This window comes from Sciurus carolinensis, chromosome 5, assembly GCF_902686445.1.
Source record: "Sciurus carolinensis chromosome 5, mSciCar1.2, whole genome shotgun sequence".
In the NCBI taxonomy this organism is placed as follows: domain Eukaryota; kingdom Metazoa; phylum Chordata; class Mammalia; order Rodentia; family Sciuridae; genus Sciurus; species Sciurus carolinensis.
Genome location: NC_062217.1, coordinates 116,119,506 through 116,263,684, shown reverse-complemented (window position 1 = coordinate 116,263,684; position 144,179 = coordinate 116,119,506). Strand labels below are relative to the sequence as shown.

Sequence of the window (144,179 nt, the reverse complement as noted above, 5' to 3'; positions counted from 1 at the left end):
TTTTTAAAAGGGCAACTTCAAAAAAGTTCAAGAATCTTCAAGGTGCAGGTAATTCTTTGATATTTAGGAAGATTGCAATTAAAAGTCATTAGATTTAATTATGTGGAAATAAGGATTCATCCTTTAAAAATATGAAACTAAGTAAAATCACTCATTCTGTGTGCTTTGTGAATGGATTTAGTAATATACATAAAAGAGCATGGCAATACCAAGAATTTTTTTTTTTCTAAAGATTCTAAGAGGGACTTGGAGGCCGCTTCCACTAAAAGCATTGACTCTTCACTTGGGCTGCACGTGCCCAAAGGGTAACTAAAAGCAGGATAAAATTTGACCCCTCTGCCTCCATTTTGTGTCTGTCTCCTTTATTACCTTGACTCTGGGTCAGATTCTGCACCTAAATTTATATAAGAGAAGATAGTTGATCTTTTCACAGAGGATTTAAAAGTTCTATGTGTGTCCCCTGGTTGTATTGCATGATAGCAATGTGAAAAGAAAAATACAGTTTTGGCAAAAAATTAAGTCTCTAAAGAATTTCTAGGATATAGCCAATCTGGAAGAAGTTGAGGTTGTTTGTTTGTTTGTTCTCCTGTTATTAATTTCTACTAAAATACAAGAGCATTTGTTAGAGAACTTACTCTTTCTTCATCTGAAACCACCTGTTACCTCATCTTTTAACATGCCCACGCCAACTTGGTCCATCATAATGCAGAAGAACACATTTCTGACCCTAGAAAGACTACATGAAAAAATTCTTCTAACGATTTTCTTTCATATAATTGTACCTAAGTTATTGAAATAATGATTTTAATTTTAATTTTAATTTAATTTTAATTTTAAGTTCACCTGTACCAAAAGGCAACATACAGCCATCATTCTAGAAAACATTAGAACAAACAGAAATGAGTAAATATCCCTTTGCATCCAGACTGCAGAGCAGGTTGGTAAAGTTTTCTCCCAAAACTTGTTACAAGGTTAAACCTCTCTGCTAAAACTGGTATAGGTTTGAAAAGATTCTATAAAATACTTAAATAATGTTGCTAAGCATTAAAATGCTGATATGATTAAGTTGTTGGCATTTTAACTTTGTTTGACCTTTCAGCTCCAGTAACCAAGAAATATATAATAATTACGAGAGGAAAAGTGATGAGGCAAAAGAGATACTGTTCTTGTTCTCAAGGAGTTTGGAGTCTTCTGAATGCCACTTATAAACACACAGTTTTGGAGGCATGAAAATGACCAAGAAACAGGTAATACTTTCTAGGAATAGATGTTCAAGCATTGCAAAAGTTGTTCTATAATGGGAAATGCTTTTTAAATATTTTATTTGCAGTCTTTCTGCTTTAACCATAGAATAAAATTAGGAGATCTACTCCATTTTAGTTCTCCAAATATTTTCAGCAAGGCAGAAATTCAAAACTATTTCATTGATGGTTTAAGTTTCTTATACTCATATCCAGTAGTTGAAATATTTTTTCTTTATTCATAGTCTATGTTAATAATTTGACAAAAATAAATGGAAAGACATCGTATGTTCATGGATTGGAAAACTTAATACATTTAAGATGTCGATACTACTCAAAATGATCTACAAATTTAATGTATTCCTTGTCAATATCCCAATAGCATCTTGGGCAGAAATGGAAAAATCTATCCTAAAATTCATATAGAATCTCAAGAAATCTTGAATCACCAAAAGAATCTTGAAAAAGAAAAACATTTGATGTCTTATATTTCTGATTTTTCAAAACTTATTACAAAGATACAGTAATCAAAATGGTATAGTCCTAGCTTAATTACAGACATACAGATCAATGAAAACATAATAGCCCAGAAATAAATCTTCACAGATATTGTAAATGATTTTCAACAAGAGTGTTAAGACCATTTAATAAGCAAAGGACAGTGAATATCCACATGCAAAAGACTAAAGTTGAATCCTAACCTTACATTAAACCTAAAAAATTGTTTCAAATGATTCATGATCTATATAAAGCTCTTAGAAGCAAACATAAGGGTAAAACTTTTGGGCATTGAATTAGGTGACGATTTCTTGGATCTGACACCAAAACACAGGAAACAAGTAAAAATGGATAAAGAGGACTCTACCAAAACTTAAAACTTCTATCAAGAGGATAGAAATTAAAATAAAAGGAAAACTACAGAATAAAAGGAAAACTACAGAATGGAAGAAAAACATTTGCAAATTTTATATACCTGATAAGAGATTAATATCCAGAACATGTAAAGAATTTCTACAATTCATCAACAAAAAAGGCAAACAATTCAATTAAAGAATGGGCAAAGAACTTGAATAGACATTTCTCCAAAGAAGATACACAAATGGCAGACAAGCACATGAAAAGATGTTCAACATCACTAATCATTTAGAGAAACACAAATAAAAGTCACAATGAGATATCACCTCAAATCTACCACAGTGGTCAATATAAAAAACAGAAAAGTATAGATTTTGGCATGAATGTGAAGCAACTAGGAATGCTTGTGAACTGTTGGTAGGCATGTAATTTGTAAAATGTTCCATCTACTATGTAAAACAAGTATAATGATTACTCAAAAATGAACAAAAGAATTACTATATGACCCAGAAATTCTACTTTTGGGTATATATCCCAAAGAATTAATTAAAGACAAGATCTCAAAGAGATATTCATCCACCTATTATTCACAATAGCCAAAAGGTGAAAACAAACCAAATGTTCATCAGCAGATGAATGGATACATCAAATATTGTATATACAGAGAACAAAGTATTTTTCAACCTTAAAAGGTACGTACATTCTGACATATGCTTGTTTAAAGGCTCCTTAAGAATACTGTAGTAAGTGAAGTAAACCAGCCACAAAAACACAAATAGTATATGATCCCACTTACATGAGGTATACATAGAATATTCAAATTCATAGAGACAGAAAGTAAAATGCTCGTTGTTAGAGTGTCGGGGGGAGGTGTTGGGAGTTGTTTAATGGGTACAGAGTATCAGTTTTGCAGAATGAAAAGAGCTTTAGAGATTGTACAACCATGTGAATGCACTTAACACTACTGAAAAGTATACGTTAAAATGCTTAAGATGGTGAGTTTCTTGTTAAGTGTTTTTTACCAGTTTCTTTAAACATTCAAGAATTTTCTTCATAGCTAGGAATTTGTTCTTGAGGTTACAGGTTAAGGTTTCCCTTCCTATCTCTTAAAGACTATGGTTTCTAAGGCGATTGATGTATGCAGGATATTCATCCTGTATCCTAGTCTCTGTTATAGTCAGGATGTATCCCATAAAGTAAACCAAAAGTAAATCACCTGTAGAAAACAAACAGAAAAGGGCAGCCAAACTATGGCAATAAATCAGCAGAACACAAAAACTGGATGTGAGGTCGTAGGCAAATACCTTGGGAATCAGACCTGAGTTCAAGCCCATGTCATTTTTTCCTGTTTGTTCAATAAGTCTCTTAAGTTTTATCACCCAATTCCTTCATCAGCAAAGTTGGTAATTAGGACTAAATTATCTGTAGTGTCATTTCAAAATATGATTTCATTAAGCAAAGAGGAAGAAAAATCATGATGCAGCCATCTTATATGACTCCCAACCTACCCATCATATTCCTAAATGTTTTGAGGACACAGCATGGGTTTTGTTATTAATGGATGATATGACAGACAAAGCTGGACTGCACTCTCACGCTACTCCATGAAAGGTGGAGTTTATGTCCCCTCCACCTGAATTAAATCAGGGATAATCCATGATAGGTTTAGCCAATATGATATGGCAGAAATGATACCATGTCAGATTCCAAACTAGGCCGAAAAATTGAGTGCTTCTCCCTTAGTCTTTTGAGCCCTGAACTGCCATATAAATCCAACTACCTACACATTACACCACATGGGAGACCCTGAGGCCGCATGAAGAGGAGGGAATCCCAGCTGAAACATCTCACAAGGTGTCTGACTTATGAGTGAGGCCACCTGGATCCTCTACATCAAGCCAGTCACTCCAGTTGATATCACATTGAGCAAAAAAGTTCATCCAGCTGAGTTCTGCTCAAATTATTGACTCCAAAACCATGAGATACAATAAATCAAAAGGGTCTGGTTTGTTATGAGTCAACAGATAACCAGACAAATGATTTAGGTCTTTAGGTTATGAACCTTCCAAATTTCCATCTTTCTTCCAGCAGAATCGGTAATAGAAGGAGCAAAAACAAATATAGTTATGGACTGATGTCAAAATGAAAATGAATTTAGAAAAGTTAAGTTCCTCTCATTTCAGCATAAAATTAGACACACATTCTAGGAAACGATGGTCACATGTAAAAGTACCAGCCAAGCACTGATTGTGTGCAATAATTCACTTTATACAGGAGAGAAATAATATTAGTCAGGATTTGGGAACCTAGTTCTGTTGAAAGCTTTTTCTTATAATTGCATATCTCATGCTGATATTTTGCCTGTAATACCTGACAGTGTCTTACGTACTTCAGATACCTGCCCACCATTTCCTGGATCATCCTGTCAAGTTGACTAAGAAATGGAAGGTAGATGTTGGGATAGGACACAGAGAGGAGGATGGTATATTAGAGCTGCTGACACAAAACAGGGGAGATATTGCTCTCTGCTCAGACAGCCAATCCAATCCCACAGTTAGCTATGCTTTATTCTGTCACCCAAAGAGTTGCTTCTGGTGTAGTTCATGAAGGTGATGGAAAAGTAGCCAATTTCTAACACTAGGCCGAGAAATAGAAAAGAAAGTCAAAAAAGGAAAACCAAAAAGTCCAATCCTTTCTCTGAGTTTGACAAATAGCAAAAGAAAATGGCCCGTCCAAGTCAAAGAAAACCTCTCATTTCATATGCAAACCCAGGGAGTTGTATATCATTTACCTCTAACCATGACTTACAAGTATTTGCTTTTGGCATTTTCAGAGATCTGTCCCCAACAGACCTATTACACAACAAGCAATTTCATTCAGCTTGGAAATTGTACTTTGTAATTACACTATCCTTCAATAGTCACTCTGTCTAGAATGTAAATAATCCAGGGAATTATATGGCTTAACATACTTATACATTTAAAATAAAGCTGGATATAAAATTTAAAGCAGGGGATATGAGCTGATACCCACACTAGTCTTCTCCATAATCCCCAAGCCCATTTCCAGGCATTTCGATTACTTTGGTATATATAATCTTTTAAACTTATAATGTTTACTAGTTTGTTTTGTTTTGTTTCAGTACAATATTGGTTTAGGAAGAGTTCTATTTGAATGTGCTTCTTCAAACCTTCGCAAGAGATAGAAAAAGATACTCTTATATGCATGGTGAATGAATCTTTTTTTGGTGCGACTTTAGATTACTTTCCAGCATTCAGTATTATTATTTACAGCCTAAGTTTTTTTCATTTGTGAAGTTAAGGTGTATATTGAATGCCTGCCTTGTGAGATTGCTATAAATATTAGAGATGAAGTATATAAAGCTATGGAACCAGAACTCTACACTTAATATCTGTGGAGCCTTGGGTTAGTAGCCTTGACCTTTCTATGGCTCAGTTTTCTCATCTGTAAAAGCAGGGATTATATATTTACAACATAGAATTTTGTGAGAACTAGATAAAATTATATATGTAAACATCTTAGCAAGTGCTTAGTAAACATGGGCATCAATGATGATGATAGTAATGATACCTACATAGAGCCACTTCTTAATAGATCATACCTATCATTTTTAATATGATTGAATTTAAAGAAGATTCTACCCCATATGTAGTTAGAATGGGAAAACTAGATCATGTAGTTTAGCATGTTAAATCTGACTTAGGATCTGTCTGAAAATAATCCATGTTTAGAATTTATTGATCTAAGTATATGGTGGTACATACCTGTAATCCCAGTTACTCAGGAGGCTGGAGCAGGAGGATCACAAGTTCTAGGCCAAACTGGACAACTTAGCAAGACCCTGTCTCTAAAAAAATTAATGATAATAAGAGCTGGGGGTGTAGCTTAGTGATAGAGCACCCTGAGTTCAATCCCTAGTACTGCAAAAAAAAAAAAAAAGAAAGAAAGAAAAGAAAAAGAATTTGTTGAATACCTTAATTCATTACAAAATTACCAGAATAAAATGACCAATTTTTAATAGCTTTGTTCAATAATTCAGAGTCCTGACCATGCATCATAAGCAACTCGATCTTTCTCAGATAGCCATGCAGACCACACCCCTTCTTCCTCCATAAGTCTGCACTGTGGTAGCTCTGCAGGTGATGGTGATGTACAGTCTTGAGAGCCACATAGTCATTTGACATATGTCTCCTGGATTGTCTAATGCCTCAGCTAGAGGTTTTGTACTGAACAGAGACCTCAGCAAGAAGAACAAGCAAATTCAAAACTCATATATCTTTCTACGCTTCCCTTCTAAAATCTCTATTAACTCAAGACCCAAAAACTTGATAGAATTGGCATAATCTCAGATCCTGAATAAAATACTCGTGAAGGAAATTCAAATATTCAGGGAAATTTAAGCACTTTTTTTAGTTACCCATGAATACTAATTATTCTTTCAATGGTCAGAGATTTCAGTTAAAATAATTAGTCTTGGGGTAAAAATATACATGGAGCTAGTAGTGATCAATCAAAATTCTGAGAGATTTTTAGGAAACTCTGGTGAATATGCTTTCTAGAGGTATAAATAATTGGGATTCCAAATTTCCACCCCTTAGTCAACCAAATTATCCATAATCTTGTTGATTTTACTTTGGGCTCACCAGTAAGGAAAAGTTACACAGTTAAATAGAAGAAGGAGAAGGAGGGGGAGGAGAAGGAGAAGAATTTGAAAGTTCCACATAACTAATTTTTTCATTTTGTATTACAGGCTACCAGATTTTTACAAGTTTTAATCACAAGGTAAAATGATGATTTGGCAACTATCCAGTTATTGTGAATCATGATAACAATGTCCTCGTAAGGAGGGCCAAACAAAAATAATATTCTCTTAAAGTGCTAAATTAATTGGGTACTGCTTGTGTAGGTCATAGAACTAGATAATTGCCAAAACCCCACTTAGTTTTATTGTGCAAACAGCTCGAGGTTCATTATATTTAATTTCGTCTTCACTAAAGAAAACCAAATCCTACAGTAAGACTTCCAATAGGAAAGTCATGACAATGGAGAATTGAAGGTCCCAACCTCTCCTTTGGGTGAGAGCAAGTGGGCCCAGACAGGACTGAATACCAAACAATTTACAAGCTTTTAAAAAAGGGCTGATTGGAAATTGCTCCTGAGAGAAGATCAAAGGTTGGGGTTTTGTGGACAGAGAAGCAGATGGTTTTTAAATCAGTTTTTAAATCATCAGACTTTGTCAGTCAGCTCAGCACAAAGCATCAAGGCCTTTGCTGGGTAGAGAACAATTTTGACATACAGAATAAAATGGGAAAACAGGATATAAGAAAGAAGTTTAATGAACAATTTTGTGTAGATTTTTTAAAAATTGGATTTGATTCCTTTTTTTAATACAAAAAAAAAAATACTTAAAAATAGCCAATAATGTCAAAAGAAAAAGCAGTAGCAAACAGAAAAGCTGTCCAGATGAGAATGGCACATGGTGACATGGTGCTTAGGGAAAAACATGGCCTGTCAAGTCAGACCAGTGACAAGTTGCATTTTCTGAGGTTTTGCTTCCTCGTCTGTAAAAGGTGACTTTTGTGTTTGCTTCACATAGCATCATTACAACAATGCAGTGAGACATTTCATGTCAAGTTCCAGAAATATTTCCTCCAGATGAACAGAGACACCAATATCCTTACCCTCCCTCATACCTAGACATCTACATTGAATGGTGTCTGGTTAACTTAAAAGCCATCCCTAACCATTGGCTTCCAAGATATAAGTGGCTATAAGTGTCTAACAGTGATAAATAATCAGGTACTCTGATTACTGGGTGATACTTGGCTTCTCAGCTAAAACAGCTACTGAAATTGGTAGTTGGCCCTTGCTACCAAAAGCATGCTCCATGGACAAGTGTATGAGCACTACCTGGGAATTGTCAAGAATATGAAATCTCAAATCTGACACTAAAACTACTAAATTGGAACTTACATTTTAGAAAAATGCATAGGTGATTTGTACAGATGTTAAAGTTGAAGATGCATAGGTCTAACTACAACAAAATCACTTAGTCCTCTGTTCCAACTGGATGCAGAAACCTCTACAATAAAAGGTGTAGGACTCAAATTGCCTTGGGAAAATGGGCTTGCTTTCTACTTTCGACATTGCTCAGATGCACTTAGCTCCTAGATGATTCTGTTCCTATGTGATGGGTCAGAATTTGATTTTTAGTCTCCATTGTTCTATAATGGATACTAGGAAGTGGTCAACCTACAAAACATTCAGAAATTTTTAAGCAATATTTTAAAAAGAACAAATTTCTTTTCAAAATATAAATTACTTCCCATGGCACCTAAATTATTTCAAGTAGTTTAAAATAATTTAATTCAATTTACATGAAAGAAATCTTTTGCTAATCTTGAGCAGCTCTAATTATGTGACAGCAGCTTTTTTTTAATTCTATCTTTTTTTCTTTTCTACACCAACAAATGAACCCAAGAAACTCAAGAAACTTGCATTAATCTGTTTTCTTGTTTTTTTCTTTTATAAAAAGGAAGCTGAGGCAGAGCTTCCTTAATTAATTAATTAATTAATTAATTAAAAGGGACACAGATCTTCTCACAGGGGCTTAGCATCCTGAACCTGATGTTTCGGGAGGACCTGCAGATTCTCATTTTCCAGACCAGTGAAGCTGAGGTGACCCTCGCAGTGCTGCAGCAGGAAAAGAAACTGAGCAGCTGGCCTCTGAGTGGACCCTCCGTCTGGCCTAAAGTGTAGACAGCACAGAGGAGAGATCAGGATTTTAAACCAGAAAGAGCTGAATTCTTACGCACACTCTGCCATGAGTCAGGTGTGTAATTCCAGGCATGATACAAGCTTTTCTTGGTCTCAACATCCTCTTGTAGGTATAACATGAGACATCACAAGCCTCTCTGGATAATAGTCTGAATCAAATTATAATGAGTGAACATATGTAAAGCACCCAACATGGTACCTGGAAGGTAGTCAGAGCTGATCAATGACAGCTGTCATTGCCATTGCTGGTGAATGCAAACTGAAGCCTTCCATTAGAGATGCAGACCGCACCTCATCCCACTGGAGCCAGGTACTTCATCCTCACATCACACACCTTAGGAATGACCTCTGACCCTTTCCATTTAGTTCTGAGTAGTAGTGTTGCACTCTATAGATACATTGCAGCTGGTTTATATTTTCCATAATTAAGGGGTTTTGTTTCTTAGGAGATTAAGAATAAAGTTACTAAAACCATCACATACACATTTCAGAATCAGTTGTCAGTTTTAATTTCACTTGGATGAATACCTAGGCATGGGTTCTCTCGGGCAAAGAGACAGTGTATATTTAACTTTATAGGAAACTTCCCAACTATTTTCAAAATTGTCTATACCATGTTTTATTCCTACCTGCAAAATTTCAGTTGGGCAGGATGAATAAATTCAGGAGGTCTAATGTATGTCAGGATGACTACAGTTAATAATACTGTGTTAAATACTTGGAATTGGCTGTGAGTACATCTCAAGTATTATCACCTCAATAAAAGGTAACTATATGAGGTAATAAATGTGTTATTTACTTACCGTATTCCATGCACTTTTCCAAGAACTTTACATATTTTTCTTTTATCTTTAAAGCTACATAACAACTAGATATATATAGCCGTGACACAGTTATTCCCATTTTACAGAACTGGAATCTGAAGCACAGAGTGCCTTGCCTGAGGCGACACAGTTAACTGGCTATAATGAACAGCGGTAACTTTTTTCCTTCCTATCCAGCATCTTCAACTTAGGAAAGGTTTGAAGAAGAACCCCATTAGGAACCTTGAATGATGTGTTGATATATGTCCACTCCTTTTTGGGTGTTAACCTCATTAGTTAGAAGCTGTTAACAGCAAATATCAAAATTTGCCAAGGAAGGAATTTGGCCTTGTGACTTCAATGTAGAACCTCTGACATGGTTTCCAACCTGCCTACTCTGTGTGGAATTCAGACACAAAACTCCAACACCAGCTCTAACCTGAATTACCATCCTGTTGGCCTGCCCTATACCAATGTCAGATTTACTAGCCCCCACAATAACAAGAGCCAGCTTCATAAAAAATAAATGAAATAAGTAAAAAATAAGTAAAAATGTGTTCTGTTGGTTCTGTTCCTCTGGAGACCACTGACTAAACAAATGAGTACATAAAGTTCCTCTCCTCGTCCCCTGAGACTTAAGAGCACAAACATAACTCAGCATGAAGATGTAGGATTAAGATAATATTCAGAATGGTAATGGTAGCAACATCCAGAATATACTGGTGCAAGTGTCCAGTGGCACCTTCCTCATCAGGTTGTTCTTGGGTTTGTGACATTCACTGACGTCCCCACTGTCCAACCTCTCTTGGTTTCCGGCACATTTCCTGAAACTAGTTTTCCAGTTTTAACATAGATTTTGTTATTCATGTTCCTTCCCGTAGTTCACTTTTTTGCTTAGGGAAGTCCAGCTGCTTGCAGAGAACCCTGACTGTACAATGGTGGAGCAGTGATAGAAACTTGGGAATTTAACTCCAGTCCCTGTCCTTTTAATCGACTTCAATAAACTAAGAATGAATAAAAAGAGAAATAACTTCTTTGTGTTTCAGGAAAAGGAACACTTAGATACTCCACATACTCCAACAGCAGATGGAAAGGGGAATTTTGAATCAGAGGCTCTAGGGCTCTAAACTAAGGGACACTAGCCACAGATAAAGATGGTACTGAAGAACGACAGTAGTCCTCCCTTATCTGTGGAGGTAGTTTCCCCAAGGATGCCTGAAACTAAAGATGGTACCAAACCCTATATATACTACATTTTTCCCTTCTTAAGTCAAAAACTTCCAACTTTTCATTTAAAGGAAGCACTTTTCAGCTCCTTCTTCACATACTAAATTGTCAGTATCTCTACTCTTGTTTTGGGGGACTATTATTTAGTAAAATAATACTTGAACACAAGCACTGTGATGCAGGGAGAGTCAATCTGATAACCCTGACAGATACTGACTAATGGACTGCTAGCTTATACAGTATGCACACACTGAACAGAGGCATGATTCACATTCTGAGAGGACCAGAGCTGGATGGTGTGAGATTTCATCATGTTGCTCAGATGATGCACAACTGAAAACATAAGTAGCTTATTTCTGGAATTTTCCATTTAATATATTTAGACCTCAGATAACTGAAACCATGGAAAGCAAAACTTTGGATAAAAGAGAATGATCCTTAACTGAAAATAAAAAGAATTACCTAACTATCTATACACCAAGTGAGGGTAGCTGAGTCTACCCCCACTCAGCTCCAGCTCCTTCTCCTAGATCAGGTGCTACAACTCCAGAAGCCAAATTCAGACTGAAGTCAAGAATTTGAAAGAGAGATTCAACATGGACTATAGGAAGTTTGCATCCCTGGTTGTTCCATGGCTTGGGATTCAAGCAACAGAAGTACTGCTTTTCAGTGAGGTGGGCAAAAGAGGGATTTCACTAAAATTCAATATTGGACAGTCAGAGCATCTCAGAGTCTCAGAAATTCGAGTACTTGGAGCAGAGAAGAAAGAGTACATTGGGCCGTGTGCAGTGGTGAATGCCTGTAATCCCAGTGGCTTGGGAGTCTGAGGCAAGAAGGTCATAAGTTCAAAGCCAGCCTCCGCAAAAGTGAGGCACTAAGCAACTTAGGTGAGACCTTCTCTCTAAATAAAATACAAAATAGGGTTAGGGAATGTGATCCAATGGTCAACGGCCCCTGAGTTCAATCCCCAGTACTCCCCCCCAAAAAAGAGTACATTGGAGCCAAGTCGGCTGTGGCAGCAGGAGCATAATGCACCTATAAAAGAAAATGTGGAAAGAGAAAAAAAAAGTCAAAAGATACCTCTCCTGGGATGCCTCTGGTCCAAGCAAAAACACTACAGATAATGGCGTCTGGGGTTACCCACCAAAAAACAAAGAGAACCCTGCATAATTCTGATAACATTATTATCCATTGACAAGCTACTGCCATGCTACAGCATTTCCAATCAGCATCTCAACGCCTCACTCTAAATATCAATGGAAAGCAGTGGATTTCCAGAGAGTTAAGAAAACTCTCCATAATGAAAGTGGGTGTTTAAATCTCAATAATTCAAAATGGAAGTTCCATATAAAGTATATCCAGTACTTTAATGGCTTCTGATGGAAAAGTCCAGGAAATATTGAAATAAGGTGTATCACCAAGACGATGGTACCAATTTTTGGATTTCAGTGATAGGATTTTGTAAAGGTGGTTTTATTTATGTGCATCATTTAGCCTAAAAGTGGCCATTTAGTAACGTAACCTGGGTGAGTTTCTGCCATAGCTTCCCTTGAAAGAATGAAGAACAACAATTTTAAAAAATTGAATACTTGCCCAGAGATTGGCATTCAAATGAATGGCCTTTGGAATTGGAATTTATTTCTGAAGCCTAACAATCTAACAGAAAAATGGAACTGGCATCTTACTCAAAAAACACTTGGAAACTAAAGATTGAAGGAAACACTCAGAAAACAGTGATACATCCAGTATTTCTATGTCAAAAGAGTGCCTGTGAGTTAATTCCTGAAGGTTTAGCCCTGGTCAAGAATTGGGATATGAATTCCCCAAATTGAAAAATAATATCTATATAATATTACCAGAAAAGCAATTTTATGGAACACCTATGTATCCAGGAAATCCTGACTGGGGAAATTGTTTCTAATTTGATCTGAAGAAAAAAGGGTCAAATATCTGTTAAATTCCCATGGAATTTAGCCCACTGGTGCAATTTTAATACAGTGTTCATAGAGAACGGATTAAAAAAATGCATTATAATAACCTCCCTGATGAAGCATTTGGATGAAATCAAACTGAAAACTTCTTCACAGCAAAGGAAACAATCGAGAACATGAAAAGAAGGCCTACGAAATAGGAGAAAATCTTTGTCACCTTCACCTCAAATAGAGTATTAATCTCCAAGATATATAAAGAACTCAAAACACCTTACACCAAAAAAAACAAATAACCCAATTAATAAATGGGCAAAGGAACTGAACAGGCACTTTACAGAAGAAATACGATCAGTCAACAAATATATGAAAAATGTTCAACATCTCCAGCATTTAGAAAAATGCAAATTAAAACTACACTGAGATTTTATCTCACTCCAGTCAGAATGGCAATTATTAAGAATACAAGTAACAATAAATGTTGGTGAAGATGTGGGGGGAAAGGTACCCTTATACATTGTGGTGGGACTGCAAATTTGTGCAACCACTCTGAAAGCAGTATGGCAATCCCTCAGAAAACTTGGAATGGAGCCAGCATTTAACCCAGTTATTCCACTCCTCAATATATACCCAAAGGACTTAAAATCAGTATATTACAGTGATGCAGCCACATCAATGTTTATAGCAGCTCAATTCATAGTAGCTAAACTATGGGACCCTTCAACAGATGCATGGATAAAGAAAATGTGGAATATATACACAATGGAATACTATTCAGCCATGAAGAGAAATGAAAATATGGCATTTGCTGGTAAATAGATGGAACTGGAGACTGTCATACTAAGGGAAATTAAGCCAATCACAAAAAACCAAAGACTGAATGTTCTTTCTGATATGCAGATGTTTACTCACAATGGAGGTGGAGTAGGGAAGAAAAGAAGTTCATTGTATTAGACAAAGAAAATGTAGGGAAGGGAGGGGGAATGGGAATAGGAAAGATAGTAGAATAATTTGGATATTACTTTCCTTTGTGCAGATATGAATACATGACCAATGTAATTCCACATCATGTACAACCAGAAAAAATTGGAAGTTATATTCCATATATGTACAGTATGTCAAAATACATTCTACTGTCATGTATAACAAATAAGAACCAAAAAAAAAAGAAAATGTACAATATGGACCAATCAATGCATGTAAAACGTGTACATGTATAGAAAAATATATGTTCTATCAAAATGTATATAGTTTGTATTCAAAACAGAGATTATAAACAATTTATTTATCAGCCTTCCACATGTTTCACAATAAAAGTTTATTATTTGTTAAAAAAAAATAATTCTTTCTTCATTTGACTCATTGCTAACTAGAAAAAGAAGTCTAAAAAAGTCTAAAATCTCTCTCTTGCCTTCCTTTCATTAGCTTTCCCAATGTTTTCATTGTTGAGGAGACATGATATTATTTCTGATAGTGAGTTTATATAGCACCAAAGAGCAGATCTATTTCATTAGTACATTAAAAGCAACTTTGAGATGATTTCCCCTAAAAAATTATGTTTTTTATTCTTAAGGAAAGCAATAAATACTTGTAGTAAGCATTAATTTAGATTAGAAAATAATAGAGAATGGGCCAGTTTTCCCACTTTTCATCTCATTCCACCTCTCAACCCCCCCACTCAATAAACTTGACTTTTTCTAAGAACCCAATGTGTCTTTGTTATCAAAGAAATGAAAAAATGGAGAAGGTCACTGACTGCATTTCCTCAATTCTATAGAAATGAGAGGATCCCAATTTCTTTTTCCCTGCTTTGCAAACTATGGGAGCAAGGAATGGATTTCCCATCGCTATTGGATAGTTCAGCCTGACCTGAAACATGGCAAACTAAAAGAAATGTAGTGAGTGAAGAAGTTTCACATTTGCATTTACAACTACTCCCACTTTCTCAATTGGGAGGCTTTGGGTTGAGTTTAGGTGAAACTGCTCAGGGAACAAAGGTCAGGAATGGAAGTAGATGTGTCTCTCTCCACCTGAATGGAAGAAAAGGACATGCAGAGTTTACATGCGGAGCTTCTGGGAGCTCCTGGGGGAAAGATGGGAAGAAAGTGGTCAAGTAGTTCCCCTCAACTAAGTGGAATGAGGACTCCTGGGAAATCTTTGCTGGGGATGGTCAAAAGCATTGCATATCCTGAGTACATAGATTATACTTTCAAATTACTCTTTTCTTTCACACAAACACCATCTTCATGAGCATTTTTAGCTCAAGTATGTCACATCCAGGAGTGGGGTGTGTGTGTGTGTGTGTGTGTGTGTGTGTGTAAGACAGAAGGGACTACGTTTCATATCTGGGACTATACAAGCAGATGGGGAAGACAATGAGGAAGGAAAAGCTCTGTGGCGGAAGAAACCCCAGGAATAATAAGCAGGTGGGCAGTTCACAAAATCTTGGAAGTATTTTTAAGGGAAACAAGGATCAGTGAGATTCTTGGACAACTCTTACAAAAAACAAATTGTTTTTAGTGAAATAGATTAAATGCAATTTCTACTTTGACATTTTAGCATTTATCATCCCAAATTACCAGATTCCATCTTTAGCTTTGCAGGAAATTAGATGGAGCAGGATATGGCTATAGAAGTAGCTGGTTTTTATTTTTCTATGGCCCACCTGATGCACAATTACTTTGTTTTCTTAAAAACTTGGCACCTTTAAGAAAATTATTCTTGTTGCAGCTGGATACTTTAGAGAAGGTACTTAATATAACTTAAGAAAATTTCAGTGAAACCTGTCTTACATAGTCTTTGGTTTGCATCATTGTTCATGCCTTCAATATATGTAAAAATAAATGATGCAAATATTTACTTCTGTTTAGTTATGTTCATACAGAGAATTCTTTCTCCTTGGAAATACCTTACTCAATTCCTTTTTCTCAATGGACATGAAGTTCCATCTTACTTCCCTTTTGACTTTTGAAAGTTTGTCTTTAAAAACTAGATTATTTCCCCTGAAGGAAGAAAAAAAAATAGTTCTTTTCACTCTTCATGTTTTCCTTTTCTTCTCTCCTGTCAGTACATTCTATTAAAAAAAAAAAATCTTGTTCAATAACTAGCTGGCTGAGTTCATTTTCACATAAATTTATTCATATCACAGCAGCTACTTGGCAAAGAATTCTACAAATTCACTGACCTTGAAAGCCAGATAGATTGGAAGAATGCTCCAACTTTTCAGACCAAACAGAGAAATATTTACAACATGATTTTTTTTTAGGTATTGGAGGTTGCAGTGTGCAAGACAGTACCATTACTGTTTATTATGAGCACCAACTTTATTCTCTTTGGACCAAGGGCCTATTATTTTGATGTCAAACTGCCAGTAGTCATTTACTGCAAGACCAGTGTCTGTTTGCCCAGTAACATGGGCAGAGTTCCTGAACAGACTGCCTCAGTCATTATGATCCATATGGCCAAGTGCAAATCAGTGTGTTGGGGGAAGAGGGTTTTTGATGTCATAGAGTCACTCAGCCTGTCCAAATCAGAAGAGCAGGAGAGAGCCTAACCGTGTGACTTTTTAACAGTGTTTTTGTTTTCTTCTGCTACTGAACCATTTAATGTCCCTTCTTCAAGTCTCTTCTAAGCATTTATCCAATGTGTCATGTTTCAAATCTTCAAGATGTTCCTAAAGAAAAAAAGAAACATCATATTGTATACAAAGAAAGTGGAAGAGATTCAGTAATCTTGCGGTCAGTTCAATTTATGAAACCAATATAAAGAAAGCAACACTCTCTTTATCATTCCTGTTTTCTCTACGGGAGCCATCAATTTATAATGAGATAAACAATAACATCTCCCAAAAAGGCAGAAGGAAGAAATTCACATGATGTTCTAAGATCCCACAATAATCACCAGGAGCATTTTAGTGACTATATTTTCATATATCTCTGTAAGTACACACTCTTGAATTTTAATAAATGGGCTATAATCCCAACAAAATGTCTTTACTATAGATAACTCACTCTTCCTCTCCTCTCTCTCTCTCTCTCTCTCTCTCTCTCTTCACTCATACAACAAACATCTTCCCATGTCCTTCTCCACATACACATGTGTGGCGTGTGTGACATACACACCCATGATCCACTTATAGTTTGGGACCAACAGGATGAGTAGTAATGAAGTGCTTCTTATCAGCCAGTATTCATATGTGTACATCTTTGGCACCTTCTCCATTCTGATTCATGTCCAGATACTTGGGAGTAACAACTGTAACTAAAATCCAAAAGGGACACTTTCCTAAAAGCTCTGCCAATCCTGGGGCTGATGTAACTCCACTCTTGGAAGTCTGCGGAGAAGGATACAGCACAGGCCAGAGCACTGCTCTGGACAAGCGGAGGACTGGGTGTTCAGTGGGAGACAACAGAGCAAGCAACATGTGGGGGGTCCCCACAAAGTAGTGAAAGGACTGAGAGGTCTAAGAAATGAATGGTCCTTAACTAGAAAACATAAAAGATAATTTAGTAAAATGAATAAGAGCACAGATGCTAGAGCTGGAGTCCCTGGATTTGAATACCTTATCAACTAAGTAATTCCCTTAATTCCTCTGTGCCTCAGTTTTCTTATCTGCAAATGGAAACCACAATAGTAACTCCCTCAGAGAGCAGATTAACTTTCTACGGATGTCATAACAAGGTACCAAAAAATGGATGAACAAACAAAATGTATTGGCTCACAATTGGGGCGGCTCAGAGTCCAAGATCAAGGTGTTGGCAGTTTGGGTTCCTTTAGGAAGCTCTAAGGAAGAATCTGCTCCATGTTTCTCTCCCAGCTTTTGGTGTTTTTCTGGCAGTCTTTGGCTTGTAAATGTGTCACTCCTCTACCTGAGCTTCCCACAGTGTTCTCCCTGTGTTTGTCTCTTCACTTAGTATTCTTTCTGTCCCCGTGTCCAAATTGCCATCTTTAATAACGACGCCAGTTATACTGGATTAGTACCATACTAATGATCTTGTTTTAACTTGATTACCTCTGTAAGAACCCTATTTCCAAATGGAGTCACAATCTGAGGCACTGGGGATTAGGATTTCAACTTATCTTTTTGGTGAGACACAATTCAGCCCGTAACGTAAGGTTTTATGTGAGAAGTAAACTAGTCAGTGTGCATTAACTGCTTAACACACTGCCTGACATATAATAAGCACTACAGAACCATCCACTACCTTTAAAAATAGTGGTCTGTTTTATTTAAATTAAAGAGTCAAAGAATGTATTTAATGAGTGTACCTGGCAAGAGAAGCAACTTGTTTTTACACATATTGTAACTGACTGGATGGCTTACAGATTCATTAGAGACAGCTGGAAATTTCCAGAAGATATGGGGGAGAGTGTGCAGGAGGATGAAAGCCCTGCGTGAGCAGTTAAGAGCTAAAGTCAGTGAAGATTCTTCTAAAGAAATTCAGGCGACATACACATTGACTTAAAAAAAAAAAAAATCCATGAGCTGACCTTTACTTGCACAATCAATTCAGTAGCCAACTGGTGTTTTTACCAGCTGGTACTCCACAGGAACACAAGTATAGGCTCCTGGATTTCTCCAGAATCACTTTTTAGTCCAGAGGGTTAAGGAGTGACAGAAGCAATCAAGAACATCAATCACATCCTCATGAGTGCTGAGGAAATGTTATGGTTTAGATATTAGGTGTCCCCCCAAAAGCTCTTGTGTGAAACAATGGAAGAGGGTTTAAAGGTGAAGTGATTGGGTTATAAGACCCTTAACCCAATCAGTGAATTAGTCCACTGACAAGGATGAACTGGGTGGCAACCGCAGGCAGGTAGAGTGTGGCTGGATGAAGGGAGTCATTGCGGGAGTGGGACTCTGGGACGTGTATTTGGTACCTGGTGAGTGGACTCTCTCTGCTTCCTGGTGACCATGTTCTGAGCTGCTCTCCACCACACTCTTCTGGGTCGAAAACAATGGAGCAGACTGTATATGGACTGAGACCCCTGAAATCCTAAGTGCTAAATAAACATTTCCTCCTCTAAAATTGTTCTTGTCAGATCTTTTAGTCACAGTGGCGAAAAAGCTGACTAAAATATCAAATATGTGAGTGTTGATACATACAAAGTAGAAACTGAAGTATTCGTTTTAAATAAGAACCATATCCATAATTCTGACCAGCATGCTCTCTCCCAGAAGGTGAGGCATAGAAAGTGAAGCTGTCTTTAGGTTGCTTGTGATGGCGAAAACAGAACATGGGGAGTTAACCCTGTGGTTCAGTAGTTAATAGCAGCAGTTTCAGGTAAGACGTCGCCTCTATCACTAGAATAAAGATGTACCTACTCAGGCACCCGGGGATTGTTCCCGTGGGGATTGCTTGTCCAATTCAGTCTGCATACAGCAGACCCAGACCTCTGACCTCCTGTCCCACCATCTCCATGCCACCACCATTCCAATCCATTAACAGTCTCCACACAAATGGAAAGGTGATATTCTGAAATGTCAACAAGTGAATTTTTTTCCAACATTTCCTGGTATCTTTTAAGCAGCACCCCCTTTCCAAATCAGGAACATAGGTATTTTGCAGTCACTGCCTCTGGGAACAGAATGACAGAGCAGAAGACCTGAGAAAAGGAGACTTCTCAGCTTTGGAAGTTGAATAGTTTCTGCTTTGTGGAGACCAGGGAGAATCCTGCCAAGACAAAAAATTGAGGAGAATAGAATGCTATAAGAGCAAGTCTTACTATTTCAGACACTGGACGTGTTTTTTGATCAAGAGGAAAAAAAGGAAGAGTATTAATCCATAAAGTATTAAATGTTATTCTGTCCTCAAACAAAAGAACCCTGGACCCCATTCTTTCTCCCTGGGGAAAGAGAGAGGTAGATACCTGAACTGATCAAAACTAAATCTCTACCATTTGGGAAAATGGCAGCTCAGAAATAAGAAGGCAAATATACTCCCAGGAAAACAGTGTCTTGCATTAATTGCAAATGTGAGTTTAGACGCAGTTTTTCTCTCTAAATTAATTGTCGATGAAATCATAATTTTGTGCTCCTCTGGCCAGAAGACACTGCATCTCTGTAAGGTGAATGCATCTCTCTGCTCTCATCCATAAGATTTTCATTTACAACTAGAAGTTCAGAAAGCAAATTCATTGCCCCTATTTTTATTTTTTCCTGACTTTCAAGTGACCATAATATACTGCCTATGTCATAATTCAATACATACTAGTTTACCTATTGGTGCAACTAAACAGAACAGTAGAAATTGGAAGAATGTCAGAAAATACGTAATATGTGGTCTGTACAGTTACAATAACACATTATTTTTTATATTCCATTTGAAGTATCAAATATAAAACAACTGCTACTTAAATGTACACATTTTTAAATTCATGAATTCACTCAGGATAGTTTGTATATTGATTTTCATACATGCACCTGTAAAGCATCTTTATAACTTTAGTTTGTAATTCTAAATTAACAACCAAAATGTTGAATTCCCAGAAGTTTTACATTTTGATATTTCTAACTAGGCTTCAATTAGGCATTTTATTTCAGAAACGGTAGACTCCTTTGCAATACATTAGTCTGACAAAAGGCTCTCAGAATGTAGGAGAATATTTAGCATGGATGCTCGGTACCAAATTTTGAAATTTTAATCATTTGGTTTAAGCACAAGGTTACTTATTTTTAATAGACTTCCCTCTTGAAATTTTTAAATGGTTCATTCAATCACCTTTAATATCCTGAAAATAATTGGGAGAGAAAAGCATCTATCTTTGCAGCTGCCCCACCCTTAACTCCACACCCACCTACCTGAACCCAACCCAATTAAGTATGCTTAATGCAGGAAATAGTCCAGACTAAAAGGTTAAGAAATACACTATTGATCTAAGAATTTTTTAGCTGAAAAGAGATTTTCAGAATGTGATAAGAGGACTCTAAAAATAGTTCCTGGAATACGGTAGTCTAATTAACTGAAAACTTTTGAATTGCCACCCAAGAGATGGGACCAATGGGCCTCCAGGGTGAGCAGTGGGATCCAACCATTTGAAATCATGGTGAAAATTCTCATGGTATGCACAGTTCATTTCCTTTAAGCATTTTGGAAAAGACTAAGATCCTGGCACTCCTGATGCTTCAATATGTGAAATAGATTTCTTTGAACAGAGAAGCTGAAGTCTGGCTGGTGGATACAAAAGTGTTTGTTGTTTAAGGAAAAAGCCCTGTTGAGTTCAAAGAGAAGCGGAGGCAAAAATAAATAAATAAATAAAAGCAAGAGGGGGTCATAAAAGGAGAGGGAAAATAACATCTTTCTATTCTTTCTAATGCATTATTCTCCCTCCAGGGAGGTAGACATGGATTTTTTTCCCCTCTAAAAATCAGATTTTTCTTCACTTTGGCAGGAGTTAGAATTGGTTTGTGAACACTTTGTGCTGTAAAACTTTGCCTGGAGCTGAGTTTCTGTAGTACAGAAGGGTCATGACAAATCTAGATACAAAGAGAATAAAAAAGAGGAAACCATGTGTTCAGTTCTGACGGTATAACAAAAAAGTTCCCCGTTTGAATGGGGTCTCAGTTAAATGGCTGAAATCTAAAACTAGTATATTCCTTCCAAATTTGAGGTCTTAGAGGATTTTGATAAAGATTCAGGCTGCTTATATCAGAATAATACATTGGTCTCTGTCGACTGTGCTGACAAGTACTCTATCCTTTGGGTAGGCTGTTCTGAAGGGCTTCTCAAATTCACCTTAAAGAACATTAACAATTTTAACTATCTAGTGCTTTGTTACATTGACTATTTCTCCACTTAAAATAACTAAGATGATTCCCAGATCAAAATCAAGAAGTGATAATGTATGTTTGAGGTATTTTACAAAAGAAATTTAAAAAAACTTAGTTCTTATTTCATTAAAATTGAAATAATAACAACTCACATTTCAATCACGATCTCATTTGCTCCTCAAAATGAGCCTGTGAGTTCAAAGAAATAGATATTTGCAATAGGGGAGAACTCAGAGCTATTAACAGAGGACTGATTCCCGCTGGACCTCATTCTCATCATTACTTTGTATTGTGCCAGGTAACTCTTTGCCTGTAAAAAGATAAAAAGGCCACTTGAGTTACCAAATAGACAGGGAGTTTTGATTTACAAGAAGCCAGGCTTTATAATAGCCAAAGTCTGGCAAACATCATTAGTCATCAAGGGAATGCAAATTAAAGTCACTATGAGATACCACCATGTACCCTACACAAGAGCTAAAATTAAAAGGACTGCTAATATTGAATGTTGAAGAAGATATAAAGCATCTAACTGAGCATAAAATTGTACAAGCACATTAGAAAAAGTCCTAGAAGTTTCTTATAAAGTTAAACAATTGCCTGGAAATTTCCCTCTTAGGAATTTACCTAAAAAAATGAGAATATATGTCCACTAAAAGACCTATACCAGAATATTCGGATCATTTATATTCATAGTAATAGAAACTTGGAAACAGGTCAAGTGTCTATCAACTAAAAATGGATAAAAAATGTAGTCCTACTTGTATAATAGAATACAACTCAGCAATAAAAAGGAACAAACTACTGATATGTATAAGAACATTGATGGATCTCAAAACCATTCTGCTGAGACAAAGAAGCCTGAAACAAAGGCATACATACTACACATTTCCATGTAAATAAAGTTATAGAAGAGGCAAAAAGGAAGAACAAGAGTTACCTGGATGTTGCGTTCCTTCTGCCCGCAGAGAGAGACACGACACATCAGTTGTTCATCAGAGCTCTTTATTCTTCTCTCTTCCTCCTCTGATCATCCTCTGATGATCCTCTGATGATTTTACAAGGCAGTTACAGTTATATTTATATGAATCATGAGTCAATCAGGTTACAGAGGATGTGGGGAGAGCAAGATTACAATGTAGTATAAAGCGGGGTAAAAAGAGGGTACACGGAAGAGCAAGATTTCAATTTAATGTATCAAGAGAGTTCATGATGGGCATGGGTCACTTCGTCCAATCAGAGCAATTCTTTTTGGTATTGGCTTAGTGCTGGGGCAACTTCCTTAAGCAGTGTTAGCAGTTTGTTGCAAACCAGGCCGCCCCGGCTCAGCGCCAGGTTGCCCCGGCTTAGTGCCAGACTGGAAGTCCTTGATGTTGCAAACCAGACCGCCCCGGCTCAGCGCCAGTGTGGAAGTCCTTGTCAGCTGTTTGTTGCAAACCAGGTTGCCCCGGCTTAGTGCCAGGTTCCGCACTGAAGTCCTTGATGTTGCAAACCACTGTCTCGGCATTTGGGCCACACTGAAATCCTGAAAGCCAGGCTAGGATGGGGTCTGCAGCCCCCAACACCTGGAGAGGGAAGAAAAAGAAGCAACTTCCTGAGGTGAAGAAGATTGTATTCCTTCTTTCAGTGAGTATAGTTTCAGAAGTTTAGCTATTTTTATGGAATAAATGAAAAAATACACTAAATGTTAGATCATTAAATTATATGTTAATTTCACCTCAAAAGAAAAAAGAACCATCAACAAATACTGAACTCACTGTGATAGGCATGCTTATATCTTAGAGGAGGAAGAATACGGTGTCTGCAACTTATTTTCAAGTGTACAGAACATTTTTAAGGAGATGAATTGACAGATGGATAGAAGGTGCCCTGGCTTCCTAGTGCTGCTGTAAGAAATTATCACATATTTAGTGGTTTAAAAGAGCACCAGCCACATTAATGTTTATAGCACTACAAATCACAATAGCTAAGATATGGAACCAACCTAGATGCCCATCAGCAGATGAATGGATAAAGAAATTGTGGTATATACACAATGGAATATTAGTTACCCATAGAGACGACTTGATGACATTTGCCAGTAAATGGATGGATCTGAAGACTACTATGCTAAATAAAATAAGCCAATCCCCCAAAAATCAAAGGTTGAATGTTTTTGATGATATGTGGAAGCTAAACCACAATAAAGGAGAGGAGGGGAAGAAGAGAAGTTCAATAGATTAGATAAAGAGGAACGAAAGGAAAGGAGGTGGGTGGGAATAGGGAAGACAGAAAAAAATCTAATAATATTTTCCCATGTACCCATACAAGAATACCTAAGTGAATCCCACTATCATGTCCACCCACAGGAATGGGTCCTAATTGGAACAAGATATATTCCATGCCTGTATAATTTTATCAAAATTGATTCTACTGTCATGTATAACTAAGAACTGATTTAAAAAAAGAATAAACAGATTTTTCAGATAAAAAAATTAAATTCCTCTCTTGAGAAACTGAATCCTTTGAACTCTGACAGCTGCTGCCACTGCTGTGTGTGTGTGTGTGTGTGTGTGTAACTTGATTATGTTAATTGATAGTTTCCACTGTTTGTCAAATACTAGGTGAGCCATGTTCTATGTAACTAAATAGGATAATTGACATTATGCAGCTGAATTTGTATTTACAACTTCTATATTATGTACAAAATAAATCTGAGAATTGAAATAAAATTTTCTATCCCCCCACAAATAAAATCCACATTGATATTAGTTAACTGTTGTGGACATCAGAAGTCTGAAATGAATTTTATTGGGGTATAATCAAGGGATGGACAGAGCCATACTCCTCTGAAAGACCTGGGGGAGAATTTTGTGTCGTTTCCAGCTTTGAGAGGCTTAGCCCACACTTGGGTTCATGAATTCTTCCTCTCCCTTCAAAGTCAGTAGTAGTGTTCTCAAAATATCTCACCCTGTATCCACTGTTGGCAAACTTCCTTGTTTTAAGAATCCTGGGATTACAACAAATGCAACTGATAATACAAGATAATCTTCCCATCTCAATTTTTCCATCTCATCTTCACATAATCACACCTGAAAAGTCCCTTTTGCCATGTAAGGTAACAAACATAGCTACCAAGGACTTGTACATGGACATCTTCGGTGGGCCCATATTCTACCTGTGGGAAAATGAATAGACATTTGATAAAACAAGTTTAGTAAAACATTAATTATAGAATCTAAGTGCCAAGAGCATGGGTATTCAACATCAAATCCTTTTAACATTTTGGTATATTAGAAATTTTTTATAGTAAAATAGTGGAGGAAAAATTACCATGAACAAGAGCTTAGCAAAACCCTTCAGTGTTCCCAGGGTCAAGAGCATGCATGGAACTCGAGACCAAGGCCAAGATGAAAGCAAATGAGCACAAATACCAGGGTGAACTGAGAATTAGAGTGTAGCCAGACCCAAGGCATGGAAATCTGATTGAGAGCTGTCCGGATGCCAGGGACCAGTGACAGACAGGATAAGCTAACACAAAAAGCCAGCCACGGCTACATCCTCCTGGAATGATAACCTAAATGCACTTAAAGCATACATTTCCCACCACTGAATCTGGGGAGAAGAGGAAAGCTAAAACCCTATGCTCATTATTCATAAACATAAAGTGGCAGTAAAAGAACTAAAGTACTCAAGTGTCAGGATTAAATCTTTTCACCAAGTGGTACTGAGATTGAGATGAAAACTGATCTCTTTTTAAAAGGAAAGTGAAATTATAGCATTTGCAACCTGTAAAATTCATATCTATAACATTCACACCCATTCTATAGATGAAGCAACTGAGGCCCAGAGAGGCAAATTTTCAGTTTTCAAGTTCAAGTTCCCCCTAGAAAGAAGTGAGGAAAGCAAGTGAAAGGGGAGCAGAAGAAAGATGGAGAGAGTAGAGAGTGGTTTTACCAACAACAGAGAATAAGTCAATCTGATCTAACAAAACAGTACAGGGGTAAATTTCTCAATGTATTTTTCTTCAGTGTGAGATTTTATATTTCTTTTAGAAATTCAAAAATTATGGCTGCCCTAAATTCTTCTAAAAAGAAATTTCCTGAAATAAAACATATTGCCGTACATAACAGCAGTTCAACAGCCTTTCAAATAAATCCTGCACCTCTCCTGACCCAAGAAAAATGATACACAGTCAGAGGTGATGTTCAAAATATATCACATCTGATATGACAGAGGTATTCACCCACCAACACAAACAACTGTGGCTACTGGCGTGGCTATCAATTGCAAACCAGTTGAATGCTAGCCCAAAGCCAGCTTATTTCATCCTCTGCCATTAAGAGTCAGACACAAAAACTGATTCTTAAACAGTAGGAAATCATTCAAAAGAGTAAGGTTTAGCTTATAATTACTTGAGATTGATCATATAGTCAATAATCCATTTAATCTAGTGTTACATTTAAACACTCTCCTGTGCCAACCCAAACACAAATGCACACTGTTGGTGCTGTGGTCTGAATGTCCCCCAAAATTCATGTGTTGACATTTAGTCTCCATTATGCTCATATTAAGATGTGAGATCTTCTGGGAAATAATTAACAGAGCCTTCATGAGTGGATTAGTGTCTGATAAAGGGACTGAGGGAAATTGCTTAGGTCCCTTTAGTTCTTCTTCCCATTTGCCCTCTAAGAGAACAACGTTTGTCTCCTTTTGACCTTCTGTCATTTCTGTCATGTAAGGATACTTTGAAGGCACCATCTGTGAGGAGCAGGCTTCACCTAACCCAGTGGTACCCTAAACTTCCCAGCCTCCAGAGTCATGAGGAAATAATTTATGTTTTTTACAAATTACCCAGTTCCAGTTATTTTGTTATAGCATACAAACAGACTAAGATGGTCAAAAAGATGGTAAATTATTTGTTGGCATAAATTGTCCTTGTTTAATGCTGTTCTTAGCACAGGTTCATGTAGATAATAGGCATATGATAAATACTTTTGAATTAATTTCATAAAATGAATGAGCCCAAATACAAATTTGCTTTTATTTTCTCATGAATTTGTTCAATTCACTAACTATGCTCACCTTGAGAAAAGCATTTTATGTTGTAACAAGGTTGTAGCTTTCATACAGGTCCAAATATAGTAGATTGAAAATAGATTTTTCTAGATTGGAATAAGCTTTAAAATGTAAGAAGATTATATTCATTCATGCAGAGAAAGTTGATTAGCCTTCTGAGACTGCTGAAAATCTCTCCAATACTAGCAAACGGGGGAAAAAAAGGAAGAGAAAGTTACCACACTGGAATATTTTCTGAGATGGAATGTTTAGGAGATAATCACAGGTTTGTAGCCTGGGAAAAAGAAAAGCTATGTTTTACAAAGCTAAATAGGATTTTGATGCTTCTATGTTGAGTGCTTAACAAAACACAAGAGTTGCCAAACATATTAGTCCACTTCATTAGGCATTAAATTAATTAACTTATAAAATCAAGAGACCTTTTTTTTATCATGATGTCAAGGTCCCGAGAGAGTAGAAAAATAAATACCCAGGGGTATTTTAGTTTTAAAAGAAAACCTCCACTCATCTAATATCATATTCCAAACAGTTTTTCTTCTGTTTTGAGAGGAGAGGAAAGGCAAGAAAGAAACAAAACTCTAAGGTTATGCATTATTTTCCACTCTTTTAATACAACCCCTCCTATCCTCCCACCAAAAATGGGATAGGGTCTATACCAGTGACATAGTATTGTACATTTGAACTTAATGATATCTCATTACTGTACAAAATGAGAGTCCATTACATATCATGGACACTTGGAAATTATTTAGTATTTTGAATTCTTTAATACTTGGGTGAAAACAACCCTGAATGATATCCAGGAGGAGGTGAGTTTTTTGGAGATTTTTGTCTTCTTTCCCTTCACTTTATTTTCAAATTTTAGACTTAAGACATACACATGCATTTCAAGACTCAATCAATACCTTGACATTTGCTGCCTTCGGTTTCCTTTGGTTTTCAATATGTCAGGTTTTAACTGCTACTCAGCCTTTGGCTCTTTCTGGTAAACATTGTCTCGGGAGAACTCAACCAGAACTTGAAAAGCAAGGTATAAAACTGAGATCCAGCTAATGTTCCAACATCACTAAAACATGTTGTCTGGGGGACCTTGACACATTTTTAGCATTGCAGCCAGAGGTGGGGAATCAAAACCCAAGAAATCTAGCCCAACTATAGGGAAGGGAACTCCCGTTAGCCAACAGATTGTTGAATTGCTTTTGTTATTCTTTTGGAACGATGTGGATTTTAAATGATGCTTTCAGTGTGTTAGAGGTACAATGGGGCCCTTCAGGAGCCACTGCAGGAATAGAAGGACAAGTGGGACTGCACATGTGGGGTTTGGGGATCTTCAACTCCACTCGAGCCAGGGAGCCTTCGATGGTTTAACATATCAGGTTTGATGAAAAAATGTTTTAAACAGTTTTGTGGGAGAGTTGGGTCAAGAGAAAAGAAAGGCAGTGAAAGTTCAATAAAAATTAGTTTGAAAAAAGTTTCCAGTTTCAGAATAAGAAGAAAATACCAATACTACTACTACTACTACTAATAATAATAATAATATTAATAATCTTTTTAATTAGAGTGAAGGCTTTCTTAGGTAGTCAGATCAAGAAAGACTTCAGAATGTCCTCCTCAGATAATATTGTTATCAAATAGCTGAAGCACTGTCCTGGTAAAAACAGGTCTTACATCTTAAGATCTCTTATAATTAGACATGGATAGGATGACAAAAGTTACTTGAGGCTTCTTGGTATGGTATTTTACCAAAGGACACTCTTATTCTGAGAGTACACATTTGGGCTCTGGTTCTTTTTCTTTCTGAACTGGTATCCAGTTCTCTCCATCCCCAGGTGGAACAGGGGCTATGATCTGATTGGGTACCACAGTTCTCTCCAAGCAAACCCATTATGTGTCAATCAACTGGCCAAGTCATTTCATGAAATGTTATGTAGAAGATACTAGTAATATATTATTGCTCATTTTCTTACTTAGATCTGTAAGGTGAAATGGATGAAGTTTAAAAAGTGGTTTATTAAAGTTTGTCTCATCCACCTCACAGTTAGTGTTTTCATTTTAAGTTTCTTAGTTTATGCATTAGATAAGAGTCCTAAAATTATTGCACTCAGCCTAACCAAAGGTATCTGAGTTTATATTTATTGATATAAATAGCAATTTAGCAGGGTGATGGTATTTGTTATACACAAGTAATTTGAATTCAGTTTTCCTTACAAAATTCAGATTACAGCTGTTATTAAATTCTCCACAAGAAATCAAACAAACCGAAACTATATGTGCTATGAAATCAGAGAAACCCAAACAAGTTCAGAGGTGGTTTAGCTCTGCCAGGTGATATTATTGAATTTGGCATTGTGAGAAAAGGGTTCAAAGAATACAGCCACCTAGTTCTATTGGATTTCAAGAGAGTGAAATTAGAAGGATTGAAGGAATCTGGTCAACCAGACTTGCAGGGAGAGCCCACATTCTCCAGCAAAAGGAGTGAATGCTCTTCTCCAGAAAGCATCAGAAACCCTGAGTAAGACCTTCGAGGACTGAAAATTCCCTGAAAGGAGAATGGATTTTTAGATGATGTGTTCACCAGAAAGGGTGACATTCAAAGACCTAGGCTGAATATTGTACTGATTAAAGAGGGAAATGAAGAGGGGTAATGAGAAGGAAATAAAGAGGGAGAGATAAAAGGAAATCAAAGAATTACAGGAAGGAAGAAATCAAGCAGCCTAGGGCTGAATGCATTCTGAGAAGCAGAACTAGGAAAAGTGTGTGTGCATATGTTCTTGTGGATTTACCAGAAAAAGGGAGACTGATCATAGGGTACAAGAGTAGGAAGCTCAATAATTGATCAAGAGATTGGAGGAAATATCCAACCGAATCAAGAACTGTAACTGGTCTACAGGTTACTTTCGATTCCCTGCATCTTCTGTCCCTATAAGCCTTCCCTTGGTTCCTAAATGTGCCATGAAGTTTGTCAGCTTGTACTTGAGCCCTTATTGTTCTCTCTTATCTACAGAATTCCTCCATTCCCTTCTAGAAGGCTAGATAATACATTCTCATTCAATGGATTCCAGTTCAAATATCATTTTCTCTAGGGAGCATTCCCTGATCCCATGGCCTACATGACTCCATATGTTACAGATTTCAACACACTGTCCTTTGGAGACTTAACACGCTTGTAATTAATTAATCAGCAGCTTGGTTCCCTGAAATTTTATGAGAGCAGAGATCATGTCTATCTTCCTGGCCATGATGTTCCAAGAATCTAGAAAGTGCACAGAAAAGGTGCTTAGTATTTTCTGCAATAATGTAATATAAAGGAGAATTGGACAACTATAGTAGATTCAAGTATTCAGTGGAGTTAGTGAGGCTCACAGCAATGCCTATGTAGTCCTGTCTCTATTAGCCATTCTACCACTTCCACTTCATTCTATCACATAGTTTAATTAAGAACTTCATTACCCAACTTTGGCAGACACTGAAAATCTACTCACGCAATAATTGCTTCCAACCCACCTTACTTTTATCTTGCTTTCTATATTAATGAGGATAGGCTAAGTTATGCTGTGATAACAACCCCACATTCCAGTGATTTAAGGAAAAGACTTTATTTCCCACTTATGCTAGTCCATTGCAATTCTAGGCAACTCTTCTCCCAACAGTCCTTTATACCAGAGCTCAGTGACACAGGCCAATTCAGTCTTATGGCATCCTCACAGTAATGTGTTTTTGTGTTTGCTTTGATATAGATTGGAAGAATAGAGACACACAATGGCTCCTGAAAGCTTTGACCTAAAAATGACATGTGTTGTGTACACCATGTTGAAAACTACACACTTGACCACATTTACCTTCATAGGGCAAGGATGTACCTGGGATGTAGAGAATGGGATAATTAGTAATGTCTATAACATCATTTTCTACTCAGAGACTGGAAACCTACTGAGTACTCATTTCTCAAACTCCCTTGCTGTAGGTGTACCCATATGATATGGAGGAAAATATTTCTTTACCAGCTCACTTTCGAATTATCCTAAGGAAGGGCTCTCTCTAACCTGACTTGGGTGAATTGCCCACCCCTCAAACAATTACTGTGGTTCATCAGTTGTTCAACTTGAGTCAGCTGCAATATCACTGAACCCTCAAGCAACAGAAGACTTGTCATCAGTTTAAACAAAATTTTTAAAGATTCATTAAAATTATTTTCTTAGCATCCCAAAGCCACCAATTCAACTCACAGTTGCCTATGTCCATAGTTTTTGTTCTGTGAGAAAAAATAAGCCACCAAACTCATTTAAGCCAATTTCTATGGGAAAAGTTGAGAAGTTAGGAGTTCAGAATTTACTGCTACAGTGTCAGTCTTATTGAGATAACCACTCTGAAATAAAGAAAAAAACCCCACTGAAGCAAAGACTAATGATGGAAAGGGAAATAAAAGAAAAACAGATCTGAGAGCTTTCAAGCTCAGGTTTCCAAATGATGTTGTACAGCACATTACACCCTTCAAATCACTTCCCTAGCCATTGTCTGATTTCAAACAATAATTCTAATAAGACAGGCAGTGCAGAAGTCATTAGCAGAGTCTATGAATGCCTGGAAACATGAGGGCTACTGCCAGATTTGTCACCCACTCTTTGTTCAACCTTAAGCAAGTCTGTAAAATAAGGGGTTTAAACTAGCAAGGCATGGCAAACAGAAACTCAGTCATGATCTCAAGAGGTATAGCATTTAAAGCCTCGCACATCCATTCATTTGCTATATAACTTCTGGTAAATTTAGTTAGCCTGCATATGCTTCCATTGATTCATCTAAAAAAAATCAGATCACCACATGTTCTTCATTTCATTGTTGTTAACAATAAAAATAATGAAAAGCAAAATATCTAGCACAATGCTTGGCTCACAGTAGATTCTCAATAAACATTGTTTTCCCCTGCCATTCCATTTTTCTTCACCCAAGATTTCCTTTACCAAGAAATTCTACTCCCATTTAACTAATGAGTTTACTGAGTCAACAATGACTTGGTGGGGTCAATCTATCTAGCCAGGGTCTAATGTAGGATTCAGTTCTGAAATAGGATCAGAGTCTGTGTCTACCGCCTAATAGTCTGCTGTTATTTCCATGAAGCCAAAATTCCCACACTTCCTTTGATTCATTGGGCATTTAACAAGCTCTTACTATGCAACAGCAGATCTTCTGCTGCCATCCCTCAGGGCACCATGCTCCTCCCATTACCATATCCCTACAGGCCTGGGATGTTTATGGAATCATTTAACTTAAGAATTGAAAGAGAACTTAGTGGTCATTTACTTTAACTTCCTACTCAGAATTGGAATTCCCTTTACAATATCCCTGATTTGTGGCCATCTGGCTTCTGTAAGAATATTCCAATAAAGATGACATTGATCATGAAAATGTTGTGGCTCCAGGGACTATCTCTCTTTTGGTTGCTAATATCAGAAATTTAACTCAAACTACCCTTGCTAAAAACAATCTATTTGTTTATACAGTCATTTCTGAATTTAGACCAAGCTTTAGGCCTTGCCCAGTCAAGGGGTTTGACCATTGCCAACAGGATCTATCTCACTCTGTTTCTTGGTTCCATCCTTAAAGCAAAACAATACCACATGGTGCAATGTCCTGATTTGTGAAGCCCAAAATTCATATCCCGTCCATATGTCTAGAGTAGGGTCATCACCACCAAAACCTAAGGATCTGGGGTAGAAAAGGGGTAGCTCACAAGGAGAAATCAGGTTAATAATACCAAAAAAATGAGAAATGGAAATTGAACAGACAAAAAACAAATTTAACCATGATGCCATCTTATTCCATATCCTGAGTCAGAAAAGAGAGTTAAGAACTTTTTCAAAATCTTGAAGGTTAAAATAAAGCCAACAGTTAATATTGCCCTGCATTGTATTGTATCTGTTAAGAATTCTTTTAACAGCAAATAGACATAACCAACAAATACTAGCTTAAACAATATAAGATGCACTTTTCTTACAGAGAAGGAGGAAATTTGGGGCCCTAGTACAACCCTAGTACAAGTGTCTTAATAGTGTCAGGTCTCCAAATTGGTAACTGGAGTTCTCTAGGTATTTTCCCATGGAAACAAGTGGTCACACTGACTCTAAGTAACATATTATCAAAGGAAGGAAGCAGGAAGCAGTGTGGGGGCAACTCATGTCCTTTTTCTGATCTAGAAATCTCTTTTCCAGAACACTTCATAACACTTCTCTTTACTTCTCATCAGCCAGACCTGGGTCACATGGGCCCATCCAGAAACAAAGAATATTCAGATCTGTTTGTCCAGCCTCCTCAATCAGAGTCAGACAAAGGGAAAAGGAGAAGAGGTCAGGCTTTGAGCATCACCATTGCCTACCGTAAGTATGTTCACAAATGTGTTTTTGATTTCCATCAATTCAATTAAATAAGGCAACCTGCACTTTTTGATAAAGAGAATAGGTGATCTCATAATCTCAGGACTTCCACAATATTCCAAAAGTATAATTATATCTTTTCATAAGAGTGATTGAATCATAAATTCAACAAAATAATTAAAAGTTATATTTATATTTCATAGATACTAGCACAGTAACTGATGGATTGTAGGCAATAATATTTTGAATTAAACCAAAATCTCCCATTCTGAGATAGTAATTTGTCTTCAATATTAATCGATTTTTTTTTAATCTGTTCTTTTAATGTTGATACCGCCGTTTACCGGTGACAAGTTCTGCTCCTTCTAATGTTGAAGATTGAACACTAGAGAAGTATGCCAAGGCAAACATATTAAGCAGGTTTTATTTAAAGGTAATAATACAGACTTCTCCCGGCAGGAAGAAGGGGGCCATGGCTGATGTTCTAAAAGTCCCATGAAGTGTGCTCACCCTACATCTTTCATAGGTTAAAGTCTCTTTTATTCTACAGTTCTCTCCCCCTCCTTCCTGCCTATGTGACTAGGCCTGGTTTTTCATTAAGTGAGAAACCATGGGCATGGGGAGGACCAGGGTGATTCAGGCAGATAAGGGCCCAGGGGGCACCAATTAGCAGCTCCTTGCTTGCAGTCCTTGATAAAGGCAGGTAAATTTGGTAATCAATGGCATCCGGAGATCCTTGACATTCCATTCTTCCAGGGGCAGTCTCCAACTTCCAGAGGCAGATGGCTTTATGGCCTCCATTTCCTCAATTTGACCCGATCCCCTATTTCTACACTAACTACCTGTTCTTAATTCTGGCTTCAATGCCTTTAAATAGTCATTGGTGTTCATTCACTCACAAGGAACCATTACTGTTATTTTGTACATTGGTTTTCTTTCTGTTTCTCTATTCATCGATAAAGTAGTCTGTAACTAGAGCAAACGTCCTTAACCACATGCTCTAACCAAATGTTTCTCAAACTTTCTTCAGAAAGACTATGTGAAAATCACCCAAGGAAGCTTTAACTGCAGACTCAAATTCATCAGCCCCAGAATTCCTGATTTCACATGTCCCACATGGGGCCTTGGTAACTGAACTTTTAAAAAGCTTCTCATTTCATCTGAACTTGGAATTACTAATCAAGTTAACCAAACTAATCAGCTCAAATAGACTCAAAAATATCTATTTGATTCCCATTTGGCAATCTAGTAGAAAACTTGTCAAAGTTTTCCCCTTTGTTTAACTGATAAAAGACCTTCTAAAAATTTAAGAAATATCTTACTAATGGGGCTTTCTTCAGAAGACAATTTTAGTGCCTGCCATATAAACAATAAAAATTCTCAATTCTATGGTTTCTAAGAAACAAGACTAAAGATAATTCACGAGCCAAAGTCATAATGTGCTTCTGCCTCCCCTGCAGGAATCCCTTGCTCCCACTCTCCCTAGACACGTGATCCTTATCCATGATGGGCAATAAAACACTATGTCACCTACATTTATGCTCAGACACATGAAATTTCTTCCTTGTTCTTGCCCACTTAGGCTTACTGCTTTGCCCAATTTCCCTACTTCAGTGATCTAAAAAAAAAAAAAAAAACAGATTATTTATCCCTGCCAACCCTCTACCTCCACCTAAATTGGAGACCCATTGACTCAGGACATGAAAGTGAGCCCAGAATCACAATCTTATTCATTTATTTAGCCAAAGAAAAAATTATCTCCCTTCAGTTACATTTTTTTCATTTCATACAGGAGTGTACATTAGGAAAAACAAATGCTCTTTATTGCAATATATTAAGATGTAATATTTCTTGTCTTACCAATAGGAAATGGATGTTTTAATCAAAGCAGAATTGTCAGTATGTAACATCAATCTCACTGGAAAGTCAGTGTGTGACTCTTCCTATGAAACACACAAGTGATCTACAAAGAAGAACCTTCACCCAAGCAAAACAGGCAAATCCAAAGGTCATCACCAGAGACAGTATTTTAGGCTTCTAATGCTCTCTCTTGAAGTGAGACCAAGAAGCAAATTGATTTTCCCACTGAATAAATGGCAGACCAAACTCTACCCCAAGGACTGCTGCCCTGGAGAGGAGATTGCCAACAGCAGAGATAATTTCTGGCTCTTGACTACCCGGTTTGTTTTTCCTACCTTCTGCTTTGAGTTAACTGGCACATCAAAAGAATAATAACTCAGCAACACAATATGATTAATGAAATCTGATATAAACATGTATCAGTAGCAGAGCGAAACAATCTCACTACCACATTTAATATTCCTCATATTCTCCTGGATATGTTAGGCTTGCCTCTGGGCTACTTTTTGAAAGAGCAAAGAACCTAAAGATGAGTATAATTATTAGAGTTCATTATCTATGACTGATGTCCCATGGTTTGAAACCTGACAAGTTGAGGGTGGAATGTGGGGACTACTTCCTGAAAATATAAAAAATTACCAGGGTGATATCTACTGAGTACTGAGCACTGGGAAATAAGCTTCATTTTAACAAGAGATGTGATAATTAGACATTGGTAAAAAATTATAATATTAATTGTTGCTACTAATTAAGCACAGTTATGATTATCTGAGAGGACAGAATAAGAGATTTACCAAGATCTCACAAGTAAATATATAGTAAAGTCAGGATTTAAACCCGCTACTGGCAGACTCCAACATATAGTACAGTGTTAGAGGAGAAAAGAGAAAAGGAAGACAGAGAAACAAGAGAAGACATTATGAAAGAGGTGGCATTTGAATCAGGCCACTTTATTCAAAATCATTCAAATATGAACACACCCTCTAAATTTTTCCTAGATTAAGCCTCAAGAAAATTCTCTCTCCTGCAATCCTTCTCTGTAAAAGACAGTGAACCTTGCTGGGTGTGGTGGCACACACCTATAATCCCAGCATTTGGGGAGGCTGAGGTCAGAGGATTGTAAGTTCAAATTCAACCTCAGCAAGTTAGTGAGATCCTAGCAAGACCCTGTCTCAACATGAAATATAAAAGGTCTGGGGATGTGGCTCAGTGGGTTCAATCCCTGGTACAAAAGAAAAAGAAAAAAGAAAAAGATAGTGAACCTGTCATGTTTCCATTTTTTGCTACCACATTAGAAAAATCCAGGGAAATTTAATATTTGATTTGGGGAATTCTCTCAAACTTTGTTTTCCTCTTCTTTCTGATGACTGCTGATTTTGCTTTTAATCATTTTATATTGCCCTGTGTGAAACTTACATCTGTAATTTTTTATCAACTGTCTCAGGTCCGTTCTTGTACATCAATAGAGTATATGCTGTAAACAAAATTTATTTCTTATCTTCCCTCTGATTTTTCTTTAGTCTTTTATTTTGGTACCTTGTTCAAAGATATAGAAATACTTTGCTCATTCTTTTGCAGCTCCTACAGAGCTTCTAGAAAAGGCAGTAAGAATGGCCAAGCCAGGTTGACCCTGTACTGTGATGTCAATAAAAACACTAAGTGTTGATTTTCAGTTTAGATTCAATTAGCAGCATTTCTCACTTGAGCAAAAAAGAAAACATCCTAAAGGCAGGTCACCCTTATTCAAATGAACAGCAAACTTAAGTTGAATAAGGTATTTTTAGGTTGGGGGAGATACCAGTAAGACCACCTTAGTTCTCTAGCAGAAGAGCAAAAAAAGTTTAAGTGAAATGATCTCACATATTCCCACTACAAAACAACTCAATACCTTTAAATAAGAAAACTCCAGTTCTTAATTCAATAGAAAAGAAGAAAATCAAGCACTTCTAGAAGACTGTATGTAAGATCAAATTAAAATTCAAGTGTTTTGCATTAACATGTCCAGAACAAATACCAATTTCAGAATTGTTCTAAGGGGCATAATTCAATTGATTTTATATCATCTCAGTAAAATAAGTAAGGCTATACCATATAGATACCAAAGCCATTAGCATCTTTGTCAGCTGATAGAAAAACAATTCATATAAAAATTGATATTATCAGCAGAGCAAGAATCCAATGGGCTTATTTGTATGAATTGGCCATTTGAAGCTCTAAATTATTAATTTCATTGTAGTCATTGATGTAAGGCCCTTTTATAAAACCAAAAGGAAATGTCTGAGAGCCTTTGAAAAACTAAAACAGCCAACCTATTAATAATATCCATCAATAATTGTTACCAGAGTGGCAAAATAATACATCCTTGTTAAAATCAAACTGTCATTCAGAACAAGTCATATAGAGTTGCAGAGAAAGGACTCTATTTGGTATGTCCGCTTTCTCCACTTCTATTCAACATTGTCCTCGAAACACTAGCCAGAGCAATTAGGCAGACTAAAGAAATTAAAGGGATACAAATAGGAAAAGAGGAACTTAAGCTGTCACTGTTTGCTGATGACATGATTCTGTATTTAGAGGATCCAAAAAACTCCTCCAGAAAACTTCTAGACCTCATCAATGAATTCAGCAAAATAGCAGGCTATAAAATCAACACACATAAATCTAAAGCATTTTTATACGCAAGCAACGAAACAGCTGAAAGGGAAATGAGGAAAACAACTCCATTTTCAATAGCCTCAAAAAAATAAAATACTTGGGAATCAATCTAACCAAAGAGGTAAAAGATCTCTACAATGAAAACTACAAAACGTTGAAGAAAGAAATTGAGGAAGACCTTAGAAGATGGCAAGATCTCCCATGTTCTTGGATAGGCAGAATTAATATTATCAAAATGGCCATACTACCAAAAGTGCAATACAGATTCAATGCAATTCCAATTAAAATCCCAATGATGTACTTTACAGAAATAGAGCAAGCAATCATGAAATTCATCTGAAAGAATAAGAAACCCAGAATAGCTAAAACAATACTTAGCAGGAAGAATGAAGCAGGGGGTATTGCAATACCAAAACTTCAACTATACTACAAAGCAAGAGTAACAAAAACGGCATGGTATTGGCACCAAAATAGACAGGTAGATCAATGGTACTGAATAGAGGACACAGACACAAACCCAAATAAATACAATTTTCTCATACTAGACAAAGGGGCCAAAAACATGCAATGGAGAAAAGATAGCCTCTTCAACAAATGGTGCTGGGAAAACTGGAAATCCATATGCAACAGAATGAAACTAAACCCCTATCTCTCACCCTGCACAAAAATCAACTCACATTGGATCAAGGACCTCGAAATCAGACCAGAGACCTTGCATCTTATAGAAGAAAAAGCAGGTCCAAATCTTCACCTTGTTGGCTTAGGATCAGACTTCCTTAACAGGACTCCCATAGCATAAGAAATAAAAGCAAGAATCAACAACTGGGATAGATTCAAACTAAATAGCTTTCTCTCAGCAAAGGAAACTATCAGCAATGCGAAGAGAGAGCCTACAGAGTGGGAGAATATCTTTGCCACTCATACTTCAGATAGAGCGCTAATTTCCAGAATATATAAAGAACTCAAAAAACTCTACACGAAGAATACAAATAACCCAATCTACAAATGGGCTAAGGATATGAACAGACGCTTCACAGAAGAAGATCTACAAACAATCAACAAACATATGAAAAAATGTTCACCATATTTAGTAATAAGAGAAATGCAAATCAAAACTACACTAAGATTCCATCTCACCCCAATTAGAATGGCAATTATCAAGAATACAAGCAACAATAGGTGTTGGAGAGGATGTAAGGAAAAAGGTACACTCATACATTGCTGGTGGGGCTGCGAATTAGTGCAGCCACTCTGGAAAGCAGTGTGGAGATTCCTCAGAAAGCTTGGAATGTAACTACCATTTGACCCAGCTATCCCACTCCTTGGCCTATACCCAAAGGACTTAAAATCAGCATATTACAGAGATACAGCCACATCAGTGTTCATAGCTGCTCAATTCACAATAGCCAGACTGTGGAACCAACCTAGATGTCCTTCAATTGATGAATGGATAAAGAAACTGTGGTATATATATACAATGGAATATTACTCAGCTATAAAGAATAATAAAATTATGGCATTTTCAGGCAAATGGATGAATTTGGAGAACATCATGCTAAATGAGATAAGCCAATCTCAAAAATCCAAACGGCGAATGATCTCACTGATAAGCGGATGATGACACATAATGAGGGGTGGGAGCGGGGCAAGAATGGAGGAAGGAGGGACTGTATAGAGGGAAAAGAGGGGTTGGAGGGGTGGGGGGAAGGAAAAGATAACAGAATGAATCAAACATCATTACCCTATGTAAATGTATGATTATGCAAATGGTATGCTGTTACTCCATGTACAAACAGAAACATGTATCCCATTTGTTCACAATAAAAAAAAAAGAAAGGACTCTGTTCATTAAAGCACATCATGTTTACAGCATAACCAGGACTTGTTATCTGGTGAGAAGAAAAAAGAGATTGGAAAATAGTTCACACACAACTTGTATCTCAGTTTCTCAGAAATTTTTGTAGAAAATGATACATTGTTCTCACATAACTTGATATTTGCTATAATATAATTCCATGCCCATTTCATAATGTACCTTTTTAAGACTTATATAGACAAATTAGAAAATAAAAGTGGAAAACCACAAATATGCTCATTTCCAAAGATATTAACTCCTGTTAATCTTTGGGTTATCATTGTAGACTATCTATCTATCTATCTATCTATATATATATATATATATGCATAAAATACTTAAACAATCTTTACTTCATGTATTTTATGAATCTCTTTCCATGTCAATACATTATCATCTTCCATTATCACATCAAATTTCATCGCTTAAATTTAACATAATGTGTGTTTTCAATTGACACACCAAAAATTGTACATATTTATATGAGGTACCATGTCATGTTTGAATACACATGAGGTAATATTCAAATCTGGGTAAACATATCTCCTCAAATATCTCAAATGTCCACAAAATATTTGTGGTGAAAACATTAAAAAAAAAACCCTTTCTTCCAGCTTAACTTGAAATATAAAGTACACTACTAGTTATAGTCACCCTACTGTGCAATAGATCACCAGAACCTATTTATCCTATACAGAACCTTTGGTTTAGTACCCACGTACTGGCCTTTGCCCATCCCTCCTTCCCCTCTACTCTCTCAGCATCTGGTAACCATAATTCTACTAAATTTCTGCACAATCAACTTTTTAAAATTTTACCTATGAAAGAGATCATGCAGCATTTGTCTTTCTGTGCCTGCCTTATTTAATTTAATATACTGTCTTCCAGTTCCATCCAAACCATACTATATGTAATAAACCCCTCATTATTGGGGATTTGGGGCAGTTCACTGGCTGCTATAAATAATATAGTAAAATAGTCTTTACATATATAATTGCTACTTTTTGGTAATTTTCTCTAAGTAGTATTTTTTTTTGTCAAAAAGAAAGTACATTTTTAAGGGTTTTGGTACCTATTTCCCAATTGCTCTAAAAAGGTTACAGTCATTTATACCTTTACAAGTACTGTCAGAGATTATTGGCATTCCTTCAGCTCTCTAGCACTGGCTATTATTACCTCCTTTTAAATCATGACTTTTGTAATATTTATGATTTAATTTCTGAGTAAGTCTTCCTCACATAAGGATTAAGGTGGATCCACAGAGGATTCTCTCAGACATAGTAATTTGCAGCGCAATCCGAACCATACATGTTTTTCAAGGGTGAGAGCATACAAAACCAGTTTAAATCCTTCATCATAGGTTTATTAACCTCCCAGGCCCCTAGAGTAAATTGCTGCTCCACTGAACCAAAAGATACCCAGGTATCTATAATTTACTTAGTGGTATCTTGGTGTGTCAGAGAGCTGAAGCACTCTCCAGCACAAAGTGCTATGAAGGAAGAATCTTACTGGTTCCTGAGATTTTGAAAAGAAGAACTTAACCTTTTTGCCTAAGTAGTCCTGCTGCATAAATTAAAAGGAAACCGGTTGCAATTATAAATGAGCATTGTGAGACAAATTGTGAATGTCAGGACTGAATACTATTTAAATCAGCTGTGAATATTTCTACATCTCTAAAGAGTCTGCATTTACTAAAACCTTTCTTTTCACAGGATTAGAGGTTATCAGGCAAAAGGTATTTACCTTGATTCTGTAATTCTACAACAAAAATCCCCTCTAGGGTTTTGTGATAAAGAAAATGGGAAATGGGAGGCATGCCCTTTAAATACCAACTCCTAATTGCAAGAATGTGAATATGCAAATCCAATTACATACATTTAAGGATTAGATATTAATTGGATCTGCCTTGATATAAATTGCACAGTCAATTCTTTTATTAGAAGTGATCATCACTTTCCTTTTTGGCATTTGGTAATAACTGACAAAATACCACAGGTTTTCCCTTGCTCTGTGATTTGATTTGCCAAGACAATGTTACAGCTCACACAGATTAAATATCTTTGTCCTACAGCCATCAGGATATGTGCTAAGACTTCACTGGAAAGGATTTTTTTAAAAAGCGATTCTATTAATATGACCTTTTAATCACAGGGCATTTGGATAGACCAGAATGACACATCCCAACTGGCTGACAGGTGGTGAGAAATGGTAAGATGCAAAGACAGAGAGATTCTTTCATAGACCATTTAGAGACTATGATTTGGGATGTGCACATCCTCGCTTCTGCATTACAAGAATCTGAGACACCTTGGAATCCTTCCACAATTTGTTGATACCAGTGTACTCCCAGGTGAACATAATTTACTCCACCTATAGGCATGGTGGAAGACACAAAATGATCCAGGCACAGAAAGATGGAAAAATGAGCAAGAGCATTTGGACTTTGACAAATCTAGATTTCAGTTCTGACTCTGAACACTATTAACCTGTGTGAATCAGAAAGCTCTTTGACCCCTCTAGCCTCATGTCCTGGTCTGTGAAGCCAGGGGAAAAAAGCTACCCTCCCATAATGGGATGATGAAATGAGATTGCTTATGTAAAATGTATCAGGCATAGAAGGAAGCATGCACACTGGGGTATCACTAGCACATACCTCAGAAGCTTCTGATCTGAGGAAGGTGAGGTGCCAAAGGAAGGAGCTAGGAGGCAAGGCACATTCTTCAGTTGAGTATGATTGCAAACTTCATTCAAATTACATTCAGATGTGTAGAGAAAATAGATTCTTCCTTTTCTCTAACTGAATTGAAGATACAAAATCTCTCACCCATCTGGATAGTATGGGGAAGAAAAAACATTACACTTGATAAGTTAGACTGGACTCTCTTCAGGTTTAATTTGGGTGACTTGCTCTCTTTCCAGCAAATGCATGCCCTTCTCCTCCTCACCATAGTGCAGTAGGTGAGGCCCACATGACTTCATGACAGTGAACAGGAGGTGAACTGCCCCAGTCCTTCCCATGTCCTGAAAATCATTGCCAGCCTCCACTTCGGAGTTCAGCTCTACCCTGCCTCCTGGATCACTGACACATGATTAGACCCTTTCCATCACTGGGCATCGCAGTGGCACTTACTCACTTTTACAGTCCTTGTCCCTCCAACCATGAAATGTCTCCACCTGCAGACTCTGTTCCAACTCTAGTCCTCTGCTGATTCAGTCAGCATTTCTTGGTGCACCAGCTCTCTCAGTGGGTATGTGGACTTATTGTTCCCTCATCCCCTCTTCACATGCTGCAGGGATCCAGAAGCTTCAGCTTAGGCTCAGTTATAGAATCCATTCCCTCCTGCCTCCCCTGAGGCAGGCTGTACATGGTCAACGTTGGGCTTCCCCTTGAAGGTGGGAGTGTGTCCACAGCCATTCCCACTGCATAAATCCCTTTCCAAGTTCCTATTCCCTTCTCCCTGCAGAAACTTTATCCCTCAGGGTTCCAGTCTGAGAAAGAAAAATCAAAGAGACCTATCTCTGACATTACTACCCCACTTTTACTATGTGTTTTTTTCTCTTCTCCCAAAAACAGAATGGAAGAATCTTGCTTTCCTTGCATCATCCTGTCTGGTAGGATGTCTTTTTACAGCCTATTCTCCTTCCCAAGATGTCGTTTTTCTCCCCTTTCCTTGGGAACTCAATGAGGAATGGAGTAAAGAAAGAAACTGTTTTGCCAATAAGGAGATTTACATCAGAATTATTTAGAAAATAGTTGGACTGTTACATCAGTAATAATACTATAATAAATACAACGATCAGTACTGTATGACAACTAGAGATTTAGGATTCATAAACCAGTGGTAATTGTATACATTTTGCAAACCCTGCAAATACAGTATTACAGATAACCAGACACGTAGAGATGATCTCTGTTCAGTTTTAAAGATAATATATTTTATTTAGAAACTACTGAGCTCTGGTCATTCATTTCCTACTTTTTTTCTCTTTTTGGTACTGGGGATTGAACTCAGAGGTGCTTAACCACCAAGTCACATTTCCAGTCCTTTCTAATTGTATTTTGAGACAAGGTCTTGCTGAGTTGCTCAGGGCTTCACTAAGTTGCTGAGGCTGTCTTTAAACTTGCTATTCTCCTACCTCAGTCTCCTGAGTCACTGGAATTACAGGCATGCACCACTGCACCTGGCTAGTCCTACTCTTTCAAACCTAATGATGTCCTGGCTCAAATTTACTTCTTCTAAATGTGTGGTTGTGAACAATGTTGTTAATTCTCTAGCCTACCTCCACCTCTGGTCAGGGTCCCCAGTCCCTAGATTTGCCCTGCAATTTAATCTCAGTAAAGAGGCTTTTGTCTACAATTCAGTGCCTACAGATTAAAAACGAATAATCCTGCTGATAGAAGCTAACAGCTTTTCCTTCTGTTCACAAATTCTTGACTGTGTCCTGCTCTCTTTTTGTGGAGCTATCCTTTACCTCCAATAGATACATGTGTTCCTCTACATCTATTTAACCTGGATTTGTAGTCACTCTTTCTACAATTGGATAAGAAATTGATATTATGACCTTAAAAAACAAAGTCAATAGTAACTACAATAACTTACTATTCATTCAACAAATGTTTATTGAGATCCAGCACTATATCACATAATATGTCAAACAGTGAGGATACAGCAGTGAATGATACCCTTAGTCTCATGGAACTTCCTAATGAAGAAAACAGACAACAAACAAGTAGATATGTACATATATACATATGATAGATAACAAACATGAGTGGTACAAACATGAGTGGTACAAACAAGAGGCAAAGGAGTTAATTCTATTAACTGGTCCCACTGTGCTGACCCCACATGCTTTCTTTTAAAAAGCAATTTACCTGCAGCAGCCTTGCCTCACTTAAGTCCAAAGGATGCACTACACTCCTCAGCAAACAACCTGGTATCTGCAGGATAAATGCAGACCCAAAAGGCTCCACCCTGCCAAGTTGCCCTGAAGTGGGGGACTTTTGTGACCCTCATATAGACCAGGTTCCAGAACTCAAGAAGATAATGATAATTTCTCCCTAAACATAGAATCCATAAGAACAAGTTCCAATAGAACCAGATAGCATGGACCAAAGTGACCCAGACTTTTACCATGCTCAGGAAGGACTTGGAAGTCTGATGTGATCCTGCTGTCAGTCAAAAGTCAAGAGATGGACCTGGGCTGGACTCTCTGGAAACTTCCCTGGGGTCCCCAATAAAATTGAAGGCAGGAGGGGCACACCATCCCTCTCCTCTCTGAGAAGATTCTCTCTCCTTTGAAAGTATCCCTTTTTTCCCTTTTCCTACCCCTTCTAATAAACTCATGCCTGCTACTCTGAGCAACATGTCTGAAATCTTTCAGACTTGATGACAAGAACCTGTGAGAGAGGACTGCCATAGCTGTCTTGGCTCTGCACAGGCTCTTGCTCTGTAACACATACGACAGTGAAAAGTGCCATGAAGAGGAATAAACAATAAGGAGATGAAGAGGGATGGGATCAGGGTGGCCGTGCTGTTTTCTTTTGGGTAGAATGGTCATGGAAGACCTTTCTGATAGGAAATATTGAACAAAGACATGAAAGCTATATATCAGGGAGGGAGGAACAGGAACCAAAGGCCCAGAGAAGGAGCAGTTTTGATATGTTCTAGGAATGGAATGGAGATGGATGTGTGGAGAATGGAAGGAAATATGATTAGACAGGTAACAGGGAAACTACATAAGTTATTACAGACCATGGTAAGGATTTTTTTTCTTTATTTTTTTAATGTGTTCTAATTTGTTATACATGACAGTAGAATGCATTTATACATTTTTATAGATCATACATAAATCGAGTGTAATCTCTCATTTTTCTGATTATACATGTTGTAGGATCATATCGGTCATGCAGTCATACATGTACATGAGGTAATAATGTCTATTTCACATGGTAAGGATTTTATTCCAAGTGCTATGTCCATTTGGAAGGTTTTGAGCAGCTTTGGCATGTACTTTCTTAAAAATTACTCTAGCTTCTGGGTTGAAAATAGACAACCAAGAAGCTAACGCTGTAAAAATGACAGTTAAATAATAGCTGAATTGTCCAGGCAAGAAATGTTGGCTTTAGAGGAAGCAGTGTTTGTTGATCTGGAATGTGAAAGAGAGAGACAAGTCAAGATAACTTTTAGGTTTGAAGGTTGAACAACTAGAAAAATTAGTTATCATTTACTGAGGAGGTGAAGACTAAAATAGAAGCAGGTTGAACTTTGGTTTTGTTTTTTTGTTTTGTTTTTTGTTTGTTAGTTTGTTTTGACAGGGGGACATGTTAGTTTGAGATAACTATCAAATATCAAATACAAACATTAAGTGGGTAGGAGGCTATTTGGGTAAAGTTCAGAGGAAAAATCAGGGCAGAAATATCTGAAATTTATGAATGGTATTTAAAGCACAGGAGTAAATCAGATCATCAAAAGAATGACTTAGATATAGAGAAGTGGAAAACAAAACTATAATCTAGAAGCATCCAATTTATAGAGATCCAAATGATGAGGAGAAATTAGAAGACAGTGAAAAATAGGGTCCAGTATGGTATGATTAAGTGGGTCTCATAATAAAAACAGAAGACAGTATTATGCCAATAATTACTCATTTTCTCTGCTGTGAGCAATATACTCTGCCTGGGCTCTGTGACAACATGAAGATGAATTAGAAAATGTTACTGCTAAGGGAGTACCACTGAATAAATGTAAAATAGTCCACCAGTGATTTTTACCACTCAGTATTCATAAGGTATATAATTCCCTCTCCTTAAGTAGGGCCTGGACTTAGTGACTTGCTTCTAATGAACAGAAAATGACAGAAGTGATATCACTTATGAGATTCGTACAAGACTGAGACTCATCTTACTGACATTCTCTGTTTTGCTCTTCCTAAGTGCCTACCCCAGACAAAGAGGACCACTTATCAAGGGGATGAAGGTAACTTCTAGTCAACCAGCCAGTGAGGAGGTGAGGCCCTCAGTTTAACAGTCCTCAAGTAAACTGAGTTCTGCTAACAAATGTGTAAGTACATTTGAAATTATGTCTTTTCCCAGTCAAGCCTTCAAATTATACAGCAATCCTGAGTCAACACTTTAACTACAGTCTCATAACAATGAAGCAGAGGAGCCAATTAAGCCATGATCAGATGATTTCTGATCCTCAGTAAGATAATAAGTATTTTAAGAAACTAAACTTGGGATCATTTGTTACTCAGCAATAGATAATGAATACAATAAGGAAAATAAGAGTGTAGAAATCACAACTGCACAAAGCAGCATTTGTTGGGTTTCCCTTCCCACCTCTATTTGAGGTATCTGATGCTCTCTGATAAGTTATAATCACTTAGTATGAATAATGTTATTCTAGAGTCAACTTTTCCCTGGTATTATTGCATTTTGTGCCTTAAATTCAAGAATAAAAACAATCAGTGAATAAGTAAAAAAAAAAAAAAAAAAAAAATTTTTTTTTTTTAGAAAAAGAACCTTTCCTGGAACATCTGAATTAACACTGCAGAAAATAGCCAAAGTCTTTGACCCTGGTTTAAACATTTTAAATCATCTCATTTGTTTTGAAACTCCTCTCTTCTCTCCTGCTAACTTTTCAGCTAGTCCATTCCCACCTTGTGACATAACTCTAATTTAAGCTTCTATCAAAACCCATTATGATTTCCACTCCATTGCCCTTGAATGCTCTTGAATTAAGATACCAGCATAATTAATAGACCACCTTGCTAACACTATTTCTTCTTCACATCACAGAGAGAATGTCAAGTTACATTTCCTTTGGAAATCAAGACCACTAATGGATTTCACTGTCACTTATAAATTAGTTAAGAAATAGCAAATAGAAAAAGACATTCAAGAATAGTTAACAAAAGTATTTGTTCACGTAATAATCATATGAGTTTCCTAAATAGTTACCTTTTAAAGATATTCAAAAGGACTTCTTGCTCAAAAAAAAAAAAAAAAAAACCAACTTAATTAATGCAAATCAATTTGTCATTCCTAGGTATATCCAGGGGATTTGTTCCAGAACACACAGACCCCTGCTCCCATGTATACCCAAACCTGCAGGTGCTCAAATCCAACATGTAAAATTATGTATTTGCATGCAACCTACTGTATCCTCCTTTATACTTTAAATCATTTTTGAACTACTTACAGAAACTAATACAATGTAAATGCTATGTAAATAGTTGTTATACTCTATTGTTTAGGGAATAATCACAAGGAAAAAGTCTGTATAGGTTCAGTACAGATGCAGGGTTTTGTTTTGTTTTGTTTTTTCCCCCTAAATATTTTCAATTCAAGGTTGATTGTATCTGTGGAAACAGATCCCACAAATACAGACAGCCAACTGTACTCCCTACAAATGACCATGGAAATTCTCAATAAAGTGTAGCAAAATGTTATCTAAAGCATTAGCTGAATGCAAAACAAAACAAACATTTTGTTGCTGTTAAAATAAAAGGGAACATAAATCAAGGTGTAAGGGCAGCAGGTTCCTCAATTCCAGGGATATTTTATACCAGTTAAATGGAACTCCTAGAATTAAAATGAGACGGGAACAGAAGTGAACTGAAGTTCTAAGGGCTGGGACTGTCATTTTGAAGATCTGGAGAGAGAGGAAACCACATGTATTTGTTTCCTGTGACTCTTGTGACAAGTTGCTAAAAACTCAGGGGCTTAAAATAACAGAAATTTATTCTCCCACATTTATGGAGGCTGGAAGTCCAAAATCAAGGTGTGAGCAGAATCTCACTCCCTCTGGAGGTTCTAGAGGAAAATCTTTCCTAGCCTCTTCCAATTACTGATACCTGAACATGTTCCTTGACTCTTAGACACATCACTCCAATCTTTGCCTCTGTCTTCACATTACATTCTCTGCAGTTGAGCCTTCTGTTTTTCTATTTGTCTCAAATCTTCCTCTGCTTCTATCCTACAAGGATTTTGTTAATTGATTGAGACCATCACTTATAATAATCCAAGACCATCACTTCATGTTAAGACCCTTAACCTAATTACCTGTCACACTTTTTCCAAATAGGGTAACATTTACAAGTTTAGAGATTAGTATGTAAATATATCTTTGGAATTGTAATTCAGTTCTCTACACTGTGGTCTTAACCTGCTTAAGACAGAGAACAGTAAAGACACCTCTGTACAAAGTGAGGACCCTCTGAATAAAGCCCAAATGTAAACAAAGAAAAAGGGCCTAGAGAAATTTCTTCCAATAGGCAAAAAAATTAAATAAATAAAGTAGCTAGAAAGTTGACCGTCTGCTCCAGGTCTGGGTAGGGAAGAAGTCATCGAAGAGAAATATGAAACATAAAAATACCAAAGCCATACCACATGAGTGTAGTATCCAAATGGATACTTAGGAAAGTGATATGCATTGCAAGCATGGAAGTTGGCATAATTTTTCTAGAACCCATGAAAACAATGGCATCACATAGAAGGAAGTGTAAAATCACCATCTATAGACACATCCACAATCCTTAGAGTTCAGGGACACAAGATACCCACAAAAATTGTTTTGCTTCAAGAACACCGAAAGACCTAAGTTCTAGTTTCAAATGTATGGCTGATCTATGGCATTACTAAATAGTGCAGGTTCTGGTTTCCCAGAACATCACATCACAAGGAGGGTATGTGTAGAAAGATACCATTTGTAGATATGCTTACAAAAATAGATTGTGCATGTAATGAACAATTATACATGCACATGTTTCCTTTAGTCCAACTATTGTAGGACTATAAAAGTTGAGAAATTCTTCTGAATACCTGGTCTAGTTTGGATACATTCAGGAGAGATTGTTCCATGCCATAGAAAGCAAGAGCAGCAGTATAAATGCAAGCATTTGTCACCTTTACACATCAAATGAAAAGATTTTTAATATTTAGAAACTCACTGACATTCCCTCTAGAAAGTCATTTCCAAGTACCCTTTAAAAAGTGAATGTGTAATGGAAATTTTAAGTTTCCTATTCACAGCTTCATGCCACCGTGTTTCCTTACTTTTGAAAATCAATAGAGGCTATTAATCATTTCTCCCAATACGCAGGGACTTGAGATGTTTTAAAGGTGAACTACAAAAGTTTGAGAAGAATGTTCAAAAACAGAATATGCCCACCATTGTAGAAAAACTGCCCTATGAGTTACATAAAATTATAGGCATTTTCAGTTTTAAATTATTATGGTCATGTCTCTGGGGACTCCAGGTAGAGACCTCAGACTTCAGAGGTGTCACAATAAACCAATATAATCCTCAAATCATGGGTAATGAAATAATTGTAAGCTGGGCTCTTATGCAAGGACTTTGTACTCTGGAGTGTATCCAGGACAAGAATGTCTTGGGGTATATTGCTGTGATTGTTAATGTCTCCCTCCTCTTTGTTTTGCTGAAATCCTTAGAGTTAATGTAAAAATGTGACAGAGAGGTCACATGGAAAGCACCACCAACAAAAGGGTACTTGAGTCATGAGAGGTATTCTCACGGAGAGGTCTTCGTTTCCAGAGTGAGAGGATCAGGGAAAGGACCGTGAGAGGATTTCTGCAAGATGGTACCCACTTTATTTTAGAGAGGTCCTTGTCTTGCCCTTATTTATGCAATGTATTTAGAATCATTCAAAGAAAGATCAACTGTAGCTGATAAATTTAATTTAGCACTCTCAAGTTTAGCTTGAGAAAATCACTGCAGGGCTTATTAAAACCTATCCCAGGGCTGGGATTGTGGATCAGTGGTAGGGTGCTTGTCTAGCATGAGTGAAGCACTGAATTTGAGCTTTAGCACCACATAAAAATAAATAAAATAAAGGTATTGTATCTATCCAACTAAAAATATATTTTTTAAAAATTCTACTGCAGAGTTTCCAGTTCAGTCTGCCTAGGGAAGGGCCTAGTAATTGGCATTTCTAACAAGTCCCTGGACTGTGATTCTATAGGTGTGGGGTGGGGTGATAATTTTCATTTTGAAGCTCCAGGAAATGCTGCTGCTGGTGATCTGAGGACCACACTCTGAGAATCTTCAGTTTAAGTCAGAAGACTTTGAACTAGTTATCAACAGTTCTATAAAACAAACATTTTTTTTGTCTTAAGTAGAAACTACCATTGGGGAGAAGACTTCATGGGACTCAAGAACCAGGATATTGAATAATAAATATAAACAAGGACATTAAGACATTTATAATGGCAATGGTGACAACCAAAATGGTATCCTAAGCTGGACATCCTTCTCTAATCCTCACAGCAACTTCTCAAGGTGTATGTTACTTACCCCATTTTTCAAATAAAGAAACTAAATCTCTGATCTTTCTGAGCACTATGGTAACTATTCACCTGAAATAAGATTAAAATCAACTCCCTAACAGCTTCCAACTAAACACTTCACAAGTTAGTTTCCTACTGACAAGATATTATTGGTTTACCCTGGTTTAGCACAAAAAGATACCAGTTTATCTCTTAATATTGACTGTTAATAGGCAAAAAAACAAACAGTTCACTGCATCTATATAAAGTTACCACCATTTTTTTAAAAACTTTTTTAAATTTTTTTCATTATTATACTTCTAAAACCACAAGTCAAAAATGTGTCGAGGTAATATAAATACTCAAACAATATCATGGACTCACTCCTGAGGTCCTCTGAAGGATTAACCTTATTGGAATAGACCATGTAATTAAGTCTTGATAGCATCTGTGCCAAGCAGTGCTTCATCCTATCCCAGTCTGTTACAAAAGCCATGCTTGTCTCTATTGGAAGCAGCATCTATAGGATTGGAAAAGGGAAGGCACAGGCTCTTACCAGGGCTGAACGCTTTTTTCTTTCCCCTCATTATGCTCACAGGCAAGAGCAATCAGAGTTACTGAAATCAAGTTACATAATCAAGATTATGGTTGACTAAGGACAGCTGTCTTTCCACTGTACTAATCAGTAGAGATAGACATGGTGTCAGCAAAGGACTGGATGGGGAAGCTGGACAGATTTTGAAGAAAATGCCTTGACACAAATCACTCATGACATGAGCATGGGAAAGGCAGAAAAGAACACCAAGGCAGTGCAAAAGGCATGTGCAACAGAGTTCCTGTTTGGTTGAAATTCTCCTTTTAGCCTGGGTTAACTTTCTTGGATATCCTTTAATAAGCAACCAGAACTGTGATGAAACAGTTTTGGTAGATGAAGGAAAACGGCAAGATTAAAATTTAAAAAAAAAGACTCTTCGCTGTAAATTAACTTATACAACTGAAGGGGGAAAAGAATCACTGCCAAATAGGGCAACTTCAAGTTGTAATTAAGGGTAACTCTCCATGCTGTGGGCTGAGTGACATCTGGTGCCTGTCCTAGAATCCAAACAAGTCATCAGTAAGACACTTTAATTAGTGCACTAACTCCACACTCCATGATAGTGTTGTTGGATCCCCAGAATAGGGCAAGAGGCCAGATTTTGATGTGTGCCTTTTTTCAAATTTAAAAAGCATTCCACAATGCCTCCAAAAAAAGTTATAATATTCCTTTTCTTTTTGGGTATCATGCCAATAAAGGCTTTCGCATTTCAAATTGTTATTGAGCCAACTGATTAATAAATAAAAGGAGATAGAGGCAAATGATTAGATGGGCTTTTCTCCTGCTGCTTATGATTATATTTGTAAATTCTTTCATCTATAAGCCAAAATGTTGCAAGTCTGTTCTTTAGAGCACATCTCTCGTCCCATGGAAAAATCCAGCAGTTCCCTGAGTCACTGTCACACCAGATCTCCAGTCAAAAAATGGAAAACTGATCCCTTTTCCATCCATAGGTCAACAAACCAATAGTGAAGTGATGCCTTTGGGTGGAACTGAATCCCCTTGCATAGGAAAATTTGCAGACCCAATATTGAAAGAACATTTAACCCGTTGAGAAAAATATTGCACAGTATTGGAAGTCAGATTTCCCAAATTCTGGGAGTACCTCCTCCACTATTCACAGTAAGCTAATTTGAAAAGGAATTTAAGGCAATCACAAATGATTTACCAAAGCTGTGTCTTTGATGACACTTTCAATTCTCTTGGTCTCAAGTTCCTTTTTAGACTATAGGGCCAAATGGGACATGCTCTAAGGGCACTTCCAATATTAAATCTCTATGATCTGTCATCAACATCACCAATAGTGATTTGTATTTGCTCAGCAGTTCAGAATTTAATTTAACACACATCACCCCTCTCATTTGACCTTTATAATTATCCTAGGAAACAGACAGGACAGGTGAGAAAAGAGATAATCAAAAAGGTCAATAATGAATTGTTATGATTTGTCATTTATAATCCAGGTTTTCTTGTGTTCCCACTATGACCCTGAAAATGTGTAAAATAGAACAGGCTCCAGATGATTCAGGAATAAGACAAAAGTAGTAGCAATCCTTACCTCACCACTTACTGACTGAACTTCAGAGTCCTCAACTGCTTAAAAAGGATTCTGGACTAGAAGATGTTAGTGTCCCCTCTGGCATTACCAATGAATGAATCCATGAAATACAGAACAAGTTATTCAATGTCAAGCCAACCTCTGATCTGGTACTTGCCTGGAATAACCTACTTAGTACATAACCCCTTAATTTCTACAAACCTGGGATCCATTCTTTGCTTTTGCCAGACTTATTTATCACCCAAGGACCTGCCTTTTATTGTGTCTGTGATTTAGCCCCCATTCCTGTAATCTTCTCCACTAATATATATCTTCTAGGAAAGGCTTCATCCAGTTATCTACTTCTCAGCCCTCTATAAGTGTCTGTGCTACAAACTTTACATGCTTAAAGTACACATATGAGCTAGGCTACCATTCAAAACCAGTTTTTCCTCTTCTCTACTCCTTCACCATCATCCAGGTTTCAGCTTTTCTTTCCCAGTCTGACAGCTTGGCAGCATTGGTTAAAGACAATTTCCCTATGATTTTGGCAAATCTGAAACTATCCAGCAAGTCCAGATGTGAGCTGGCTGGTGGAACCAGGCAACAAACAGTGGAGCTGACATTAACAAATGCTTCTATCTAATGATGAGAATGTCAAAGACTGCAAGCTGCTCCAAAGAGATCTGGGTGCCCTCCTACAACTTCTTTTTTCCAACCAAATAGTTTTATGAGTTACCTGGAGACAAGAAAGATTACACTAAGCCAAAACAGAGGGAAAGGAAATGTAGAATAACCAAGCATTATTTCTGTCTTCTGCTGCAGTGATACCCCAGCTGCCTGGAACTTTGGTCCCATGAACTCCTACCCCAGGATCTTTTTGATGTTTACAGAAATGAGGCAAATACTGGGATCCAGATTATTGAAATATTATTTGATGGCATTTTAATCCTTAGAGAAGGTCCATATTTACCAACAATAGGCATATTCTTGGATTCCCACCACTTACCTACATCCACACACAAAATCACACCTCACAATGACAGTTTTGAATCAACCCCATAACACGAATCACTATCATATGCCTTGAATAGACAAAACCATCTCTCTCTTAGGGCCAATCAAGAAAACTGGAAATTACAGGGATATTGGGGTCTAACTTGCTGTGGCCAAAAACACCGATCTTACCTCCAGAATCTCAGGAGTTCTTTGAACATCTTCCAGCCTAAGACTAAAGTTAATGCCAAGGTCTCAGGGTTTATTAACAGTCTGAAAATAAAACCTAGCCCTATCATTTTTCTTAGTTCAACTCTGCTTATGCTCTTAGTGCCCAGTCACAGAGCTACAGCTGCCCTCTCTAGTCCTATCTCCATGGCAAGTTCTTCTCAGCAAACCTACTCTAGACAAAATCACAATTTTTGTGTGCTACTAGAGTAGATTAGGACCCAATACTAATCCCCAGTGTTTCTCCAACTCACTACTGCATAAGTTTCCTACATCATTGCCATATTTCTAAAATCCTATACCAATTTACTACTTCCTGTCTCAAAATTTTTCAGAATCCTGTGAAATAAGCCCAGCTACCTCAACCTGGCCTTCAAACCTCTCTGCAATCCTCCCAGACCAATCCCCTATCCCATTCTGTGCTCTGCTGCTTCTCAAACTGAGTAATTGTCATCCCAGAATAAGCTGTCCTTTCCCTGGTTCTAATCATGAAAACCTCCTTATTTGCGATGTCTCAGTTCAAATGCCTTCTCCTCTAGGCAATCTTCTATAGATGACCTCCTTGTCATTTACCACTGAATTTATGCAGAATAAATACCTCCCGTTTTTGTCCACACAAAGTACCCTATTGATATCATTTCTAAATCTCTTAACACCTACTGCATTATAATTATTTGCAAATCTGCCATGTAATTTTCAATAGGTTTGATGATTTAAGTGTTAATGTTCCTATTTTCCATTGGGACCTTGCCTTTCACATAGTCCATGCTAATGAACATTTACTGAGTTAGATCATTTTCTCCAGGGTGCCCAGGATGTTTATATGATGAGCCTTATTTGGCCTCACAATTACATTGAGTTCTTGCAGAAATGCACAATATTTTTCAAAAACAAAGAGGAATTGGGTGTTCTGTTCATTATACAAGGTCTTGCCAAGAACACATTGTCATAAATGGTTTAAAGGAAAACATGAATGGAGAGAGATTAACACTCAAATCCTGCTAGTGTTCTAGTCTAATTCTTGACATAATATAGAAATTTTATCTTGTCATCCCTTAACATTCTCAGTGATGGGAAACTTACAACTTCAGACTTCTACTTTAGAAACTAAAACTGTAAGTGTCCTAAACAATTTTCTTTCATTGGAGGCAAAGGGTAAAAGTGTCTCTATCTGAACAGTTAGCTTGAGAATAATTTATGGCAGTTAATTAAACCCTAGCCTGATATTTTCTATTTTTAAAGGGGCAACCAATTATTTACTCATTCATTTCCCTTGATGTGCTTAGGAGCACTTTTAAGTACACTGTCAAATGTCAAGCAGAGGTGAGTGGCAGCCTGGAATTAAAGCAGTCACTCTATGCCTAGGGCTCAGCTTCTCTTGGTCTGTTGGGCACTATGACTTAGAAATGAAACAGTGTTATGCTCTAATGCTCTATACTTTTTTCAGATTTCATTTTAATAACTTTATTGACATGTCAAGGTAGACAAAGTTGTCAAAGGTGGTATCAAATGGCCAAATAAATCAAAGCTTGATCTATCTTCATTTCCCATTACTTTACTGTCTATTCCTAACATAACCAGGGTCCATTCACAAATCTCTGATGCTTTTCAAATGTCAGACAGACTTTCAATTCTCCTTGAAGAGACTTCCTATCAAGTTATCAAATTCAAGCCTCTGTTATTTCATTACTAGGAGAGTTTGGTCTTTAAACACTAGCCTATAACAAAGACTTGGTGTCTTATGCTTTGACTTAGTTTCCCATGCAGTTTTATACATGCCGATGTACAGGATTTGAAAATATGAGCAATAGCTTTCCATTCCAATCACCATGGAAGATATTGCTAACTAATCATAACTCCCTGTGTTAATCAACTTTTTGTTGCTGTGGCCAAATCCTGACAAGAAAAACTTAGAGAAGGAAAAGTTTATTTTGGTTCATAGTTTCAGAGGTATCATTCAGGTGGGCCAAGTCCATTGCTCTGGGCCCAAGCTGAGGCAGAACATCATGGAGGAAGGCTACGATAGAAGGAAACTTCTCACAACATATTCACCAAGAAGTACAGAAAGAGGGGAAAGGACTGCAGAGAAGATGAACCCTTATAAGAGTACATCCCACATCCCCAGTGACCCACCTCCTCCAACCATGCTCCACCTGCCTACACAACCCAGTCCATTCAAACTAAAATGAACTGATTAGGTTACAACGAGCCAATTGCTTTGCCTGCGAACATTTTGAACATTAACACAAGAGCTCTTGAGGAAGACCTCATATCCAAACCATAATACCGTATTTTCCAATGAGCCCAAACAGGCTTCAGCATTCATGAGGACTGTGTTCCTGTTAGCCACTAAAAGCCAACCAGAGATGGAACAAGAGCTAAAACCTATTTGCTATATCAGAGTCTAATAAAAAGGTATACTAGGTCACAGAAAAGAATCATAGAATGCTAAAGCTGGTCACATCCATGGTTCATTAAGCTCAATATCCTAATATAGAAGCAACTACAAAGGAAGGACTGAGGGAGGGATTTGTGTCCTCTTTGACATCCACCTTAAAAGTTATCTCCCCTTGGTACTTCTAATGAATCTGCAGTTCATAAAATTTACCCAAGGCCATGTTGCATTCTAGTTTGTAAATGAGTAATAACTAAGTCAGCAGAAGTCTTCAGGCATGTGAAGGTCTGGACTGGCTCTCGGCAACTGAGTGACAGAAATTTCACTGAGATTTCTAAACATTCTCAGGGTTGCAGATTTGAGGCAAATGGTGCTTTCATTTTGTTTGCTTTGCATTTTTATTTGTAAAGCTATTCTCGCTAGATTTATCATTCCCTTTGTAGAACCTGAGGACACGGTTTTGTTCCTTCACAGTTAGCAAACAAGTATTGAGTACTCCGTGTGAGCGATATGTGTAATTGTATTTGCAATCTCCCCCACACGCACTGTGTTCACATATGCAACACACACAAAATGCTTCTCTCTGAGGATAGCCACATGACCCCCTTCAGTCTCAGTCCTTTAGTCTTTACTAACACATCACTTTCCAGAAAGGACTCCTGCCTTGGTATATTCCTGCTGCTATAACAAAGTATTTTAGGACTAAGAAACATGTAGACAACAGAAATTTATTTCTCATGGTTCTGGAGGCTAGGAAGTCCAAGATCAAGGACTACTAGATTCAGTACCAGTGAGGGCTTACTCTCTGATTCCAAAGTGGCATCTTGTCACTGTGTTCTCTCATGGTAAAGAGACAGTGGATAAAGAACCTGGTAGATCCCCACAGCCCTGTTATATTAGCATTAATCCCATCCACATGGGCAAAGCCGTCATGACTTGATGGTCTTCCAACTCTCTACCTCTGAATACCATCACCTTGATGATTAGATTTAAACATATGAATTCTGTTTTTTTAAATAATTTTTATTTTTAACTAACACATCATAATTGCACGTTTGAGGTAGAGTGTGATATTTCAATACACCAACATATGATTTTTGGAGGGACACCAAACCCTGATACCTTCTGAGCTACCAAGTCTAAAAGTACTGATGATCTTTCCATCCCTAACAATTCCTTTCCCTTCCTGCTTCATTTCCCTCCTTATACATGTCACCATCTAACAGACATTACATTCTACTTATCTTTCTTATTTCTTGTCCTTATCTACCAAAGAATGTAAGGGGTAGGGATTTTTGTCTGTTTTGTTCATTGCTGTCTTGCCAACATCTGCAACAATGCCCTGTGCAAAGCAGGTGTTTAGAATATTTGTGGAGGAAATGGGAGGATAAGCACTCTGAGGTATGTGCCCCTATTTCCAAAGGGGAAACAAACTCAGAGAGGTCAAGTAATTTTCTCCAGGGCATAAACTCCCTCCTATAAAAGAGAAAAAAAGAAGAAGAAAAATACATTAAAATACTTGCATTAATTTAAAAATAGGTCCAATTAGTAGACTGTAGTTGTATTGTCCTTTCATGCCTCCAATAAGAGTCCCTGTGCTTAGGATATATTCCTGGGCCTGGACTAAACCTTCCATGAGGAACAGTGTCCTCCTAAAGGTCTATCCTTTTTGTTATGCTTTAACCAAAAGGACAACAGCAGACATTCCAGGAAGCTAAGAAAAAAAAAATCATGTTGATTTCACACAGCTCCATAACAGTTCTTAACACTTTTTTCAGAGAGCTTTCACATATATTTAATTTTCATCCTTGTGAAGTGGATCATAGCAGTGGCATTATCTCTATTTTACAATCAAGAAAACAGAAAATCAAAGCAGCCACATGATTTACTCAAGATCATATATGAAATGACAGCACAGAAGTTGGAACTGAGAAAATCAGACAGGTCTGGTCCCAAATCAGACAGATCTATATATTCAGATGTGTGTCTTCTGCTGGGTGACTGGAGAGACTAATTGTCTTCTCTGTGTCTCTGTTTCTCATTCTACAAAAAGGATCCTCTTCCACCACAAGGCTATTGTGGGCAGTGAGTGACATGACACATGTAACACAGGAAGCACAGTGACAGGGACATCCTGGGAACACCCCAGACTTACCTCTTATCGTCTGTCCCTGCCCTCTCCCTGCATTTCTCCCTGCCTCTAATGCAAAGCTCTTCAACCAGAACAACTATATAACTCAGGATGGAGACACATTTTTTATGGACTTATTTTAAAGGCTGGTACACATTTCAGTGAATTTATCAACAACTCAGTCAGAGAATTCAAGGCCCAGTAGGGTATTTCACAGTCTAAATGCCAGATGTACTTATAAGAGGCCAAAGCATGTGTGATTAGAGTTGGGAGCAGCCACTGACTTTCCCAAATAAAATCTAAGATACTGCGGTTTAGTTGAAGGCCTCCTGTGAGAAGTATTTTTCACTATAAAAGTGCAGTTCTTTGGTAGCAGTTTACAGTAGGCTTAATGTCTCCAAAAGAACTGCCAGTTTTACAGCTCATTGAGCTGATTCATTTTGATATTAATTGGTGTTTTCTCATCTTTTACCTAAAGCGTTTATATGCATGGTATATCCCTCAATAATGTCTGCTTAACAACACGGATCTGGTATCACAGCATTGCTAGCAATGCTCAGTTAAAAGCATTAGAGTTCATTATAAGTACACAGCATTATTGGGAGGCAAAACCTGAGGCCACTTTGAAAGTGAAAGGATTCCCATAATGGTTTCTAAAATATGATTTCAGCACTAAATTCCAGGGGATGCCTTTTGTTTCCTGGTGCAATGGTGTGTCTATCACTACGCTCACCACCTAGCATCCAGGGTACACGTGTCATCCATAAATATCATCTGAAGGAACTACACTGTGGTTGGCAAGCTCCTGGTCAATAGTCACAGCAGATAAATTTGTATTTTCACTCTTTCTGATACCTTAACATATCACTGCTTTGTCCTCTTAACCTCCTGCTGAAATTTAATCCACAGGGTGAGGCATTAAGAAGGTTAAAAACTTGATCTGAACATGTTGTTTTGATGTGAGACCTTTGAAAGGAGATTAGAATTAGTAAGGTCATCATGATAGAACCTCTGTGATTGAACACTGGTTGCTTTAAAAGAAGAGACCAGAGGATGTAGAAGATATAATCATGTGTTCCTTTTCTTATTCCATGTGATTACTGGCCAGCACGAATGCAGCCCCTCATCCTTAGACCTCCAAAATTGTGAGCTAAGTATACCTCTTTTCTTTATAAGTGTACAGCCTTAGGTACTTTCTTACAGTAATGAAAAATGAATCGCATATACTTATTCTTCCTACAGGTAGCCCTTGTAACTTTAAAGGGAGCAATTTTATTAAGATAGGACACAAGCCATCAACTGCCTTATGGTTAAGCCTTAACTTTTTTTTCCTGTGAACACTGATAAGGCTGATCAGACTTTGAGCTTAACATGTATTCAGTCTGGTTTGCCTAAAATAGACCCAGAACTCCTTCTCTGTATCTTGTTTGTTCCATCTCTGGTGCACATCCTGCCCCCTGTGACTAGCCACAAACATTCCCTGCCTTAATTTTTTTATTATAATATTTGAGTCATTTGAGCCTAAAAAAAATTAGCACCTCCCCATTCCTTTATCCAAAGTAACCTTCCCACTGTTTCATATAAAAGCTTTATTAACCTACCCTTTTCCCAGCACATTTCTGGATTAGTGTAGAGCACATTCCCATTGCAACAGTACTCCTTAATGAAGGCCTTCCTTACTAATGTTCAGGCTTGCATTTTTTTCTTTGATAACAGTAATGCCCAACTGGTCTCTTTTTCTTAATCAAAATCTGAGTTGGACAGGTTATTCAAATCTGGAGCACTCGTTACTAATGTAACTGTGTTATGGACCAGGTTCTCTGGGCAATGACTAAACAGACTCCATTTTACCCTGAGACTCCATGTCATGTAGGAAATGCTTTTCCCCTGAGAACACCCCACCTCCATACCCATCAATAGTTGCTTAGCATAGCATGTTTGGCAACACAAAATGACAATTCTTATACAATGTAAAATTGTTCTCTTTTTGGTTCCCATTTGTCTTGGACAAGGTACCTTGTCAGAGAATGATTATCCAGATACTAGTAACCATTCTTTAACTTGTACTCAACTAGGGTAGTTTTGACCTACTTCCCCTTCTACTTATGATTTTAGATCTCATGATGTTTGTAGTTTTGAATCATAACAACGGCCACTTGTGATTAATGTACTGACATGCTTTACTTATGATATAAAAAGTGTACTTTAACCCCCGGAGGGGATTGAAGGCTATAGACTTACAGCCTGTCCCTCTGTCCCACCAACAGGTGAATAAAGATGGTTCTGTCTCCTGCTTTATGATTGACTTCGGTGATTTATTGTGATCTTGCCATAACAACTGGGTTAATGTCTCTGATTGGTTACCAGGTTCTAAGCTACCAGGGGGCTGAAATTGTATCTGCCTTTACTCCTCAAGTTACCTCAGTGCCTGGCAAGGTACTATCACAGAGTAGATACTCAATGAATGCCTGTTGAATGAATTCACATATTTCTTTCTAGCAATTCTCTTTATTCATCACTTGACACTTTTGTGTGTGTGTGTGTGTGTGTGTGTGTGTGTGTGTGTGTGTGCTGCAGATACATCAAGAACCAAACAAACCAAAACTCCTGCCCTGGTATAGTTCATAATATATGATAATAAACATAATAAATAGAACTGTGCAGTATGTTAAATGATATTTGGCAGACATCATCTGGGGAGGAAAGGATGAGAAGTATTGGGAATGGGGGTTGGAATGGGTTGCCTTTTGAAATAGGGTGCTCAGGGAAGGCCTGGAAGAAAAAGACGGCAACCAAAAAAAAGCAGGTGAGCAAGTTATCTTTCCAAAAATCAGGCAGAAGAGTGTCCCAGAGATGGGGAACAGTTGTGTAAAGGCCTTAAGGTGAGAGTGTTGTGAGCTTATTTGAAGATCAGAAAAAAGATTAGACTGACTGGAGCAGAGAGGCCGGGTGATGCCTGGGAGGCTGGATCAGGGAAGGTCCTTGTAGATCATCACAGGATTTGGATTTTACTCTGAATGACGTGGGGAGCTGGCACAGGTGTTGTAGAGGAGTAACATGACCTGACTTTCATTTTTGAAGGACTATCCTGGCTGCTGTGTCAAGAGTAAGCTAGACAAAACAGGGAGTAGCAGCAGGAAGACTTGTCAGGTGGCTCTTGGAGTAATCCAAGTGGTCGAGACGATTGCTGTAGAGGTGGACAGAAATGGTTGGATTCTCATTTGGATCGAGTTTGAAGATAGAGCCAACATATTTTTAGATGCTCATGCCCACATATTAATATTCATATATGTTGGAACAGATCCATGGTTCTTTTTGTGATACCATACCTTCACTCACATTCACCTTGGGGAAAGAGAGAGTGCATTGGGCACTGGCATAAAATGCTGGCTATGTCTATGGGAATATATTAGGCATGCAAATATCATTCCAGATGCAGGTCAAGGTGGAAGGGGAACTTCACTGTCGAACAAAGTGCAAATTAGGTAGGGCTCAGGTTCTGCCCTTACCAAATTGCTCAATTCCCTTTAGCAGTTTTCCCTTTGCATCTGGATTCCTGTGGCATCCACATTGTAACCAGTCAGAAGCTTACCCGCTCCTCTTCTTCTCTTCTCCTCCTTTGTGCATCCCCTTCTTGGGACCCCCATCCCACCCCACCATTCTCTGTTGTACTTGGAATTACTTATTTGGGATTCATCTGTGACTGCATCATTAACTTTCTGAATGAAGGAAGTTCATCTATGGAAAATTCAGACTCACATGTTTTAATAACATTACAAGAGATTGGCAACACACCTGGGAGAGTGAGGCAGAGTGATTAAATAACCCTGTGGGAGGAGGGTGTAGGAAGCTAAGTTCAGTATGGAAAATTCCTCTGTGAGATGTCTCCCCAAATGGTCCCCACATGGGGCCATTCTGTGTTTGGCTCTAGTCTTGGCCAGGCTCTGGTCCTTGGGGGCTGGGGATGCAAGTGGAGAACAACCTTGCAGAGTCGATTCATTCAGGGACTCTTCTGTAAGAAATGAGCCAACAAAAGATATCCAGTTCTAAGATTTATGCTAGTGGGAAACAGTAATACATTTCAATGAGGAATGATATATCCCAAAACATCTCTTTTTTCATTTCACTGAGGTACAAAGTTACTATATTTATTAGATTTTTAAAAAGCCATAAACCATTTAGAGCCATTATCTTACAGACAGATTTGGAAATGTCATACAAGGATTCCATAGGTATAAATTAATACACAATCTTCACTTCAAATAAAACTTTTTAGGCTCCCCAATGAGAACCGAAGCCATATTTCAACAGAACACCACATAGATTTCAAAGTGTCCTAGTTTTTGCTCACCAGAGTTGCAGTTTCTCACCTAGAATAGAACATAATTCTTTGATAATAAAGGGACAGCAAACAGTTTCTCTGTTCCCTCTTTTACAATATGGGTATAGAGTGTGGTGGCCACTTGGATGTATTTTCACGTATTATATCATTAATCCTATAACAGCCCTCACAGAGGTACCATTACTCCCATTTCACAGGTGAAGAAACTAAGGTTGAAAGGATTTAAATAACTTGTTAAGAGCATATAAGAGATAATAAGTGGTAGAGTCCGTAGAACTCAGTCCTGTCTGATTCTAAATTGGTATCACTGAGCTCTCTAAGGTAACCCAGGATTTAACAAATTTATTTTTATAATAAATATCTTGCAATCACCTACTAAATATCACTTATTAGAAACATCACTTAGTAGATTCAAAACACTTGACACTTGGCTACACTTGACAGCTGAGGGCTTCTAAGAACGGCTGAGCAGGGCATCTTCTCTTTGTCCCTCCAGACTGGCTTTTCACCCATCTCCACTCTGCACTGTGCCTGAGAGGTCAACATGCACAGGTGGGTCCTCAGGCTCCTTTGCTCTCTGCCTTCCATTGGGTTTGGTCAAGAGGGAGCACAAGCTGGAGACCAGTAGGAAGATGGAGGGATGCCCCAAAAGTCTCCATCCTTCAAACAGAGTTCACAGCACCAGCAGAAGAGTTCTCTCACTATCTCTAGATTCTGATAACCTCTCTGTCTCTCTCTTTCCAGAGTTGGGATAGGAAGAGTACACTTCAGTGACTGGCCCTGTTTTCTACTCTACTCTTGAGTAGTATCTCTACATCCTGGCCTTGCTTTGCTCAGTGATTCTTTAATAAACTCCACAAATCATCCAATTCAAGTGTGCCATCTGTTTCCTGCTGTGACCCTAACTGACAGAGGAGGGGCTTCTTGTTGATTTTGCTATCATAATGGGGATTAGTGGCTAAATTCCTCTAGAAAATAAGTCCTGAGCAAATGCTCCATTAATGAGAAAAATCAAGTTGGTCGTGATGCCAAGAAAATGAAGACAAATGAGGAGCAATCCTGTAGGCTTCACTAATGTGGAGATCCCACCAGGGTTTGATTGACAGGGTATTGTAGTCACCTGTGGGAAAGTCAATTCTAATAAGAACAGAATGACTGGCCAATTCAGGTCTGCCTCTCAAGCTGACCTTACCCGAATACCCAGGACAAATCCAATCAATGTCTCCTATTAGGTGAGGCAGGGGACCAAATGGTAATAATGCTAATATAAGCAGTAATGATACCAGCTATTCACTCATGTACCTCATAATTAACATAAGTTATAGACAAGGAATTTGAAGATCAGGGAGTTTAAATAACTTGATTGTAGTCATACAGCCAGCAAGTAGGAGAAACAGAATGTGAATCCAGTTCTTATTATGTCTTATTATTATGAAACTCAGTAGAGAAAGCTCCTGGGTTCTAGACTATTTCAGAACTATGGCTTATTGCTCACCTTCTGGTTTGGCCCTTGATTCTGACACTGGTTCCCACTCTTGGTGGAGTCCTGCCCATTTTTTCTACTTGCATCTTCTTTGTCTTCTAATGTGGCTTTAGTTCTTCTCCATAATCATTTCCTTCTCCCACTAAACTCAACTACACACTGGCCCTGTAATACAGTACCTACTTCCTAGAGATTTTCTTTTGGTTTTGTTTCATCTTTCCCAAGTGAACCAAAATTGCTTGAGACTCAACCATATTCCTTAAAAATCTATTTTCTGTCCAGAAATTTTTCAAGAAAGCATTATACCAATGAGGAATCATAGATAACATTTTTTAGTACTGAAAGGCCCAACTTAGCAGAAACTAACTGAATTTCTATTAAAAATCGCCAACCCTGAAAGTGACCTGTGGTGGTTAAATATCAAAATTTACAGAGTACTGAAGATTTTGGAAAGCATTCAAAGAAAAAAATATGGAAATTCCAAAATCATCCAAATCCAAATTATCATTTTTCTTAATAGCCTGCTCACCTCTGAAAAAGTACCAGTGCTATTTTGTTCTGTATTCATTATTCAAATTACCACTAAAACTTCCAAAATTAGAAAATAGCTATTTTCTGATACATGTCAAACAAATTATAAGCTCTTCATCAGAACCTAGAATCACAAAGACCTAGAAATGTGGAAGTAACACCTGAAAAGACATTGTTTGCTTCAATCATTGCATTCCTGCACTGGAATTACATTTCATTAACAGTGAAAATGACTTTTCAGGAGTTTCATACAAGGATAATCTTCTCTTCTTTTTACTCTCATTTAAACACAGACACACAATTAATCCCTTTCATTATGGTTTTTCTAACATCATATTCACTATGGAGCAAATCAAACCTTTAAATTTCCAGACTCCATCCCTGATCCCTAATTGGTATGCTTCACAGGCTCCTCTAATCCAATCCTCTAATAACACCCAAAGGCAAGGTGGCAGTTACCCTCAAAGATCTCCCATAATCCTTTCTGCTGAGAGTTCTGGTAGCCTTGGCTGGGAAATCAAGTCCTACAAAATAGAAGCAAAATAACCCACTTGGATCCATGCACCCAAAACCTGAATGAGAAGTTATAAGCAAGAAATCATTAAAAACAACATCTTGCATCTGTCTTCAGCTTTACCCTTTTCACAGTGCTTTCACACCTGTTACCTTGGCTGATCCACATAACAACCCTGCCTGGCTGGGAGACAATTACAGTGCAGTGTTCTCATTAGAGATTACATGTTAAAGACAGAGGGAAAGACAAGTCAGTCATAGCCAAAGCTACTGTGGAAGATACACTCACTCAAAGAAGATAATTTGCTGAAGACCAGCATAATATCATCATTCAGTTAGTATGATAATTGTAAGAGGAGGCTGCTTCTTTGACGAACTATTCAATTGGGTGGTTGGTTATGTTTGGGTGCTGTTATGGTTTAGATGTGGTGTCCCCCAAAATTTCACATATGAGACAATGCAAGAAGATTCAGAGGAGAAATGACTGGGTTGTGAGAGTCTTGACCCAATCAGTGAATTAATCCCCTGATAGGGATTAACTGAGTGGTAACTGAAGTGGTAGGATGTGACTGGAGGAGGTCGGAATTGAGGACGTGGCTTGGGGTATATATTTGTATCTGGGATGTGGAGACCTCTCTCTCTCTGTTTTCTGATCCTCATATGAGCTGCTTCCCTCTGTCACATTCTTCTACCATGATGTTCAGCCTTACCTCGAGTCCTTAGGAATGGAGCCAGTCTTCTATGGACTAAGACCTCTGAAACCATGAACCCTCAAATAAATTTTTCCTACTCTACAACTGTACTGGTGGGGTCCTTTAGTCATGGTACCTATTTTAGTCAGATTTTACACTTCTGTGACTAATATGTATATTTATATATATACATATATGTGTATATATTTATATATATATATAAATGTGTCTGTATAAGTATATATATATGTATTTATTATATATATTTATTACATGTATTTACACACATACATACACAAACATTTTACACTTACACAAAAACACACCAGAATCATATTGCTTATGACTATTTACACCATGTGTAGAATGTAGCACTGAGACCCACTGAAGGAATATCAGATTTATATCTCCCACAATTGCTTACTTGTGTTTTATGCTCACTGAGCGGGCATGTGATTAGACACCTGCACCATTTAATCTCTCTCCCTTCCCTCCCTCTCTCTCCACAAGGTTCATGTATTTATAATACATTTATAATACAAATTCCACTGAGCCTCTAATTTACATGCAAAGGAACTGAGGCTACTAAGGCCAAGTGTCTTAGTCAACTTCCCATCACGGTAATGAAATACTTGAGATAATTAACTTATAAAGAAGAAAGGTTTATTTTTGGCTCAACATTTTGGAGGTTTCATTTTATAATCAGTTGGCCCCAATGTTTTAGGTCTGTGGTGAGGTAGTACATCATGTCAGAGCATGCAGCAGAGCGAAACTACTAACCTCATGGACAGGAAGCCAAAGGGAAAAAGAAAGAAGCCAGATTCTTACAATCCCCTTTGAGGGCACACCCCAATGACTTCAGAACCTCACAAGACCCCACCTCTCAAAGGTTCTACCACCTCCCAATAGCACCACCCTGGGGACCAAGCCTTTAACGCATGGGCCTTGGGCAATACTTGAAATCCAAACTATAACATCAAGGAACCTTAGGAGGGGTTGACCAGCAGCAGACCTCTTACCACCACAGAAAACGGGTGACCTTCGACACCCTTACTGATCTGAAGGGAAGGATATTTAGCATGGGAGAGCACTCCCCTGTGCCAGGCACACCGACTAGAGTAGGGTTGAATTTCTTCCTCACAGAAGCCCTGTGGAAAGGTTTTATATCTATCATTTAAAAGAGGAGGGAAATAAGGGTACAGAAATATATATGGTGAAATCAGTTGTGAAATTCATGTGTCTCTGAGCCCCACCAGCCTTGGCTGTGAGTTACTGAGCAAGGAGGGTCTCCTGGAAACATGCCACAGTGTAGCTACCTACCCACTTTCAGACCACTATCCCACTGAGGGAGTTGATAGTTCTGTAACTTCCAATGGACCAGCTGGTGGTCCTTCACTACTTCACTTCCATTGTCACAAATCTGTCGCTATAAATACTAGGTGATCTCCAGTTCAGCCACAGTTATGCTCCCCATAGTTGCCCCTACTAGTTAAGGAATTTGAAAATCACTCCCCAGCCTTCCACCTGTAAAATGAGAACTCCTAGACTGCCTAACCACATACCTCATTCTAGGACGTTCCCATAGATGTGTAACCACGTAAATTCACAAACAGACTCATTAGTAAAGCTGACAGTATTGCACAAAGTGCAGAATATGTACTACACAACTCATAAATGGCATTTTAACAAAGTGCCAACTTTCCAGTGCTTCTCATTTTATTTCTGTGACAAAAACTAAGCCATGTTCAGTTCCCTCTGATGTATTACTCCCATGAATAAAAGATGTTCCTTGACACTAATTCACCCTGCCTCTCTGACTGCCCACCATGCCCTCTGCATTTGTCTTGAGAGTGGGTGAGTTTCTGAGGAGATATTCCACCCCCAACAGAACTCCCTATTGATCACCCTGTTCAGGGGCACCTCATTAAGCAGTTGGTGTAGCCTGCTAATGCAGCATCCAGGTTCCAGTTAATGGCTATAGATTTTTTTTTTTTTTTTGAGAGTTTGGCAGCAGGAAATTCTGGCTTTCTCTCAAGCTCAAAGCACCAAAATACAATTTCTGAGAACATTTATGCTACTGAATAAAGAACATCTATGTGAGTGATAGAATTCAATGGTATTCTCTCAGATAATTTCCCCAAGCTCTAATTAACCAATTAACCAGGAGTGCAGGGGTGGGCAATAACTTAACTGTTCTGCATCTTCTGCTGAGGGTGAAAGTTTAAAAGAAGTGGAAAGAGAGCTAGATTGAGAATCAGGATACCTGGATTTCTATTCAGTTCTGCCTCTAACTAGGTGTGTCCAGGCTAAGACACTTCATGTCTGTGGTCCTTGGTTTCCAGTTTATAGAGAGAGATATGTTTATTAGATAATTTTTGAGCAATCACACAATTCTAGGATTTATGTCCTCTCTTGGGTTTCATTTTTAAGCTGTTCTTTTAAATTATTCTTGTTAAGTGCCATTTAAAGTATCCTTGTCCCATGATATTATATCAAGATAATTTTGGTTCAACATGTAGCATCTTTTCAACAGCATCAACTTCAAGTTGTTTAATTTCCAGCTGCATTTATAAAGCACAGAAACATCTTCTGATCACTGTGCTACTGAGCTGTGATTGTGTTTTGGGTATTAACGGTTTTGCTAAACATCACAACTTATTTTGTGACTAGAACATTGATGTTTTTTTATTCATTACCCTAAAAGCCATCTTGGGAATAGAGTAAGAAATTTGTGGTATCACACTGGAAGGATACGTGCCTTCAGATGACAACTCGATATTCCCTCCCGAACATCTTCCTCATCTTACAGCTTCTTCCCACTTACTTCCTCCCAATTTACAGCTAATTCTCAAGAAAATTTACTGGCAAGACAATGTCTTTTTCAACATGGCAGAAGATCCAAATTGTACAAGCAAGATATAAAATGATCTGGTATGACAACTAGCCCCATGCTGAGCCCAAATGTGTATTCAATAAATCTGATTGGTCTGTTGATTGACCTAGTACAGGGGATCTCTCTTTCACACCTTGTTCCACTGTGCTTAAAAGTCAGGTTCTTTATGTTTTCCATTCAAATGATCTGTCTCCATTCCCTAATCCAAGTGACAGCATATACTTCTAACACATTCCCCAAATTTCCCAGGAAATGATGGACTCATGCCTGTGAATTGTTCCTAGCTCTTCAGAAAAAGCCATACCACCCAGAAATAGGCCACGAGATTGGGAAGTACTTATGTATGTGATGGAGAGAAGAATTTCCAAGGGACAAACTCAGGAATTTGGAGAGCCAAACACACAAGCAAGAGTACACTAGAGGGGGTTCATGCATTATGGATTTCTGACCAGCTATGAATAATACATTGCTCAAATTTTTAAATGCAATGAGTAAACTACTAGATGCCATTAGTATTGTGTCCATAAATAATTTAAGCGCACCATGTAAATATCCCATAGTCGTTTCATTTAATTATGATCAAGGAACATATGTCCTCGAAACTACGCTAAGCCAGTGAAGGTAGTTTGGAGAAATGGAGGGATAAATAAATGGAGAAGTAATTGCAAGCCCAATTTGGAGAATCCCAGATCTATTGTACTTTTCTAATTGAGCACTGATTTGAATGACTCCAAAAGGCACTGACTACATTTGAATATTTCTAAAAGGAAGAAGAGAGAGTGCACAAAAAGGAGAAGGCTAAATTTGTCAATTCAGACTCTTCAACCTGATCTAAACTGTGAAAGCAAGTGGTCAAAAAGTTGAAAATGTATCTAAAGACCTTTACAGAAAAAAGACCGACAATTCCCTCAAATGTAGAAAACATCCTTCCAGAGAATGCCAGACAGTTCCCTGCCTCCCATGGGTCATCAAGGGACCCTCACCTTCACATTCAAAAGTTACCATTCCAGTGATGATCAGACCTAAGGTTATCTACTCAAGCTAACAAAGCATCTGAGAAACTGTATACAACCAAATGGCAACTTACCATTTTATGATGAGAATATAACTAACAAGAAGAATGTACATCTGTATTGGCCTAACCAATGTATTCTCTCCTATATGGAAAGGCAAAACTTTAGAAAGTTGCTTAATGATCAGGAACAAGGGTTGAAGAACTTTTATTCTTTTCTTTCTTTCTTTCTTTTCCCAGAGACAGAGGTTTACTTAGAAAAGCAGAAACACATTTAAGGGGAAAATGTGGATGGAAGGTCTCCAGAAGGAGAGACAGTACCCCATTGGTATAGGGTATTCATATTTATAGAGAGACAGTTGCTAGGGGCAGGACTATAGGTGGAATCAGGACACAGTTAAACAACTTTACACCAGTTTTTTTCAAAGTTTGAGCATTTATTGTACTCATGATACTTTCTTGCAGGCAAGGGTGTGAGTCAAGGACACATGGACCAAGGGCTTTGGGGCCAAGGGCAAAGGCTAGGAACGTGGACTGGGTTGCTCAATAATGAGTTTTTGGCATTTCAAAGGTTCATGGGCACTTTCTGTATTCCAGCAGCTCATGAGTACTTCTCTTTTGAGATTGAATCTATCTTCTTCTGTTTCTCCTAATTTCTATGTCATTCCCTCACCCTGAGACTTGGTAGAACTTTATCTGTAAAAGGCTGGATAGTAAATATTTTAACCTTTGTGGTCTGTGTAACAGTTATTCAACTGCAAGCCAAATTTGGCACATAGGCCACAGTTTGAAGATTTGTATCTAGAAAAAGAAAAGTTGACCATAGGATTCAATGCTAAATGGCACTATACTCAAGTACCTTTCTATAAAGATATCACTACTGCCTAGTTACTCTCTTAAAGGAAGGTCTAGATGGACCCTGGAATATTTCTCTCCTTTTCAAGATACATGTGATTAGCAACCTCACCTTGGAATGTACTATTCCTTCTTCAGCAACATTTATACCTATTATCCTACAAGTGAATTAAATGAGGAACTCATACATTTTGAAACTTATAAACAAAATTTAAGAGTGAGAAATGAGAAAAGACTATGACTCTCTTAATGAATGCAATGGAATGGTACATAGACCCCATGTGAAATCACTCTTGGGAAAATGCTGAGATCTGGGAGGTCTTCTATTTGGGTTTCACCCAGTGTTACTGGTGCTCAAACAACAACTCATTTCTTTTCTTTATTTGTGCTCTGGCACCAGTGCCAGAGAAATTCCTTCATGGTCTTCATTCCTTCAAATGTCAGAAGCAATACACTTATGGTTATAAAAAAGGGAATTCAATGGGCAATAGGCTAGAGCAGCCTTTTAGTTTGGTTCGGTTTTGGTCACAGAAATGGGATCCCTGCTATAACATGCCCAGCCAGATGTCCTGGGGTTCAGATTCTCCAGCAACTCAGGTCCCTGGCACCATGCCTCCTCTCAGGTCTTTGGATCTGCCAATGTAATTGAACTCCTATTTCTTTAGTATCTCCCATGGCTGAGGCACTCCATCTGCTCCCTCAGCTCTCTCCAAATCAGATAGGAGGAAGAATTCGCTTTTTTGACATGACACCACTGTTAGCCTTGGCATCTACAAATAGGTTGTGAATGCTCTGAAATTATATACCAGATTTTATTTATGTAAATGCATAATTACATTTTTCTCAGGGAAAGATACAGTTTTCCACAACTTCTCAAAGAGGTCCCTGACCCTCTCAAAAATTGAAACAACTACATTGTAATTGATTACAGTGGAAATGCATCAAATATAGATTTACTTCTACCAATTCAAATGTATGCACTCAGCAGAAAAACATTGTGAGAGAAAAACAGCATTTAAATAATGTAGGTGATCTGTTCACCTGTGTAACTCCATGAGCATGAATCCAAAGATGAACCTGAAATATAGACATGAATCTGAAGTCTCCAATTGGGAATAAATGCTCAATGAGATTATAATATTTCTTCTAATAAATACAAGAAGTGCATTAAGGAACACTAGTCAAGAAGGATATTCTCTCTGAGGCTATGATCTTGACAGAGCTGAAGAGAGAAAAATAATATGTACTTTCTCCCAGAAGGGTTTGTATTCTTCCTTCTTCCTCCTTAGCCTCTTTTATTTTCTTTTTCCTTCCCACTGTCATGCAAACACCCTCCTCTTCTACCACACTGTTAGAAGTACTGTCTTTGGAGTTCCATAGAAAACATTGTTCACATCACTCCTAGTGAGAAAATATGCAGTGTTTCTATATTTTCTGGTCTTGGAATTAATTTTAAATCTGCAGTTAACATGCTGGAAGGAAAACAAGGAAGGACAGAAAAATAGCCTAAATTTGGATCTCAGCTCAAGCTCTCTGCCTAGCAACCTGGTACCCTTGCAGAATCACAGATCCTGCCCCCATTGTATAGAACCTTCCACAGAGCATAAGGCATCTGTTCCATCTACTCAGGCAAAACCCAGGGCTGAGTTGCCCACTCAGAAATAGCACACAAGCTCTGGGGGACTAGTTAGTAATGGTAAGATTCCAGAGGAAACAAACACTCTGGATTTTTATCTCCCTAGAGTCATGTCAGGATTTTAGATAAAACTCAAAGATATTATTGGCAGTATTTAACATTTAAAATAGCCTAGAATCTAAATCCATCCTTCCATCCTGTGAGACTAAATCCATGTCTCATCTCTCCCCTAGAGCCTTTCCTGAACTTTCTTGCCCAAACTATTTTGTGCTGTTCTGTGAACTCACCAGCAATATCCATACCACTCATTTTTCAGTTATTCATTATAAGCTTCTGTGATTGTCACATCGATGTGCATAAATTTTGAACTTAGAGAAGCCACATTCCCTTTCTACTATTGAGCTTCACAGAATGTGCTGTAAGCATAGTATTTGAATGGGTGAATAAATAAATGGTAGGTATTAAGTAACCTGAGAAAATTGGAACCACACCAAATATTGTTTTCCAATTAAATGGAAAATGTAGAAAACAGTACCAAGTTAGGACAAGGCAGTAGATTTTGAAGGCAGGAGGATATTCTCTGATAGCAAATTTTACTACTCTTTGAACCTTGTCTTCTGACCTGAGAAGTGGAGAACTTCATGAAAGATCAGTTGAATAAAGGGCAAGAACAGAGAGAGAGAGAGAGAGAGAGAGAGAGAGAGAACTTAGGGTAATGGGTCAGTATGCCAGGCAACATAGAGTATGAGTCTAGACGGTTTTGGGAACCTAGGAAGAGTCTCTCTGGCATAAGAATGGAGGAAGACACCCTGGTCCCCTAGAGGTTGAGGGACAATCTGAACAGGACTAAGCAAAGAGGTGGAAATTCTGTAAAGGTCCAGTCCTACAGCATGAGGCAGCCCTGACCACCAATCCTAGTGATTGTGTGGAGGAAAGATAGGAAATTGAAACAACGGGTAGCAGTAATGGGAATCACTGCCAGAGGAGAGTAAGTGATCATCACAAACAGGACTCCAGTCACAGAAGCTGAAGAAGCAGCAGCAGGGCTTAGCCAAGGAGGAGGTTCACCACAGTGACCTTCCTGCAGGGGGAAATGCCAATGAGGTCCCAAAGAGAAACCAAGAAATCACTAAGTGCCCTACCTCTACCCTAGACAGGACCTGGGGAGCTCCAGGCTGAGACTTGTATCTCTGGCCCTAACACAGCATCTAGTTCATAGTTAGTGCCTAGTAAATATCTAAGAAAGGAAGAAAGGGAGAGAGAGAGAGAGATAGGGAAGAAGGTTGGAGGAAAAAAATCTCAAAATCAAATAACTTGAATGGGTATTGTGTTGACTCCTAAGCTTTGATTTGTCATTCCAAGGCTGCCTCAGCACTAGAAAGGACTATTCTACTTCCATGGAAATAAAGATAACTAAAGGATCAAAGAGTTTCACCTGGAGAGATAATAGCAAAATAATTGATAAATACATTTCTATGATGTATGATCATAAAAGGCAGATAACTATATATAACCCAACCTGATGTGGAAAACTCAGGCTTAATAAATACCAAGGACAGAGAGAATCTTTGGATCAGACCATGGTGACTCACTGGGTCTTTAAAGAAATTGTCTGTCTATCCAGGAGATATTGTCAACCTCTTTCAAACAGCCTTTTCAAATCTCTTACATGGGGAAGGAAAACATGCATCAAACTATTCATATCAATCATTTGAATCATAAGCAGCCTTACCGTAATTCCCTCATGAGTGCACACACCTACAGAGAACAAGATCATATAAATGAGAACATGACTTACATACAGTGGAATGCAACCTTTCTTTTGTTCTTTATTTTTTAATCCTCACCACTCCCTTTTACTTTCTTCTCTCTCATCTTCACTATTCATATAACTCATGTTAATGATCACATATGTACTCTCCTGTATTTATCCTTATGGTCCCATAATATAATTAGATAAATATATATATTACATATATATGTATACAGATACATATATATTTATCAACATATAAGATTCTCCATTTCGTTATGTGCCACTGAGAAAGAAAAATTATCTGCTGGGCACAGTGGTACACACCTGTAATTCCAGTAGCTTGGGAGACTGAGGCAGGAGGATTGCAAGTTCAAAATCAGCTTCAGCAATTTAGCGAGGCCCTCAGCCATTTAGCAAGAATCTATCTCAAAATGAAAAAAATAAAAAGGGCTATGATGTGGTCTCAGTGATTAAGTGTCCCTGGGTTCAATCCCCAGTACAAAAAATTATCCCTGTAAAAAAGTCTAACAGGAGCCCCCAACTTAAAAGCAGGAAATGAAAGGCTGTATTTCAGTACAAGGTTAAATAAGAATTAAAATTTCCATGAAAAATAGGAAAGAAACTTTTGTGCCTTTACCTTGGCAATGTGGAAAAGGAGAAAACAAAAAATCAACTGAGAATTTGTTTAGAAACTAATCATCACACAGATGTGGATCCTGAATTCACACAACCATTGAGATTAAAAAATAAAACCGCACCAACAGACTTTAATTTAAAGTGGCCTCAATTTTGTGATACCCCTGCAGGTGACTCACAGAAGCAAATGCAAACCATCTCTAGAAAAACCTGACTTCTATGCTGACTCTGACACCTTAAGAGACCATGTTTATAAGATGGATTCAATTGTGGAGAATAAAAGCAGAAGAAAAAGGATTAAATACATGAAATTACATGGTTTTGTGCTTATTTAATCTATAAAGATGACTATTAAACATGTTTCTCTATATCTTACCATGGTCATTAATACCTTTCAGAAAGACTTTCAAGACAGCAATTTGGCCCAATTCATACTTTTTGATGGTTCCATAATAGTCCATGGAGTAAATGAATCAAAGTCTACATAGCCATTTTCTTACTAATTGGTATTTTTTGTTTGTTTGTTTCTCTCTTACTTTTCTTCTTGTTTTTTTATTTTCTTTTTCATGTATATTCCTGGGTCCTGATAATTTTCCTTGTGGCATGGCATCTCAGGAGTAAGCTAAGAGATCTGTATATTTTTCTATTTAATTGGATATTCCCATAGTACATGAGAGGATACTTTTTGTCACACCCCACCAGCAATAGTTTTCCCTGTTTTTAACTTCTGCCAATCTTGTCTGAACCTGTGAAAGCATCCCCTGCTCTCCCATGGCTCAAGGAGAGAATATTTAGTGGATATAAGTGGGTTTTCTTCCACTTCAGTCCTGGAACTAGAGGCCAAGTCAAAGATCCAGGGTGTCTATCCCTCTCAGGTGGGGACAAGTTCATGCTGATCCTATGAGCTGTGAAGACCTGTCACTGCATGTCGGTGGGGCAGGTCTGCGTTCAAAGCACTCCAGAGTCAGGCCCAGATTGATACACTAGTTCTCATTTAGGAAACACCTTGGGATTCAAGGGAAACTGAAAGACAGGCTGGTCAAATTTTAGCCAAAAAGCATCATCAGAAAGAGAAGTATTCCGTGGGGAGTTCCTGTGGTCTCTGATAAAAGGAAGGTCATTGGCCCAAATATTGAGAAGCCTGTTTAAAAGACAACATGTCAGTGAGGTTCCCAGACCACAGCCCTCTCTTGACCACAAGAATGCAATGAGAAACCATGAAGAAATGCCAAGCACAGTTCAAAAATGAAGACCCAATTGACTTATTACTATGTGCAATCATTTCCTTGCCATTAATATGCCTTGAAAAGCAATTTGAGTTGCACAAAAGATATTTCCCAAGTCTCTGCTGCCACCCACAGTTTGAGATGCAAACAGAGGGATAAAATCTCCAGCAGCATCACATGAAAATCCTGCTCCAAATTGATCTATACCAGTATTGTTATATTTGTATACTTTTTAATGTATTAATTCTTACACACACACACACACACACACACACACAAAGCCATTTGGTAGGTGAAAAGTAAACAAGGTATCACTTTTGTTCAATTAAACTCACTCCAGGTTTGGCACTTTTCCCACAGCAAGTAAATCAGTGTTGTTGAAATTGAACTTGTCATTTAATTAAGCCTGAGCATTAATAGTCCCATGGCCTTCAGAGACATCTTTGTGTCTAACTGAACCAGTTTGGATAGTCAGGGTAAAGAGACAGCACTTATGAGGATAGAGATGTTGCAAATGAAAGCAAATTACAAAGCCTTCTGTCTAAAGTGGAAATGTTGCTGTATTCTTCTAATTGCAGATAATTTTTTTTCCATTGAAGATAAACTGAGCATGAATACCTTCAATAATTCATGAGGTGGATATCATAACCACCATTTTTTCAGGTAAAACAGAAGCCCCAAAGAATTAAGGGTTCACATTTCCAAAGTCTTTTCTCAACTAACAACAATGAGAATTTGCTCAGAGTTTTATTAGCAAGGTTGATTTTTAATAATAATGTTTTAAGTTTTAACAAAAGTTAAGACACTGCCAAAAATAATTCCCCTCAAAGAAAGTATCTTCAAATGGAAAATTTTTGTGGCAGGACATCTTTACTTTAAGACTCTCAACTGTCACAGCAGGTTTAATGCCAGCTAAATGACAGTGATTCCTACAGTGGCCAGAGAATCCCAACTCAATGACAGAAAGCTAAACCGCCAGACATCTCAGTCCACTTCTGCTACTCCCAAACCACTCCATTGAGAGAAAGATGTGAGTGCCCTGCATGTCCAGTTATTGCTTGTTTGGAAAATAAACAATGCACACTTCCATCAACAGAAAATGTTCTGGAACTCCAGACTCCCAATCAGCAGGAAGTTCAATCTTCCCCCAGGACCTTCCTGCCTCTACCAAGGATCTGAGAACAGGGACAATGGCAAGTTGACAAGGAGCCCATTGAGACAATTGCACAATAGTCTGATATCAATTCCTGCCCAAAGACTAAGTCTTCCAGGTTATTTCTTAAGAATATCCTCTGCAGGATATCTGTATTCCAGGTTAGGAGGTGGCATGCCAAACTCAGGCCAGGCACTTTCCAACTTCTTATTAAGGTTTCAAAACACTGTGGAATCCAGACTGATCCAGGCCATCTGATTACACTGGAGATTCCTAATAGGAGAAGTCACACAGGACCTCCATTCTGGGCAATACCCTAAAAACCTCAACATGAACACTGTAGAGTCAGACCACATGGGTCCAAATACTGGCCCTACCACCTTCCAAACTCTGTGACTTTAAGCAAATTAATTAATTTCTCTGTGCCTCAGTTAACTCAGATGCTGAATGGTGAAACTAGTGCCTGTCACACAGCATAGTTCTGAAGATTGAAATTAGTCTATGTGCTTTTCTTAGAACAGTACTCAACACATAATAAGCAATCTATGAATGTTAGATATTAAAATTGTTACCCAAAGATAGAAAAATGTTTTAACACTTAAAAACAACTCCAAAACTAAGCATGGGAAGTACATTGAGTCAGAGGATCCTACAGAATGAAATTGACTGAAACAACTTCCGGCTTTACAGTAATGTAACCCTTTGCATTAGCCAAGGTTACAAGCCGGGCATGCCTGAAGACTATTCTGTAGGAGGTCAGCGCCTGCAGAAGATGTGAAAATTGGCTCCAGCCCTGAGGAATTTAGCCTGCTGCATTTCAAGCACTGAAGTCCATTGCCATTTTTTTCTTTAAGTTAAAATTTTAACTTGGCCCATGCCATGCTAACCTAAGTCAGAACCTCCACTTTAAAGTTCAGAACTCAATTAGCAGGGACAAGTAATTACTTTTACCTGGCTGGCAGGCAATATTCTTCAGAGAGAGGAAGTTCATGCTTCAGTCCTGACAACAGTTCCAAGATATGTTGCTGCAGACCTTGACCTCTGCACACCTGGACAGGAGGCTGGACTGAGCCCTGGATGAACCCTGGCTGCTGCCACCTAGAGGCCATCTCATGAGGGACTAGAAACCCAGATCTGTCATCCTCAGCTCTAGAAATGCTCACTAGCAAAATGCACAGTTGCTAACAACTTCTACTCCACCCTCAGGAATGATCATCTGTGAAATACTCTCATAAATAACTCTAAAAATGCATGTGCATGTGTGTGTGTGCACAGGTATAGGTGCGTGTAGATGGTTTCATGTGATGGCTGAGTCCTGGGGCTGCTGACGTGTGTCACAAGTGCATCATACCCAAAGTCAGGGGTCCTGAGTGTGAGTACTCACACTGCAGATTACTCACTATAACTGGGAGTGATTCATTTCATTTGTACAAGCCTCAATTTCCAACATGTATAAATGAAGCTCTTAGTATCTCTCTCCTGGACACGTTTAGTAATTAAAAGAGAACATTTGTGTGAGAAAATTTGGAAATATATAATGCTTGCTATTATTTTGCAGGGTCAGTTCCAAACAAAGAACAGTTTTCTAAACTCCCTGACTCCACCCAACACTCTGTACATCATCTTACAAGCTATTTAATGGGAAGTGGTGCCTTTCATCTCCATGCCCAGTGTCCAGCACCCTAATTGTGACATAGTAAGTTTGATACGAGTTTGCTGAATGAACAAAAAGGCAAACAATTGATCAGAGAGCAGTTACGTCACTAGGATGAATAGCGCTTATTATGCACTTATCCTGAGATCTTGATTTGGCATCTTGGTTTGACAGGCCTAAAAAAAGATATGTTGAGACTAATTTCAGTGACTCGGGAGGCTGAGGCAGGAGGATTACAGGTTCTAGGCCACTGTCAGCAACTTACTGAGGTCCTGCCTCAAAATTAAAAATTAAAAAAGGGCTGGGATGTAGCTCAGAGGTAAAGCACCCCTGAATTCAATCCCCAGTACCAAAAAAAAAAAAAAGAGGTGGTAAGAAATGCACAATACTGAGACAAGGGTTCACATTTAAATCACATTTTAATATAGCAGAGTACCTAAAGGCAATGGGGACAATTAGAAAGAGCTTTTCTTTATTTAATATCAATTTTAAATATTGTAAGGACTCACTTGCCTCCCAACCAATGATTAACTCCATTAAAACCGTGAGGCGGATAGAGGTACACTGCTTGTCCAGGGACTACAGGGTACTCAGGGCTTCAGACTCTGCACAAGTGCTCTGGATCCTTAGAGGTGCATCAGCATGACTGTGAAAGGACTCTCTGATATAGGATAGCAAACAGCAGTAGTCATCCACACTGACTTATCTCCAGCCCCAAATATTGAGTCCCTGCAGTCTTAGGTTACTAAGAACACAGCCTGGCAGCCATGAGTGTCCAGCCCCACCATCAGAGGTAGTATGAAATTTGTATACATTTCCTAAGTCCAGACAACCCTGGGAATGGGATACAGCATGGTCGTGGAGCTGTGGTGATCCTTACCTCACGCCAGCCTTACCACCTAATGTCTCAACTTTTCCTCCAATGCCCAGAAAGGAGATCCTGATCAGTTCTATCTGCTCAAAAGACTGAACCAGCCATCATTAGACTACAGATGTCATCAGTGACACCATGGTCCACCCCAACCCTGATATTCATAGGAGCCCAGATTCATCTAGATATTCTATGACTTTGATGTTGTGATTTGGAAGAGCAGTCTTGTCCTCTGGGAACACTCCCATAACCAGCAGATCCCTTAGGTTTTTTCTACCTTGTCCTGCTTCTTCCTGATCTCCACAGCATCCCAACACAGTCTTTGACCTTGTCAGGTCCCTAGGAAGACAGGATGCTTTACAGCTTTCCCTAAGCAATTTTCTATAACTTTACAGAAAAAAAAATGGCCCCTATTCTTTAAAGGGAGCTTGTTTACTAAAGTCACAAGTGACAGTTTATTCAGCAGCTCAATACAGTTATACCCTTTTCAAAAACCATCAAGTCCTATAAATTAAATATAGGTGCTCTCACATGACTCACATTTGAGACCCTTCAGCATTAAGTTGGAGAGAACTTTTGGAGGTCTCTTAATTTTTGTTATCTCAGCTGATTTCTTGAACCAAAAGTAGAATTAGATCTCTACTCTTAACAATGTGTGCATTAATTTGCTCCATGGCTCCTAAATCCCCAGAGCAAACACACGATCTTACAGACAGCATGGGGTGTTGGTTCTTGATGTAAGCACTGAACCCTGTTATCCAGACCTGAACAGACTCAGGTTGGGCGCACAAGAAAAGTAGTAGACCTGAATTAATAAACAGCTTTTCTGAAGGCAAGCCTTCAAATCGCCTTACTGACTAAGTGGGAAACAGGAAAAGATAACAGTGGAAGCTAAAGAAGAGGATGGTATTGATCCATTTATATAAAAGTCATGCTAATTTCCTTACCCAGATCAAATTTCAGGCAGAACTCTTCTGCTTCCATTGCTTACCCTCCACTTGCAAGGTACATACTCTATTTTTTCAGTTTTTTCAATCATCAACAAACATCAGGTACCTACTATGTGTCAGGCACTGTTCTAGGCAAAAGGTAGACACAGTCCTGCCCCCACAAAGCTTGTGCCCTAGAAGGGAGACAGAGATAATACAGATAAATTAGCAAGTAATATCAATTCAGATCACATTAAAACAGAGAAAGCTCTAGGGTGGCTAAGGGGAGAAAGGGGAAACTTGATTCCTGCACCAAGTCCTCCTCCTAAGACCTGGTCAGAGTCAGGGAAAATTAAACAGCTCCACAGGGAGGGAAAACCTTGAACCTGGCTTGATAAGAAACAGCGATCTCAATATTAAAGAGACCTTTAAGCGACAGGCCACTGAGTCCTCAGGAGTTAAGGCTTTCCCTGGTCCCCATTTCAGAAATGCTTCACTGAAGACTGAGATGATAGCTGACAGGCCTAGGCATGAGGACTGGTTTCCAGGGGTCTTGCTTCCTTGTAGTATCTTTCCACAATTCAGTGGAGAACTTGGGCCTGGGGATTAACTGGAGAGGCCTAAAACTGTCTGACACCTGAGTCCCAAAGGCTCTGACCTAATCAGTCTGGGGTGCAACCAGAGAATCAGATGTTTCAAAATCTCCCTAATGTTCATCCAGGAATGCAAACAACCATTCAATGTGCCTAACAATATCAGCCCTAGCACTTGTTTAAAATGTAGCTTCCTCAGGCCCCAGGTGGTATGGTTCTGTAGGCTTAGGCTGGGGCTCAGGAATGCACCTACTTTTGACAAGCGTAGGCTTCTGAGGCAAGGGCCAGCGACTTACAGACTACTTGAAAGGCTCAATTACACCAAGGGGCAGAGATTGAATTATTTTTTAATACCATCTTTATAGAGGAAAAGAAAATCTAGGTCAGCCCATGAGCTAAAGAGTACCTAATGGCCTGCAGAGAATTTTGTGTGTGCAAAGCTCCTCAGGCTCTTTACCTGCTTCCAAAGTTAAATATTTAAGTTACCTTTGTTTAAAAGCTAAATTTTTTAAGGAGCTGTAAATATGATATACCAAGTCAATACTTAAACATTTGTAAAGCTCTCACCTGGCCTTATGCCTAAATGACCCATTTTGGCACGTTGCTCCCAGATTCTCAAGAAAGGAAATCCCTTCACAGAGTTGTCATTCTTAGTTCATTCCATGCACCTGCTGAAAAAGGCAAATAGACCTCAGTTCCTTCTTTTGAAAGGCAATGCTGTGGATAAGAAGAAAATCTCAATTTCAAAGTAATTGGGGGAACAATCCTCTTGGTGAAGAATATATTCAAGAAAGATCTTTGGAGCAGAAATGCTGCTAAATGTCCCCAGCTAACAAGGGGCATCGTCTGATGCAAAGCAATTGGCTAAATCTGCCTCTATATTCCCCTGTAATATGATAAATGTAAGGAGAAGCAAATTTGTCTTGGTATTCCACAACGTGATAAATGATGGGAAATGTAATTGTGTAATGCCAATAGCACCAGAAAATTGCAAATCTCCAAATGAAATGTTCCTTTCAATCTCATAATCAAGTGACTGGCAGGGCATTTGAAATATTACGTAAATTGCAGCTAATTTTCTGTAGCGACTTGCTGCACCTTGTTCGGCTGTACTAGGAAAAGGTAGACAGAAAGAAAAGTCATTAATTGCATGAAAAAGAGCCTCAGTAGTCTTGTTTGCTTTCCTGACACTTCCCCACACCATTAATTCAGCATACCACACACGTCTGTGGCCATGAATGTTTTGTGGCCCTTGCCAGGCAGATACTATAGGGGAATCTTGATCACCATGGAGACAGCAGCTGGGGTTTGGGATGCTTGTTACCTTGAGAGAGAATAAGAGGAGATAGTGGCATAGCTAGAAATTCTGGGCTTTGGATCAAAACTGTCCAAAAAGGACCTCTACTCCTTATTAATTTTAAAATACAGAGATCTTCTGTGAGGTAGAGAAACTCCCTGGCTGTACTTAAACCTATGGGGAAAGTATTACATTAGAAGATGCATCACAAAAAATCTTTAATGCTTTGATTTAAAGAAGCAAAAATCAACTTGATTTGGCTTATGAATGGGAATTTATTATAAGTATACAAGAATGTCTCAGAGCCCCCAAGGGCAAAGATGCAGCAGGGACTCAGGAACCCAGAGAGCAGTTGTTCATCACTTTTATTCTCAGATTCTTTTTGCAAATCTGTTTCTCATTTCTTGGAAGACCCATATTTTCAGCTACTCAGGAGGTAATGAGACTGGGAGAGGATGCTGTCCTCAATTCCAAGATAAAATTTCAGACAATGAAGATCATCTCTCTCAGGCCACCTCCAAACGCCCAAGGCAGGGTACTAAGTGGTACCGTTGGGTGCAATGCTCTCACCAATCTAATTCGTTATTTTCAAGTAGGTATTGGGTCACAATATATGAATGTTTGACCATGAGGGCCTATTCCCAAGGATAGGGAGGTGAGACCAACAGTCAGAGGTGTCATTTTGAGCTACAGAAGTACACTCCTAAGGCAATTTCTACACAATTATTTTGTTGTTTGGATCTTCCAATCACCCTCTCAGGGAGAAAACTCAGTTGTTATGTTCATTTGACAAATAAGGAAATTCAGCTCAAAGGGGGCACATGACTAGTTAATATTATTGCCATAATTTAAATCTAGGTCTTCTGCCAAATGCTGTGTGGAAAGAGACAAACAAAGTCAACCTTCTCTTCTCTTTTGCCTCTACATTTTATTTTGTTTATTGTGCCTTTCCTGCCCAAAGAAGATCCAATTTCATTTGTTTAACCAAAAGACAATAACAAACACATGTTTTGTGCAAGCCATTATCCTAAAGCCTTACAGGCAATACAGTGCCTGCCCTCAAAATGCTCATATGGGAAATTGAACAAGTTCACCTGCCAAGACACCTAGGATGGCTGCACAACTCCAAGTGGCACCATCACGGTTGAGTCTTGAGAATAGGACTCCCCCAGAGTCCTAGGATAGTGCCTAGTGTGTGGACCACTATGTGCTACAGCTAAACTCACCTGTTCCCTCCACATGTCTCTTAGCTGATGGTTAATTTCTATAAATCAGAACCTAACTGAAACTGCACTTTTAACTTTAACATTTTCCAGAACCTGGTAGGAAGGGATCTCTAATACTGAGAATTCCTTATTGAAAAAGATGCATTTTGAGGGGGGAAATGACTTGTAATTAATGGAGACAAGTCACAGCTATGTTCTCTAAATTGCAATCTGGGAAGGCCTAAGGCTTGATGGACACATCCAGTCTTCCATAGGTGCCTGGTCACTACTCCTATGAGGAGGAAATCACTCAGACTGAATGGAAGAGCTACCTACGATTGTGGAAAAGGTGAAGCTTGAATTGTCAGAGGATCATGTGCAGATGTGGGAGCCATAGGAGTTAAATACATCCTAGAGAGAGAGCTGGAGAGCAACAAAAGGGGTGAGGCAGCTGAGGACATGCCCGAAAGAGGGTGGAGACTGTTCTGTGGGATGGTGGGAAAGAGGGTAGAGAAAGGGGCTCTACCTTTCACTTCTCTCTCTTTCATGGTCTGACTGCTGGTGTTTCAGTTTAGTATAAAACAATGGACATTTGTGTTAAACCTGCTTTTTCCAATGCCTGTTCCTTGTTTTCTTAATAACCTTCATATCAGTAAGCTACCTAATAAAAAATGTCAAAAAAAAAGCACTACTTTTGGATAATAAGCTCTCGGAGCATTTGTTTCCATACTACACACACACACACACACACACACACACACACACTGATTAGCCATAAACACACTAATCAAATCTAACTATTTTCAAACTTGCCAGGGATTAACTGGTCTTTTCTACCACATGTTAAAAACAAGACCACAGTTTGCACTTGCTCCAGGCGTAGCCCCTACTACCAAGACCCGCACTGATGGATCAACAAGGAATAGTCTCCTTGGGATAACATTTGAATTTGAAATCAGATGTAGACTCTCAAGGAGGAACTGACTTCATGAAGCATGACCCAACAGCACTTCTCTCTCATTTTATAGTTTTCCCATGAAAAAGGAAAACTGCAGGCACTTAACTGAGGCCCAAAGTGCACAGCTAGGGAACACCTGGCACCATGAATAAGTTGCAAGTGTATCTGTTTTCCTTTAAAAAAAATGCATTAGATAGTACACTTCTGAATGTACTGCTGGTAGTGACTGTCTTACTAAAGACCAACAGTGCTCATTACCAAGCACTACAAGAGCCCAAGGGAAGAGAGGAATTGGTTCTACAAACCACTGACAATCTCCAGAAAGTCTGCAGTGTTTACTATTTTAAAATTAAACATCTGGTTGAAAGATCTGTTATTTTATGATTTTTATAACAATTCAAAAGTCACATTTAATTTCAATCTTTCTCTATCAGAGTTTTAAGTAACTTTACTTTTAATGATGATAGTTCCATAAGCCTTAGGTCCAAAAGAGAAAAGAAAAAAAAAATTTCCCCTCAGATTATTCCTGGTCAGTTCCACCCCTACCTTATAAAACTCCTTCTAAAAGGCAAAACAAACTAGTTATATGGTTTTCCTTCCAACAGTCTGTAGCAGTTGAGCGTGACTGTGGGTTTATAGTGCCTCCAAAGATTAAAAACAATCCCACTTAAAATGCTCAAATCAAATTCACAAGCAACCTAATGAGCTGTGAATGTAAATGTAAATGCTTTACTAAGTGAGCACCCATAAAAGAATTATGTGCCCTAAGTAATTATGTGCAGATGCCGGATCTCAGGAGTTCAGTTTGGGACATTTCTCAGCAATGGGGTGTCTTATGTTTATCCTTTAGTGTCACTTCAATATTAAGAAAAGGCACCTATGTTCTAGAGTAGAACACAAGCTGCAATTTGCCCCATGTGTGAACCCCTTCACACCCTGGATTCCTGATGAAACCGTTATCTTCACCTCCCCTTACAGGACACTTCCATAGACAAAGCAGTTCATTTAGAAAATCTAACTTCAGAGCACAGTTCCCACAGAATTGGATAGAACTGAAAATAGAGAACACCCACTGTTTGATTATCACATGAAAATGATAGGAAATAGAGTCCACAATAGTAAAATTGTGAGGCTATCAGAGTTGGCAGCTCCAGGCTTCACACTCAGTTCACACTGATCCCCACTGGTATCCCCCCTGCTCAACTGCCAGATTCTCAGACCATTTTTGCTTACCAAACAGGCAAGGATCTTCTATATCTGTTTAAATTTTCAGGAAAACTCATACTCCTTAGTCATATCTCCTAGACACCTGTCATTGTCAAGTCTCTTAACTTTCATTAAACAATGTTTATCTCAATCCAAGTACTTTGCATTCCTTCAGTCTGAAGGGAGACACTTTAGGGTAAAGTAAAAGAGGGTCTTCTCTTATTCCTTGAGTTTTGGATCATTTAGAGACTGGATCAGAAAAAGATTGATTTGCCATTTTCCAGGGAATCTTCCTACCTTCCAAGTTAATTGACTCCCAGCTACAACTGCAGACTACCTATTGTTTAGCTACTAAGTTGATCTGAATTGCCCATGAATCACTGGTTACTGCATGGGTCTTATCAATGGACCTCCCAAATCCCGGTCAATCACTCTAATTTCTACCCACCAATCTCTTTACTCCAAGAATTTCAGATCAGAATCACAGACGTTCTTGGACCAATCATCAAGTTACTCAATTCAGACGATTCCTTTTTGAAAAGGATTTATACCTGTTCCTTGGATCATGCTGCTCTGGAATCTTCAGGTAATTACTTCTCTCAGGATATACACATACACACACACCTCACATGGCCACATGTCCCCACTTTCAGCCTCCCCCACAAGAACTGTGATTATAGTAACAGTGGAGAAATTCCCATCACACATCAGAACTAGTTTATTTTCTAAAAGGGAATCAGATTTCTGCTATTCATCCTCTCTTGAGAAGTAAAAAGTATGCCAGTGAGTCTCCTAATGATCAGAATGGTAAGTTAACGCTAGACACTAAAAATTGCTATTCAAATTTTTGAAGCATCTCTCTTTCTTTAAAAATCTTTTTGAGTACTGACATGAAGATCCACTCAAACCCCCCCAGAATCCTCTTTCTATGGCATCCCAAATAAAATCCAAATCCTTAAATCTGTAGCATGCAATAAAATCTAAATCCTACCTAATCTATCTTTTCAATATTCCCTTCTTTCTTTTCTCTACAGCATGAACCCATGGGTCCAATGATTAATTTATGTCCCACAGGGACATCTTTTTTTTTTATTACTTCTTTCATTGAAGAAAAATTTATTCCTACCTCTGCACCATTGTTTATGTTCTTCTAACAAAATGCCTACCCTGAGCCTTTCTACCTTCATTCAAAACTCGAGTCTCACTTCCTTTCTGGAGCTTTCTCAAAAACACCAGTCCTTGATGTTCATTCTATTAATGAAATCATTGTACTACAATATACCAAGAGTTAGAGAAAAAAATGGGCTGAGAGCCAAGCTCTGGCATTTGCCAGCTCCACAACCAGGACAACACAATCTTCTCTAAAGCCAACTTCTCTTGAGGTAAGGGGCTTGTAATGATCACAATGACCCATTTCAGTTCTCATCTCAGTAAAATCATTGATCCTTATCATAATCTTCCAGTTACTCAAGAGTAAGGTTGCCATATTTAGTAACTAAAAATAACAAGACCCCCTGCTATATTTAGAAATGCTTACACTGTAAAATCATTCATTTCTATATTAGGGTTCTCTAGAGGAACAGAATCAACAGGAAGTGTGATTATCAAAAGGGAATTTATTAGATTGCTTTACACAACCAGAAGCTGGATAGTCCGCAATGGCCGTCTGCAGGCTAGAGCTGAAAGAACCAGCAGCTGTGCAGTCCAAGAGGCAGAAGCCCCAGAACAAGAGGGATCAACAGTGCTACCCTAGTCTGAGACCAAGGCTTCTGGAAACTACCTGGAGAATCAGTGGCAGAGTCCACTTTGAAAGAGTGAAGAAGCAAAAGTCTGATATCCCCAGACAATCCAAGCAGTGATCAAGAACCCCTTCAAGAAGAGCTGAACTTGCATCTGCATCTGCTTCCTTATTCTTCCAGCTTTTATTCCATCCAAGCCACCATCCTATTGGGCAGTGCTGCCCACACTTAGGGAGGGGCTCCACTTCAGTTCACTATCCCACATTCCAATCATTCCTAGACATGCCCTCATTGACACACCTAGAAGTCTCTTAATCATCAGCATCTCTTAATCCAACCAAGTTGACAATTCAAATTAACCATTATGTTTACCTGAAATCCAAACTTACCTGGGTATCTGCTTTTATCTGGGAAACCTGTATCAAGGTCCATTATCTCTAATCACCAATAAATTTAGCTAAATGGAGAAGGGGACTTTGCTTTACCCATCCCCTTTCCAAAGCTTCTGGAACAATGAAAAATTCATACTATGCTCTCAAGTTCTTTGGGATAAATGGGCACCAACTCCTTCAAACTAACTGACTTAGTTAGTTAGAGGTAGGGAAAAAAAACTTATTTTTTTAAAAGTAAGCTTTTTATTCTCTTCTCAGAAGAAAATAAATTTTTTAAAGAGCTCAAACTAAGCTGGGTTTTTTTTTCCAACTTCCTCAGCCCCACCTGCTGCTGCCTTGCCTTACACAGATGCCCCATAAAGCAGCCTATAAAGAAGCTCAGTAACCAGTCCACATAAATCCCTTACTGGTTACCCTTCCCTCTGGTCATATATACATGGGGAGCAAAAGCAGTTTCCTTATTACTTGTGCTCAGATTGTTTATGAGACTTCATATATCTGGCTACTTTAAAAGACTCCCCATCCCCACTCCCACACTCTTCCCTCGCCTTAGTCAAGTGGTATGTCCTATTTCTGCCTCCCATAAAAATGAGCACAGCTCTCTCTATAGATGGAGGGAAGGATATCATTGTTTTATTCTCTTTGGAAGTAGACCCTCTTATATGTTGAGATCAGGTCTTATAAGGGCATTGTCTACATTAAACTGAAAGATGAAATCAATACTCTGCCAGAGAATTGCAGGAACTGGGTAGCAAACAGAAGCTGGACCAGAAAGAGTCCCAAAGTAGGAGTCGGGAGACAGGAGTTAGCTTTGAAGTTGCCACTACCTCAGTACCTCAGTTTCCTCTTCTGAAAATGAGGAAGCCCAGCCTGAGAATCTGTAACATCCCTCAAATTTAATGCTCTATAGTTTTAAGCAAGATTTACATGGAGGCCAACTGAGGATTTAAACTCAATAGAGGAAGTGAGATAAATGCACCATTTACAGCAAATGGGTCTGATGTATAATGAACACTGCTTCCTCTACAAGTGTATTGGAAAAATACCACAGAAGAATCCAAATCATTTATTTACCTCAGCAACAGCACTGTACAAAAGAGCAGAGACTGTGATTATATATTTACTTCTTTCTTGTTTTGATCCAAGGCTGAGGTGTGGCAATTAAAAAAGAGGCACATAGACATAAGAGAAACAGATTGAATGAGAAAAAGAGAATAAACTCAGTTTCCTGGTGGTAGCCATAGACATTTTCCTGGAATTTTCCTTTTCACAGTATGTCAACTGGCTTCCTAGACAAGCCCTCTCCCAAGACTTATTCCAACTTGCCCTGCATCCAACATGTACCTGCCACAGAAGAGCAATCACAGACCACACTGTAAACATCATTTGAAAGCTGTTCATTAAAAAGTGTTTCTCAGGCTGGGGTTTCAGTTCAGTGGTAGAGCACTTGCCTAATGTGTGTAAGGCACTGGGTTTGATCCTCAGCACCACATAAAAAAATAAATAAATAAAAAAGGTATTAAAAATACAATAACATTATTAAAAAGTTGCAATTTTTCTAAAAAAAAGTGCTTCTCAAAATTTCTTTTGGACATGGTAAGGGAGAGAATTTAAAAGAATCAAATGGAAAATGATGTCCTACATTCAAAAAGCAACAATAATTCATGTACATGCTTAGGGTGAGAACATATATAGACAAATAGTGGAAGATTCAACCAACACCCCCGCCTCTAACCCAATTCATTCAAAATTGGAAATATTGAGGGACATATCAATGTAGGACAAAATATTTTCTACTTTTTACTTTAGTTTCTCTGGGAGAAACCACATTAATAGAGCAGCACTTGGCAAACTCTCACAGATATTAGAGTTCTCAAATAAGCATTTTATGAAGTGAGAATCAATAGGTTCTCACAGCTCTCCAGAGGAGCTGTATGTCATCATCAGCTAAATATCTACTGTTATTGTTTTCCCCACTGAGCATTTGGTAAAATACATTCAATTCTCTTGCAACTATAATGGCATCAGTAAATGGCAAACAGGGACCTCTGGGAGACATACAATCTGTCCCCTTGCCCCCAGGCAAGTCCACACTTAAACTGCTGCAAAAACAGTGGTGTCAAATCCTAACCTAAAAAAAATCCCTCAGTAAGGAAAAAAACATTCTCAAAAATACCCACAAGAAACTACTACATGGCCTCTAGAGTCATTTGCATGGCTAAATTTCTTGGTTAAAAGTGCTAAGTATATTCTGGAGTTCCTGTCTAGCCTAGGACTCCTTAGACTTGCATTTTCAAACCTGTGTTCCCTGTATGTGGTATGCATTCAGCCTAAGAATGGTTTTATGGAGAATAGGTTTAGGGAACACTGGTTTAAGCAAAATCAAATAGATTTCTTTAACTATAATAATTTCTCCAAATTTTTTAAGTGTTCATGTTTCCCTTACATCACCATAGATTCCCTTTTATTTGTAACACTATAAGCATATCGCCATGATTCTCGCCCGCCCAATAGCCTCCACCATCATTATCCTCACCAACACTGTTCCCACCATACCCAGTTGTCCTACTCAGATTCAGATCTCATGTCAACCATCTCCCATCCAGGAAAGCCCTTTGCTGGCAGCCTAGAGAAAGGGCTGGCAAACGATAATCCATGGGTTAAATCCATCCCACGGCCTGTTTTGTACAGCCCTCAAGCTATGAATGGATTTTACATTTTTAAGAAGTTTTTTAAAATATCAAATGTAGAATGATTTTCTGCCATAAGCATATACATGATTCCTATCCCAGCATCCATGAGTAAAGTTTCATTGGAAACAAGTCGTATCACTTTTTTACATGTTATGGATGAATGGCTTTCACACAATAACAGAGTCACATAGTTGTAGCAAAGACCATTTGACCTGAAAAGCCAAAATTGCTTACTGTCTGGCCCCTTACAGAAAAACATTTGCCAACCTCTGTCCTTGACTATATGCTCTCATAGCATTTTATTAAGCTTATCTCACATGTAAGTTTGTCTGATTACCTTATAAATAGCTGTCTCCTCAGTAGACAACATATTCATCAGGACAGAGCCCATGTCTGGTTTTTCTAACCTTTTTATCCCCAAATAGCATAGTACCTGACACATAGTAGATGTTAACTAAATTTGTATTGATGAGTAAATAAGTAAATACCTCTCAAAACCAGTGTTCCACAAAACATGCCTAGGGGAACGCCACCCTGTGTACATGTCCCCCAGTTGGTAGGCAGAGGAGAAAGAGAGTTGGCTTACAGAGTTCACCAAAATTACTTTATGAAAGGGGTCCAAATCAGCAAAAGAGAGGTTTTTTTGGTCTTGAGACTGCTTCCTCACCCTGAGAATTCTCAAGGAATACAGCCTCACTCATTAGAGGTCTACAGAGGTCCTCCAGAATCAAGAAAGGAAACATCCAGAATTTCAAAGGTACCTGAAGCCATGCAGGAAAGCTGGGTCCCTGTGGGGAAGCTGAGGAGCAGAAAAAATAGAGGAAGATAAAAGGAAGGAAAGATGAGGTATATGAAATTCACAGAATATGGAAGAACAGGACTCAATGAGGAAAAGAGAGACCTGTTTCTACTGGAAGGCATAGATATTCATGATTGTCCAAAGGTGAGATTGTTCTCCTTGGTAATGGCTAGCATGGCAGCCCATCTAGACTCAGCAGTCCTAAAGGAAGAGCTATATGATTTTCTTTACATTCTAGAACTGTCCTCTGATTCCTTTCTTATTTTGATCTAAAACTCTGCTTTTCTCATCAGACACTAATTATGAGGTTTAATGCATGGATTCAAGAACTGAGTGCTTATGGACACATGTCAGCAAGAAGTTGTTTCCCTGAGTTTCAGAACAGCTGTGTCCAGGAGTTTCTGCCAGACTGTCTTCCTGATTTTCAATGAGAAGACAAGCCTCCCAAGGAAGCACAGAGTCAAACCAGCAGGTCTCTCCTGGTTTAAAAAGAAGCAGGTCCTCTTCTGTTTCTTCACCAATAAGGAGCATTTCTCTTCATTGATTTGCTATTAACAAAACTTTCATGAGTTGCTATATACCAGACACTGTTGTACAAAATCATCCTGGACCTAGGGGAGTTCACTGATCTGTTTAAAATAGATCATCACACAAATCAATAACTATTTCCAAACTCCAATAAGAACTTTTAAGAAAAGCTATGGGACACTGTGAGTGTGTGTAACAGGGGAAATAACCTAATTGGGAGGTTAGAGAAGACTGTCACAGATGTGGCATTTCAGTAGAGATCTAATGAAATCATTTTTCAAGCACCAGGTTAAAAAATAAAAATAAAATAAGTATTTCACTTGAACCCCTGTGGATTTACATCCAGAAATCTTCAATCATTGATGTACTTCAAACTGACTATAAACCAGCCATGAAGAGTTAAGCTCTCTCACATGCAGTTCCACAACCAGAAATGATAGGTAAAAAAATTCTGAGTTTCCCACAGATTTACCAGGGATCTCTATGATTTTGATTTTATGGATGGAAAAATCAAGTAAGAAAGGTCCAGGTTTGGGGCAAGGCTATAATAACATTCCCCCTTCTCCAAAGATTGCAGAAATGAGCTGTTTACTCCAGAACCATTTAGCTGGGTCCAGAATCTAGGAAGTCAATTGGTGGGTTAGGTACTTCCTCATGTAAGGTATTAGCAAGAAAAGAGGGATTCATTTGGCTCATGTGGAGTTCCATCTGTGCACAAAGCCCATCTCTAAAGGCTGAGGGGAGAACAGGAGTGTGCTTTAAGAGTGATTCTTTTCTTAAACAAAATAGAACAGAAAACAATAAGGGCCCAGGGAGAACAGGACTCCTAATTCCAATACTCACTAAAACTAAGGGGACTCTGCACCTGGTGCTAAACTGTGCTCTCAGAAAGTCAAAAGTAAGTACCAGCTATCAAGAAACTTAATCAAGTTGAGAAAATATCACACTGAGATATTTTTGTGTAGAAAAAGATCAATACAACTAAAGTATGGACCAGATACAAATCATAAATACCATATGAGATTACAGAAAGATAATAGAGTGGTCAGAAAAGACTCCATGACTTAATTTCATTGAGAATTTATTACATATAGGCCAATAACTGGTAATATTTACTAAGTACTCATTCATGCTTTAGAGCTTGTGCTAAGTGCTTAAACACCTTATTTTAAAAAGATAATAAAAGAGGCATTGCTTGAAAGATGAAGAGACCAAGGCAAAAGAAGTCAAGTAAGTTGGCCAAAGTGCCCAGCTTGCATGTGACAGAGCTAAGAACAGAATCCAAGTTCTGTTCTTAATATAAGTGACCCTTTTATCTTGTAGAATCTGGTTTCTTCATGACTTTCAAAGCAAGCAAATCTTCTTCATCTCATCTATCATTGTAACTATTATATCTCAGTAAAGATATTTTCAAGGCAAATCTGGGATTCAATCTAAGCTATCTGACACCAGAGCCTGTGCTTTTAATTTTCATGCTATGCCATCTATATAAGAAGAAAGAGCAACCAGTACCTACATAGGTGGAAGAACACAGGAAAGACATTCTTATTCGTTCACTCAACACATACATGACTGGAGCTGTCCTCAGTTCTGGAGAGACAACAGGAACAAATATACCATATAGTCCCTTTTCTCATGGCCCTTCCATTCTGCCAAGGGAGATAGAATGTGAATATAAATAGATATCTCTAAATTACATAAATCAACAAATGATACCTTAGTGCATGACATGTGATAGAATACAAATAAAGCTAGATAAGGAAATAATACCACATATTTCAGGAGTGGAGACATGATTGTGCCATTTTGAATACCACAGTGACCAAAGCCCCGATAACAAGGAGGGACAACTACACAGAGCACTACAGGAGGGGAGAGAGTCATGTGAGTGTCCACTATAGGTGCTTTAATCCCATTATTCTCTCAACAGAAACCTAAGGATGATATTCCTCCACCTCTTGAAATCTCAAGAGGGCCTTGGTCAACTACTCTGGGAGTTTCCTTTTGCAGACACCATATCTTCATGACTCTTGGGTAACTGGGTTGTCACTATTCTCCTGACTTACCAGAGAAAATTCTCTATATGTTCCTGATATCAGAGACAGACTTGAAGGTTCTTTTCACATGCTGTGGACCTTAGGTCGGGAAGTCCTATTACGGAACACCTTTTGAGGGAGACTTAGTGATCCTCACTCCCAGGAAGAGGCTCCTGCACTATTTTCAAAACCATCATCATTTATTAGAAGCTCATAAGCCAAGGGAATTCTAAGTGGCATGGGACAAAGCGAAATGACCTCTAGCTGATATTCCTTGTGGCCACATACTCAAATACCAGGCAACTCTAAAACTGTTGCAAGTTAGAAGCTAGGAGTCCAGAAAAGAGAGGGAAGTTAGGAGAGGGACTTACTTGATAAAATCTCTCACTGTTGATTGTTTTCCTACTTTTCAGCTTTCCTTTCTTAGGTCTGTCCCTATGATATAGAAATATGGCCACAGAGAAGTTTGACCTTATGTCTTATGTCTTCCCTATATCCAGAGGAAAAAAGGAAGACCTTTGCTTCTAGCTCCCATTTGAAAAATGCTAAGGAAGGATTTTTCTTTATCCAGTTTAAGTTAAATGTCCTTCTCTGGATTGAATTCTATGACTGGGGTGGTGGGGCTCTATAATTGGCCTGGTCCCCAAAAAACACATTATTAGAAAAGGGAAGATATCTTTCCTTAAGATAGGAGCATCATGACCAGAAGAGGAAAGATACTGGATGGATGCTCAGCAAACAAAAGTAATAGCTTTTGCAAAGAATATTGATGAAACATAATTCTTTTCTTTCCTGTGCTAGATGTAATACTGCAGCCTTTTTCATGGGTTCTCTCATTAATCAGTCATTGTACAGGTAGCTGTTGATGAGGTAACATGAGGCCAGATTGTGAGCAGCCTTGAAATTCAGGATAAGGAATTCAAAAATATATGGTATGGTTGATATATTATACCAATAAGGTATTGGTATTGGAAGACCATTAGAGATTTTGAGTGCTACATTATTTTAAAAGTCTGCTTATGGGTGGTTAGTCCAGCAGCTGTCTATCTCTGTCACTAGTTTCCAGTGGATTGTATGATGTGCAAAGGCCTGAGTCTTCAGACTTTGGATGGGAACTGAGAGTTTTCTTACCAACCCTTCTTTACCTCTTTAAGACCTATCAAGAGTCTTCCTTTTCCTGGTCATTAATCCCTAGTAATGAAAAGGAATAATGATAGTGTTGAATGGAGCAGTATTTGGAGAAACATCACCTGTTAATTCCAGGGCTCACCTACCAGCTCAGGGGGAAGACAAACATTTCCTTCTGGCAGCTAAATGCAGGTTTCAGAGTAAATTTGAAAGCAGTGAGCACATTCTGTTATTTTCCCTCTTAACAAGGCTTGATGAAAGCAATCTCCACAGAGGCTGACTAATTGGGCAGGGAGCTCATCTCCGAGCAGCCCTGGCAGAAGGAACAGAGAGCCCGTTAGTACATTTTGTCTGAAGGCTAACCTCTTCTCCAGGGGACTGGGAGAGTCGTTTCACCTGCAGTGGCCCCATTCGGCACATCACCCAGGTTCTCTGGGGAAACCTCATCAAGTGGCTGTTCTGAGTGAATTCTGAACAACTGGCTCCCTACTTTATTTCACAGCACAAACTCTTTGGTTTTCTAATTATCCTGCAGGGGAATGTACACTGTTTACTTACTGCTCCTGAAAAAAATGCAAGTTTTGCTTCCTGCTGCTGAAGTACCTTGAGAAACCACTATGAGTCATTTTATCCTCTCTGAGTCATGTGAGGAAGGGTCAGAGGACAAACACATCCCCCTCTTCCCACCCACTCCAACCACAGAAGAGCCTTTGAGAATAGGGACATGAGGATTGTGGATCAAATGAATTTCCTCAGCGGCCGGGTTCTGCACTCAACCTCAGTCAGTCAGCTGGCCCCCACGCACATCACAGCAACTCCCCCACCCGCTTCCTAACTGCCCTGAGATAACCCAGTCCTCCCAAAACTGACTAGCCACCACAGTCATCAACCAGGGCCTGCACTAGGGGAACACACAATAATAATAATGGCTAATGTGTATGTGACAGTTTTTTGTGCCAGATGTTTTATGTAAGTGTATAATTTTAGGTACAAAACAACTCTGTAATTTTCTCCTTTTAGAAATGAGAACCTGAGGCTTACAGAATTTATGTAACTTTACCCAATGTTAAGTAGTGAATAAGGAGCAAAACCATTGCCACTTAGATGGAGTCGGGGTTCAGTATACACTCTAAAACCTCCACTGCACTGCTTCCCAGGTAGGGCAGCCCCCACTGTTCTTTCAATCAGTCTGTCAATCAATGTTTACTGAGAGCTCTCATGAAACACACACTATACCACCACACTTGATATGTTCAAAGAACTTCCATTCCAGCTAGAAAACAAGATGCATGCCCTGACAATTTAATTAAAAATATACCACAATGGTTTAGGTATGAAGTGTCCTCCAAATGCTCGTGTGTGAGAAAATGCTAGAATTTTCAGAGGTGAAATGATCAGATTATGAAACTAAGAACTTAGTCAATGGATTAATCCACTGATATGGATTAACTGAGTGGCACTTGTAGGCAGGAAGGGTGTGGCTAGAAGAAGGAGGGTGTGTCTTTGGGGTTTATATTTTGTCCTCAATGATTAAAGACCCCTCTCTGCCTCCTAGTTGCCATGTCCTTAGCTGCTTTCCTCTGCCATACCCTTCGACCATGATATTCTGCCTCACCTTAGGCCCAGAGCTACAGAATCAGCCATCTATGGACTGAGACCTCTGAAACCATGAGCCCCCAAGTAAACTTTTCCTCCTCTGTGCTATTCTTGTCAGGTCTTTTGGTCACAGTACCACAAAGCTGACTGAAACATATACAAAGAGCAATATAGAAAAGATCAACAACTAGAAAGAGCACAGATTCTTATCCCAGCATCTATGTAAATGGCTTCAGAGAAGATTAGGAACAAGCTTAAGTCATATACAGATTTTCATGCTTTTTCTGGACTTCCTCAGATCTGTGGTTTTTAAACAAGTGCTATTTTGCCCTCCAGGAAGATTTGACAATGTCTGGATACATCTTTAGTTGTCCCAGATAAGGGGATGCTACTGGCTTCTAGTAGCCAGAAGAGGCCAGGATGCTACTAAACATTCTGTATCACACAAGACAACCCCTCATAATGAAGTATTATATAAGTGTTATATCAAAATGTCAATGGGGTCAAGGTTGAGAAATCTACATTAGATTCCTCAAGATATCTCAGGCTATTCCAAAAAAGTTAAGAACTCCTGTTTCTTATTTGTCTAAGGAAGGGCCTAGACAAGAAGTGTCCTACACTTTCCAGAATCTCCTGGCATACACATGCTGCCAGGATTGCCCTTCAAAGATTGTAGTGTCCCTCAACATCTTGTTAGACAACTTTGTAGAAAATCTAAGCACTTGCTTTCATTGCTTAGGCTCCAGGGATTGTACGTCTCCTGGTACCATATTTGCCTTTCCACCAGGTCATGCATCACTTCGCACAGAAGCCATTAAACAATGGAGAACATTACCTACAAAGCCATGGTGGACATATTTGGAGACATAGGGCAAGGAGGCAGGAAACCTTCATGTTTTAAATCTATGCTTTTGTTTTCATATTGAGGACTGTATACAGGGCAATAGGAATGTGGTGCTGTGAAAAGTTTACAGGCCTGGGAGTTAGGAAACCTGACTGTCCCATTAATTAACTCTGAGGACCAAACCTTAGTTCTTTTTCTGTAGAATGCAGGCCTGAGGCTCTTCACCCACCAGGGTTCTATCGGAGAAGTAAAACCAGGAGGAGATAAGATATAAAGGATTTTATTACAAAGCATTAGTTTGTGCAATTGTAAGGCCTGGCTAGGGAATTCTGAAATCTTTAGGACAAGACATCAGGGAGGGCAACCTGGAATTCTTAACAGGCACACAGAATTTCATCTACTTCTAGAAAACTTTATTTCTGCTGTTAAAGTTTTTCAACTGATCAAACCAGGCCCACCCACATTTTCCAGAATAATTTCCTTTACTTAAAGGCAACTGATTATGTACATTCATCACATCTACAAAACACCTGCAGGGCAACACCTGGGTTAGTGTTTGAATGACTAACTGAGGACTATAGAGTAGTCCAGCTGACAAATAAAACTGACCATCACAGATTTCATGATGCCTTAGTTTGCTCTCTAGTTTAAAGAACAGAGATTTTAATATTAATCACCCTGAGCAACCATGTGTTGTGTTTTTTTTTAATATTTTTGTAGTTGTCTATGGACCTTTATTTTATTTATTTATACATGGTGCTGAGAAACGAACTCAGTGCCTCACACATGCTAGGCAAGCGCTCTACACTGAGCCACAACCCAGTCCCCCATGTGTTGTTTTTAAGGCTGATATCCAGGCACAGTTATGACAAAGGAGGCACCTCTAAGCCAAGTCTAGGTCACTAGGACTCTGGCTTAAGAGATAAGTTGCAAAGAAGTGGATCTGGCCACAGCCAGGGCGTGTCTTGCTGCTAATCAAGGAAGATTCAGAGTAAATACTGCTGAATAGGTGATTTTCTTTCAAAATACTACTGGCAAACTGTTTATTTGCCATAATAAAAATTAGACAAGGACTTTTAAAGAGTTGGTGACTTGCTGGGTATTTTTTAAATGAAGGAAAAAACATAACATTAGTGCACAGACCACTGTGATTTGTAGCATTTATCCAGAAATTAGAATCATGGAATTCTCAAGCAAGAAAGGATTTCAGAGCTAATCTTGCCCAACTCATTCATGTTACAGATGAAGGAACTTGAGGACCACAGAAATTTGTGAATGGGTAGTATCAAGAGGCTTCTCAGCATCACAGCCAGGATAAATGAAGCATCATGATTACCAGGCCAAAGCTCTTTGGACCACATCTGCCTCCAGCAAGCCAAGAAAACGTTCACAGGCCTCAAATGCAGGAATTCTACTCCTCAGCAGAGCCTGCAGGCAAGCTCTTTACTGTTGGCATTTACTCTGATAGATATCAGTAACTACAAAAGGGTACACTGTTAACGCAAGATGACAAATTCTAAAATTGGCTTGTTTTCACAACTGTCACTTCTTAAGAGGTGAATGACCTTTCTCTGGTTTTTTAAAAACCTCTGGGTTTCAGCCAGTCAACATCCCCGCACTTCCTCCCACCATCACTTTCTATAAAAATGTCATTATTCTATTTTGAAGAGGCTGGAGCAGTGGTGCTTCTTTTGTAACAACTATGTTTTCAGAAAGGTGGGGGGAATCACAAAAGCCAAGAATGGAAAAACTTGCATGGATTAGTCTCATTCCCAGTGTGCACCAGAGGACTAAAAAGTAGAAATGCAATGCTGAACCCCATATGAAAGACGAAATCTCACTACCCTCTGGAAAAAAGATTTTCTGTGGCTTTGTTTTGATTCAGAACTGAGAGAAATGTCTTGTTGCCCATTTTTACGGACTGCTTCTGCGCCCCACAGCCCCTTAACTGATAAACTAACTGATCTGAGGAACAGAAATATTTCCCCAGTACCTAGCTCCAAATTCTCTCTCCTGAACCCTATCAACTAGGAATCTCTCCTAGCAAGATAGGAACAAGCAAAAATGGCAGAAATATTAAGCAAACAAGGAGATAGTATGTGAGTTTAAATTTCAAAAATCCTAAATAAGGTAACTTTTATTTAAATTTTAGCAAGACGTGCCCTCTAGGAGTAAGCCAGTTGCCTGGAGAGAAACAAGCTATGAGAGTGAAGTCACAGGACACAGGACATTAGTAATACCCTGGTGTGGGGCCTCTTCTCTTTCTGGTGTCTTCCAGAAAATCTGTCTTCTCGGAAGGAGAGGCACACAGAGCAGTGGCTAAGAGCATGGCATCCAGTAAGCACCACCATGCTACCTGAGTTTCTGTCCAACTTCATAAGACTGCCAGGTATGTGGCTTGTACAAATTACTCAACCACGCCTCCTTCATTTTCTTATCTGCTAAGTGAAAATAATAAGGGAATCTATCTCACAGGGCTCCTGTGAAATTTAATTAAGATAATGAACACAAAACACATAATAAGCACTCATTAAATATTAACTGTTACTCGGGATCAGAGTTCCCTAATCTTCATATCATAACATGCATTTTGGAAAACAGTTAATGTTTTCACGGGAAGCTGGCACAGACTTGGCTGCTTGTAGACAAAGAGAGAACTGACCAGGAATGGAGGAGATCTACTTCTTACCACACCTGCAACCCACTCACTACTCCCAGCTGAAAAACTCTTCTCTCCACACTAGATTTTACTTCATTTTGCAGATAACATTTTTCTTAGAACATTATCTTAGACCCCAATGTTTGTTTTTCCAACATAGTTCTCTCTCCTCCTCATAGGCAATGTGATAAGCAGTTACTTTTCTAACCAATATAAACAGAAAATATTTTTTTTCTTTTTTTTTTTGCAGGGCTGGGGATTGAACCCAGGGCCTTGTGCTTGTGAGGCAAGCACTCTACCAACTGAGCTATCTCCCCCAGCCCCAGAATTATTCTTTAAAATATTCGCCTATGCAGTATTTCCAGACATGGAGTCATCGCCAGGTCTCGTGATTAAAAATAGGAGGGCGAGGGTGCCTCTGAAGTCAAGAACCACCATCACCCAAACCACTCCTCACGTGTTCAAGTATAAATCAGCAGTCTGACGGGGAGGCTGGGTTCAGGAAGGCCTGAAGACCAGGTAAACTCACCAGGCCTTCCCTGCTGTCTTCGTTCTGCCCTTTCTGCCCAGCTACTGCATCATCTCTCTTCTGACTACATTTCTTGGCTCTTCAGTCTCTCGGCAAACAATTGTCCCTACACCTTCAAGGTCATACAAGAAAGTTGCAACTCTCTTTCAATTCCAAATTCAGATTTCTGGAGAGAGTCTGATCAGACCAGCTTGGCTTGGTTAACCACTCTGGTGTAATCAGCAAAACCATGGTAGTTGGTGAGCTCATTACACAGACCAGGGCACATTCCTAGGACTTAGTGCAGGCATTTGGGAGAAAGATCAGATCACAAAAGAAGCGGTCATATGTAGACCCACAGACTGATTTTATTTTGTTGATATCCTATAATCTGGTCTGAAATTTCCTCAAGTCACGCCTTCAATTAACATTCTAAAGATCCTTGTTAAACCAGGTGTCCTGACCCACACCCATAATTCCAGCTACTCAAAGGCCCAGGCGGGAAGATGGCGAATTCCAGGTCAACCAGAACAATTCAGAGGGACACTGTCTCAAAATAAAATTTTTAAAGACACTGGAGACATAGCTTGGTGGTAGAACCCTTGCCTGGCATTCATGAGGCCCTGGGTTCAATCTCCAATTCTGCAAAAGAAAACCTTTGTCAAAATATGTATGTTTTCTAGCAGCATAATATTCAAAGACCTTTCAGTCATTAATATCTAAAAGCGATTGTGTATATTTACAATGAAGCAAAAATGTTTTGACAGAGGTGGGTATCCAGATATTTGTGAAGGGAAAGGCTAGTTTACTGTTCCAATGTATCCTGGGGAGAAGGAAATCTCTCTCCATGCATGTAGGAAGCCAAGATGTTGAAATTAAATCAGAGGGAGGGAAGTGGCAGTGAGAACACTCTGAAAATGGACGTGTAAACCTCCCTAACAATTTTGTGCACAGCTAGGGCTGTTCAAGGGCCATGGTAGGAAAAGCTGTTTTTAAACCAGCATTAACCAGTGACCCCAGTTCTCTTCAGAAAATGGGATGAAATGAAAACTCAGAACTCGGTGGAGGGTAAAATTGTTCTGTCCTGCATGAAGAAGAATTTAGCTACAGGACTATAATTTTCAAATGAAAAACTCGAACACATAGTTTTGACAAAGAACTTTTTGCTCTTTCAGAGTGAAGGAGGCAGCCTGAAGGATGTACTTTAGATATGCAAATATAAAAAGTTACTAGATATTTCAGCAACATACAAAAAAGGAATAAATTAGAGCTACATAGAAGATAGCATCAATCTGAGACCTGCACAGGGAATACTGACCTTGTTTTCAATTTTAAGGAATACTATTACAAACAGCAACACATGAAACCAGAGAGATTTTTCCCAGAGATTAATTGAGGTCATGGTCCTATGGAACTGGAATTCACCTCAGACTATTAATCAATGAGCAGATATTAATTAAGAGGTCAAGAGTGCTTTCCGGTAGGTTTTTTCTTTACACTGTATTCAGACAACATTAATTTGACTTATAACTGGTTAAATGAATTGCTTCCAAGTTTGCCTTAGTCTTTAACATCTCTCAACCCCAACATCAAACAAGGGATAATGCCCTCCAACTCTTACAACCCTTAAAAATAAACAAATAGAACTAAAAAAAAATTTTTTAAGCTGTCATTTCTTGTCTCTTAAAAAACTCTCAATTAACCTTTGCTTAAAATTTATTATACTTACCATATCATTTAAGATTTGAATGCAAGTAACAGACACCAACTTCTGCTAATTTAAGTTTGAGATAGCAATGTGACATAGCCCACTGGGCTGCTTCAAGGAAGCCAATGGAAGTCCCTCCATCTGGCCCATCTGGCCACAGGCCAGAAAGCTATAGAGAATAAGTTTCTTCTGTCATGTCCTGTGTGGTTTTCTTTCTGAACATACACTCCCCTCCCCATAGATGGAAGATAGTCACTCCATAGATCTTATTTTTACATTCAAGAGATCTGCTCCTATTAGATGAAATTATCTTAGTCTCACTTCAAAATTTCTAACCCATCTTGAATCATCTCCCATTCAATTTCATGTGACCACCCCCAATTTTTCCTACCTCCATAGCAACCCTAGCTCCCCCTTATATTGGGGTTTTTGGTTCCTCTTATTTCCTTTTCCCGTCTAGTTAATCTTTTCTTTTCTTTTTTTTTTAAATCTTTCAAAAATACCTCAAAAAATTTGCTCCCTAAAAGCATACTTCTTTGTTTTCTAAGGAAAATACTTTTGTGGACATATCGCCTATAAATCATTTTAAAGGAATTACCTTAGGAGGAAGAGGATGCAGGTAACCTGCCTGCCTTCGTAACAGAAATATCCTAATTTTTCTAGGTACCTCTTGTTCCTCTTCTTCAAAGCCCTTCCTTTAGTCAACTGCTATATCCGTTTAAAACTTCAATTATGTCACACCCCAGATCAAGTCTTCAAAGATCACAATGACTGAGAGTACAAATCCTTTATCCATTATGATCTGGCCCAAATAATTCTTCCTGGAAAACTCTAACCATTGGCCTCCTTGAGTGTAATTCTTCATTCATTTGCCACTCTTTCCCAAATAGTTAACACATTCAAACTTTTCTTCTTCTTTAACTTCGCTGTCTCTTCCCTCCACCTTATTGCTTATACCAAATCCAAGCCCAACAAACATCATCCTTCTGACTCTGTAAGACTCAGAACAAAGGTGACTTCTTCTTCAAGTCTTCTAACTCATTCAAGTCACTGTCATAACTACTTTCTGAAAAACTCATGTGACTCTGAATAAATCCTTTTTGTACATTTATCTCTCGTTCCTTGTTATTTCGTTGCTGCTTAATACATTCTCTCTCCTTTAATAGTAAGCAAGTGATAGGAAAATTCATATTCATTCTTTCAGACCCTGTAGAGTTTATTTACTCAGAAAAAGAAATTGTAAGGTGGAAGAAAGAAAACAATTCTTTATTTTGACTTTCTTCCTTCATTTCATACATTCCTTCCTTATTTCTCTCATATTTTATTTCCAAAATAATTTTAATGTATGCTGTAGTTCACTAAATTTTTTATGGTCCTATCATATTACAACTGCTATTCATAATGCTCAAAAGACAAAATTTGGCATTGACATAAAATAATATTTTATTATAGCAGTTTTTAATTTAAGGGCCAAATAGTCAAAAATGTGGTTCTAACAAGTATGGTCAATAGATACTCATTTTTTTTATTATAAACAAATGGGGTACAACTTGTTTCTCTGGTTGTACATGAAGTAGAGGTGTACCAATGGTGTAATCATACATTTACATAGGGTAATGGTGTTTGATTCAGTCTGTTATTTTTTCCTTCCCCCCACCCCTCCCACCCCTCTTTTACCTCTATACAGTCCCTCCTTCCTCCATTCTTGCCTCCCTCCCACCCCCCATTATATATCATCATCCACTTATCACCGAGATCATTCGTCCTTTGGTTTTTTGAGATTGGCTTATCTCACTAAGTATGATATTCTCCAATTTCATCCATTTGCCTGCAGATGCCATGATTTTATTATTCTTTATGGCTGAGTAATATTCCATTGTGTACACATACCACAGTTTCTTTATCCATTCATCAATTGAAGGGCATCTAGGTTGGTTCCACAATCTGGCTATTGTGATTGAGCAACTGTGAACATTGATGTGAGTGTATCACTGTAGTATGCTGATTTTAAGTCCTTTGGGTATAGGCCAAGGAGTGGGATAGCTGGGTCAAATGGTGGTTCCATTCCAAGTTTTCTAAGGAGTCTCCACACTGCTTTCCAGAGTGGCTGCACTAATTTGCAACCCCACCAGCAATGTATGAGTGTACCTTTTTCCCCACATAATCTCCAACACCTATTGTTGCTTGTATTCTTGATAATTGCCATTCTAATTGGGGTGAGATGGAATCTTAGGGTAGTTTTGATTTGCATTTCTCTTATTACTAACCAAAGGATGAATGATCTCATTGATAAGCAGATGAATGACACATAATGGGGGGTGGGAGGGAAGCAAGAATGGAGGAAGGAGGGACTATATAGAGGGAAAAGAGGGGTGGGAGAGGAGGGGAGAAGGAAAAAATAACAGAATGAATCAAACACCATTACCCTATGTAAATGTATGATTACACAAATGGTACACCTCTACTTCATGTACAACTAGAGAAACAAGTTGTACACCATTTGTTTACAATAAAAATAAATAAATAATAATAGTTTACTACCCAAAGAAACAATCCAGCAACCAAAAACAACTGCAATCCCAAATCCTTGGTTGCCTTTCTCATAAAACACAAAAGGAATTCATATCATCCATATAGCACCACTTATGTGAAAAGTTCTCTCTTCATTCCTTTTCCACCAAATTTCGCACAACTCCAGAGCACCTCACTCTATAATCTGCATACTCTACTCAAGTTCTTTCACTGCCAAGATCAACAAGGCTTTGCTTCCTTTACCTTCCCCTATGCTGGGCCAGAGTCAAGATGGGTCAAGATGAGGTATGCAGATTCCCTCTCCTAAAAATTTGGGAATATGACTAAGACATTTTGGTTCAATATGAACAGATTTTTTTTAATGTAAGCACATTCTGCTTGTCTTGGGAGAATCCTATTTGACAAAAAAGCACTTTCCTCCAGCAAGAAAGAGTATTTCAGAAGGAGGGGACAGAGGAATGAATTGACAATTACAAAATTCTGTTAGCCAAGATGGAATAAAATTTGATAATGGCATGAATTTGACATTTAAGCTAAGATAATGGTCTAAAAGTATCCTTCCTCTCCACCCTTTCACCTTTGAGAAAGAAGTTAAAATTATAGAAATAAAATCTTCTGAGAATAACAAAACATATAAAGGAACCCCAATTTTCACAGCTCTTGAGGTGTTTCTATGCAAGCTGTGGGAGAAGGAAAGGGCATCTTAGATGACATGTAACTTCTGACGGGTTTTTAGTATTTAAAGATTAAATGTTTAAGATTTAGAAATATTTAAAATGTTTAGAACTTTCAAAGGGTTTTAAATATTTAAAATTTTTATAAGGGGGAGATCCAAGATGGCAGACTAGAGGGTGACTGCATCTGCCATCACTCCAGAACTCAGGATTCAAGAAGGAGAGTTATTGAGAGACTCGGACCAACATAGAGCTGTGGGGTGAGTCTCTCCCACCAGGTGAAGCTCGGCCCGGGCGACAGGACCAGACCGGGGACAGCTTCTCAGAGCAGGACAGGGAAGCGAGAGACTTCCCCAAGCAGCCCTGTTACCTCCCACGGCAGGCCCGGTCCACAGCCAGCTTCTTGGAGCAGGCCCACCCAGTGAGAGCTCTTCCCCACAGAGCCAACTCCAAGCCCCAGACCCAGGGGCGGGCCCCGGACTGCAGGCAGCTTCTGGGACCAAGGCAGGACAGGGAGAGGCTTTCCCCGAGCAGCCTGGCTCCCTCAGGTGGGGGCAGCCCTGTCTATAACCAGCTTCTAGGAGTACGACCGCCCAGTGAGAGGATTTCCACGCAGAACCAGCCCCCAGCCCTGGAACCAGTAGTGGGCTAGGGGCAGCTTTCTTTGGAAGCACTGCATTATCAAGTTCCTCCAAGACTTCAGGCTACTGAAGGCTGGGAGGTGATATACTGGAAATCTACAGGGACACTATAAGCCAATAGAGGAAATCTGCAATATCTCAGAGTCCCACTGACATCTGACCAATATGAGAAAACAAGGGAAGAAAATGTCCCAAACAAACCTAGATACTACATCAATAAAACCCAATGACAGCACAGCAGAAGAAATGTCAGAAAGGGAGTTCAGAATGTACATAATTAAAACAGTCAGGGAAGCAAACGAGGAGATGAAAGAGCAAATGCAGGCTTTAAATGATCCTTTAAATGATCCTTCCATGATAAACAAGAGCTAAAAGAATTTACAAAAAGAAAGCTGGTGTTACAGAACATTCTCAGCAAAATATTCCATGAGGAAGAGATGAAAAACAACGATGCATATCAGCAATGGAAGGGACTAGCCTAAAGGAATAGCCAAATAAAGGAGAAACCAAATCATGTCAAAAAACAAATATGAGTCAAATGACTGGGAATACAAATCATATCACAATAATAACCCTGAATGTTAATGGCCTGAACTCATCAATCAAAAGACATAGACTGGCAGATTGGATTAAAAAGAAAAATCCAACAATATGCTGCCTGCAAGAGACCACAGACTAAAGGTGAAAGGATGGGAAAAAAACATACCATGCACATGGACACAGCAAAAAAGCTGGAGTATCCATCCTCATTTCAGATAATGTGGGCTTCAAGCCAAAACTAGTCAGAAGGGATAAAGAAGGACATTACATACTGCTTAAGGGAAGCATAAATCAGCAAGACATAACAATCATAAATATCTATGCCCCAAACATTGGCTCATCCACATACGTCAAACAAATCCTTCTCAATTCCAGAAATCAAATAGACCACAACACAATAATACTAGGTGATTTTAACACATTTCTCTCACCACTGGATAGATCTTCCAAACAAAAATTGAATAAAGAAACCATAGATCTCAATAACACAATCAACAATTTAGACTTAACCGACATATATAGAATATACCATCCAACAAAGAATGAATACACTTTCTTCTCACCAGCACATGGATCCTTCTCTAAAATAGACCATATTTTATGCCACAAAGCTACTGTTAGCAAATACAAGAAGATAGAGATACTACCTTGTACTCTATCAGATCATAATGGATTGAAATTAGAAATAAATGACAGAATAAAAAACAGAAACTTCTCCAATACCTGGAGATTAAATAATACATTATTATATGATGAATGGATAACAGAAGACATCAGGAGGGAAATAAAAAAATTCTTAGAAGTAAACGAGAACAAAGACACATCATATCAAAATCTCTGGGACACTATGAAAGCAGTATTTAGAGGAAGATTTATTTCATGGGGCACATTCAACAAAAGAAGTAAAAATCAACAAACAAATGACTTAACACTACAGCTCAAAACCTCTAGAAAAAGAAGAACAGACCAACACCAAAAGTAGTAGAAGACAGGAAATAGTTAAAATCAGAGCCAAAATCAACGAAATTGAAACAAAAGAAACAATCGAAAAACTTCAAAAAATAAATAGTTGGTTCTTTGAAAAAATAAACAAAATTGATAAACCTTTAGCCACACTACAAAGAGAAAGAGAAAACTCAATTTACTAAAATTCGGAATAAACAAGGAAATATCACAACAGACACGACTGAAATACAAAACATAATTAGAAGCTATTTTGAAAATCTATACTCCAACAAAATAGAAAATTTCAAAGACATCAACAAGTTTTTAGAGACATATGAATTACCTAAACTGAACGAGGAGGACATACACAACTTAAATAAGTCAATTTCAAGTAATGAAATAGAAGAGGTCATCAAAAGCTTACCAACAAAGAAAAGTCCGGGACCAGATGGGTTCTCAGCCGAGTTCTACAAAACCTTTAAAGAAGAGCTCATTCCAATACTCCTCAAAGTATTCCATGAAATAGAAGAGGAAGGAACCCTCCCAAACTCGTTCTATGAAGCCAATATCACCCTGATACCTAAACCAGACAGAGACACATCGAAGAAAGAACATTTCAGACCAATATCCTTAATGAATATCCACGCAAAAATTCTCAACAAAATTTTAGCAAATCGCATACAAAAATATATTAAAAAGAGTGCACCACGATCAAGGGGGTTTTATCCCAGGGATGCAAGGCTGGTTCAACATTTGGAAATCAATAAATGTCATTCACCATATCAACAGACTTAAAGTTAAGAATCAAATGATTATTTTGATAGATGCAGAAAAAGCATTTGATAAAATACAGCATCCCTTCATGCTCAAAACACTAGAAAAAATAGGGATAGTGGGAACATTCCTTAACATTGTAAAGGCCATCTATGCTAAGCCTATGGCCAATATCATTCTAAATGGTAAAAAACTGAAAGCATTCCCCCTAAAAACTGGAACAAGGCAGGGATGCCCTGGTTCATCACTTCTATTCAACATCATCCTTGAAACTCTAGCCAGAGCAATTAGACAAACCAAAGAAAATAAAGGGATATGAATAGGAAAAGAAGAACTCAAACTATCCCTGTTTGCTGTTGACATGATTATATATTTAGAGGAACCAGGAAATTCCACCAGAAAACTTTTAGAACTTATAAGTGAATTCAATAAAGTAGCAGGCTACAAGATCAATGCTCATAAATCCAATGCATTTTTATACATAAGCGAAGAATCTTCAGAAAGAGAAGTTAGGAAAACTACACCATTCACAATAGCCTCGAAAATAATAAATACTGGGAATCAATCTAACAAAAGAAGTGAAAGACCTCTACAATGAGAACTACAGAACACTAAAGAAAGAAATTAAAGAAAACCTTAGAAGATGGAAAGATCTCCCATGTTCTTAGATAGGCAGAATCAATATTGTCAAAATGGCCATAATACCTAAAGTTCTATACAGATTCAATGCAATTCCAATTAAAATCCCAATGATGTACCTCGCAGAAATAGAGCAAGCAATTATGAAATTCATCTGGAAGAATAAGAAACCCAGAATAGCTAAAGCAATCCTTAGCAGAAAGAGTGAAGCAGGGGGTATCGCAATACCAGATCTTCAACTCTACTACAAAGCAATAGTAACAAAAATGGCATGGTATTGGTACCAAAATAGACAGGTAGATCACTGGCACAGGATAGAGGACATGGACACAAACCCAAATAAATACAATTTTCTCATACTAGACAAAGGTGCCAAAAATATGCAATGGAGAAAAGATAGCCTCTTCAACAAAAGGTGCTGGGAAACCTGGAAATCCATATGCAACAGAATGAAATTAAACCCCTATCTCTCACCCTGCACAAAAATCAACTCACAATGGATCAAGGACCTCGGAATCAGACCAAAGACCCTTCATCTTATAGAAGAAAAAGTAGGTCCACATCTTCAACATGTCAGATTAGGATCAGACTTTCTTAACAGAACTCCCATAGCGCAAGAAATAAAAGCAAGAATCAACAACTGGGATAGATTCAAAGTAAAAAGCTTTCTCTCAGCAAAGGAAACTATCAGTAATGTAAAGAGAGATCCTACAGAGTGGGAGAAAATCTTTTCTACTCATACTTCAGATAGAGCACTAATTTCCAGAATCTATAAAGAACTCAAAAAACTTTAAACCAAGAATACAAATAATCCAATCAACAAATGGGCTAAGGAAATGAACAGACACTTCACAGAAGAAGATCTACAAGCAATCAACAGATATATGAAAAAATGTTCAACATCCCTAGTAATAAGGGAAATGCAAATCAAAACTACCCTAAGATTCCATCTCACCCCAATTAGAATGGTGACTATCAAGAACACAAGCAACAATAGGTGTTGGTGAGAATGTGGGGAAAAAGGTACACTCATACATTGTGGTGGGGTTGCAAATTAGTGCAGCCACTCTGGAAAGCAGTGTGGAGATTCCTCAGAAAGCTTGGAATGGAACCACCATTTGACCCAGCTATCCCACTCTTTGGCCTATACCCAAAGGACTTAAAATTAGCATACTACAGTGATACAGACACATGAATGTTCATAGCTGCTCAATTCACAATAGCCAGATTATGGAACCAACCTAGATGTCCTTCAATTGATAAATGGGTAAAGAAACTGTGCTATATTTATATACAATCGAATATTACTCAGCCATAAAGAATGATAAAATTATGGCATTTGCAAGCAAATGGATGAAACTGGAGAATATCATGCTGTGAGATAAGCCAATCTCAAAAAACCAAAGGACATATGATCTCGCTGATAAGCGGACGATGACACATAATGGGGGGTGGGAGGGTTTAGTGATAGGGTTACAGTTAGGTTTAGGGTTAGGCTTATGGAGGGTGGCAAGAATGGAGGAAAGGAAGGACTGTATAGAGGGAAAAGAAGGGTGGGAGGGGTGAGGGGAGGGAAAAAATAACAGAATGAATCAAACATTACCCTATGTAAATTTATGATTACACAAATGGTACACCTTTACTCCATGTACAAACAGAGAAACAACATGTATCCCATTTGTTTACAATTAAAAAAAAGTAATGCCAAAAAAAAAAAAAAAAATTTTACACAGAAAGACATGGATGTGGTCAGGTGCATTCAGAGGACTCACCTGAGTCATTCCCCAGAGGAAATGCTGACTATCTTAACCCCCCCATGGATGCTCTATTGCCTTGGTCCAAAAACTCCTACACTAGGGACAATGGCTTGAGAGACTGGTGACTGGGAAGGGGATAAAGTAACCACACTGCTCTTAGTCCCAAGCCAGAGCTGCCTCTGGACTCTCTACTGCAGGAGGCCAAATTCTTAGCCCTTCTCTTTTTTGCAAAACTGGCTCCTTTTAGCTCACCAGGTTGTCCAGTATTCATGTTTTAATTTTGATTTTGAGTTACTTTTCCCAAATCCTTTTCATCTTTATACCTTTTCACTTTTAGCATGCTAGTTATTTCCTGTGCTTAATTTTTAATCTCACCTACTTTTATACTTTTTTTTCGTCCTATCCCATGTATCTTCATATTTCTTCTCTTCCATTTTCATGGCTTTAACCTTTTATCTCATTGGCCTCTAGCATTTTCTCATTTATTTTAAATCTCATCCATTTTATCTTTTCATTATTTTTTAATGTTTAATCATTAACCTTTATTTGGAGTTTAATTCTCTTTTTTTTAACTTCTGTTTCTTCTATATTCATTTTTTTCTCTGATTTTACTCTCAACGTCATAAATTATACCTTCTTCTAAGTATCTACTTTCTTCACACACATAAAAGTGTTCCCTCTTTTCCTGTCTTCCCTGGTAATTCTAGACTTAAACTTCTTATGTTTACAGTGGCTGGTAAGAAGTAAGGCCAAAGGGGTGTTGTCATCATGTGCAGGGAGGTTATTGACTCTAGGCATTTCTCAACTGTATCTACAAGCTGTCCTCCAGATCCTAGAAGCTCTCAAACCCCTGTCCTGGACCACCTAGTCCCCAGAGTCTCATTCTCACCTGGAGACATAAAAAAGAAAAGCCTATCATAAATTCTTACTAGGGCTCTAATTTTCCACACAGTGGACTCTTAATTTTATGAAACTTCGCATATTCCTGTTATCTTGATCTATTAAGTTACATATGAAGCTCTACAATTATTGTTATAGGGAAGAGGAGTTTCTTATTGTTTTCAAATTCATGGAGACGTAAAAACGTTACAAATAGAAATCTATAAAGAAAATGATAGACAGGAAAGGTAAATGGTTCCAGAAAGTAGAAAAGAAAACCCAACATAGTGGCATATGCCTATAATCCCAGGTATTTCAGAGGCTGAGGCAGGAAAAATCACAGGTTCAAATCAGTCTAGGCTACTTAAAGAGATCCTGTCTCAAAACTTAGAGAGAGATCCTGTCTCAAAAACAGAACTTTTTTTAAAGGACTGAGCAAGCCCACAGGAAGAGTGCTTGCCTAGAAAACACAAGACCTTGGGTTCAATCCTCAGTACCAAAAAAAAGAAAAAAGAAAAAAGGTGGAGAAGATATCTTTATTGGATTTAGGACAAAAAGATATCAGAAGTATCCTATGTGTGCATGTAATGGCAGGTATGGTTATACACATCTCCTTAAATCACATTGAATTTCTAAATAAAGATAATACCAACATCATAATCCTACCTAACATGAAACAAGGGTCCTGTGCACAACTAAAAAATGCACCTATTCCTTTCCTAGAAGAAGAGATTAAGTCCTTGAGTGACATTACTCTTCACGATATCCTGTAACTTAAATATTTTGGTGTAAAATTAGCAATACCTAAATATCATGATAAGTCATTGTCTCTTGTGTTACATGATAAGGGAATAAGAAAAGGAAAAAAACAAAGACATTTTGTGTGTGTGTATGTGTGTGTATGTGATGGTGACATCAGTGACAAAATTGGACAGTTGTTCTGGGAAGAGAAAATTGGTATAATATTGGGATAGAGTTAGCATTTTCCCTGATGCTAAGGACATAAATCATCAAATAGTAGAAACACATTAAATATTATCTCCTAGGTCCTAGCCATTTTTTGCAGCATCTCCACCCATTTCATTTGGACCTAACCCTTGGACATGTTTCTCGTTTGCCTTGATTTAAAAGCTGCATAAGTTCATTTCCACTGCTTCCTCTTTCAATTAAATCAGCCCACTTAGGTGCATCTGCCTGCTTTATTTACATGCTGTTTTCTTTCTCTCCCTGATTATTAATGGAAATGTTAACTAAACCCATCCCCTGTGGCTAACCACCAGACACCTTTCCCAAAAGGGGGTATGCCATAATTTGTCATGAATCTTTTATTTTTCTCCTTTCCATTCAGTTTCCAGAATCACAATTGGCTTTTTAAACAAAGCAATTGGAACTAATTCACAGAGTACATTATAATCACATCTGCCACATCTACAATTGGCAATTGATATGCAGTGGCTGTAAATCCCCAAATCAGAAAAACCAAGAGGGAATAAGATGGACTAAAAGGAATTTATGGATAAAAGTCTAGAATATTCTGTTCCTTTCAAGTGATGGAATAAAATATATAGGGTCCAATTTTATAAATTCACATTTTATTAGCTCTTACCTGTCCTCAAAGGGTAGTTGTGACTTCAGAATTACAAAGAAACCTGAATAACCAAAGGTGAATCCTGCTCCTAAACCCCAAACTATGATGTAACTCTAAGTCTTTATTTTTACATGTTGAATATGTTATTTTTTGTTTTTAGTTTAAGTTATTCAGAACTTTCTTAGAAGGTATTATTCTTGTTTCCAATGTTCCATGGAAGTTAAAGATATTTGCTTAAATTAGAAATAATCAAGTAACATCCAGGGTTTGTGGATCAGGGTATGTTCTCCTCTAAAAAGAATATGTATAATCCCAGAGGGCTTCCACAGCTTAGGGAGGAAGAGACATAGAACCCATGTAGAATTGTACAAGGGGAAAGAGATCTTTGGGAAGAAAATATATGGGGTCCAATTACAAGCTCACATTTTACTAACTCTCACCCACCTGTAAGAATAGTCATAGCCCCCAATTGCAGAGTAAGTCGAGTAGTCAAGGTGAGAATGAATGGTCATTTTACGTCTCCATTAGACACGGGGATCCTTCATGGGAAGCCCCTTGTGGGCAAATGGGTCAGCAAGCCTGATTTTATCTTAGTTTCACAGGGTCCATGACTTTAACTTGTTCACATTCATTGCTGGTGTCAAGAATAGGCTTCCAAATGTCGGCTCCATTGCTTACCTGGCTGTCCTTCAGACTCCTCACTTGTAAAATAGAATGCCTACCTGGCAAGTCTGTTCAAAGGATTTAGTAAGGCAACTGGGGGATAAAGTATATCCAATGTAGTTGATAGGGAATAACAAAGATAAGAGGTTGGTTAGCTGCTTATACCACAGATTATCTGATGGAGTAGGGGATGCTTAAATGTTTTAAGTCATGAATTTGGATATCTGATATTCCAGAGTTTCAGGCTACCTCACCACAGAAAGACTGGAATTTAGGCAGAAAGCTAAAGAGAATTGGCAAACTTAAAAATGAATCCTGGATTCCATAACTGGTGCTATCTGCCTTCAGGATCATCTAATGACCACCTAATAATGCCCTCTAATTCAGTCATGGGAGAAAGGAGGACCATCAAACCTAGGTTTTTAATGCTGAAATGGAAACTTCAAATGAAACAAATACTTCTTCCCAGGACCAACGAATAATCACTTGGTTCTGTGTCCTTTCAGAGAAAAGCAAATGAGTTGAACTGCCTTTAGGACTTCCTGCTGTAGAAAAAAGACATCTTTGAAACTTCATGCAATGGGCTCTCTCTGTCAACTTGAAAAGGCCTGGAGTTAGTGAATCCAGCTGCAAGAAACCAACCACATTCAGAAATCAAGCTCTGCTTCTATGTAAATTCACCTAAATCTTGGTCCTTCTCCCACTGTAGCCCCTGCTCCACAGTTCCTATGCAGCAGTCATTTGGAAGAGTCAGGAAACCAAACAGAGTTTATAAATCTTTGTACTTCAGATGAAGCTCATTGAAGTTTCTGAATCCCATCTGTTACATATTCAACACTTCTCTTAACTTCCCTTTAAGCATTTTGATGCTGTTGTATTGCAAAAGTGACCTTCCAGAAACAGGAAAATAGTACCTCTGAGTTGGTAATCGCCTGTTACATTGCCTCTAAAATGGCCATGCAGGCTCTACAGATTAGAAGAGATGAGCTCCCCCACCCCATTAAAATTGCTAATAATTCCCTAAAAGTGGCTGTACTCCCAGGGAAAGGGATATTACAAAGACTTGACCCTTTCCTGACCACCCCAGGTTAAGAAATTATGACCATTTCACAAGGGGAGGTGAAAGGGGCATTTAAATGGTCCTTTTTTCTCTTCTTTTTTTTTTTTTTTCATGAGCTATAATGAAAGAAAAATAAATCTGGGGAGGGGCATTTCCTGCTGACAGCAAAGATTTCTGACATTTGGAGAAAGAATTCTCTTTACTGGATGGAGCTACAAAGTAGATCAAAAGCATAGTCTCAATATAGCTCCAACAACATAAAAACCATTACAATAAATCATTTCTCCATGGAAGAATCTCTCATATATATGAAGCTGTCAGAGCCTCCCTTATACACATAAAGGGTACTACATTACATACCAAAAAGGACTGCTGTAAAACTGACCTGAGAATGGGAAAGATAAATGAACACCTTCAACAGAGGTTGGGCAATTCCTAAATAGCAAAGGTCAGGAAAAATTCCTGGAGTAGGACTTTGATGCATTTCCACTCTTTTCCTGACTGACTGTGCCCTAGTAACACCCATCAATAAATGTCCATGGACATTTTGCAACCAGTTCACTTTTGCTGATTCTAGTCCCCATAAGTTTTTCAGATAGAACACCAACTTGCCACAGCTCCATATAATGGAACCATGAAGCTCTTTTCGTTTTGGGACTGGTAGCTTTTTATCTATTTATTTCCAGTGTTCCATGGTTGCTATGAGTGTCTGCTTCCTGATTGGTATATTCAATTTCTGTTCTGCTTGGGATGGTCTCACTTCATAAATCTGTAATTAAAGAAACCGCTGGAGAATGTGGCAACCCCAAGGTTGAGGTGTTTTTTTGACATGGGTCATATTTCTGTTCCTTTTGCCAAATGATATTGAAATATTCATGGCAAATTAGCATAAGGCACATCCTGTTTTATGAGGAAATGTTGCAGAACAATATCTATAACTGATGCATAAAATATAAGTTTTCTATTTTCATACGCAAGAGCAGATTCACATATATCAAGAGTTTATTACTTGAGGTTCCTCAGTCCCTGAAACCTTCCCTATGGAATCCAGAATATAACAAACTTAATTAAGTGTTCCATAGTTTAAATAATTTAGGTCTTTAAATTTGTATAGAATATTCCTTAAAGTTTCCTTTTCATTATGTAATTTTGAAAGATAGGACATTCAAAAGGAAACACTAAAGGAATGTTCATCTGTGAGTGGCTTCTCTCCCCTAGGTGTTGAGGGGTGAGGGAGGATCATAGGTACCAGAGTTGTGAACTGCTTAAGGTTTGGATAGTTCATTTTGGCTCAGTATATAATGTGAATGTAAGTGGTGAGTAATGGTCAGAAAAATGAAATCTAAGAATATTTTAATTCATTAAACTTTCTTCCTAAGATAAAGTTGAACTAAAAAGAACTAAACCCACATAGGTCCTTGACTGAGTGTCCGGGAGGTAAATCAACATGAGGGCAGAGAAATCCCTACTTCTGATGTGACTGTTTTGGGAAAGAGCAAAACCAACAAGAAAGGTATTCAGCTTTGTAGGAAGGGAATTTGGGCAGGAGTTGGGTAGAGGTACATTGGTTCATTGTGCACACCTCTTTCCAACTCCAAGTTTGGTAATCATCACACTGAGAACTTGAAAGCAGCCTTGACCAGAATATTTACACCATAGAAATCTGTAAATGCCATAACTCAGGTCTTCCCTCTACCCCTCCTCACCCCACCAGTTAGTAGACATTTTCCAACATGCTCTGGTTGGAGATGACTATGAATCGTCTCATCCCAGGTCCCAGGATGGGGCTTCCATGTAGGATTTGCAGTTAATTTCTTCATAGGATGTGCTGAGCAGAACTCTACCACCAGGTTCCAGGTCCATACTAAGGAACTTTCACAGCTGTAGTAGGAGTCCCTGACATTTTGTCTGTTCTATCTAGGGTCATCTTACACCTATTTTCCTGAGGCACTTCCCAGTTTAAGTCTGTTTCTAGTCTGGTTTAGCCTTTGTCTCAGAGTTATTATCTTATAAGAAGACGATTATTCTTAACAGTTGCTTTTTTTTTTTTTCTTTTCTTTTCTTTCTTTTTTTTTTTTTTTTTCTTTTGCAGTGTTGGAGGTTGAACCCAAAGCCCTGTGATTGCGAGGCAAGCACCCTACCAACTGAGCTATATCCCCAGTCCTAGTTGTATTTTTTTTTTTTTTTTTTTGGAAAGGTAAAATGGGTCCCATAAATTTCCATTTTGTACTTCCAGCTTCCATCACATTCTGGTGTGCTCTGTGGGACACACGTGCAGTGAGCAGAGTTCTCATGCTAATGCATGTGAAAATCTCAATAATGATTTAAAGTACAGGTAAAACCAAACTTTATAACCACTTTCAGATTCAGTTAAATCTGAAAAAATGATCAGTGATAATTTACCTCATTGTCTGACCCTTTGTAGAAAGACCATCTTCAGAGCACAAGAGAGGACCTACAGATAACAAGTGTGATCTGTTGCTAGTAACCAGGAACTGGTATCTCATTCCAGCCACAAGTGTGGGGGAAGAGCATCCAATGCTGCTGCTGGCACCTGTCAGCCAGTGGGTGGATAAGTTCCATGACCTATGCTGAAGTCTGCAAGCTACACAAAACTGCCAGACCTTGAGATGGAGGACTCAATGGCAAATATGGGAAATTATAGCTTAGATATATGAGAAATATGTATATGAAAAATTGAGCTTAAGCAGTCCTGCTGCAGAATATATAAAGCCTTTTCAAAGATTAGTAGTGCTCTTAAGAGGACTGTACCCAAAGTCAATTTAACAAATGCAGCTGCAGAAAGTGCATTTACATATCACTATGTAAGGCATGCCTTTCTAAAGTTAAAAGTCATTTAAATTAAGTTTTTCCATTTTCTATTTTCTTGTGCATATATAAAAAAGGTAATAACTATCAATGTGCTGGCTCTTTTAGCAGAAGAAAAGTTTTGCACACAGATAATGCTAACCATATCAGATGTTTAAAATAGAAAACAACTTAATCATTAATGATTCACTTTTTTTTCATTCAATTCATAGACTCAAAGCAAAACCTGGGAAATTCCTTCTACTGAAGCTTAAACATCTGACATCTTGCAAATACTGTAAATTCAGCTAAAAAGTTCATTTAAGAAAAAATTATATTTTTATACTTTTGCACAGATAGCATGAACACATATTTTGGTGGCACATAGCATGGCAAACACAATGCTTTTACTAAATTAAGAAAACTGTGGAGCAGAAATGTTCTTGGAATTGCTTCTGTTGCGCACATAATTCATAACTGCCTCCAAATAACCTGATTCTATTCATCGAAATAGAAGCCATGTGCTTCTCTTATATACAAAAAGTAACTGAACTACAAAATTTTGTTATTAAAATACTATTGAATGAAAACAAAACAAACTTCAGCATGAAAATATACAATTGGACTTTAGAAAGCTTTGAGATTTGTCAAACTTCTTATAATGCAACCTCTTATGATGTAAAAACTACAATTTTACTGACTGTTTGGTAAATAAGTCCTCTGTATTTTGAAAATATCAGTTTAAAATTATTTTAATCAAAAATCTTTTAACAAATAGAAGACCCAAAATCTTCAACCTTTGAAGACTTTACAGTTGTGATCATTAAAATCAGAGTTTGCAAACACAAAGACACTAAATTTCTTCCCCTGAAAGGTAAGGATGTAAATTAAGAGAGTCCAAATGGAATCAATGATTTAACTTGAAAATTCTATAGTTGTCTTCTGGAATATACCATTGTTTAGCTTTAATAAGATCTAATTGCCCCAAGTTTGATATTTATGATGTACAAAAGGATGTTTTGATATATTCATATATTTGCAATTAACATATATCTAACATCACATACTTATCACTTATTATTGTGAAGATATTTAAGATCTACTCTCTTGGAATTTCCAAGTGTGTAATACAGTTGTATTAATTATAGTTACCATATTATACAATAGATTTCCAAAAATTTTCCCTCAAAAGTGAGACTTTGTGCCTTTTGACCATTTTCCCATTTCCACCTCCTTTGCTGTGACATTTGCCATCCCACCCTGTTTCTATCAACTTTTTTAGATTCTGTATATGAGTGGGATCATGCACATTTTCATTATCCATTCATCTAGCACTGGATGGTAGGTTGATTTCCTTATCTTGATTTTTGTGAATAATGCTACAATGAATTAAATAATGATTTTCATTTCCTTTGACTTATATAACCAGAAGTCGGATTGCTGGATCATGAGGTAGTTCTGCTTTTCAGTTTTTTTGAAAGGTCTATACTGTTTTTCATAATAACTATGCTGATTTGCACTTCCACCAACAATGTACAAGCCCCTTATCAACACTATTGTCTCTTGTCTTTCAGAAAGCAGCCATTCTTAGAAGTATGAGATAATTCGTTATTGGGGTTTTAATTTGCACGGTCCTGATGCAAATATCTGAGCACATTTTCATATATCTGTTGTCCATTTGTGTGTCTTCTTTTGGGAAATTCTTACTCAGATTTGCTATAGTTTCAATGTTGAACATTTCCCAACAGGTGGAACCTGTTGAAGTCTTGGTCCTAAATTGGAAGGTGGTTAACACATAACAGTAAGAGCCTAGTGAGAGGTCTTTAGGTCACTGAGGGTGTGCCCTTGAAGGGGATTGTGGACCCCAGGACCTCTCCTTGCTGTCTGCTTCCTGGTCACCAGGTGAGTAGTTTTGCCTCATGATGCATTACCTCCATGATTTCCTGCCTCACTACAGGCCCAAAACAAGAAGACCAATTGATCACCGATTCAAATCTCCAAAACCATGAGCCAGTTTAGGTATTTCATTATAATAATGTGAACTAACACAAGATTCTTTGCCCATTTTTTAAATCAAGTTGTTTGTTCTTATTGAGTTGAGTTCCTTATATATTTTAGACATAGATCACTTATCCAAATGTTTGGTTTTAAAATATTTTTCTTTCATTCCATAAGTTGTCTCTTCCTATTTCCTTTGCTATGCAGAAGCTATTAGTTTAATGTGATCCTTCTGTCTACTTTTACTTTTGTTGCCTATAAGTTTGTGGTCATATAAAAATAAAATCACTACCTAGACCAATGTCATGAAAATTTCACCCTATATTTTCTTCTAGTAATTTTACAACTTTAAGAATTAAGTCTTTAATCTATTTTAAAATTAATTTTGTGAGATAAGAGTCCAATTCATTCTTCTACATGTGAATGTCCAGTTATTCCAGTACCATTTATTGAAAAACTGCCCTTCCCTCATTGTGGACTGATGGCATCTTTGTTGAAGATTACTAACTGTAAACTTGTGGATTATTTCTGGGATGTCTATACTTTTCCATTAGTCTACATACCATGTTGTTTTGATTACAATAGCTTTGTAATATAATTTGAGATCTGGGTTTATGCTTTTTGCTCAAGATTACTATAGAATCCTTTGTCATCCCATATAAATTTTAGAATTTTTTTTCTCTATTTTTGTGAAAAATTCCACAGAGATTTTGAAAGGGATTTCATTGAATTTGAGATTACTGTGAGTAGCATGAACATTTCAACAATACTCTTCCAATCTTCTTCAAACATGAACGTGGTCTATCTTTCCATTTCTTTGTGACTTCTTTTATTTCTTTTATAGTTTGCAGGGTGTAGGTCTTTTTCCACTTAGGTTAAATTTATTTCTAATTTTTATGCTTTTTTAAATGGAATTTTTTTCAGATAGCTCATTGTTAGTGTATAGAAATGCTCCTGATTTTTGTATGTTGATTTTCTTACCTTTAAATGTACTGAATTTTTGAATTAATTCTAAAAGGTTTTTGTTTGTTTGTTTGTTTGGTGGAGTCTTTTGAGTTTTTTATATTTGAAATCATGTCATCTGGGAATAGGGACTATTTAACTTCATCCTTTCTAACTTGGATATCTTTTAGGTTTTTTTCTTGCTTAATTACCATGGCTAGGACTTTCAGTACTATGTTGAGAAGAAGTAACAAGAGTGGGAACTCTTGTATTGTTCCTAATCTTAGAGGAGAAGATTTCAACCTCTCATCTTTATGTTAACTGTAGGTTTGTCATATATGGCCTTTATTATGTTGAGATACATTCTTTCTATATCAAATTTTTTAGAGTTTTAGTATATAAACATGTTGAATTTTGTCAAATACTCTTTCTGCTCTATTGAGATGATCATATGGGTTTTTATTTTTTTTTTTTGTCCCTTCATTCTTTTTATGTGACATAGCACATTTATTGATTCATGTCAACCATCCTTGCATCCCAGGTGTAAAACGCACTTGATCATGGTGTATTATCCTTCTTATTCCCTGTTGAATTAGGTTTACTAGTATTTTGTTTGGAGTTTTTGCTTTATGTTCATAAGGAATATTGAACCATAATTTTCTTTTCTAACAGTATAATATTAGCCTTATAAAATGATTTTGGAAGTGTTCTCCCTCTTCAAATGTTTGAAAGAGTTGGGGGGAAATTGATATTAGTTTTTTAAATTCTATTTTGTAGAAATTATCCATGAAGTCATAAATTCTTTTCTTTGGAAGGTATTTTTTTATTACTGATTCAGTCTTATGTATTATTAGGCTATTTAGATTTTCTTTTTCTTCATTATTCAGTATTGGCAGGTTATATGTTTCTAGGAAATTATCCATTTCTTCTAGTTATCCAATTTATTGGCATGCGTTCATTAGTAGTCTCTTATGCTTTATACTTCTGTGGTATCTGTTGTCATCTTATGTCTCCTCTTTTATTTATGATTTTGAGTCTTCTCTTTTTCTTAATTTACCTAAAGATTTGTTAATTTTGTTTATTTGTTCAAAAGACCACATCAGTTTCAGTGATCTTTTCTTTTTCTAGTTTCTATTTAATTTATTTCTGCTCTGACCATTAATATTTCTACTAACATTTGGCTTATTTGGTTTTCTTCTACTTCCTTGAGACATTACATTAGATTATTCAAGATCCTTTTTTTCTTTCTTAATAAATGTGTTTATTGCTATAAACTTCCCTTTTCTAGATTCATTTAGTTTTAGTACTGTGTTTTCATGTTTATTTGTCTCAAGATACTGTTTTATTTCCCTTTTGATTTCTTCTTCCACCCATTGATTGTTCAGGATTCTGGTTTTTCTGGGGGGCTTTTTTTTTCAGTGCTGGGGATTGAACCCAGGGCCTTGTGCTTGTGAGGCAAGCACTCTACCAAATGAGCTATCTCCACAGCCCTGTTGTTTAATTTCCATACATTTGTGAATTTTCAATTTTATTTCTGATACTGATTTCTAGTTTCATACCATTGTCATCAGAAAAGATACTTTGTAATATTTCAATCTTAATCATATTTGTTTTGTGGCATAATATATGATCTATCCTGGAAATTATTCTGTGCATTCTTGAGAAAAAAAATTATTCTATTGATGGGTAGAATGTTCTGAATATGTCCTTTAGGTCCATTTGGCCTACAGTTTTATTCAAGTCCATTATTTCCTTTTTAGATTTCTGTCTAGATGATCTATCTCATGTTGAAAGTGGAATTTAAAGTTCCCTATTATTGTATTTGTATTTCTCTTCAGTTCTGCTAATATTTGTTTTGTATATTTAGGTGCTGAAAAGTTAGCTGGCTATAGCTGGACCATGATGGTGTATGCCTATAATCCCAGCAGCTTGAGAAGCTGAAGCAGGAGGACTGCAAGTTTGAAGCCAAACTTAGCAACTTAATGAGGCCCTAAACAACTTAGCAAGACCCTGCCTCAAAATAAAACATAAAAAAGGGCTGGGGATGTGGCTTAGTAGTAAGCATCCCTGGGTTCAATCCCTGGTGCCAAAAAAAAAATGTTGAGTTGCTATATTTTCATGGTAGCTGTTGAGGTCTCTTTGGTAACAAGGGTTATTGGAGTACTGATCTCTTTCTCCCACTAGGGAAGTCATGGCCAAGGGTCTCCCTCTTAGTGCCAGGTCTGGTTTTCAAACATGCTATCAATGGCAGTGGTACCACTGTCTGATGCTTGGCACTGTGCAGCAACCACAGAGTCAGGTTCTGAAGCATGGGCACACATGGAGGGACCAAGGCTCTGAGATCCAGGGCAGCAGTGGCACCAGTTGAGGAATAGTTGTCCCCACTGCCACATGGTAATGGTGTGTAAGACATAAGTGCTTGTGCAACCATGGATAACTAAAGTCCAGAGCATGAGTGTGTGCAGAGCTACTGCAGTTCTTATTTCCTATGTACAGCTGAATAAAAGACTGTGGCTCCAGAGCCTGGGATATGCATCAACCTATAGCAGCAGTTGCATACAAAACCAGGTCTGGAACAAAAGCACCAGAGAAGCTACCATGGCTTCAAAGTCCAGAGTGTGGACTAATTTGCTGTGATGGTGGTTCTGCTGTCTGAGGTGTGAGCACTCACATTGCAAGAGTGCATAGTCTGAGTGCACAGAGTGACAGATACATTCCAAGACTAGTTGCTAGCAATGGTAGCTTTGGTAGTTGAGGCAAGATGCACACAATGCATCCCTGGAGCTAGGATCTAGAACATGGGCACATAGGGAAAAGCAGTGACTCCGGGATCAGGAGCAAGCATGAAGTTGGGAGGTCCCAGAGCAGTACTAGTGCATATCTTTCTTTATGAAGGGCCCGCAGTAAGGGTGGCTGCTGGTTTTCTCAGTGGTGAAATATGCTGGCGTCCTCAGTAGAGGAGGCCACTGGACACCATGAGGCCACCTGCCCTGGGGCTAAAACTAAGGACCCCCACCCTTTTTCTCTGTTGCCAGCCATCTTCTGACATCAGGAATGCCAATTTCCCCAGCAGTCCTTTCTGTGCAGTTATTCCCCTCTTTTGGACATGTTTTATTTTGGTTTGGTTTGGTGGTGTTATTGCTTTGTCCCACTGTATGCTGCAAGTTCTAAATGTAAATCTGAGTTCTCCGAGGCTATTTTCATTCATGGATAACTGTCTATTTTTTGTGTGTGTGTGTGGGAAGAAGTCCTGTATTCCCTCTCTGCCATCTTGCTGACACCACCCTGGAATATCCCATCTTGTGGGAAGAATAGATATTTTAATTTCTAATTGGATAAATTTTTATTCTTAATGTATTAGAGAGAAATTGATAAGGCATACAGTTCTGTCACCTTCAAATTCAGTAAAACAATCAAAAGGATTATTGAAATAAAGCTTATTGATAAGATTTTTGCTTTGTAAAAATATTTGTTGAGAAAATTAGAAAAATATTCAATAAAAATTAAAAGTCATTCAGGCTGAGCTTCTTACACATTTCGATACCAAAAATTAAAAAGTAAAATATTTACCATTTGCCTCAATTTTCTATTCTTTTATCAAGTTCAGTATCTGAAGAGAAATTATTTTATTTTATGAATGAAATATACAGTATGCCAAAAAGATCAATTGAAAGTGGTAATAATTTCAAGGTTATTAATCATAAAATGCAATTTTGAAGAAGAGTACTGGCAATTTATAGAAAAATTATAAATAATAATACCATATTTAAAAAAAACACATTCGTCAGAACAATTCCAGTAACACAGCACTAGAGGCAGATAGAGCTAAGAAACTTATCAAGACATGTTAATATAACCACTAATAATTAGGCTGCTTATGATGTTTTTAAACATTCAGATATTTCACTTAAAGAAGATATTTTTATTTTATTATGTTATTTCAATGTTTAAATTGATTTCTAAATAGCTTTTTAATAGATCTATAGATTCACAAATAAAATAATTTTAAGGTCAGTAAATACTTTTTTAAAATATATTTAATGATTTTTAGCACCTTTTTCACTCCAGAGATTCCTTTTAATCCTAGAATAAAATGAATAGTTTCCTATTTCAGGACCAATGGTGGGAGAATAAAGAACTTAGCAACTAGTGTCTTCTCTTTCTTTCTTATTTATTTATTTATTTGATTTCTAATACTTTTCTGCCCATGCTCATGATTAGAGGATTTATTTTCCTTTTAAGCCTGCAGTGTCTTGAGTGCTTATTCTGGTTGAGCCTGTGGATGGGCTGGGAACACTGGAATTAAACTCAAGTTAAATTATCAAGGTATTCCACAGAAACCATTCTGCAACAGCATTTGGCATATTTACCATGTCAATCTTCCTGAAAATATTCACTTTTACTCTTTTATACTTGTATTTTTCTTACAAGAGACAAAATAACAATTTGATTGACCACCATTTTTCCCTTTCCAAACTCCTACCCTCACATCTCGTATAATTAAACATGATAAATGACAAAGTAACCAGTGACTTTGTACATTCCATTGAATAATTGCTTGATTTAATGACAAATAAAAGAGAGGAAATGATCCACAATAGCTTTCTACTTTAATATTGCCAAAACAACCAGTGAAAGAATGGACAAGTCAGAAGTTTGGAGCTTGAGTTCAAACTCGAGGCACACTATCTATTATAGGTTGGATTGTGCCCCCTAGGAAATTGTGGAAGTCCTAACTCCCAATTCCTCAGATTGTGATCTTATTTGGAAATAGGACGTTGGTGTCTAAGTTGTGAGGTCTTACTGGAGCAGGATGGGCCCTTAATACAATATGACTGATGACCCTATAAGAAGAGAGAAATTTCAATACAGATATACCAAGGAACAATGTGAGCCATGTGAAGATGGAGGCAGAGGATAAAGGGATACAGCTGCAAGCCAAGGAATATCAAGGACTGCCAGCTATCACCAGAAGCTAGGGGAAAGGCACATTGCCTCTCAGAGCCCTTAAAAGAAATCAACCCTACTGACATTCTGATTCCAGACTTCTAGCCTCCAGAATTGTGAGATAATTTGTTGTTTTAAGCCTCCCACTTTGGGACACTTCGTTACACAGCCCTCCCAAACTAATACCCTGTGTAATCCCTCTGAACCTCAGCTCTCTCCTATGTATAATGAAGGCACTAGTCATATCTATTCTTAGGCATGTGGTGAAAATGAAATTAATATTGGGGGAAAGAGAAAACACTCTACTTCCTGTAGAGCTCTAAAACCATGACTGAGACACCTTGAAAGTGACAGACCAGTCCCAAATCCCACTTCTCTGAGACTCCACAGGAACATCCACAGCCACCTGACCCCCCCCCCCAAACAATCAGATTTCCTCTCCTGGGAATGCAGTAGGAGTTCTGGTGGATCTCTGCAGACCACTTGACCCGAGGGGCAGCCACATTTTCCCCTGTGCACTAAAGGCAAGGAAAGAAAAGGATAGAGCAGAAGCTCAAGAGAAGCAGAGTCATGAAGCCATGAACCCCTGGAAGGAGAGACTGAGAAGACACCTGAGTGATTCTTTGGGTTTTCTTACTCTTACTTTGCATCTGTTTCTCTGGGCTGTGAGCATCCCATGCCTGCTGTTTTCTGTGCCCCTTCTCTGTTTCTGAGAAATCATACCAAAGTAAAATATGAACACATACATTGAAACTAAAATGACAGCTCAATGTAAATCATCATACAAATCTTGGGCTTCCCCACAACTGAAATGCTCCCAGGCTTATAATTACTACATGTGGATGACATCACTCTTCTTGGTTTTGAAAAGAAGACAAACATATGACTTTTTATAACATTATTTAATATTTTTGAGATCTCAATGCTTGAATAATCTATACCATTTGTTCATAAAACTAGGAACTCTGAAGACCTAGGGTTCTTTGATATTTTCTCTATTTTGAGTAGTTAATAAAACTTTCAAATTTATTTGTCACCAAATCTTTCAGGTCAATTAGAACATACAGTTTCTTAATGTTGAGATATTCTTCATCTTACTAACAAGTTAAATAGGAAACTCTGAATGTTTTTGGTTAATTCTTCTGATGAATTTTTCATAAAGTTTTGAACCATAGAGTCCAAGTAGAAATAGGAATCTCTGGTAAGGAAGAAACTGAAACTCAAAGAAAATGATTTCTAATTTTTCTTTTAATCTTTTATATCCCAAGAACTCTACCTCATGTTCAACTACAAGAATGGGATCCTAATTAGAATACGTTGTACTCCACGTATGTATAATATATCAAAATACACTCTACTGTTATGTATATCTAAAAAGAACAAATTTTAAAATAAATAAATGACAAGTCACTTTAAAAAGGGGGAATAGGATCCAATCCTTCAAAAAGTTCAAAGATGGCAGAAGAGAGGCAAAGGAAATGTTCTTTTACCTTCTAATTTCCTCTCATATGGAAAGGTGATTGTTTCAAGAACAAATAGGAAAAGAACAAAGAATGAAGGAAAAAAAAGAAAAAGTCCTGTCTTCAACCATGAGCATCTGGGTGAATTCCAGTGTTCCAAAAACAAAACAACTTCATTCACTGGTTTTATTTGAGCAGTCAGTATCAGATAACTACACCCTCTCTCAAGTCAGTCTTTCTTACCAGTTTTCTTTTTTTTTTTTTTAATGCTAGAGTAACTAGTCAGTGAAACCCTATCCTTATTGCCAAGGATCACCTGGATCTCAAGAAACCATTTTTCTGCAAACTCCTCATTCATCATCTTGCTCCCCAAACAGAGATGAGAATACGATACTGAAAACACTGAGAAGTAAATTATGGAAGTAAACCATTTACTTCATCTAGGGCACCTACCACTTAGGTGATGCCTCTGGAGCAGCAGGAAGGATCAATGGTGGGCATTACTAAAAGGATGGTGGCCAGCATAAAATGACAAGTTGAGGAAGAATTCTAGGATCTTGTGGCCAATTCTTAAGGTGGAACATGTTCAGTTGTCCAAAGCTCCTTCTGTGAAAAGCAGTCATGGGAGAAGATTTCTGTCTAGGGGTCCTTGCTGTGCCCCAAGAGACCCACTATCATGACCAAGTCTGGTTGGTCAAGAGGTTAGTGCCTAGTCAAGTCACTTGCCAAGGGCCAACAGGACTGTAGAGCAGCCTGACAGAAGAACCTTGCCAGTAGAGAGGCTCTAGGTTAGACAGTAGCAACTAAAACAATGAGAGTCTCAGGGAGTTTCAAAACTTCCAAAAGAGCCAGAAAGCAAGACGTCAACATGGACACCAAATGTATACAGAGAGAAGTCAGTAAGCAGAGACCATAAAACAGCAGAAACCAGAAGTCAGAGAATAGAAAAAAAAGACACTCCTTAAGACTTACTCCATAAGTAAAAATCTCTACAGAAACTGAGGAAGAAACTCAGGAGCATGGCTGAGTCTGAGGGAATCAGAATAAGACATGGTTATGGTTGCAACATATCACCCAAAACTTCATGTTTAAGTCCTAACCCTAGTACAGTGGAATTTTACAGAGATATAATCAAGTTAAAATGAGGTCTTTAGGATGGCACTAATCCACCTAGGTGACTGGGACCATATAAAAAGGGGGAATTTAGAGGCAGATATGCACACAGAGAACATCCACTGAAGATGGAGGCAGCGATCAGGGTGATACCTCTAAAAGCTGAGGAACACCAAAGACAGCAGCAAACAGCCAGAAGCTGGTCTGGGCTCTTATAGGCCATGAAGGAAAAGTCCCTGCCAACATCTTAATCTCAGTCTTCTAGCCTGCAAAACTGTGAGACACTAAATTTTTGTTGTTTAACCCACGTCAGCCCCGTTTATGGCACTTGGTTAGGGTGATCCTAGTAAATCAGTCCAGATGCCTAGAGATACTGTTGAATGACACATCCATTCTCCCCTGGGACTTTCTGAATTCTCTTTTTCCTGTATCCCCACAATAACCCCATCACCTTAGGTAACCTGAGCTAATCTGTTCCCTGGAACCTGAAGGAACTTAGCTAACTCAGTGGGAGTTCAGCAATGTTTAGGAATGAGTCAATGAAGCAGTTGGAAGCAAAGAAACTGCTGCTTTGGGATCCTCAAATCAGAGGATCAGGAAATTCGAAACAACTTTCCTAACAGCTTCAGGGTGTGGCATCCAGCCAGCAGCTCAGCTGCTTGGCAGAGCAGAGGAGAATAGCAGGTGGTGCTGGGAAACCTGAATCCTGGCAGCTTTGGGTTAGGGTTTGGGTCTCCCAGCCACCAGTTGTTCCCATCCAAGCCAATCTCTCCAAAAGAACAGTTCCTGAAGGAACTAGCAGAGATCAATTATTTGGGGTCTGCAATGCAGTAAATATTTAGGAAGCCAGAACACGCTCTAAATAAAGTCCTTTGATTACCCCAAACAGCTGCTTTTAATGGTGGACTGGAGACCACATCATGCAATCACTTTCTGGGTTCCCTTAGCCTTCCCTTCCCCTGAAGCTCATTTTCCCACAGCCTGGATTCACTGGAAGCCTGGTGAGGAAAGAACTGGCACATGTTCTGATTCAGCCATCTGTGCCTCCTCTCCTCACGAAGTGAGAGTGCATTCAAAATAAATTATATTGAAAGCACATTCTCTCCACTCAAGTTCTACTTTAAAACCTCACAATAGAGGCACCTCCAGGATTCTAGATCCTCTCAGCATCTGAATGGGGGCTGCTGAACAATACTCTCAAAACTTGTTCAGAAAGAAAGGAAGACTTGGGGCAAAAACAGGTGAAAACTCTTCTGAGATTTGGGGAGAGAGACAGAAAGAGAGAGAGAGAGAGAGACAGGACCCGGTGCAGAAGTGCCTTCCAGGTGGTCAGACTGTGCTGCTCATTACTTGGAGTGAATGGCAATTCAACCCAGACCTGGAAGAGGCAGTGAGAGAACAGGTGACGCTCATTGCTGCTAATTCAATGCTTAAATTATATATTTTATATTTAAGTCAGCTTTAATTTATTTTACCTTTTTTACACCTTTACATTAAGTAAGCTTTGTAGAAGGAATAAAGGGAAAACAAATATTTTTGAGTATTTTCTTTCTGTCAGACAACCTAACATCCCTTTAAAATAGATACTTTTATCTCATTTTTAAAAGGTGTGATCCAGCTCAGAAAGTTTAACTAATTCACCTAGGCATATGCAGCTAATAAACAGAGGGAGAAATATTTAAATGTGGGCCTTTATCATTGCACCCTCCTACAGAAAGATAGAGGTGGTTTTCAGTATCAGAGAACAGAGATCATTTGGATGTGGTGTTAAAAATCATCTCCTGTACTGTTGACTCTTTAAGTTTCTGAGATAAGTGAATTAGCACCACTGTCAGAGTATAAGAATTAATCATTTCTTAGAATAATTCTGTAATTCTGATTCCTAATTGACCTATTATAGCCAAGGGGAATTGGAATGTTTCTTTGGGGATCCTCTAATCTCATGGAAATCACATTTCAGACTAAAATTTAAGCTAAAATGGACTCTTTTATAATGTCTAAATAGTAAGAACGATTTTTGCATTGCTCATTTGAGAACATAATTAATTAAATACAAAATTAGCAGTGCTTTTAAATGAACTAATCATATCTTATTGGAGTCAATAACATCTATAAACATTTTTTAAACTTGTAGTACTTGTGCAAAGACATTTATTATACCCACAGAAACGATTGGTTCATATACAGATTCAAGATGCCTTAGAAAAATTCCTCAGTCTATCCAAGGGACTTCGACTACCAGGTTAGGAAAGGCCTATCCAAGCCAGTTCCACAGATGAAGACAGAGAAGTTCAGAGGGAAAAAAAAATGCATGCCCAAGGTCAAATTATAAGAAAGCCAAGACTCCCAACTTGCAGTGTTCTTTTTCCAAATGGGAAACAGTCCAATCAATTATTTACCATTAGTGCCTTTTCCTAAAGCATTACCAGTGGGAAGAACAAACTCAGGCATGCAAAAATACAACTTTACTTTTCCTAACCTGAATGTAGCTTGGATCCTTCCTTTGTCAGAGATAAAGAGGTTCATCTTAGGCAATCCTAAGAAAACTTAAGTCAATTCAAGATTTCCTTCTTCACTCAGTTGCATATGGTTCAGGGTAGAGGTGGAGGAAATTACAGAGTGTCTGGGTTCTTAAGATGTGTGGGTTTGGAGTGTGACCCATACACACAGGCATCCCCTACCTGTCACTCATGGCCTGAGTCCAGTACACATCCTTCCAGGCTACATCCACTGAGGCTGACATCTGTATTTCTACCAAATCCCTGGTCACATTTCCCTTGCTGAATTCCACTCCTCCCTTTTCTCACCCTTGAAGACTTCTAGGTCTACTGGCTTTCCCAAAGCTCTCCTATGCCCCTCTCAAGGGCAGGACAAATATTTGTAATGCCCTTTCTCTCTATTGCTTCTTCTCTGCATTCCAAAACTGTATTTTGAGACTTAAGAGCCAAAAATGAGTTTTCTTTTTCTTTTTCCTCTAATTGTTCTTTCTGTGGCTTCCCTTCCCTAAAATGTAAGGAAGATGTGCAACTGTGAAAATATACTGATTAATACTTCAAGACATCAGCATGCCACATTTTCATCTGTAGTGACTAAAGAGATTACAACTGTGTTGGTATCACTATTAAAATTTCTTCCATTTAAGTCATTAACATCTTTTATATGAATCACTCCCCACGACATAACTGACATAATTTCTGACAAAAAAAAAAATCACAGGAGATCTCCAAGAGAAATGTACAAGCTCTGGAGTAAAAAAAAAAAAATGGATGGTGAAATCGGTATCCAGATCCTCTTGCCATAGAATATGGTGATACTTATATAGCTATGAAGTGAGACCTCTATTCAGCAGTTAAGGTGTGGAAATGCACAGAATAGCAAGTGCTCTCCAACTCATTTAAGTTGCAGCTTAAACTGCCTGGTTTAATTGCTCTCTGAAGTTCCATTTGCTGATACTCTTCCTTCTTTTGTCCAGCACAGCCTAAAATAGTCACCATCAGTGAACTGGGAAATAAGGTTCAATTATTGCCTCCAGAAGACCCCCAGTGAAATGAGATCAAATCCAAATGTCAGCAGACCTTTCCGGTCTGAGAATAAAAGCAGAGTCAAATAACCTTAGCAACCTGAATTTTCTGTCCTAGCCCCACTGCACTCAATGAATTTCTAATATCTCTGGCCCAGCCTTCACCCCTACCAAAAATGAACCTCTTGAGTGCTAAAATACCAGTCTATCTCATCCACCACAATCCCCTGCTCCCCTAATGATGGAGCACCTGATGAAAGGCAGCTTTCACTGCATCAGTTCCAAAATTTTTACCTCCATCCTCCTTTGGGCCAGACCACTGAATGCCACTATATTTAGAACAGATGCATTTTTCGCTTTCCGTATTTTTTACTGGTGCATTATACTTGTACATAATGATGGAATTTGTTGTTACATATTCACACATGCATACAAAATAACAAAATAATTTGGACACTATCACTCCCCAGCACTTCCCCCTCCCTCCCCACCTTTCACCCACTGGTTCCTTTCCTCTACTGATCTCCCTTTGATTTCCATGAGATCCCCACCACCACCACATTTCTTTTCCTTCTTCCTCCCTAACTTCCACATATGAGAGAACCTTTGACACATAGAACCCCTGAGCTTCTGAATTTGGCTTATTTCCCTTAACATAATGATTTCAAGTTTCATTCATTTCCTTCAAATGGCATAATTTCATTTTTCTTTATGGCTGAATAAAACTCCATTGTGTATATATGCCACATTTTCTTTATCCATTCATCTGTTAATAGACACCTAGGCTGTTTCCATAGTTTGGCTATTATGAGTTGTGCTACTATAAACATGGGTATGCATATATACCTATAGTATGATAACTTTACTTCCTCAGGACAAATACTGAGAAGTGGTACAACTGGGTTATGTGGTGGTTCCATGCCTAATCTTTTGAGGAATCTCCATACTGATTTCCGTAGTGGTCGTACCAATTTACAATCCCACCAACAGTGTAAAAGTGTTCCCCTTTCTCCACATCCTAGCCAGCATTTATTATTGTTTGTATTTGTGATGACTACCATTCTGACTGGTGTGAAAGGAAATCTCAGGGAAGCTTTTATTTTCATTTCCCTAATTGCTAATAATGTTAAACATCTTTTCATGCATTTGTCTGCCATTTGTATTTCTTCTTTTGAGAAGTGTCTGTTTAACTCATTTTCCCATTTATTAATTGGGCTATTTGGGTTTTGGTGTTCAGTTTTTTGGGGGTACCAGGAATTGAACTCAGGAGCCTTGACCACTGAGCCACATCCCCAGCCCCATTTTCTATTTTATTTAAAGACAGGGTCTCACTGAGGTACTTAGCACCTCACTTTTGCTGGCTTTGAACTTGTGATCCTCCTGTCTCAGCGTCCCAGGCAGCTGGGATTATAGGCATGCTTACATCACCACACCTGACGGTGTTCAATTTTTTAGTTGTTTCTATATGCTAGATATTAATCTTCTGTCAGAAGAGTAGCTAGCAAAGATTTTCTCCCATTCTGTAGTTTCTCTTTTCCCATTCCTAATTGTTTCCTCTGCTATACCAAAGCTTTTAAATTTGATGCTGTCCCATTTATTAACTCTTGGCACTATTTCCTGAGTGTTAGGGATCCTATTGGAAAAGTCGTTGCCTGTGCCTAAAAGTTGGAGTGTCAATCCTATGTTTTCTTCTAGGGGTTGCATGTTTTCTGGTCTATTCCAAGGTCTTTTATCCATTTCAAGTTGATTTTTGTGCAGGGTGAGAGATAAAAATCTAGTCTCATTCTACATAAGGATAACCAGTTTTCCTAGCACCATTTGTTAAAAAAGACTGTCTTTCTCATGGTATGTTTTTGTACCTTTGTCAAGGATCAGACTGCAGATGTGTGGGTTTGTCTCTAGGTCTTCTATTCTGTACCATTGGTCTATATGTTGAACAGGTGCATTCTTGAGAGGTATTCTGGGTATTACACAAGTCATACAAGGCTATGAAAATCCCAGATGAAGTGGCTATCTAACTAGCTTCAGTATAAAAGAAACCCCAAGTACATGGGGTAGAGAAGATGGGAATCCCAAAGTCATCAAATTAAGTGCTAAAGCAGGAAGCACAGTGGGGACATATAACAAGAGGAAGCACCAAAGAGCTTAGGCAGTATTGAGAGGTGGAGGAGTGGAAAGAGAAGGAAGGAGGGAGCCAAAGTAAGATCTCTTCTGAGAAAGGAATAAAGATGTTCCTCCTCAACTGAAATTTATCATCAGTCATCAACTATAAAACGATGACCTGGATTGAATGATTTAACAGATTTTCCATCCTTCCAATTTCTTACATCCATAGCTAAAAATGAAGTTCAAACCTGTAATAAAATGATAAAGGTATCTGAACCTAAACATAATATTCCCAGTTCATACCAGTGGAACAGACCATACATAGGACTGCTACTTTCCTTTATTTAACACTGTGCTCTGATTAAAGTGGCCTAAGGTAGAATTTGCTTAATGAAGCCTCATGCCAGCATTTCAGACAGCCTCTGTCAACAAAATCTTCAAGGCCTTTTCTTACCACTTCTATACAGCTGGGTATCTCCAGTGCACTGGTGGTACAATTTCATTTTTGTCTGATGGACCTTTAATTTGAATACAGTGCTATACACTTGACTCTGCAAAAATGCAGCCGTGTAGTTTTAGCCTATCATTTCAAACTTTAATTCTATCTGCTCTAAATATTGTGATCCTCCTACACTCTATGTCATTCTCAACTAGCTAATGATGCCTTCTATCTAAACAGGATAAAGCCAAGAACAGAGCCCTGTGACACAACACTGAGAACTTCTTTCCCAGCAGAAAATAATCAGAATAATTAATAAATTACAAATACACCAACATGCATGATTGAACGTCCCCAAGGATGAGAACAAGAAAATAATAAAATGATGAAGGTAAAACTGATTATACAGGGTGCAGTGGTGCATGCCTGTAATCCCAGTGGCTTGGGAGGTTGAGGCAGGAGGATCTCAAGTTCAAAGCCAGCTTCAGCAACTTAGAGAGGCCCTAAGTAACTCAGGGAGACCCTATCTCTAAATGAAATACAAAAAAGGAACTGGGGATGTGGCTCAGAGGTTAAGTGTCCCTGGGTTCAATCCCCAGTACCAAAAAAAAAAAAAAAAAAATGATTACAATAATCCACCAATACTTATTTTGTTTTTTTTACGTTTACATAGGGTAATGATGTTTATTTTATTTTTTCCCCTCCCACCCCTCTTTTCCCTCTACACAGTCCTTCTTTCCTTCATTCTTACCGCTCTCCTTAGCCTAACTCTAAACCTAACCCTAAACTTAATGCTAGCCCCTCCCACCCCCCATTATATGTCCTCATCCGCTTATCAGCGAGATCATTCGTCCTTTAGTTTTTTGAGATTGGTTTATCTCACTTAGCATGATATTCTCCAATTTCGACCATTTGCCTACAAATACCATAATTTTATCATTCTTCATTGCGAAGTAATATTCCATTGTATAAATATGTCACAGTTTCTTTATCCATTCATCAACTGAAGGGCATCTAGGTTGGTTCCATAATCTGGCTATGGTGAATTGAGCAGCAATGAACATTGATGTGGCTGTATCTCTGTAGTATGCTGATTTTAAGTCCTTTGGGTATAGGCCAAGGAGTGGGATAGCTGGGTCAAACGGTGGTTCCATTCCAAGCTTTCTGAGGAATCTCCACACTGCTTTCCAGAGTGGCTGCACTAATTTGCAACCCCACCAGCAATGTATGAGTGTTCCTTTTTCACCACATCCTCGCCAACACCTATTGTTGCTTGTATTCTTGATAATCGCCATTCTAATTGGGGTGAGATGAAATCTTAGGGTAGTTTTGATTTGCATTTCCCTTATTACTAGGGATGTTGAACATTTTTTCATATATCTGTTGATTACTTGTACATCTTCTTCTGTGAAGTGTCTGTTCATTTCCTTAGCCCATTTGTTGATTGGATTATTTGTATTCTTTGTGTAGAGTTTTTTGAGTTCTTTATAGATTCTGGAAATTAGCGCTCTATCTGAGGTATGGTTGGCAAAGATATTCTCCCACTCTGTAGGCTCTCTCTTCACATTTCTGATAGTTTCCTTTGCTGAGAGAAAGCTTTTAAGTTTGAATCTATCCAAGTTGTTGATTCTTGCTTTTATTTCTTGTGCTATGGGAGTCCTGTTAAGGAAGTCTGATCCTAAGCCAACAAGTTGAAGATTTGGACCTACTTTTTCTTCTATAAGATGCAGGGTCGCTGGTCTGATTCCGGGGTCCTTGATCCATTTTGAGTTGAGTATTGTGTAGGGTGAGAGATAGGGGTTTAGTTTCATTCTATTGCATATGGTTTTCCAGTTTTCCCAGCACCATTTGTTGAAGAGGCTATCTTTTCTCCATTGCATATTGTGGAACCTTTGTCTAGTATGAGAAAATTGTATTTATTTGGGTTTGTGTCCATGTCCTCTATTCTGTACAATTGATCTACCTGTCTATTTTGGTACCAATACCATGCCGTTTTTGTTACTATTGCTTTGTAGTAGAGTTGAAGATCTGGTATTGCAATACCCCCTGCTTCGCTCTTGCTACTGAGGATTGCTTTAGCTATTCTAGGTTTTTTATTCTTCCAGATGAATTTCATAATTGCTTGCTCTATTTCTGCAAGGTACATCATTGGGATTTTAATTGGAATTGCATTGAATCTGTATAGCACTTTAGGTAGTATAGCCATTTTGACGATATTAATTCTGCCTATCCAAGAACATGGGAGATCTTTCCATCTTCTAAGGTTTTCTTTAATTTCTTTCTTTAGTGGTCTGTAGTTCTCATTGTAGAGGTCTTTCACCTCTTTTGTGAGATTGATTCCCAAGTATTTTATTTTTTTCGATGCTATTGTGAATGGGGTAGTTTTCCTAATTTCTCTTTCTGAAGATTCATCACTTATGTATAAAAATGCATTGGATTTATGAGCATTGATCTTATAACCTGCTACTTTACTGAATTCACTTATGAGTTCTAAAAGATTTCTGGTGGAATTTCCAGGTTCCTCTAAATATATAATCATGTCATCAGCGAACAGGGATAGTTTGAGTTCTTCTTTTCCTATTCGTATCCCTTTAATTTCTTTGGTTTGTCTGATTGCTCTGGCTAGAGTCTCAAGGACGATGTTGAATAGAAGTGGTGAAAGAGGGCATCCCTGCCTTGTTCCAGTTTTTAGGGGGAACGCTTTCAGTTTTTCACCATTAAGAATGATATTAGCCATGGGCTTAGCGTAGATTGCCTTTATAATGTTTAGGAATGTTCCCACTACCCCAATTTTTTCTAGTGTTTTGATCATGAAGGGATGCTGTATTTTATCGAATGTTTTTTCTGCATCTATTGAAATAATCATGTGATTCTTAACTTTAAGTCTGTTGATATGGTGAATGACATTTATTGATTTCCGAATGTTGAACCAACCTTGCATCCCTGGGATAAAACCCACTTGATCGTGGTGCACTATCTTTTTAATATATATTTGTATGCGATTTGCTAAAATTTTGTTGAGAACTTTTGCATCGATGTTCATTAAGGATATTGGTCTGAAATTTTCTTTCCTCGATGTGTCTCTGTCTGGTTTAGGTATCAGGGTGATATTGGCTTCATAGGACGAGTTTGGTAGGGTTCCCTCCTCTTCTATTTCATGGAATAGTTTGAGGAGTATTGGAATGAGCTCTTCTTTAAAGGTTTTGTAGAACTCGGCTGAGAACCCATCTGGTCCTGGACTTTTCTTTGTTGGTAGGCTTTTGATGACCTCTTCTATTTCATTGCTTGAAATTGGTTTATTTAAGTTGTGTATGTCCTCCTCGTTCAGTTTAGGTAGTTCATATGTCTCTAGAAATTTGTTGATGTCTTCGAGGTTTTCTGTTTTGTTGGAGTATAGATTTTCAAAATAGCTTCTAATTATGTTTTGTATTTCACTCGTGTCTCTTGTAATGTTTCCTCGTTCATTCCGAATTTTAGTAATTTGAGTTTTCTCCCTCTTCCTCTTTGTTAGTGTGGCTAAGGGTTTATCAATTTTATTTATTTTTTCAAAGAACCAACTATTTATTTTGTTAATTTTTCAAATTGTTTCTTTTGTTTCGATTTCGTTGATTTCGGCTCTGATTTTAACTATTTCCTGTCTTCTACTACTTTTGGTATTGGTCTGCTCTTCTTTTTCTAGTGCTTTGAGCTGTAGTGTTAAGTCGTTTATTTGTTGATTTCTACTTCTTTTTTTGAATGCACCCCATGAAATAAATCTTCCTCTAAGTACTGCTTTCATAGTGTCCCAGAGATTTTGATATGATGTGTCTTTGTTCTCGTTTACTTCTAAGAATTTTTTTATTTCCCTCCTGATGTCTTCTGTTATCCATTCATCATATAATAGTGTATTATTTAGTCTCCAGGTATTGGAGAAGTTTCTGTTTTTTATTCTGTCATTTATTTCTAATTTCAATCCATTATGATCTGATAGAGTACAAGGTAGTATCTCTATCTTCTTGTATTTGCTAACAGTAGCTTTGTGGCATAAAATATGGTCTATTTTAGAGAAGGATCCATGTGCTGCTGAGAAGAAAGTGTATTCGTTCTTTGTTGGATGGTATATTCTATATATGTCCGTTAAGTCTAAATTGCTGATTGTGTTGTTGAGATCTATAGTTTCTTTATTCAATTTTTGTTTGGACGATCTATCCAGTGGTGAGAGAGGTGTGTTAAAATCGCCTAGTATTATTGTGTTGTGGTCTATTTGATTTCTGGAATTGAGAAGGATTTGTTTGACATAAATGGATGAACCAATGTTCGGGGCATAGATATTTATGATTGTTATGTCTTGCTGATTTATGCTTCCCTTAAGCAGCATGTAATGTCCTTCTTTATCCCTTCTGACTAGTTTTGGTTTGAAGTCCACATTATCTGAGATGAGGATGGATACTCCAGCTTTTTTGCTGTGTCCGTGTGCATGGTATGTTTTTTCCCCATCCTTTCACCTTTAGTCTATGGGTGTCTCTTTCTATGAGATGAGTCTCTTGCAGGCAGCATATTGTTGGATTTTTCTTTTTAATCCAATCTGCCAGTCTGTGTCTTTTGATTGATGAATTCAGGCCATTAACATTCAGGGTTATTGTTGTGATATGATTTGTATTCCCAGTCAATTGACTCATATTTGTTTTTGACATGATTTGGTTTCTCCTTTATTTGGCTATTCCTTTAGGCTAGCGCCTCCTGTTGCTGATTTGCATCGTTGTTTTTCATCTCTTCCTCATGGAATATTTTGCTGAGAATGTTCTGTAATGCTGGCTTTCTTTTTGTAAATTCCTTTAGCTTTTGTTTATCATGGAAGGATCTTATTTCATCGTCAAATTTGAAGGTAAGTTTTGCTGGGTATAAGATTCTTGGTTGGCATCCGTTTTCTTTCAGGGCTTGGTATATGTTGTTCCAGGCCCTTCTAGCTTTTAGGGTCTGGATTGAAAAATCTACTGATATTCTTATTGGTTTCCCTCTGAATGTAATTTGATTCTTTTCTCTCGCGGCCTTTAAAATTCTGTCTTTATTTTGTATGTTAGGTGTTTTCATAATAATGTGCCTTGGTGTGGGTCTGTTGTAATTTTGTATGTTTGGAGTTCTATAAGCCTCTTGTATTTGGTTTTCCATTTCATTCTTCAGATTTTGAAAATTTTCTGTTATTATTTCATTGAATAGATTGTTCATTCCTTTGGTTTGTTTCTCTAAGCCTTCCTCAATCCCAATAATTCTTAAATTTGGCCTTTTCATGATATCCCATAATTCTTGTAGATTCTGTTCATGATTTCTTACCATCTTTTCTGTTTGGCCAACTTTGCTTTCTAGATTAAATAATTTGTCTTCAATGTCTGAGGTTCTGTCTTCCAGGTGTTCTATCCTATTGGTTATGCTTTCTATGGAGTTTTTAACTTGGTTTATTGTTTCCTTCATTTCAAGGATTTCAGTTTGGTTTTTTTTCAGTATCTCTAACTCTTTATTGAAATGATCTCTTGCTTCCCGTATTTGGTCTTTTAACTGTTGATTGGTGCGATCATTTAATGCCTGCATTTGCTCTTTCATCTCCTCCTTCAATGCCTCCATTTGCTCTTTCATCTCCTCATTAGCTTCCCTGATCGTTTTAATTACGTACATTCTGAAGTCCCTTTCTGACATTTCTTCTGCTGTGCTGTCATTGGGTTTTATTGATGTAGTATCTAGGTTTGTTTGGGACATTTTCTTCCCTTGTTTTCTCATATTGGTCAGTTGTCAGTGGGACCCTGAGATATTGCAGTTTTCCGCTATTGGCTTATAGTGTCCCGGTAGATTTCCAGTGTCTCACCTCCCAGCCTTCAGTAGCCTGATGTCTTGGAGGAATCTGATAAAGCAGCTCCTCCGAAGAAAACTGCCCCTAGCCCCCTACTGGTTCCACAGTTTGGAACTGGCTCTGTGCAGAAATGCTCTCACTGTGGGCCTGCACCGTGCAGCTGGCCGTGTGGGAGAAGCCCACTGCCGGAGTGTGGAAGGCTACCTTGGGAAGACTCTAGCTGCCCTGCCCGGCTCCAATAAGCCACCTCTATCTGGGCCTGCCACCCGGGCTGAGCTTTACCCAGTGGGCAGACTCACCCGTGGCTCTATTTCAGTCCAAGTCTCTCAATGCCTCCCCTTCTTAACTCCTGGGTTCTGGAGCGACTGGGGGTGCAGTCTCCCTCTAGGCCGCCATCTTGGATCGCCCCGTGAAGGGAGCCTGCAGCTGGAGTGGGCAGAGCTGCCTGAAGGGGTCTCTGGCTGCCTTGCCCTGATCCCAGAGGCTGCTTGCGGATCGAGGCTCTCCGCTGGTTCGTTGCCGGAGTACGCTGCGCTGCAGTGGCTCCGGGACTCGGAGCTTGTTCTGGTCAGAAAGGCTCTCACTAGCTGGCCAGTTCCGTTCTGAGAACCTGGAGAAGCTGGCTGTGTGGGCGGGGCCCACCGCCGGAGTGCGCAGGGCTGCCTGTGGATGACTAGCTGCCCTGCCCGGCTCCGATAAGCCACCTCAATCTGGACCTGCCACCCGGGCCGAACTTTACCCAGTGGGCAGACTCACCCGTGGCTCTATTTCAGTCCGAGTCTCTCAATGCCTCCCATTCTTAACTCCTGGGTTCTGGAGCGACTGGGGGTGCAGTCTCCCTCTAGGCCGCCATCTTGGATCGCCCCGTGAAGAGAGCCTCACCAATACTTATTGATTATCATTCATCATTCACCAGGCCCTCTGCCAAGTACTTTAAGTGCATTTTCTACTTTAATTCCACAATCACCGTATTAGATCGTTTCAAATATTATCCCTATTTTACAACTGAGGAAACAGAAATGGGCTTCAAGTATTAATATAGCTTTGCCAAGGTTCTGCAGATGGTAAGCAATTCTAGAGACCATCTTCCTCTAGAATCAGATTCGCACCCACTCCGTTCATGGGTTTCCCTGCAATGCAAGGTTTTATTCATGCCCTTCTAAAATCAAGATATAAAGTCTGGAGGGGCAAAACATGGTATGTGAAAAACAAATGAACCAGAAGAAAGGTCCTTGCCCTCTCGTAACTTACAATCCTGCTGGAAGGATAAGACTTAGAAAATAAAGACATTATAAAACAAAAGTTTATCTTAGTGCTAAAAAATGCAAACCAGACCTAAGCCACCTTTGCCAGCTCAGTTATCTGACTTTAAGGTCACAGACTGGAAATTTATAAACCCATACAGAAAAGGATAAAGGGAAAAAAATGCAGAGACCTCCCTTGCAATGAGTCTGAAGGAGGTTTCTTCCCTTTAGGGACTTATCTATGGCCTGCTGCACTCTGGGGAATAATGGGAATAATTGAGTCCATTGAATCCCTATCACTGCCCATTCACTCAATGCTTAGGGATGGAGCTTCTCAAAAACACCCTGCAGAGCCAGAGTCCTTGGGTTCTCCCAATTAATATCAGTGGTGCTAGAGTATACAATGACTGGCAATGAATCACCAAAGCCCCAGACAAGCAGAAAAATATTCCCACAGAAGTTGGTGGCCTGAATTCTTCAAATCAGATTACATTTCATCAAGTTCAAAAGTCTCATTACCAACCAGATTATCAATTATAATCCAAATGCCCAAAGATAACATGTTATTCATGGTCTGTCATTCCAATTGTTTTCAGCAAGTAAATGAGAGAAAATGTCTTCCAGAAAGATTCATCTTAGTCTCTTGTGACCAAGAGCAGTCACTACTTCACCTGGAAGCACAGTGATGCTCCTGTGAGATAATGAATGGGAAAATGCCTTGCACACTGAAAGGCTCATAAACAAAGTTATCAGTCTCAATAGGTTTTCAGGCACAAATTATTGCCTGTAGGGGGAAAGAATTCCCCTATCATATGCAAAGCACTCTGCAATCCAATCCGTCTATTTCATTGGACTCAGTTGTTCCATTCTACCTTCTCACCCCCACCTCACTTACGCTCCCCTGACTCTATATCCATACATCACCCCAGCATCCCCAGAACTTTTTCATGCCCCTGACCCTTTGGGATGACAAATACATGATGCTAAAGAAGTCAAATATTACTCCTTAGGAAATTTAGTATTAAAACATACAGGAAACTTGATTCTCATTCATTTCCCATTATCTGACATTATCCCCTCCAGGCAGTATATCTTAATAACCAAATATTTGCATAATGCCTTTCTTTTTATGTCCTTGAATCCAACCAATTGCTTTAGAATATTTCCCCATCCCTCTAATAGTATCAAATCCAATTAACTGATATGTTAATTTTAGGTAACTTGGGGTATTCAGAGCACTTTGATGAATGATTGTAAATCATAAAGTAGCAAAAAAGACAAGACCTCTGGGCGAGAAAATGTCAGAAACTTCTCCTCCTGCTCCTTTCATTAGAAGAGTTATTATAGTAATGGGAGGAGGCCTGATGGAGAAGATAATCTCAGGAAGCTTTGGGAAATATTAGCAAAGGTTTTCTTTTCTCAGTTGGCTTAGCAGCTCTATCCAAGCCCCTTGTTCTGATGAGTGTCTTATGATTAATAAAATCTCCCAGTTTTTTGTTTGTTTGTTTGTTTCATTTGGGATTTTTTTGGAAAAGATTCCTGATCTCTTTTAAGATGCCCCAGAACCCCAAGAAGTTGTGACAAATAAAAACATACTTTTACCATCGCTTTGTGTCTTCACTGCATGCAAAGACTGCAACCCTATTCTCCACCTGGGAATTCTCATTCTCCCTCAACACAGAAGCTAGCCATCTCATCTTGGAGCATCTCACCTGACACAAAGTTGCAGCCAAGAATCAAGATGTCAGGGGCAACATGGCAACAGAATATTTATCTATTATGGCAGTTATAAAATTGCATTCTATAATTGAAGTTTCCATAACACTTTGAATCCTTTTTAGTCATCTTTGAACCAATAGCTCCTACCACAGCATCTGGCAACTAATAGCTCAAAAAAATATTGTTTACACACTGGAAAAAAAAATGTCTACTAGCCTCTTAGATACAGATTATCCTTGGAACATCTCTTTGATTTCCAAGCTCATACAATCAAAAATGGTTAAATGGAAGTCTAATTAGTGTTTCATTGTGCCGTACCCTTTTCATAATAAAATTCCCAGATGCCCAAGAGGCATGAGTAAATGCCCAGATCCTCCATTTTATCACCTATCTGCGTTTTCCTCTGCAAACTGTGATGACTTGGTGGAGATGAAATTGACAAAAAGAAAAAGAGGTAATTGACTGAGTAAAATTACCACTAAAAAGTTAGCCTTGAGGATACACTGAAGCACAGCTCTCTTATACACTGTTATGTTAGAGAAAATTAATCATCTGAAGCTGTTTACAAGACTCCAAATATTGCCCTTACATGATAAAACCTCCACTTTTAGCACTCATCTGTGCAAGGGCCAATTGACTTCCAGCAAAGTAGCCTGATTTGTAAGTTTATCTGCCAGTTCACACACACAACAAAAAAAATAAATAAAAATAA

General features: G+C 38.2%; 1 long non-coding RNA gene across 1 annotated transcript; it reads right to left on the bottom strand.

Annotated features, from left to right (window-relative positions):
- Window positions 1-24,574: 24,574 nt before the first annotated feature.
- Window positions 24,575-82,027, bottom strand: LOC124985930 (uncharacterized). Its single transcript, XR_007108895.1, has 3 exons — window positions 81,930-82,027; window positions 80,788-80,963; window positions 24,575-24,776 (listed from the first exon to the last, which is right to left on the bottom strand). It is a non-coding gene; the product is annotated as an uncharacterized LOC124985930 (long non-coding RNA).
- Window positions 82,028-144,179: the final 62,152 nt, after the last annotated feature.